Source organism: Perca fluviatilis, chromosome 4 (genome assembly GCF_010015445.1).
Source record: "Perca fluviatilis chromosome 4, GENO_Pfluv_1.0, whole genome shotgun sequence".
Lineage (NCBI taxonomy): Eukaryota > Metazoa > Chordata > Actinopteri > Perciformes > Percidae > Perca > Perca fluviatilis.
The window spans coordinates 38839471-38982346 of NC_053115.1; the positions used below are offsets into that span (position 1 = coordinate 38839471).

Below are 142876 nucleotides of genomic sequence, written 5' to 3' on the forward strand. Positions count from 1 at the left end.
CAGGGCTTGTTGTTTTTAAAACTCTTACAGAGTTTACTATAACAGCTATTCTTTACTATTCTGTATAACAGAGACAACTTAAGACACTTCAGTTTGTAATTCCAGAGTTATTAATAAGTGCAAAGAAAATGGTTTTCTTTTATTTTTCAAAACTGCATAACATTTGCTGCCATATGAATACAGAAGCATCCGTATCGATACACGTATCAGAAAGGAATGTGTCACAATATATTGATGTATTGATATTTTGAGCACAGCCCTATTTAAAAAAGAATACAAAATTTGTACAATCAAATTTTGATTGTGATTTCCATTTCCCGCCCTGGTGGTTCACGGGTTCTGTTCGTGCATACTTTAGGCTGAGTCCTCAACGCAGCCACTCGGGTTTGAGTCCGAGGCAGGGCATCTCATCCCCTCTCTCTCTGTCCTGTCTGTCTCTATCACCACGGCATGAAGTTAACTTTTTTGATTTTGGGGCCCGCATGACTTTTTAACAGCCAGTTTTTTTTTTGCCTCATGAAGGTGAAAAACAGGACTCGCTGTGTCTCTATGATCCTGTCCTGTCCTATTCATGGTAGCCTACGTGTGGACATTGCGCCGTCATCACGTGCTGTAGTCGGGGGGCCCGCCTTGATAATACTGCCTAGGGGCCCGGTGTTGGCTCGTTATGCCACTGCATATAAGAGATGAGAGGACTGACAAAATCAGGAGTAGCCTACACGCACCACAACAACAACAAAAACACTGGTGAATGTGGACCATAACACATGAGTTGTTGCAAAAAAGTTGTAACTTTTTTTGTATAGTTCTTAAAAAAATTAAAATTTAATAAAATTAAAAATAAACTTGTTTTGGGGAGAATAATAATTAGTACTATTAATGAATTACTCTGGGCTGAGATGTTCTAGGAACCTTACCAAAAAGGCTCAGGATGATGATGTTGGTATAATATGAAAACGGCTGGTGGATTTAAGACACAAAATAATAATTTATTGAATGAATCAAATATGAACATATCTGTCAGTGGCTTGTTGATCTTTACATTGTTAGTTCATGTCATATCCTGGGCTGGGACACACATTCATATGGTTTAATAAAGTACTTATTGGACTTTAACTTAGAATTGCACTTACAATAAAGTAGCTGTCCTCAATTTAGATCATCCTGTAAGTCTCATCTGCATTTTTGCCTGCACCCACCGTGTGTGATACATGTTTGTGTGTGTGCACGTCAGTCGCGGGGGAAATGGAGCAACTATAGGGTACTACGAGCAACAGCCCCGGCCGCTGCAGACAGCTGACAAGATTGAAACAGCAGCAACTTTCAGAGACTTTAGAGTGAAAAATCGCGTACGCGCATATTGATGTTACAGGTTGGTAGGACGTCTGAAATGTTTTGCATGGCCTTTCGCTGTACGTTTTGTTGGTAATGTGAGATGTTCGAGTCACACACACGTCTCGTCTTCATAACAGAAACAAGGAAATTAATTTTACTCATTCTCACTCCCGCTTGGTCAGTGGCTGCACGTGGGACTGCTGGGATTGTGTTAGTAATGAAAATGCGATAGGGAGCCCCGGCTGTCAATCAATGTCTTCCAGTGATGCGGGCCCCTGATTGGACCAGGCCCGTAAGCAACCGCGTACCCTGCTTACCGATAGTTACGCATCTGAATCACTCAATTCTCATTGGCTACCTGCCAAAGTGGCAGGTAGATTGACAGTGTTACCCGCCAATTGCAAAATTCACCCGCATTTGGCGGGTGGGCGGGTGTTAATTTCAGGCCCTATCTATCACGATCTGTTAAAAGCAAGAATGACAAAAAACTATCTTAAAAAAAAGAAGTATGAACAGTACACTTTTACTATGTTCTTGCACTGTTTATGTTGTTAACCAATAATGCCGTTATATAGTGCCTTCAACAGACAAACAGCGAAGATGATTCAATCTATTGATTAGTTGTAAACTGTTAAATGAATTGCCTATTTTGATTATCAATTAATTGGTTTTAGTCATTCTTTATGAAAAAAAAGGCATAACTTCAGATTCCACATTCAGATTGACATTTGAGGAGGTCATCTTGGGCTTTGAGCTCACCTGGTGGAGCGGGCGCCCATGTGTGGAGGTATGCTCCTCGTCGCGAGGGACGATTTTTCGACTCCGCCCTGGGCCCCTTTGCTGCGTGTTGTTCCCCCTCTCATGTCTTCAGCTGTCCAACCTCTCTCAATCTGCCTGCCTGTCATGTTTTTCTCCTTTGTCTGCAGGTACTGGGAGTGGGCGTGTCGGTGGAGCTGGGAGGGTCGTCTGTACCTGGCCATCTGGGCGTGGCTTACAGAAGGCATAAAAGACTGCCCTCCTGGGAGTCTCACTCTCTGTCAGCTGGTCCTCCTGCATCCAGCCACCATTTTGTTCTTTGTTTGGTTTGTTACACCTTACAACACACATCACACCATTCATTCACTAATCCACACATGGCAATCACAACTGAGGTCTACTACATTTACACGCCCCACTATTGCATTTATGTTTAGTTAATTTGTGTTATTACTATATTTAGTTAAATAAACTGCCTTTTGGTTAATCTATCTGTGTGTGTGTGAGACCTCCCTTTTGTTGCCGGCCTTGAGCCAAACAGTAACAAAGTTAACTGAATATCTTTGAGTTGTGGACAGAACGAGACCTTTGAGGAGGTCATCTTGGGCTTTGAGCTCACCTGGTGGAGCGGGCGCCCATGTGTGGAGGTATGCTCCTCATCGCGAGGGCCGATTTTTCGACTACGCCCTGGGGTCCTTTGTTGTGTCGTTCTCCTTCTCTCTCCCCTTTCATGTCTTCAACTGTCCTATATAAATGCAGCCCTAAAATGCCCAAAAAATTATCTTAAAATATTGACATTGTTTTTTCAGCTGAATCATAAAAGGAATAACATGATTTATATATACAGTATATACATATACTAACATGACTTAGGAAAATCATGCTTACTAGCAAACTGTTCTGCTTCACTTTCTTTGCATCCTAACCATTTGCATCATAACTGTTTTAGAATTTCTGTTTTAGTATTGCTGTCTTTCATGGGTTCATCATGAAAGCTGAGTGCAAAGAGGACAGGATGTACAGTATCCTGAGGAAATGCCGAGCCTGACCAGAGATAAGAAGAAAGTTACTCATTGTGTGAAATGTATGACTAACTTGACTCCCGGCTCCCTATAAGAGCCACTGTTGAGATCACTAGTCAGTCATTTATAATCTTTCCTTTCATGATGCACTCCTCAGAGAAATGATTGTTTCAGAAGTTGTTCCTTTTGATTTGAGATGATGTCATTGAGGTTTATTACGGTACTTGAGTGCTGTAAATTGACTTTGCTTATGCAAGTAAAACAATACATAGGATGGTAATGCAAATGATAAATAGGCTTGGTTCAGGTAGGGGGACACCGAGCTCAAAGGGTACCAGATTTCAATGCAACATGGAGACCTATACATTCTGAACTAAATTCAAATGCAATTAAAACGTTGTCCTTAATAACCTGTTAAAATGATGCAGAGACAAAGACATGAAAGAACACAAACACAACGAGACACAGGACCAATGATAATTCAATTCAATTTTATTTATAGTATCAAATCATAACAAGAGTTATCTCAAGACACTTTACAGATAGAGTAGGTCTATACCACACTATAATTTACAAAGACCCAACAATTACAGTAATTTCCCCAGGAGCAAACATTTAGTGCGAAAGTGTCAAGGAAAAACTTCCTTTTAGGGAGACACCTCGGACAGACCCAGGCTCTCGGTAGGCGGTGTCTGACGTGGCCGGACTTCTGTAACTCCAGGAACACGACACAGAAACTTAGACTGTAATATATATATATAGTCTATGGGCGGAAACGAGCTGAGCTGAGGAATGATTAAATCTGTAATAAAACTGTGTGCAGTTATTTGTAAAAGCAACTCCATCTTTGTTCCTATAACCTGATTAAACAGCAACTATGGAGCTTCTTCTGGATCTGCTGTGTTTGTGTCTTCTGTGTTTGATCGGGAAAAGACTTTGTGATGAAAACGGTAAGAATTAACTAACTTTGTAGCCTAGATTAGTTTTTATTATCTTGCTTCAGACAGTCAGACAGGCCCGCACCTATAAAGTCACTGTAATTAGCTGAATCATATAGCGTCTAGGGCTGCAGCTATCGATTCTTTTAGTAATCGAAGGTATTCTACCGATATTCCATTGATTAATCAAGTAAATCGGATAAGAAATACTTTTGCTTTATGGTAAACAGCAATAGTAAATATATTTACTATTAACATCATCACATACCCTTCACCATACCTAGAGATTGGCATGGGGTACTTTCCATAAGATCATCTCTCAATGCAAATCAAACCAGCTATTAGGCTAACGGAAATAAAACCATGCCAATCTCTAGTTATGGTGAAGGGTATGTGATGATGTGGGGCTATTTTAATTCATGAGAATGAGTTGTTAGTCTATAACCAATCTGTTGTAACATCTGAGTGTACATTTACGTTGTTTTACTTTTTTTAACTTGTTCAAAATAAACTTACTAAACTAAACTTTTTGTGATGTGTTTCAGACAACAACACGAGCATATGGACCTATATGGACCTATATGGAGCTGGAACTCTTGCTGTACTTGCAGTTGTTTTTCTTTTATATGAAAATAGAAATAACAAAAAGAAGTAACACAAGTAAGTTTCCAATAGTGCTAACCCTAGACTAACCTTCTATTTCTATTGTGGCAATCGGCAGCTTTATTTACATAGCAAATTTCAGCAACAAGGCAATTCAAAGATCTTTACATAAAACATGAAAGAGCAGTTAAAACATTTGTTGAAGAAAATTTAAACAGGTCAAATAAAATAAGACAGGTATAGAATACGAATAAAAGTTAAAGTACAGTTTAATGAATTTGAATGGTTTGATTTTTTTCATTTAAAGGTACCATCAAACAAAAGTCTTCAGCCTTTCCTACAGAGAGGGAATAATAAATATAGGAATAATATTACAACGGAACTAGGTTGTTCACATGAAAAGTTGCGTAACAAATGAGAGAGAAGTTCAAATGATACACCTCTGCACAGCTGGCCAATCACAGCAGAGGTGGGCGTGAATGTCAGATCGTCAGTTTCTTTAAGTTACAAGAATAGTCGGACATAATATAGGCTACTGTTCATAAATATTGGCACAAAAATCTTTCAATTTCATTTGTGCAAATGAAAGTGCACAAATATAAGTAATTGATCAGTTATGAATTTTGTGAAAGATTATTCTTATGCAATATTAAAACCAATAACTTTTAACTACATGCTCGAGGAGATTATCAAAAAATTTATTTTAATGTAAACAAGAAAATTACAAAGTAAATGCTTATTATATTATTTTTGTATATTGTAAGAGCCATTTGACCTTATTCAGTAAATGTTATTTTTTTATACACTGCCACCTGGTGACAGGTACGATACAGTCTAATCAATTTTATGTATTTAGCCCAATATCAGAAATCACAAATTTATCTCAGGAAGACGTAGATAAAGGTTAGAGAAAGAAAGGAAATGTAGAAAGAAGTAACAGGAGACGCCATGGGTCACATAAAGCAACTTAAAAAAAAAGTTTTTATTGTATCTAAATGTAGCACTTTCAGTTGATGTACTGTAGTTGCTTGACTCTTGCACTTTTGGGGGTTGTATTCACGTGGCTGAATGCACTTTGTAAGTCATTTTGGATAAAAGCTAATAAATGAGATAAATGTAATCTAAAGCCTGTCTCTAACATTCATCACCTACTGTTTTTTTTTGTTTTCAGAGCTCCAAGTAAGCTACATGTGAAATGACAAAATGTGGGACATTGTTGAACTTGAAAGCATTCTTTTAACAGATATGTTTTTAGGCCTTTACTGTGTACCTCAGCAGGCTGCTCTCATTAACCATTCATATACTGAAGCTACGGTAATGCACGTAATGCACTGTAATTCACATATATTCCACGTATTTATTACTGTCAGCAACACATTAACTGCTGCTGTAGGAGGGAGGTCTGGGTGGATGTTTGCTTCCCAAAACACAGAGCTTTCAAACAGTGGAGAGGCGTTCCACGCCCGGGGAAAACACATGACTTTCACCCAGGAAAGGGGTGTTATTGTCTCAGGCACAAGGAAATAAGATCCAGTATAACTGCTCTATATAACTTATAGTGGCTGTATTGTAAACTCTGTACTTTTTAGGAATGATGACTACAGATGAAGCCAACTTAAATTCCCGCTCCCTCCCCTCACAGAAGATAATCCTGTTTTAGGGAGTGTGGAGGAAACTGAAGGTCTGCAGTGACAGAAAGACTCAGATTCGTTCCATATGTAACAAAATGGTGTATGTTCATGTAACAACTCCTTTATTATTTTGGGTTGGCAGCAATTGCATAGCGTAAGCTACATTTAAAAACATCACAACATCCCCACACTACATGTCACAAAAATAACAATGTCACCAAGGTGTAGTACACGGACGTTTTACCTAGATATGCGTTTTGGATCAGTGACAATAAGTACTTAAAGGTGCAATATGTAATATTGTGTGTAATACTGGCAGCTAGCAGTTAAAATAGTTACTGCACTACCAATTCAAAATACTGGAGAATCGTCTCCCCCCCTCCTGCCCAGACTTCGAAGTTCATGGGGGTTGCCAGGCTGAGACCGCAGCATTCACAACGACGCTTTTCTCACATAGCCAGACATTACTCCACAGCACAGCGGAGTAGCTAACGGTAGATGCTGGCTATATTGACAGTCATAAAAGCCCGTGCTCATTCGGAGCTCTGTAACCAACTGACAGACACACTTTTTCGGTTTAAAAACACAACAACCTCACTGTCCTCTCAACACGTGAGTCAGGCACACTTTCTCGGCTTAGAATTACAATACGAAACGCTAAAAATAGCACTACCTTGCCGACGGAACACACTTCATTGGCTCAGAATTACGGCAACAATCGCTAAACACACTGCAAACTCACAGTCCTCTCTTTCCGATTTACAGCCCCCCTCTCGTGGCTTAAAATAACTCACCACTTGTCGGCCCGCCGCTGACGGGGCTACACGCTGTAAACAGCCGCGGGGTTGCTTTCCTGGTTCTCCGGTAACGTATAGCAGGGTTAGCAAGGCGGCGTTAGCCAGGACCAGTCGGGACTTTACTGGCTATGTCTCAATTGTTTTTGCGAGTAACCAACTCGGTTACTCTAGCTTTTTAATTCAATGCGAGTACACAAATGTTGAAATGACAAAAAATGCCCATCCCTAGTAGCTGTGATAAATTAGCCTGAAGCTAATGCTTACCTGTTCAGGAGAAAATAAGCCAACTCTGCGTCCTTTTGGGATCTAAGCTGTCTCCATCTTTCAAATACAACTCCAATATTTACCAGGGAGTTGTTTCGTCTCTGGTCAACGAACTGTTAGAAACATGACAGTTTTCTTTTTATGTCATGTAGAATCTATCTCCGTTGATCCTGTTCGCTTTGTTTGTTGCTTTCATGGCTGTACTACAGTTACAGCTGTAGCCGCTTGGGTTTACGTTTTTACAGGTATATCTGGCAACCCGGCCTGCCTGTCAAACTGGGCCGTTGATAACAACACACTGATCAAAACATAAACATAAATTCCGTCACGGAATGTAAATTTCAAAAAGAAAAATACTGAAATTAGCATTGTTGTCAGAAAAGATAGTATTTCAGTTTAACATGTTTCCTTAATATCTGATGAGGCATTGGTGTCATTTTTGGATTTATTACAGTACAAATTCAATTCAATTCAATTCAATTCAATTTTATTTATAGTATCAAATCATAACATAAGTTATCTCGAGACACTTTACAGATAGAGTAGGTCTAGACCACACTCTATAATTTACAAAGCCCCAACAATTCCAACAATTCCAGTAATTCCCTCAAGAGCAAGCAGTGCGACAGTGGCGAGGAAAAACTCCCTCTTTGGGAAGAAACCTCGGACAGACCCAGGCTCTTGGTAGGCGGGTGTGTCTGACGGGTCGGTTGGGGGTGTGATGAACAGGTGGCGATAGTAGTCACATTAATAATGGAACAGTGACTGGATGTAGCGGGAAGCTGCAGGGTTCAGCAGGACGCAGCATGACATTGCAGGGCATCACTGAGCTCAGCAGGGAGTGCAGCAGGACCACGCGACAGCTGCAACCAGGGTCTTGGTGCCAACGTTCTCCAAGGAAATACGCTGGGGGAAAAAGCATAAGGACTCCGGGAGTAAACTCCCCAGAAGCTAGGATTAGTAACAAGCATTTCTGGGACGGGCACACAAATAGTAATAGTAATAGTAACAGTAATAGAAACAGTAATAGAAAGGGAGAGGAGAGAGCAGCTCAGTGTGTCAAAGGAAGGAAGTCCCCGGCAGTCTAGGACTATAACAGCTAACTATAACAGGTAACTAAGAGAGACAGGTCATAAGGAGAGGTAGCTTTTTCGGGCTTAGAACTCTCCCCCTGCCGGATCTGGCTTGGCTGGCCTGCCTCCCTCTATTTTGTTATGTATTATTAATCTAACAATTATGAAGAGAAGCAGTTGGGCCAGTTAGGTGAACACTGCAACTCCTCACCCCTAACTATAAGCTTTATCAAATAGGAGAGTTTTAAGTTCATTCTTGAATGAGGTGACAGTTTCTGCCCCCGAACCCAGATCGGGAGCTGGTTCCATAGGAGAGGAGCCTGGAAACTGAAGGCTCTGGCTCCCATTCTACTTTTAGAGACTCTAGGTACCACCAGTAACTCTGCATTCTGGGGGGGCGCAGTGCTCTAGTAGGACAATAGGGTATTAGGAGCTCTTCTAGATATGATGGTGCTAGACCATTTAGAGCTTTGTAGGTCAAGAGAAGGACTTTAAACTCAATCCTGGATTCAACAGGAAGCCAATGCAGAGAAGCTAATACAGGAGAAATATGATCTCTTTTCTTAGTTCTTGTGAGAACACACTGCAGCATTCTGGATCAGCTGGAGAGTCTTAAGAGACTTATTTGAGCAACCTGACAGTAGGGAATTACAATAGTCCAGCCTGGAAGTAACAAATGCATGGACTAGTTTTTCAGCCGTGTTTTGAGACAGGATATTCCTAATTTTGGCAATGTTACGAAGATGAAAAAAGGCTGTTCTTGAGGTTTGTTTTAGATTGGCATTAAAGGATATATCCTGATCAAAGATAACTCCTAAATTTCTAACAGTGGTGCTGGAGGCCAGGGCAACACCATCCAGAGTAGCTATATCTCTAGATAATGAAGTTCGAGGTGTTTAGGGCCCAGCACAATAACTTCAGTTTTGTTAGGGTTTAACATCAGAAAATTATAGGTCATCCAGGATTTTATATCCTTAATGCACTCTTGAAATTTTGCTAGCTGACTGGTTTCGTCTGGTTTGATTGACAAGCATAATTGGGTGTCATCCGCATAACAGTGAAAGTTAATTGAGTGTTTTCTAATAATATTGCCTAGAGGAAGCATATATAAGGAGAATAGAATTGGTCCAAGCACTGAGCCTTGAGGAACCCCATGGCTAACTTTAGCGTACTTGGAGGGATTTATCATTAACATTCACAAATTGAGATCGATCAGAGAAATAGGACCTAAACCAACTCAGAGCAATTCCTTTAATGCCAACCAAGTGTTCCAATCTCTGTAACAGGATTGAATGGTCAATTGGGTCAAATGCAGCACTAAGATCTAGTAAAACAAGAATGGAGACAAGACCTTTGTCTGCAGCAGTTATAAGGTCGTTTAGTAATTTTTACCCGGGCCGCTTTGTTGTTTGATTCTTTCTAAATCCTGATTGAAAGTCATCAAATAAACTGTTGCTATGTAGAAAATCACATAACTGATTAGCAACCACCTTCTCAAGGATCTTGGATAGAAAAGGAAGGTTAGATATAGGTCTATAGTTTGCTAAGACCTCAGGATCCAGGGTTGGGTTTTTTCAGAAGGAGGTTTTATCACAGCTACTTTAAATGACTGTGGTACATAACCTGTTAATAGAGACATATTGATCATATCTAGTAATGAGGTGTTAACCACAGGTAATGCTTCTTTGAGTAGTCTCGTTGGGATGGGGTCCAAGAGACAGGTAGATGGCTTAGCTGAGGATATCTTTAACAATAATTGTTGAAGATCTATAGGATAAAAGCAGTCTAAGTATATGTCGAGACTAGTCTTTATTTCTAACGACTCTGCGTTTAAAGGTGAACCGTTAGAAGTTGAGTGTAAAAGGTGATGAATTTTATCTCTAATTGTTGTAATTTTATCATTGAAGAAGCTCATGAAGTCATCACTACTCAGAGCTAGAGGAATAGATGGCTCAGTAGAGCTGTGGCTATCTGTCAGCCTGGCGACAGTGCTGAAAAAGAAACCTCAGGTTGTTCTTGTTTTCTTCTATTAGTGATGAGTAATAGTCTGATCTGGCCTTTCTTAGGGCCTTCCTATAGGTTTTGAGACTTTCTTGCCAATCCAAACGAGATTCTTCCACCTTGGTGGAACGCCACTACATTCGAGGTTTCAGATTTGTTTTAATTCTCGAGTTTGGGAGTTATACCAAGGTGCTAGTTTCCTTTGCTTCATCATCTTCTTTTTCAGGGGCAGCCGGGAGTCTAAGGTCGTCCGTAGGGCATGTCGTAACACCGCTCTACAAATGCATCAATTTGAAGGGACTGAGGTTAACATACAGGTCCTCTGTTATGTTAAGGCATGACATAGAGTCGAATACTGTTGGAATATCTTCTTTAAATTTAGCTATAGCACTGTCAGATAAGCATCTGGTGTAGGAGCTTTTATCTAATTTAATATAATCAGGTAGTAAGAATTCGAAAGTGATTAAAGAATGATCTGATAATACCGAATTCTGCGAAAATATTATTAAATCCTCAATTTCAATACCATATGCCAGCACAAGGTTGAGGGTGTGGTTAAAAGAGTGCGTCGCCTTGTGCACACTCTGACTGAAACCGATTGAATCCAGTAATGAGTTGAAAGCAGTACTAAGGCTGTCATTGTCAACGTCCACATGGATATTAAAATCACCTACAAGAAGTACTTGGTCTGATTTAAGGACTAAACATGATAAAAACTCTGAGAATTCAGATAAAAATTCAGAATACGGACCTGGAGCCCTGTAAATAACAACGAATATAATTGGCTGTAATGTTTTCCATTTCGGATGTTGAAGATTAAGAACAAGACTTTCAAATGAGTTATAATGTAATTTAGGTTTAGGAGTAATTAACAGGCTTGCATCAAAGATGGCTGCAAATTCCCCTCCTCGGCCTGAGCCTCTAGGAATTTGAGTATTAATATGGCTGGGAGGAGTGGCTTCATTTAGACTAACATAGTCTTCATGGCCCAGCCAGGTTTCAGTAAGACAAAATAAATCAATTTTATTGTCTGATATCAACTTCGTTTACCAGTACTGCTTTAGAAGACAGAGATCTAATATTTAATAGTCCACATCTAATTTTCCTATTTTGTTCTATTGCAGTAGTTTTAATTCCAATTAGGTTGTTAAGTATAGCGCATCTTTTTCGTTTACCTTTGATTAAACCGATCTGAGCGGGGGGGACAGACACCGTGCTTATTAGACTATGAGTGGGCGACTGCTCCAACGGAAGCACAGAGGGCGTAGCACTGCACCTCTGATTACTAATATCAAACTTGGGTTGTCATGGTTTATGTCTGATAAACTTCGTTCAGATTTTTGATATGAGAGCGGCACCGTCCCAGGTGGGATGAATGCCGTCTCTCTCAATCAGACCAGGCTTTCCCCCAGAACGCCCTCAGTTATTCACATAGCCCACATCATTAGCTGGGCACCACCCGACAACCAGCGGTGGAAGGATGACGTCGGCTGTACATTTCATCATTGGTCAGGTTTGGCAGGGGTCCAGAGAAAACTACTGAGTCCGACATTGTCTTTGCGTATGCACAAAGTGACTCAACATTCATTTTAGTGATCTCCGATTTACGACCATTACCACCTACGTGAAGTATGATCTTACTGTATTTACGGTTCTTTTTGCCAGCAGCTTTAGATGGGTTTCTATATCCGCTCCAGCCCCCGGGCACATATGACCGTAGGTAGGCCTACTGTAGCGCCCGGGGCCGCGGCTTCACATATCGCAGTATAGAGCTCCCAATAACCAGAACTGGCTTCTCAGCGGGTGTATCGCTGAGTAGGGATAACCTGTTAGAGAGGCCAAGACGCTCGGTTTAGAGCGACCTTCATCATGTGCACTCCCTGGTCTAGATCTAAGCGCTACGCTTCCCTCGGACAGTACCACACTCGCCCGGCTGCTCGGGGTCTGCCCGGGGGACAGCTAGCAGAAGCTACAGAAGCTACAGTATGTTGGCCCGCATTAACTACATGGTGCTGGCTAGCTACGGAAGCATAACGATCCTGATTCCATGGTGCGGAGCCGGGACTCAAATTCACTAAGCCTTGCCTCCAAAACAGCGAATATACTACATTTATTACATGTATCGTTATCACTAAAGGAGGCAGGGGAATAGCTAAACATTTGACACACAGAGCAAGAGAGAGCGCAGAGGGAGAGGAATTAGCCATTGCTAATGGCTAAGCTAAAGTAGCTAACAGTGTTTTAACAATTGTAAATTCAGCGAGTCAGTCGCTGTAAGTGAAGCTAAGTATAAGTGCTTGAGTAAAACAATTGTAATTCAAATGCAATCCAGGCAAATAGCTGCTAATTTAAAAGAGTGAAGCAGAGTTCAGTAAGGAAAATACTGAAGTGCGTTGTTGTCAGAAACGACGGTATTTCAGTAACACGTCCATAACATCTATCGCGGCACTCGACGCCCGCCACCCTGCTTCTAAAAGTCCCAAATATTACATATTGGACCTTTAATTTAAATATCTTTATAAAACAGACCCGCCGTGAACTGCATAATGAATAACATCAAATGTAGCCCACAAAAATATGCTGCCAGTTTAGCCGTCTGGCCGTCAAGTGTTTTAACGCATGCGTGATACAAATAGTGTAGGGAAACCATCACGTTTTCTACTGCGTATTTATGCGCATGCGCATATCGGATTGTGCAGGCAGAACAGATCACGTACCGACTGGCCTGCAGCTAAATAAAAGGATACGGACACTCTTATTGAGTAACATGCAAATAACATTCCATCCTAAATGTTGCATAGTAAAGATGACAAAGCATCAAAACATCCTTTTATTTCATCATTTCATTTGACTATAATGTATGTAAAATTGCCAATAGGAACATGTTTACATAGCTAACCTTTGAAATGAGCAACACTTAAACCATGCACAGGTAAAATGAACAAATGTAGGCCTTATGTAGGGTTAAATTACAATAACTAAATAGACTAACTAAAAAAGTAGCTAGACTAGAGAGACTAGAGAACAATTACTACAGTAGGCTATAACTACTGTATAATAGACATCATTGACTTGGAATGAACTTGATTTGCTTCATGTCTCTGGGGGATAGCTTAAGTGTAGTAAAGCTTCATTTCATGTACAATAAATGGTGGATTAGGTCACTTACTACTCCTTGTCCATGGTGAAACCCCTTCAACTGAATGAATGGATGTGGTTACAGTGGGATTTACACACACTCTGTCAGGATACAGGAGGAGGGGGTGACTGGAAGTAGGCTGGAGATTGGAAGGCAACCAGCTGGCAGCTGGCTGGCTTCTGGCTGGGAGGGGGATTTAACATCTATTTATTTATTCATTCATTCATTCATAACATGCATGAATGAAAAAAAGGAACAGGAAGAAGAAGAAAATCTTATGGTACCTGTCACTTAATTTAAGATGGCTTCATCTGTACATTTGTCCAATGATCAGATACATCTTTAAATGGTATGCCAGAGATTTAGTATTTCCATAAAGCTGAAGTGGGACATTAAAGAACTGAACAGTCCGTTTTTTCCTCATGATTTGGGAGCTGATGGAGTTGATTTTTGATCAACTTTAGATTCTGTTTAATTATTACTGTAGGTGAGGGGGTAAATGTGTGGCAACATTTGTTTAGACAATATGCAACATTTTTCCTGAGCTTTAACTAGATAGAAGCTGTTCCCCAGCTGTCTTCATCATTCTGAAACCAGAACACACGTTAAGGACGACTCATTGCTGCAACCCCTTTGTTACCTTTCCAGAGAAAAGCAGGAGACACAAAAACAATCCACATTTGTAATTACATCTGATGGGTTGACAGAAACATGCATAAACAGAGCCCATAAACCTGTTAGCCCAGTGCATACCTGTGTGTTTGGTACCAGGATGTAATGTTACTCACACAAATAACAGAGTTCATTCTTTTGCTTCTCAGCTGATAAAAAGACGCTGGATAAATATGTATGGAAGTTTTAGATCAATGGTATTAAATGGTACTGTTTCTGGTTGTAATTGTCTTTAGTAATTTGAATGTCCTTGATTTTATCTTTATTCTTTTTTTATTTATTTGATTTCACATAAGTGTCCTTGTTTCTATACCAGTCACTGTATTCGTAACTTTTTGCACTCTTGGTGGATTTTGTTCTAAATTTTAATTCATCTTTAAATTATTTTTGCGTAATCTTGGCTACATTGAAAATGAGGGCTTGCCCTCAATTGTAGCTCCGAGAACTAAATAAACTAAAGATTAATGATGATGATGATGATGATGATGATGCTGATGGTGGGAGCTTTACAATGACCCCACCTAACCCTGCACTCCCCTCGATAAGACAGCGACCCCAGATAGGTCATAAAAGAGAGGCAAAGTCCCTTCCCTTCTGGTGGACCACCATGGGACCTTATTTTAGAACAAAATGTTAGAAAGGAACTGAGTCTTAACTGTTGCTTGTGTAACAGGTGTGATCTTGCATTGTGTTCCATTTTTTTCCATTTGTGTGCATCCATGTCCCAGAAATACTTGTTACTAACCTAGCTGGGGAGTTTACTCTCCGGAGTCCTTATGTTTTGTTTTTGCACAGCATATTTCCTTGGATTGGAACCATTCGCAACCAGTGGGGGGGCACAACATGACACAAGCTTTAACAATATTTTCCATAAATTGTTATATTATTCCCTTGAAATTGTTGAAAGATCATACATTACTCGTTTATGAACACTAATTTCACAATAATAATAATAATAATAATAATAATAATAATAAAGCTGCATGCAGCGATGGGTGGGCAGACACCGCTCCTTGCTACCGTGCATTTGCATGGCACTCAGACACCGCAAGTCGTCACCAATGAAAAGGGAACTCCCCGCTGAGTTCAACAATACCTCACACAAGACTCTACATCATACGGTTCATTAGCTGTGAAAGGGGGCGTGACCAACGTTTAGGGGGTGGGCCAAACCTTTACCAATAAAAAAGGAAGTCTCTGCTGAGTTCATTGATACCTCACATAAGACTCTACCTTAAACGGGTCACCATTTATGAAAGGGGGCATGGCTTAAGCATAGGGGGGCGGGCCAAACCGTCACCAATGAAGAAGGAACTCTGCTGAGTTCATTGATACCTCACATAAGACTCTACCTTAAACGGTTCACCGTTTATGAAAGTGGGCGTGGCTAAAGCATAGGGGGCAGTTCAAACCATCAACAATGAAGAAGGAATGTGGTTAAAGTATAGGGGGCGGCTCAGTACCACATGTAGACCAATCAGCTGCCATGGGTTGCATTCGTCAAACTCATCCTGCTGGTCATTTCCTGTAAGTGTTTTAACATAGGTGTCGAAAGTGGGCACTACGGCAGTAAGAGGTTAGTGACCATTAACAGTGTACTGACGAACCGTGCAGCACACACACGCTCCGAACCGAGACTAGTGAACCGAGACTAGTGAACCGAGACTAGTGAACCGAGACTAGTGAACCAAGCGGTTCGGATGTTTTTTCATGAACCGTACCACCCCTAACAGATACTATGTATTATTAGATTGTAGTAGATTCTGAGTGAGCCCTCTCCCTGAGTTTAATTTAGAGTAGTGGTCTCCAACATTTTCCTGTGAAATGAGCTCAACTTCTAACCCCCCATCATGCTCCTAATGTGTTCAGCTGACCTGAGTTATTTAACTTTATTAATCATATAAAAGTGAAAAATTCTTCATGCAAGTCAAGACACAGCGTATTACTGGAATCGGTTTCTTCCTTTGTTTTGTTTTTTTCAGTTTTTGGTAGTTTGCATGTGTGAGCTAGGAGAGACTTCCAGCAGTTATATATTTCATCTTTTCTGTCAGCTTGCCAACTAGTTTTCAGAAACTGTCAGTCCCAGCCGTTGTGTTCAGGTGTTCCAGCTGACTCCTGTAGGTGGAGGCTTTTCCTGTGGATCCGGCTCATTGTAGTTTGTTTATTGAAGGTCTACTTCAGTCCAATTTGTGATCATAATTCTGTTGTTATTTTGCCCCTAAACACAAATACGTGAAGTTAATATTAGTTGAGCTACTGCTACATCTCCCCATGTAACTCCTTGCCAGCTGTCAGTAACCTTACTGGTTTGAGGTCTGTTGTGAATTTTTAAATGTATTTGTTAGACTATACGAGCCCCCATATTCTTCCTGATCCCATCTGATAAATAATAACAGCTGTAATGCCAACGGGTTTTTGAGATGTTTACTATACTCGCTTCTTTTCAGAGTAGTATATATATATTTATAAAATATGTCTAAATTCAAGGTTATTAAAAAGATGTAAACAGGGCCAAGTCTTCAATGTATTGCAGTGAGATTGCGCTTTTATTTTGGAGGAGACCCCTGAACACCCCCTAAGGACATTTTGGTGTCCCTGGACCCCGAGTTTGAGAACTTCAGCTTTCAAGCTACACTGCTGCAGATGCTGGTTGTTGTTTATTAGGGGTAAGTTGTTATTTAAATTAAATTGTTTTCGCTTCCATTTCCAACAATGTGGCATCTCTGCTGTCCTAAAAATCCAACTTTAATCTGCATTGTGTTCCACCTTTTAAACTGGCTCAGCAAACACACGTCTCCATTAAAACTTGGAGCTCATGTTCAGGTCTCAAATAATCAGATTTATTTTGTGTTTAAGCAGTTATATCAGATTCATTTAGCTCTAACTAAAGAGAAGTTAGGCTGATGTTTCAGTGATTCATCGTAAAGCATTTTAATCATTTATTTCATAATGTAGATTATATAATAAGACTAATTAGGAAAACCTTTGTCTGCAGACACAAGTCACTGTGATTTAGAAATATTTGATATTTTGAAGGCATGTAACATTGGTTTTATATTTAACACAGATTATATTCAGAATACATGAAAACTGTTGTGATGCAACAGTTTATTTTAGACAGTTTAAAAAAATGTAGTTAATGTAACTGTATGCAACTTTTCCACTTCCCAAGCCACATGAACAAAGTCCTTTCCTGAGACAGAAACACAGTGAGTGAGATGATACAACAAAGTAGAAGATGGAGAAAAGAAATACCATGTATCACATAAGACAATAATAAAGCTTGGGATATTAAAATTATACTCAATACTATACTACTAATGGCATAATTGTAATAATGACAGGGACAATAATTGTGTGTTTTTGTGGGCTTTTATTGTGAAGGCTTTGGGTGTGACACCTGTAGAGCAGGTGAGATGAATAAGAGAGATGTGATGAATAAATCAAAACCAACTCTGACTTTGATACAGTAACTGATCCAACGATTCAATGGACAACTATGGAGCTTCTTCTGGATCTGCTGTGTTTGTGTCTTCTGTGTTTGACCCGAAAAACACTTTGTGATGAAAACAGTAAGAATTATTCTACTAACTTAGTAGTTTAGGGCTCGACTTTTGAGAGGCAGGTGGAGGGACAAATACGTTATTTTCAAACCCCCTCTACAGTCTTTGTAGGCTACTGTTTTTTTAAATGATGTAGGCTATTGTAGGGATGTAGGCCTTTAAGTGTTTTTGTTAAAGATTTATTTGAATGAGAGAGAGGCTGCTTTCAGTACCTGTAGGCTAAATGTTTCCATGTGCTCAGTAATGCTACTGCAGCTGATATGGTAGGACATTTAAGCAGCAAAACTGTAAACTGTAGTTATGAACTTGACAACAGAAACAGAACTCAACTTTTAGCTTCTGAAATAATCAATGAAGTTAAGCTGCTGACTGCTGTCCTTGTGCGAAAAGGCAGAAGGGACTCTTTTCCTGCAAGACATGGGTGTTGCAACACACTGAGAAATCAGGAGTCAAACATCAGTGCGCCAGGTACCTCAGGGCTACTTTTTGAATAGGACAATGTCTTTCTGGTATAAGGCCAGGAGTGACTTCAGGTGTTAGATCTGCACAGTTGTTTAAGCCATTTTATAACAGAATGCCTAGAAATCTGTACATCATTTGGAGAAAACATAATAGTCACCAGAGAAAAGAATCATCCTGTAGAGCCGACATCCTGTTTTATATCTAACTGTTCCCCAGCTGTCTTCATCTTTCTGAAACCAGAACACATGTTAAGGACGACTCATTCCTGCAACCCCTTTGTTACCTTTCCAGAGAAGAGCAGGAGACATGGAAACAATCCACATTTGTGATTACATCTGATAAGGTGACAGAAACATATATAAACAGAGCCCCATAAACTTGTTAGCCCAGTGCATACCTGTGAGTTCAGTACCAGGATATAATGTTACTCACACAAGCAACAGAGTTCATTCTTTTGCTTCTCAGGACATTTCAGCAGCAAAACTGTAAACTGTAGTTATGAACTTGACAAAGGAAACAGAACTCAACTTTTAGCTTCTGAAATAATCAATGAAGTTAAACTGCTGTCCTGCGTAGCAGCAAAACAGCAGTGGCGCAGCAACAATAGCTCTGTTTACAGTTTAGAGAATATTTTCCACATAAATTATGTATTTCTTTCACCCACCTGCAACCATCTAACCCTAACAGGGGTGGGGAATTCATTTTCCCAAGGGGCCACATGAGAAACAGGGACTGTTGTGGAGGGCCAGACCAATAGGCTCAACTCAATTATGCTCAATATTAATTTTATGTCAGGTGGCACATTCTACATCAGACGTAAAGGAAAGCACGTTCTCAAACGCCTCTTTTTACTCTGGGCATATTAGCACAGCAAAGTCCACCAAACACTCTTTAATAAACTTCCCTTCAGAAAATGGCTTACTGTTTTTGGTGATTTTGAGGGATATCATAAAACTGGTCTTGACGTTTGGTAAAAAAAGCCTTGTTGCGTTTGCAGCTTAATTAGCAAAGCTAGGATCCACCGAAATTAAATCCACTTTCTCCAGAAAATAGAAGTTTAGAACAAGCGCTTGCGCGCCTCCTTTCAGTAACGTAAGTTGCAATGAAAGACAAAGGATTTTTTGGTGATCAGGTTATTTATAGGTTAAGACCTCATGCTGTGTTTATGGTCCCGCTGAACCAATAGGAAGACTCGAAACTCTTGAAAGTGTGAAGACTACAATCTGGGACTTTCGCATAGAGGTGTGAACTCACCAGGCTGGGGCTCTTGCAAGTAGGCCTGTCTTTTGTCTCTGAGCTCTTTGTCTCTGAGCACATGTGCCACATGTGTGTCTTGTATCCAGAGGTCAGTTTAATCTGAGGCCTTTTGGTTAAAATCAGGTTTAACCCCACTGGTGGTCCCAACAGGGCCGACGTGCTTTTTGGGGGCGACCGCCAACACTTTTTACATTTTTTTGCTCCGGCCCATGAACCGGCCCATAAAAGTGGTAGGCCTAGATCAGCGGCCCAAACACTTATACGTTGAATGTTGAGGTAGTAGTTAGGCATGCTACACTGTATGATTGCATTAGTTTGGTGTGTGCGGGTATCTGAGTCTTGATTGATGATGTTCTCATCGTTTTATTATTATAAGCAGTGCCGGCCCGAGCCTTTTGGGGGCCCTAAGCAGAATTTGATTGGGGGGCCCCCCCTCCCACCACGCGGCGTCACCTGTGCTTGACGATTATTGACACAAATGTCACGCTATAATGTTACATTATAAATGAATACAGTGAGGTTATGTATTAATACAGTGAGGTTTATGAACTACTGTCCACGCCGGGGGCAGAGATGCATAAGGACCATCCACCCCTATTCTATTTGTGCAAAAGTGGATGCAAACGGCGAGGGGGGGTCTGGGGGTGGTCCCCCAGAAAAGTTTGAATTTGGTAGATGTGATTTCCTGTATTCTGGTGCATTTTGGGGATGGTCAGCTAGAGAAGGGCAATACCTACATTTGTTCAGATTCATAGCCTTTTGCTTTTTGATTTATTAAGGTAGTGACTTCACACAACTACTTGGGCTTCAGGGCCAAACAATACTGACATACTCTGTGTTAGTAGGAAGTAGGGCTGGGCGATATGGCCTCAAAAAAATCCCTGTTTTTTTCACAAAGAATCTGATTCATGATTTAAATCGACCCCCACACACACACACACACACACTTAAAATTAATCTGCAGATGACAAATGACAAGATCTCACACACACCCACACACACACTCAGGGCATGTATACCATTATGATTATTCATGCCAATTTTATGTAAATATTGGTTTGAGTGTTTTCCCTATCATTGTATTGGGGGGCGCCCTATGTGAAAGAATGAAAAAATTATATTATGCTATATATTGAACAAACCTGTAAAACGAAATTTTCCACAATAGAAACATGATTTAAATGAGAAAACGTACTGTTCTAGCTATAAAAATGGCAGAATCACCCACAGTGCATGATATTTCAAAAACCGCATCATACACGCTTCAAGGTGACTGCAATTAGTGGTTAACAGATATTCACCAAGACGTATAGCCCAGCAACAATCTATCTAAAATAACACCTTTCATGATATATAGTAAAATACTGATGTTGTGGGAAGTTTATATGGCTTAAACTGTTTCATCTGTCCCCCTATGCTGTTTCATGCGTACCGACCAGGAGGGACGCATGAAACATTACTCACGCCCCACTGTTGCTGTAATAATTCCTGAACGGTTTGGTTCCAAGCTGAAAATGCAACTGTATTTGACAGAAGACAGGTGTAGGTTGCTATTGACAAAATATAAGCTTTAGTGCGATACGATCGCTTTGTAAATTACGTTTAATTAAAAAGTGTTTCAACTGTCCCGGCTCTTAATTATCTATTTATGTTTTGTATTCAACAACCACTAAACGGATGCGTGAGATAAAGCTGTTTTCACACATACAGGTAATTCAATTCTCGTTGCTCAGTAAAAGTTCAATTCATTTTAACTTTAGTCGCGCAACCTTGCTCCTGTTTTCACCTGTTGTTGAGTAACGTACATTAACATGACATGGTCTCATGAGTGTAGCATACCTGTAGCAGGCTCCTTCGTAGTAACTAGCGGTGAAAACAAACGTCGAAGAGGAGCTCCGTGCTACAGAGTGGCGATTGCTAGTTGTTGTAAGCCGCTACAGACCTCCGTCACAGCTCGGTCGTATCAGCGGCTTTTAGCTAGTAGATGTGTTGAGCCGCATCAGAGTTCTTCAACACCGGGTCCGGGGCTCCATGGTGCAGGCGGTGTTTCAGTAATCCGAAAATAGGTGACTTTGAGCCGGGTACAGAGCACAATGAGCTGCCGTTCATTTTGGCGGATATTGCGGTTAAGTAAGTAATGAAACGAGTAGTTAAGAAAATAACTAATGTTAGCCGCTGTCGCTGCCATATATGTCAATGGTCGCTGCCATGTTGTTTGTGTATCACTATGGCAAATGCGCGGGGGGAGGGCTGGGCCCATTCGGAACTACGGGCGCCCAGATGGGACCGTCGGCGAATGTTAAGAGGGAAAAACAACATCGGTTGGGGGCCCCCTAGTGGCCAGGGGGCCCCAAGCAGCCGCTTAGTTCGCTTATGCCTCGGGCCGGCTCTGATTATAAGGCTACATTAGTCTACCTTTCATTCAACGGAGTAGCCTACATCTTAATAATAAGCAAAACACCACCTTAGGTTCATCAAACCTTGTGCTTGTGCATTTGTGTCCTTAAAGTAGCCTAGATAAATGTTGCACATCATGCCAACTTTAACAAGAATTGCAGCTTTTCAATCTGCATATATATATATATATATATACAGTGCCTTGCGAAAGTATTCGGCCCCCTTGAACGTTTCGACCTTTTGCCACATTTCAGGCCTCAAACATAAAGATATAAAACTGTAATTTTTTGTGAAGAATCAACAACAAGTGGGTCCCAATTATGAAGTGGAACGAAATTCATTGGCTATTTCAAACTTTTTGAACAAATAAAAAACTGAAAAAGTGGGCGTGCAAAATTATTCAGCCCCTTTACTTTCAGTGCAGCAAACTCTCTCCAGAAGTTCAGTGAGGATCTCTGAATGATCCAATGTTGACCTAAATGACTAATGATGATAAATAGAATCCAGCTGTGTGTAATCAAGTCTCCGTATAAATGCACCTGCTCTGTGATAGTCTCAGAGGTCCGTGTAAACGCGAGAGCATCATGAAGAACAAGGAACACACCAGGCAGGTCCGAGATACTGTTGTGGGAAGTTTAAAGCCGTTTGATACAAAAGATTTCCCAAGCTTTAAACATCCCAAGGAGCACTGTGCAAGCGATAATATTGAAATGGAAGGAGTATCAGACCACTACAAATCTACGAAGACCCGGCCGTCCCTCTAAACTTTCAGCTCATACAATGAGAAGACTGATCAGAGATGCAGCCAAGAGGCCCATGATCACTCTGGATGAACTGCAGAGATCTACAGCTGAGGTGGGAGACTCTGTCCATAGGACAACAATCAGTCGTTACTGCACATATCTGGCCTTTATGGAAGAGTGGGCAAGAAGAAGCCATTTCTTAAAGATATCCATTATAAGTGTTGTTTAAGTTGCAGTTTAAAGCCAAAAGTACCTGGGAGACACACCAAACATGTGGAAGAAGGTGCTGTGGTCAGATGAAACCAAAATCGAACTTTTGGCAACAATGCAAAACGTTATGTTTGGCGTAAAAGCAACACAGCTCATCACCCTGAACACACCATCCCCACTGTCAAACATGGTGGTGGCAGCATCATGGTTTGGGCCTGCTTTTCTTCAGCAGGGACAGGGAAGATGGTTAAAATTGATGGGAAGATGGATGGAGCCAAATACAGGACCATTCTGGAAGATAACCTGATGGAGTCTGCAAAAGACCTGAGACTGGGACGGAGATTTGTCTTCCAACAAGACAATGATCCAAAACATAAAGCAAAATCTACAATGGAATGGTTCACAAATAAACATATCCAGGTGTTAGAATGGCCAAGTCAAAGTCCAGACCTGAATCAATCGAGAATCTGTGGAAAGAACTGAAAACTGCTGTTCACAAACGCTCTCCATCCAACCTCACTGAGCTCGAGCTGTTTTGCAAGGAGGAATGGGCAAAAATGTCAGTCTCGATGTGCAAAACTGATAGAGACATACCCCAAGCGACTTACAGCTGTAATCTCAGCAAAAGGTGGTGCTACAAAGTATTAACTTAAGGGGCGGGAATAATTTTGCACGCCCAATATTTCAGTTTTTTATTTGTTTAAAAGGTTTGAAATATCCAATAAATTTCGTTCCACTTCATGATTGTGTCCCACTTGTTGTTGATTCTTCACAAAAAATTACAGTTTTATATCTTTATGTTTGAGGGCTGAAATGTGGCAAAAGGTCGAAAAGTTCAAGGGGGCCGAATATTTTCGCAAGGCACTGTATCTCCTCAGCGGTGAAACGCGAACGGGGGCTGGAGTATAACCCAGCTAGGTGGAAAGCTAACGCTAGCCGGCCACCTGTTCCATCAATCCTGCTTGCAAGTGTCCGCTCATTAGACAAAAACTGGACTACATCCAACTTCAACGAAACTCCCAACGCGAGTTCAGAGACTGCTGTGTTTTTGTTGTTGTGGAAACAACAGTGTACCGGACTATCCAGCCTGTTTCTCTGTCGCCGGGTAAGAGTGGAGATGGGCTGTGTTAACGCGGAGAAATTAGCTGCTCATTAACCGGTGATCACTGGATGTCAGTGAGTAATCAACATTATTTAGGAGTTACTAAACACTATATTGACTCTAGTAAGGATAGGGATTTTTTGTTTTTTAGTTAGGTACTTGGAGAAATTGTGCAATAATGACAGATTCACACATTTTTCTTTTGTTTACGGTAAATAAATAATTACAAATCTTAAAATTAATTAAGTTCATAAAGTAACTTTCTTTGCATTCATTTGATTCCCAATCAAGATACACTGGTAAAAATTGCTTTTGATTGTTAATATGTACTTAAAAACTGTTCTGAAATGCAAAATAATAGAATTTTAATCATGTGATAAAATATGCGATTAATCACGATTAACTATAGAACTTCGGCGATTAATCACGATTAAAGAAAATTAATCATTGACAGCCCTAATATATATATATATATTAATCAGCATGTAAGCATGTTGATTAATACATGTTTTTTGTCTTCCAGGACCGAAAAACATCACAGTGGAAGGAGGAGCTGATGTAATGTTACCCTGTTCTCTCAGCACCAAGGAGAACACTGAGTTTAAACTCTTTGACTGGAGGAAAGTTGCTCAGAAAGATGATGGTCAGAAGGAGGTGTTCATGTATGATGCAGGCATTCATTACAACAACGGTCGTCCAGGTCAGAGTGAAGAGTTCAAAGGTCGAGTTTTTCATTTTCAAGATGAACTGAAACACGGCAACGCCTCCATAATCATCAGAAATACAAAGATATCTGACAGTGGAAACTACACCTGTGATTTTCCAAAACTTCAGCCACCTCAAAAATTCTACATTGAGATTGTTGTTGGTGAGTGCAAAAATAATTATACTACAAACTAAACTGCTGTATAAACTGTTTCTGCTTTAATAATTATTAATTGATAGCTCTGCATGTAAACATACTGATTAATACATGGTTTTTTTTATCTTGCAGAGCCAAAAGTCATCACAGTGAATGAAGGGAGTGATGTTACTTTACCCTGTTCTCTCAGCACCAAGGAGAACATTACTTCAAAACTGTTTGACTGGACGAAAGTTGCTCAGAAATATGATTGTCAGAAGGATTTGTTCTTTTATAATGGAGGCAGCAATAATAACAAAAACTGTTTTCCAGGTCGAGTCTCATATTTTCCAGATGAACTGAAACACGGCAACGCCTCCATAATCATCAGAAATACACAGGTGACTGACAGTGGAGTCTACACCTGTGATTTTCCAAATCTTCAGCCACCTCAAACATTCTATATTGAGCTTATTGTTGTCGTTGGTGAGTACTTTTGTTAATCAGTTAAAGATTTTATGTCTTTTTCTTAAATTCTAGCAGTCTATATACAATCTAATTTGTTTCAAGCACACTTCGACCTAACCCTAACCCTAAACCAGTCAGGTCTATGTAGGAATCAGTTTTAGTGTGATAATATCACGCAAGCACTCTAACATATGTTTTGATTTGCCTTTTTAGATGGTGTCTTAAAAGACACATCAGATGTGAAAGATGTCAAAATAATTTCTGGAACGTGTTGTTGCTGGTGAAAAAACACTGATGATATATATGTAAATTGAAGTGATATTGTCGATAAAGACCCGCTGATCGCTGTCCCATTCTCTGATACGCACTGCATTGTGGGATACCGGCTTTGAATGCGTCCAGCTTGGCTCATATCGTAGTCTACTGTTCTGTCTTATTTACTGTAATATTTCACCGGTAATAAGACCGTAATAATATTATTAAAATAAAGAAATGAACACCATGATAACATCTAAATAAATGTTGATAGATGTAGCATTATAGTTTAAAAAATATCAATAAACAACAAAGCAATCCAGCTTCCCTGGCCGAAATAGACCGATACACAGTACAGGCCAAAAGTTTGGACACACCTTCTCATTCAATGCGTTTCCTTTTTATTTTCATGACTATTTACATTGTTGATTCTCACTGAAGGCATCAAAACTATGAATGAACACATATGGAATTATGTACTTAACAAAAAAGTGTGAAATAACTGAAAACATGTCTTATATTTTAGATTCTTCAAAGTAGCCACCCTTTGCTTTTTTATTAATAAGGGAAAAAATTCCACTAATGAACCCTGACAAAGCACACCTGTGAAGGTAAAACCATTTCAGGTGACTACCTCATGAAGCTCATTGAGAGAACACCAAGGGTTTGCAGAGTTATCAAAAAAAGCAAAGGGTGGTTACTTTAAGAATCTAAAGTACAAGACATGTTTTCAGTTATTTCACACTTTTTTGTTAAGTACATAATTCCATATGTGTTCATTCATAGTTTTGATGTCTTCAGTGAGGATCTACAATGTAAATAGTCATGAAAATAAAGAAACATACTGAATGAGAAGGTGTGTCCAAACTTTTGGCCTGTACTGTATATAATAATATTAAAAAATACATATAAAACATGATAAGATCTGGTGAATACATGTTGATTAAAACAGTGGTTTATATGCCAACATCTCTTACGTCTGTGTAAATGTTTATGATTTAAAGGGTTTATTTTTAGTACAATTGTGCATTGGCCTCACTTTATTATAACAACTTTTTATATTGTTGTAGAATATAAAAAAACATTGCAGAACCAGAATCTGACTCATACTAGAAAAAGTTAAGTCTGCAACGCTGAAATGTGTAATCAAGGCTTAAATTGTGCTTTTCTGTTTCTCCCTGTGTTTTGCTCACACTGTTAAACACTTAAAAGTAGGGAAGGGATGAAAAACACATCCTAATATTACATTTGAATGCTGTGATTGTCTTATATAATCTGTTTATCTGTTTTATGTTCACAGGTGCCGCTTTAAAACCATTTGTTACAATACTTGATGCAACAGCATACTCTGCGCTGCTGCAGTGTGAAGTTCATGGCAATCCCAAACCTAAAGTAGAGCTGCGGAACAGGGCTGGAAACATCCTTCATGCTAAAGTAACACAAGACTCAGAAAGAGAAGGCAGCTTCTACATCACCCTCCAAACTAAAGTGACCAAGACCGGCACCTATCGCTGTGTAGCCACACAGGAGGAAATCAAACATCAGATTTATGCTGAGACCTCTGTGTATATCAGTGGTGAGTTTCTTCCTTGTGATATTTTAAGCGCCGACAGCGGCGAAGGCCCTATTAAAACTGAAGGAATTCTTATTATTATTTTCTGCAAATGAATTGGCTTTTTGAGGGGCTTAACATATTGAAAAACTCACCACATTTGGCGGTCGCATCAAGTCTGGTGAAAATGTACATATTTTAAGGGTTATTTTAAGGGTTAACGATGAAAAGTTATTAAAAGAAAAACTTTTCGTCAGACGGTGTGGGCGTGGCGTGGCGGCCATTTTGAGTGTTTTTGCGATGAACAAAGAAGTTGTTGTAACTTGAGTGTACGTTGTTGTATCTGCACAAAATTTCTCAGGATTGACAAGGGTCCAGGCCTGAGGACACCTACAGGCCAAAATTGACTTTTGGTCATAGTGCCCCCCGCTGGCAACAGGAAATGCGCATTATATGACAAACATCATCCTAATTTACATGAAACTTATAATGTGTGGTCAACATGTGATACTGAGTCGCCCCCTATATTTTAACCACGCCCACTTTCTCAGGCCATGCCCCATTTCATAACATTTGAACCGTTCAAGGTATACCCTTGTGTGAGGTATCATTGAACTCAGCAGAGACTTCCTTCTTCATTGGTGATGGTTTGGCCCTACCCTATCTTCAAGCCACTCCCCCTTTTTTAATGCTGACCCATCTAACCTCTTAAAAATCGACTGAAATTCCATGCTTTTTGGTCTAAACGTCATACCCAAATTAAAAGTGGTACAGCTCCCACATACTTTGACACAGAGTTACAGAGGCTAGAATGGAGGTTTTTATTTCCGTCCAAGTCATACATCTGTAAAATGATTAAACTAAAATACTGTAAACACATCTGGTAAGATACAGATATACCCAGGCCATAGCCACATGTCTCTGCTTACTATAGAAAGCAGAAGCAAAAAGACTCAAAAATTGATTTAATAAGAATTTTTTTCTACAGAAATGTCTGTCCGTTTTTCTTATTTCAATTTGAAAAGTGCAAAGAAAAAAGTCAATAAATAAATAATAAAACACTTCTCAAACACGCAAACACACCCACATCAATCACACACATACTAGAAATAACTATATACATAAATATATAGAAATAAGTCATAGGCTGAGATATTCTGATGATAGGCCAAGTTCTTGCTTTGACAGAGCTCCTGCCAACACAGGGTTAAAATGTCATGCCCATATTGCATATCAATCGAATTGTCTGCTCATTGGCTAAAAAGTTAGACGGGTCTTGTAGCATTTAAATCTAACTGGTCTGTGCAAATTTCGATCGTCTCCACGTGGTCCCTGACATGGTGTCATCGGCTTGTCCTCTTTCATTGGCCATATCAGAGGCAAACCTGAACGGATTGGCTCAAATGAGATGTATATCGAAAGCTTAGAAGCTAGGGAATACGATGACGCCCACTATGAGCATGTATCAAGCTGGGCAGAGAAGCGAGCAGCGATAACAAGTGCGGAAATGGAGTACTTTTCATGTTTTTCCGTTGTGATTCGGCCAGAAACTTCAACATTGTGAGGCGAAGAGATCTTTTTGGAATATAAAGCTTGGATATTACATTTCCTTGGACTCTTGGGGATTTATGAAAATCAAGTTTTGGTCAAAATACAACTTTGTTGCTGAGAGGACAACGAAAACAGGTATGCATGCACTCTCGCCACTTATCGCCATCTGCGTAGTTTACGGCTGAATTGTTTTATTTTCTGTTACTTTGTAACAGTTGTGTAACTGCTATATATCATCCTATGCTTTGTATGTGGGCTTAAATTAACGATCTGAAACGCAAGTATGAAACGCAAAACGCAAGTAGCTTTGTGGGCGGATCTCGAGCGCTGTTGCTATGATACCGGCGGGATAAATGACTCTTGCGCCCGACGCAAATCTAAAATGGGTTGGTCTGAAGTAGCTAGGTGTGGTTTGGGCGTAACATGCAATAAACCAATCAGAGCGTCATCTCACATTCCCTTTGATTGCTATTATGACGGCGGATTTGCCTGGCGCACGCCAGTGGAGCTGTCCGGGATGCGGCAAAGTAATAAATACCTGTCTTGACCGGGTGGCAATGTTGCCGCGGCCTCTCGGGCGCATCTCCTCAAGTCTGGAGAGGATAGCTGCAGCCATGGAGCGTGGGCCTCCAAATGTACCACCTGCTCCTGTTGTGCCCCTTCCTCTTCCCCCCACTCCATCTCCATCCACCCGCTCCATCAGGAGCACATTGCACATTACTCCCGGACCAGATCCCGCCGTAGTTCAACATCACGTCTCCTTAACTCCTCTAATATTTCCTCATTTATGTCATCAACACATCCATGATTCATGGAAATGTTGTGTAAAACACAACAAGCCACAAAGAATGCTGGGACTTTTTGAGGATTGTACTGTTAAGTGCCTCCTCACCTATCCAAACACCTGAAGCGCATTTTCAGTAATATTTTTCATTGTAATTATGTATGGTTTGCAAAAACGTGAACTGCTGCGTCCGTTTAGATGAGAGAAGTTTATGCGCATTGTGCACACGCTACATTATGGCCAAGCATGCGGCCCTAAAATAGCATCTGAATAATGGGCTACTGACTTTAGACCAGGTTTTTCCTGGTCAGTGGCGGAATTGTTTTCTGAAACTGCAAAATAGCACCAATAACGTTTGCACCGGAACACGCCTCCTCTTTTCGCTGAACCGCCCCCGGGAGCGCAAATACATTCCCTAATTTACCGACGTGCGTCTGTGGAGGGAAAAGTCTGCTGTGGCGTGGGTGCAAAATAGGAATGATACATGCGTCGGTGTACAAAGGTAATTGCGCTGGGTGCAAGATAGGGCCCAAAGCTTTCAATTGGTGTGACGCATGGCTGTTATTTTGAAGATTTAATGCTTTAAAGTTATAAAAACACTAATGAGTGGAAGTTTTATCGAGGTTACAGCGACGCCACAGTCACAAAGTATCCCGTTGACGGGACGGTGATCCTTGAGAGGCTAAGTTAGAGTCTTGTGTGAGGTATCATTGAACTCAGCAGATACTTCCTTTTTAATTGGTGATGGTTTGACCTGCCCCCTATGCTTTTGCCACGCCCCTTCACAGCTAATGAACCGTATAGAGTCTTGTGTGAGGTATCGTTGAATTCGGCGGGGAGTTCCCTTTTCATTGTTGACGATTTGCGGTGTCTGAGTGCGCCGCAAATGCACGGTCGCAAGGAGCAGCGTCCGCCAGTAACCCCGACGTGCGCAGAGGCGCGAGGGCCGGTCCATCGCTGCTCGCAGCTTTAATTAGGTCCCGAGCGCCGACAGCGGCGAAGGCCCTATTGAAACTGTAGGAATTATTAAGGCCCGAGCGCCGACAGCGGCGAAGGCCCTATTGAATCTGAAGGAATTATTTTCTTTTTTGAGGGGCTTAACATATTCAAAAACTCACAAAAATTGGCAGTTCCATCAAGTCTGGTGAAAATTTACGTATTTTAAGGGTTTCGAGAATAGGCGCACAAAAATGGCTCGCTAGCGCCTTCTCCAAAGTTTAAAAAATAGAGCCCTTGCAGTGCGTTTAACGTAGACTCACGAAACTTGGTACACATATGTAACATGTCAAGATGTACAAAAAACGTCATTGGAGCCATACCCTAAACCCAACAGGAAGTCCGTCATTGATTTCAAATTTCGGAATTAGTGCGATTTTTGTTATGGCTGTATATATGGCCCAACGCACAGAGACACCTCACAGGACACAGATAATAGTTCAAGTGTTTATTGGACGACGATATGCAGTGGAGATGAACAACCGAGGCTGTGTTAGTAGTTTGTGAACTGAAACCAGGCAGTGGCGGATCCGAAGAAGGTCCACAGGTGAAACCAGGCGAAGCAGGTGAATATGTCGGAGTTGGCGTGAGGCAGACAGGCAGGCAGACAGGCAGGCAGCACGGCGGAGCACGGCAGGTGGGGAGCAGGTACAGCAGGATCTGCACAGAGGAATAGAAGTTAGGCAAAACAGACGTAGAGTCAAGAGAGAGCTGCTAGCAGGGATACAGAGCCTAGTTACCACGTCGAGGTATGTAACGATCGGGCGTTGAGGAGGTTAACAGCCCGGGTTTAAATACTGCAGGAGTGAAATCAGTGAATGAGCCTCAGCTGTGGCCACGCCTCCTGACCCAGTTCCTCCTGACACGCCCCCTGCCACTTCAGGTAAAAACAGTACAGACAGACACAGAGAGGAAAAGGGAGACACAAACACACAGGAAGGGGGAACAAGGCAACCGACCCACAACAATTTTGGCCATTTCCACATGTCGTACTTTAACGAACTCCTCCTAGAGATTTCATCCGATCAACTTCAAACTCGGTCTGTGCCATCTTAAGATGTTAAAGATGAAATTTGTTAAAAGAAAAACTTTTCGTCATAGGGTGTGGCCGTGGCGGGGCAGCCATTTTGTGCGTTTCGCCGCCAAAACAGGAAGTGGGTGTAACTCGAGTGTATGTTGTCCAACGGGATCGAAACTTTTCAGGATTCATAAGAGTCCAACTCTGAGGACAAATGATGGCCGACATTTGCTTAACATAGCGCCCCCTAGTGGCAACAGGAAGTAGGCCTAAAAGTCAAGGTGCTATACTTTAACGAACTCCTACAAATATCATCCGATGGACTTCAAAATTGGTCTGTATCATCTCAACACCTTAAAGATGAAAAGTTATTAAAAGAAAAACTTTTCGTCAGACAATGTGGGCGTGGCATGGTGGCCATTTTTAGTGTTTAGCAATGAACAAAGAAGTTGTTGTAACTTGAGTGTACGTTGTCGTATCTGCCCAAAATTGAATAGCTAATGAACCGTATAGAGTCTTGTGTGAGGTATCATTGAACTCGGCGGGGAGATCCCTTTTCATTGTTGACAATTTGCGGTGTCTGAGTGCCGCGCAAATGCACGGTTGCAAGGAGCGACGTCCGCCGGTAACCCCGACGTGCGCAGAGGTGCGAGGGCCCGTCCATCGCTGCTCGCAGCTTTAATTAAGCTTTGCATTTTAAATTTGACATTTGACATGGTCACTTTACAATTTCAAATTATAATTTTACATTTCATTTTTGCTTTTTGCTTTTTCAGTTTCCTTTTTCTTTTTAAATTGAATTATGGCATAATTATTCCTTCTCTTTTAATTTTCTCTTTGGAGAAAGCGTGCTCTGGTTTTATGGTAAACCAATCAGAATCGCCATGGGCGGTGTTAAAATCTGCACAGAGCCGCTGCAAAATATCATAGTCATGCGAGAAAATAACTTTTGGATTGGACAGATACTCTAGCTAGCTGTCTCAATTTACCATGCACAGATCTGAGGAGCAGTCAAGAAAAGTCCTCATAAATCCACCAAATTTAAAATTTCAACACAAAGAAAGCAGAAGGAAACGGAAAATACATGCATCCGGCAGAATTTCCTGCAGCACCGGAGCGATCCAGGAAGTGGAATGCGAAGGATATAGAAAATAGAAAAATAGTAATAAAAAATAATAGAAAGCTGAGTAGTTTCAAACCTACCTTGCATTTGTGGCCTCCAGCCCCCCTCAGGCTTGGACTCGTAATAATAACTATACTTTAGCTGAGACTAAAACCAGAACCAACCTCTCAGCTGTGTAGCCTGGCAGGGCTACACAGCTGTCCAGAAGATCAGAGCTAACATCTCTGTTCCTGGTGACATTCATCCTACGGCTGTTTATATCTGCAAATATGTTTAGATTTTAGTTTCAGGAAAATGCACACCTGCAGTTGTTCTCTTTGTGTAGACTGTGATATTATATGATATGCAGTTACATTCTGAGTGTTACATTAACTTTATGTCTTCTATTTTAGGGTTCAGTGGATGGATTGCTGCTGCAGTTATTGGTGTTCTTTTTCTTGTTGCTGGTGTTATTCTAGCTGTGCTTTTATACAGGCGTAAAAAAGGTAATTGTAAAAAATGTATTGTATAAACATATTCATGATGAGCAGGCAACACAACAAATTATTTAGATCCTCATCATTTTATCATCATCATCGTCATATTTAGTCTTTGCAGTTGTTTTATCTTCTGTCATGTCAGGATAATATTTTATCCATAATTAATTATTCTTTAAAGGTATAGTGGAGGATTTTCTTTTTCCGGGTGGATCATCAAGACTATTGGTCCTCCTAGTTGTCAATCATTCTGGTGATATAGGTTTACGTAAGGCCGTCGTATGTGCACATCCCTAGCTTTCAGGTGTATATGTGTGGTGAGCTTAGCTACGGTTTCAGCCATTCATTGAAGCATTGAAGCTTTTGGGAGAATATTTCACACACTGGCGTGCGCTAAAAGCACAGGTTGGGCTTCCCACTGATGCCTGCTTAATAATAATAATTCTGCTTACAATTTTGTTTCTGCCTTAATAATTACTAAGTGATGACTCAGCATGTAAACATATTGATTAATACATGTTTTTATCTCCCAGAGCCAAAACTCATCACAGTGGAAGAAGGCAGTGATGTTATTTTACCCTGTTCCGTCTGGCCCGAGAAGAACCTTCGGTCAACAAAGTTTGTCTGGAAGAAAACTGATGATAATGTGTTCCTGTATGATAATGGCGAGCATCCAGGTCAGAGTGAGCAGTTCAAAGGTCGAGTCTCACATTTTCCAGATGAACTGGAACAAGGCAACGCCTCCATAATCATCAGCAATACAACGAGGGCTGACAGTGGAGAATACAGATGTATTATTCCACTAATTCATAAACAACAAAAATTCCAAATTAATGTTGTTGTTGGTGAGTACTTTGATGAACCAGTTAAATATGCCCTCTCATTTAAGGACTGGAGCCTGGTCTCCACCTTGTTATCTAGCTGCTGCATCTGAACAAACATGATGAAAACTTTGAACTCATCGATGGTGTCAGTTTCACATTTCTTAATGAAATATCAGCAGTCTGTAGTAGATTAAATCTGAGTGTGCACATTGCCTGATGTTACTGAGAGATGCATCTGCATTTAGTTTTTTAAAGAAAGCAACCAAAAAGTTAACTTTACTTTTATTTTTTATGTTTGTTTAAACTAGTTTTAGAGCCGTGTGAAGCCGAGAGTTAAAAGATGGGACTGCTTAAATTCATATGACAGGATTTAATTATATTCTTAAAATTATTGAATATATTTACTGAAGGGTATATACAAAAATGTATCATTACATGTGTTTTATCTTTCAGGGACAGAAGTCATCAAAGTGGAAGAAGGCAGTGATGTTACTTTACCCTGTTCCCTCTGGCCCAAGGAGGACATTCGGTTAACACAGTTTAACTGGAAGAAAATGCCTCAGAATGATGAAAGTCAGATGGAGGTGTTCCTGTATGATAAAGGTGATCTTTACAGTGACGAGCGTCCAGGTCAGAGTGAGAAGTTCAAAGGTCGAGTCTCACATTTTCCAGATGAACTGAAACAAGGCAATGCCTCCATAACCATCAGAAATATGACGAGGGCTGACAGTGGAGACTACAGATGTAGTTTTCCATTAATTCAGAAACATAAAAAATTCCACATTAAGCTTATTGTTGGTGAGAACTTTCATTAAATAGTTAAAGATGTCCTCTTATTTAACAACTTAAATATGTTAATTACTAATTAATTAATAATTACTGATTACTCTGCATGTAAACATATTGATTAATACATGTTTTTTATCTTCCAGAGCCAAAACTCATCACAGTGGAAGAAGGCAGTGATGTTACTTTACCCTGTTCTCTCTGGCCCAAGGAGGACATTCGGTCAACACGGTTTGTCTGGCGTAAAAATTATGATGGTCAGATGGTGTTCCTGTATGATAAAGATGATCTTTACAGTGACGAGCGTCCAAGTTGCAAGTTCCAAGGTCGAGTCTCACATTTTCCAGATAAACTGGAACAAGGCAACGCCTCCATAATCATCAGAAATACGACGAGGGCTGACAGTGGAGACTACAGATGTAGTTTTCCAAAAATTCGGAAACCTAAAAAATTCCACATTAAGCTTATTGTTGGTGAGTACCTTGAATAAATACTTAAAGATGTCCTCTGATTTAAGGACTGGAGCCTGGTCTCCACCTTGTTATCTAGCTGCTGCATCTGAACAAACATGATGGAAACTTTAAACTCATCGATGGTGTCAGTTTCAAATTTTTTAATGAAATATCAGCAGTCTGTAGTAGACTAAATCTGAGTGTGCACACTGCCTGATGTTACTGAGAGATGCATCTGCATTTTGGTTTTGTGATGTAATGTGCCATTGAGCATTGAGTACCCGTTCGACTAGTTGGTGCTGTGCCGCCACTGTTACTGTGATTATCTCTATGTTCTAAGTTGAACAAGTACGTTAGTAGCTCCTACTGTCAAGACGTGTCTGTGTTGTCTATAATAATGAGGTTATCTGTGAACCCACGACACAACATTATTGGGGATGAGGTTCACTTTAGATTACCTGTCCTTCGGACAAGTACATTTACATTTCACTTGTCCATGAACAAAAGTCACTTGTCCGGGTAAAGATTTATCATTTTATAAATTTTTTTGTGTTTTGCTAATGCAGAATTTGAACAAACCGTTGAAAGCATCCAAACTCTATCAACATTTATAAAATTCAGTTTAAACAGTAGAAAAAAACGTGTCCCAAGAATAGATTTCCCCTTCAACAAGAAAAAAGGATCTCCAGACTCATAATACAAAGTTATACTTTGCACGCTAGTGTGCAGAAGTTGATATATTGAGATTCTAAGTGAATATTTTAAAGTTTCTCATTACTTTCAGATTCCTAGTCAATATTCTATGTTACTATGTCAATATATTGAGATATGTTGAGATATTGAGTCTATATATTGAGATTGTAAGTCAATATTTTAAATGTTCTCATTGCTTTGAGATTCTTAGTCAATATTCTGAGTTACTAAGTCAATATATTGAGATACTGAACCAGTATGTTGAGTTACTAAGTCAATATATTACGATACTAAGCCAATATATTGAGATTAAGTCAATATTTTATAGTTTCTCATTACTTTGATATTCTTTGTTTATATTCTAAGATACTGAATCAATATATTGAGATACTAATTCAATATTTTGACCAGAGGTAGTGGTGACTTGAACTTATACTATATCTAAAATAATTTTGTAGACATAACGTGTTTTTTTCTTTCTACAATTTCACTTTCTACCCGGCAGAAAGTTACCAAGGGATCCTTTAAAATGTGTAGCTACTTTACAGTTGATTATTACCTGGTATTAATCCTGCAAGTCGCAGAGCTGAGGTTTTACAATAACGAGACAAACGAGAAGTGGAGTAGCTAGTAACGTTACGAGGCAGAGAGCCAGCTGTCAAGAGTCAAATTAACTTCATGCTTCATCCGCACAAACAACACAGTCTCACTCCCTACTCGTCAAATGTATGACGCATGGTCAAGAACCCTGGCGTCAAGTTTCAACGAAATAGGGGTACCCTTAAAGTCATTTTTCGACGAGGGGGTCCGTCAGATAGACATTCATGTTATTCCCTCACCGTCGGATATCGACGAAAAGAAAAAAACACGCTCCCCGGCCCTTAACTCGAAATCTGGGACAGTTATTATTGGTATTTTTAGCCCAATAACCGCTGTTTTAATCAACATTATTCACAAGATATTATAATGGTTTATATGTATTTCTTTTAATGTTATTATTTCGGTCTATTTCGGCCAGGGAAGCTGGGTTGCTTTTTTGTTGATTTATATTTTTTAAACTATAACGCCAAATCTATCAACATTTATTTAGATGTTATCGTGGTATTCATTTCTTTACTTTAATAATATTATTTTCGGTCTTATTACCGGTGAAATATTACAGTATATGCTGTAATACAGAAGATTACGATATGATCCGAGCTGGACGCATTCAAAGCCGATAGGCCTATCCCCCAATGCAATGCGGCCATTCATTTCAAAGAATCGGGCAGCGATCAGCTGGTCTTTAACGCCAGGATCGCTTCAATATACATACATACAGTCAGTGGTTGTGTCACCAGCAACAACACGTTGCTCAGTTTTGTTCCAGTAAGTTATGAACCATAATAACGTTTAAACGAATCCGCGGAAAAGTCCGGAAGTGACGTAGTACGTCCCGCTCAGCGGATACGAAGATACAAATATATAATATTCGTAATATTGATGTTTTTTTTTATAGAAGATCAGGCGGAGCTCGGTGCAGAGAAAAGAAAAAAAAAAAAAAAAAAAAAAAAAAAAAGCGCGAGGGAAGAGTGCGCTCATAAAAGTTAAAACTTTTAGAGGCCGACAACGCCGTAAACATTCCCTGATGGGTATATTTATATAGATTTGAATGGGAGGGAATTATCGGCTATTTCTCTGCTTCTTGAGCCAATGCGCACAGCGGTTTGAATGATGTTTTTTATATTTTTTATTTGCTCTCACGATCGCTTCACTGGCTGGATTGCACCTGAAATAATAAGCTAATCACGGCAGTTTATGGAAAGGACAAGTGTAATTATGGTCAGATCTTGGTCCTGACTGATGGGGAAGTGATAATAGGCTCGTTCAAGATGAGCCAGATCTGCGCAGAATCGATCACCGGCGATCGCCGCCCGTTGCATGCCGGTTAGATTTGTGTCCGACTTGATCCCGACTTGCTCTGACGTCATGCACACGTGGGCAACGATAATCTCACGAGACCAAGGCGGCCGCAGTTCTGAGACGCAGTAGCGCAGTTGCTTTTCACCAACTGCAAGAGCCAGGCGGACGCAGGTGGACCCAGTGCATGCTGGGAAACGCAGGCCTCTCAGCTGATCGAACAGCTGATTGGTTCAGAATCAACTCAACATGATGACGTTTTATATAAACTTTTTATTGATTTTCAATCGGAGGGATTTTAACTGTGATTTGTCTGATTTAAAAGCTTATTCTGTACAGAACACATGTTGTGTGGCTGATAGTTGTGTTTAAAAGTCAGAGAGACTAAATCTGTTCAGATTACGGATCATCTACAGTCTGTTGTTTATTAAAATCAGCAACAGATCACATGTAGAGCATTTTGACAGCTACTCTGTCATAATAAAAACAACTGGAGACTGTGTAGGAGCTGATATAGGGGTCTGATAACATTTTATTAAATCGGAATCGGACCACCGTGTTTCTGTCACTTCCTGTTCAGCCTGAAGGCTGCTGGAGTCAGCTGGAAAACTGTCCGACTTGAGAGCGGACTTTTGTCACCGCCCCCGCTGCTGCCGCCTGCTCTCGTCTACTTTACAGGCGAGGCGCACTTCATCTTGAACGAGCCTATTGATAAGCGTTGATTTACGCATCAGCGTCGCCTATTTTTTGTTGCCAGCTGACGAGACTGCACAACTACGTTTGATTGGTGAAACAGTCGCGTACGTGGTAGAGCCTTTGGCGGAAGTCTCTCTCTCTCTCTCTCTCTCTTTCAAAATAAAACATTAAAATGAGGCGAACACGGGGGGAAACAATGACGCGTAGAATACCAAAGAGGTAAAAAGACAGTAACAAGCTCATTGTAGCCTAATGTAGCGGAGTAAGAGTACAGTTTCTTCTTCACAAATCTACTCAAGTAAAAGTAAAAAGTATAGTGATTTAAAACTACTCCTAGAAGTATCATTTTTTCAAAAACTTACTCAAGTAAATGTAACGGAGTAAATGTAACTCGTTACTACCCACCTCTGGTGTAACGTTGCCGGGGATTGTGGGTTAAAATATGTATTTGTTTCAATTCTGCAATTCTAGACGAAATGAGTGGCACATAACGTGAAGTAACATGGCATTTTGTTTTGTTTGAGTTTTAACTTGTCCAGTGGGGCAAGTAAATTTCTCTTCCACTTGTCCTACAAAAAATCCACTTGTCCCGGACAAGCGGACAAGCCTTAATGTCGAGCCCTGTAATGGAAAGAAAAGGCTGGGCACGGATACATCGGGCATATCTCTGCTTTCGACGAATCAGTGGAGCAGTGGGCAATTTATGTGGAAAGGTTTGAATATTTTGTAACAGCAAATGAGTTTGAGGGAGACAAAAAGTCAGCCATTCTTCTCAGTGTAATGGGTGCTGCTACCTATGGACTATTGCATAGCCTCGAGTGTTTTGCAGTTGCATTTTTCTCCGAAAACGAGAGACTTTGCTTCCATAAACGAAATTAACAAGAGGGAGAATCAGTGAAGCAATACATTGCAGTAATTAAAAAGTTAGCAGAACACTGCGACTTTGGCACGCATTTGTAGGATGCACTGAGAGACCGGCTCGTATGTGGACTCAACATGGAGGCGAAACAGAAAAGATTGCTAACCGAGCCTGCAGTCACTTTTCAAAAGGCTGGCTGTAGCGAAGTAGCAGCAATGGAGACGGTAGCAAAAGAAATGCAACAGCTAAGTAATGCATTAAAAGTAAATGCACTTTCACTGACTAGTCAGCAACATTACAAGTGTGTGTGCTGTGGAAAACCGAATCATTAAGAGGCCGAATGCTATTAAAAGGAACAAACATGCCACAAACTGTGAAGAAAGGCCACATATCAAGAGTGTGCTGAAACAAAAGCATGTAAATAACGAAAAGACATGTGGTTACATAATATAACATAATATGCTGTATGTAATGAAGGGTATGTAAATGATATAATGCAGTACAAGCTTAAACATAGTTCAAAAAGGTTGGTTATGTTTAAAAAAAATATGCAGATATAATTATGTAGGGAAAAGTAGACTACAAACTAAACTGCTTGTTAAACTGCCTTTGTGGAATAATTCTGATACAATTTTTGTCTGCCTTAATACTTACTAATTGATGACTCTGTATGTAAACATATTCATTAATACATGTTTTTATCTTCCAGGGCCAAAAGTCATCAAAGTGGAAGAAGGCGGTGATGTTATTTTACCCTGTTCCCTCTGGCCCAAGAAGGATCTTCGGTCAACACAGTTTATCTGGAAGAAAGTTTCCGAGAAAACTGATGATGGTCAGAAGGTGTTCCTGTATGATAAAGGTGATCTTTACAGTGACGAGCATCCAGGTCAGAGTGAGCAGTTCAAAGGTCGAGTCTCACTTTTTCCAGATAAACTGAAACAAGGCAACGCCTCCATAATCATCAGAAATGCAATGAGGGCTGACAGTGGAGACTACAGATGTTATTTTCCATCAATTCAAAGACCTCAAATGTTCTACATTAAGCTTGATGTTGGTGAGTATTTTGATTAAACAGTTAAGCGTAACTCTCGCCAAAATGCAACCTAGGGTCTTTTTGCGAATGTACTTGAATCAAACTTTCGTTTTAACCCTTAGATGCATAAGTGGGGTCAAAAATGACCCCAGCGGTTGTTTTTTTGCAATATCTTTGTAATTTTAAATTTTTATCATTTAATCTTCCATGTATTCCTCAAATAGGTTGTCTTTAACATGAGGCCATTTGGATTTGTATCTAACTGTTATATTTTTTAAGTAATTGCATGTTTTGTATCAGTACCACACTTTTCCATACGTGGGGTCAAAAATGACCCCAAGCATTTTCTATGGAATTTCAAAGGTTAACCCTAGGAGACTTTGATTTTTATCAACTGTGACTGTCAGGTATACATTTACTGTTGATCCACACATCTAATGGCAGCAGTCTCACCACCCTGAAGGTTATTTTTACTAAATGTTAACATTATTTTTAATACTCTCTACCAATTACTGATCTGATCACTGCTACTTACAGTGCATTAGTGTATTCTTATTTGAAACAGTGCTTACCAAAATCCCTTCATGTTTACTTTACTTTACCTTAATTCCCTTACCATGAGTTAAGTTACACAAATACTTTGAAGTTTAAGTTGGAAGTATTGTTAAGTAGTAAGTAGTTTTTTCAAGAGGCAGTGATGTGGTTAGTTATTATAATTGGTAACCACCAACATGTCAGAAAGGTCTGTTGTGACTTGGACATTTCCAGTTGAAAATTAATTTCAGCATTTCAACATTGTGTCAGTCAATTACAATGTGTCACGATGACATTCAGCCTTGATGAAACTAAATATTGGCTTGTTTACATTTCCTGTCAGTAGCTGGGATGCAACCATAAACTGTAAATATTATGGCTGCAACTTATGGTTATTTTAATCAATTAAATGTTTAGTCTATGGAATGTAACAAAAGTTACAAGCTATAAAGACAAGCAAATTTTGCAAGATTTCATGCGCTCTCATCAGAGCTAATATGATTTAAAAATGATTTATTATTTTTAGTAGTGGCTCTAAACCTGCTAGCATTTACAAAATTTCTCAGTAGTTCGTGAAATGGTCACATTATTTAATCTATAGATTCATGTACAAGGACACGTTTTTCTAATTTTTTTGTGTTGGTGAGGATGATTTTTAAACTAATGAATTTCAATGGGAAGCATATTTCGTGATAACAGCACAATTACAGCAGCGAGTAGTATTAAATGCCGAAAATCCAAGTAAGGAGGTTGGTTGGGGTGGTGGATGGGTCGAACAACACAGGACTTTCACCCCAGAGACCGGGGTTCACATCCCGGCATAAACCCCAACCGTCCCATTGTTGTGGCGCGTCGGCATCCCAGAGACCGGGGATTGCGTCCCGGCGCGTGGCGTGTCCTTTCACCGTGGTTCTTTTCCTAAACCCAACCGTCCCGTTGTGGCGCATCAGCGTCCTGTTGTTGTGGGGCATTGGCGTGGTGTGTCTTTTCCCCGTGCTTCCTTTCCAAAACCCAGTTATATGCTGACCACACGAATGAATGACATCCTCAGCAACGAGATAATCGTGTCCGTGTACACAAATCAATAGATTAAAAATAAAGTGACCATTTCACGAACTGCTGTGAGACAGTGCCGCCCTTAGACATGCACGCTATGTGAATATACTCTTGAGCACAATCATTAGGTGTGTGTGTGTCTGTCTGTTTGTCTGTTTGTCTGTGTGTGTGTGTGTGTGTGTGTGTGTGTGTGTGTGTGTGTGTGTATGATATTGTATTGTTAAGTAGTAAGTAGTTCTTTGACTTAAGATAGTAATGTATTAAGTTTACTGCATAAAACGCATTCATTCTAATTGGGGTCATTTTTGACCCCACTAATGGAAGAGTGTAGGTATTGGTAGGTCATGCATCTAAGGGTTAAAGCATAATTAGGATGGAAGCGCCACTTTTAAGATTGACCGTATTTTTATTTTCAGTCAAATGGCCTTTTGAATTGGAAGTGCTAGGATCACATCAAAATCACTTTTTTTAAAACACAGACGGCTCGACACAACATGAAACTTTGCTTGAAGTATCACCAGGGACTCTACACATGAACTCGAGCATTGAGGACGTTGTTTGTCTACGCAGAAAGGTTTTGAACAACTCACTTTAGCTGTTGGTTTTTACGCTCTCCGCCATCTCGGCTTTTTAGTAAACTCTGTGTACACAAACAATGTTGTCAATGCTTTAATTCGTGTGTAGAGCCACTGGTGATACTTCAAGCAAAGTTTCATGTTCTGTCGAGCCTTCTTAGTGTTTTAAAAATAGGGATTTTGATGTGATCATAGTAGTGCCGTTAGCACTCCCATTCAAAAGGCCATTTGACCAAAAACGAAAACACGGTAAATCTTAAAAGTGGCGTTTCCATCCTAAGAGACTGTTTGTTTTTTATTTAAGGGACTTTTAAGGGACTAAGAGTTTTGGGGTCTTTGGTCAAAAAAGACTTGACCCTGCCTTCGCCAATAATACATTTTTCTATGACCCTCCAAAATGATTGGGAAACAAGGCATGACCCTCCCCAGCAATTAATTGATGAATTCTGTTATGGTTTGCACTTGGTAAAGATGAACAGATAGCCATTGTTTTTTTATAACCATGACATACATGACTATCCTCTCCCCTTCTTATCTTACACATCACACTCCACTGTTATGGTGGCCATTTCAGTAGATTTACTCACTAACATTGCAGCCCAGTCTCATAGCAGTTTGTGAAATGGTGACGTTATTTAATCTATTGATTTGTGTACAGGGACACATTTCTCTGGTTTTTATCGTGTTGGTGAGCACAAATTTTAAACTAATGTATTTGAATGGGAGGCATATTACGTGATAACAGCACGATTATGGTAGCGAGTAGTATTGAAAAGCCGAAAATCTGCGTAAGGAGGTTGGTTGGGGTGGTGGATGGGTCAAACAACACAGGACTTTCACCCCGGAGATCGGGGATCGCTCCCTGCGTGTGGTAGTTCCTTTCAACATTCTTGTTCTCCTAACCACAACCTTTCCCTGTCTTTCTTTTCCTAACCACAACCGTCCTGTTGTTGTCACCGTTGTTGTCACCGGCGTGCAGTGTTTAATATCCCCCGTTGTTGCGTCCCCTAGAGACCGCGGATCGTGTCCCGGCGGTCGTTGTTGTCACCATATACCGCGTATGGCGTCCCTGTTTTTGCATCCCCTAGAGCATGCCAGTGTCATGGCAGTTGTTGCCGGCATTTAATTTCCCCGTTGTTGTGTCCCCCAGAAACCGCGGATCATGGTGTCACCATCTCCCCCAGACCAGGCTGCAGCCCAGTCGCATGGCGCATGGTGACCACCACGAAATCAAGTAGAAAATTGTTTCCCTATACACGAATCAATAGATCAAAATAAGGTGACCATTTCACGAACTGATGTGAGACCGGGTTGAACATTGTTGTGGAAACACAATAAGTATGGAAACTAAATGCACACTTCCTGCATTACTGCATTACTTCAAATAGTAAGTTACTCCTCTAGTAAACTAGTATTCACATGAAATGAAACAATAAAACATTGAGACCATTCAACAAAGCACACTTGGTAATAACATATTCAACACATGAACTGTTTTAGAACTAAACAGTACGGCAATCATGCTAATAAATACAATTATTTTTTTTAGCAGATGTCTTAGTTACAGCACGATGGAATTAGCAAAGCAGTTTTGTGTTTACATGTGCGACGGGGATTTGTTCAGTTTGGGAAATCGTCTCTACAAAGCTAAACAGCTCAAATTGTCTGGCTGACTAAACGGGAAGGGACCCATCTGCTGGTGATGGGGCTGTACTGAGAGAGCTACATGGAGCTACATGGAAAAATATGCACCAAACAAGCAACTTTGAAATTTTGCTGTTTTCATGAATACAAAAGTTGGGTGACCCTCCCCCTAGACTAGAAAAGTTGGAGGACCCTCCCCTTAATAAAGAACAAAAAGACATGACCCTCCCCTTTATTTTCCTCCGATGGTCCATATGCTTCACATAAATACACATTCACAAAAAGACACTAGGTTGCATTTTGGCGAGAGTTACGCTTTAAAGATGTCCTCTCAAACCAAACAACAAACTAAACTGCTTGTAAAAAGTGCCTTTGTGGAATAATTCTGCGTAGAATGTTTTTTCTGACTTAATAATTACTAACTGATTCATACATGTGTTTGTCTTCCAGAGCCAACAGTCATCACAGCGGAAGAAGGCAGTGATGTTACTTTACCCTGTTCCCTCTGGCCCAAGGAGGACATTCAGTTAACACGGTTTATCTGGAAGAAAGTTTCCCAGAAAACCGATGATGTTCAGAATGTGTTCCTGTATGATAAAGGTGATCTTTACAGTGACGAGCGTCCAGATCAAAGTGAGCAGTTCAAAGGTCGAGTCTCACATTTTCCAGATGAACTGAAACAAGGCAACGCCTCCATAATCATCAGAAATACGACGAGGGCTGACAGTGGAGACTACATCTGTATTGTTCCATCAATTCAGAAACCTAAAACAATCCACATTAAGCTTGTTGTTGGTGAGTACTTTGATGAACCAGTTAAAGATGTCCTCTCATTTAAGGACTGGAGCCTGGTCTCCACCTTGTTATCTAGCTGCTGCATCTGAACAAACATGATGAAAACTTTGAACTCATCGATGGCGTCAGTTTCACATTTCTTAATGAAATATCAGCAGTCTGTAGTAGATTAAATCTGAGTGTGCACACTGCCTGATGTTGCTGAGAGATGCATCTGCATTTAGTTACTGTTTTCAAAACTTTACTTTTATGCATTGTTTAATAAGTGGCTGTGGCTCAGTGGTAGAGCGGTCTCCTGCAAATCGGAGGGTTGGTAGTTCGATCCCTGGTCCTGCAGTTTCCCCAGATGTTGTGCCATCGGAGTGTAAAATGTGTGTGAATGTTTATTTGATGAGCAGGGGTGTACAGGCCTTGTACAGACGCCTCAGCCACTATTTGTTTGAATGGTGAATAGTTCCTGTACTATGTAAAAGCGCTTTAAGTAGTCCGTTTCAACTCTGGCCTCTAGTTTTACAGCCATATGTGTGAAGCCGAGAGTGAAAAGATGGGACTGCTTAAATTCATATGACAGGATGTTATAATGTACTCAAGATCATTTTATTCTATTCTTAAAATGATTGAATAGATTTGATGTAGGACTCTATTCTAACCACACAGCAACACACAAAAAGCAGTAGGCGTCTCTAAGTGCACCTGCTATTCTGGTTCATGTTTGTGCATTAACATGAACTTTATTTCCAAACAAAAAATAATGCATTTTGGGGCAGATCTGTGTAGATCAGACACCAAAAATAAATGATGTATTAGTGGTAAAACTGTGATTGTGCAGCCTGAATATGAACAAGAGAGTTTAATTTAATGTCTTTAATATTTTTGTTTTTTTTTTTCCTGCAGCTTCAACTCCAGAGTCAGATGAACATCATCCATTAATGAATGGAATGGATGGAATCGAACTTCATTCATTAATGATAGAAAGGCTTTGATAATGTCTGTGTTGCTGGAAACATTTCTTTAGTTTTCAGTTATTTTATGCTTGTGTTATATCACAATTAATAGGCTCATTGATTTTGTCGTGCAGTTCTAGTTGATTGTGTAACTGTTTGTAAGACTTGTACAGTATTCCTGTTCCAGAGGTGTGTAGAGCAGAGAGGACCAGGTCAACATGATGATGCTCTTATAAGTCTTGTATTTTTATATTCAGACCAAATTACAAAGTTAACTGTGATGATGTGGAGTGTGAAATATTGTGCAAATAAATGTCATTTTATTTATTTTTTAAATATATTTTACCATTTTATATTGTATTTTGTTACATGTCTTTGCTCTTCAGACAACCATTGGTTGCTTCTGTATTTAAAAGAATGGTTAAAGGGCAACTCTTATATAGCATTTTCAGGTTCATACTTGTATTTTGCGTTTGTACTTGTATCACTATATGAAGCTTGAGCTACTGCAACGGAGTATATAGCAGGACTTTGATTATTTAAATCACCAACAGAGGCTTCTAAACCAAATGTTACACAACCGGTTGGAAATCTGAACCTTTTAGCTCACAGGGATTTTGTTTAAAGTATGTTTCTCATTATTTGATGTTTTGGCCACGTTTAACATGAAAATCCTACATTATAACATCATATATGTGACAAAAAACATGAAAATGAATAATATGTCCTTTTTTAAGGCTTATATGTGGTATTGATCTTCTTATCTAACTCAGTGAGAAAGTGAATAAAGTGCCCTGGGGGGTCACCGGGTAGAGCCGGTACTTTAGGCCGAGTCATCACCACGGTGACTTTGGTTTGGTCCGTCACAGGGCCCTTTGCTGCATGTCATACCCTCTCTCTCCTCTGTATCTTTTAAAACGAGAAATGCCCAAAAATGTATCCTAAAAAAAACCCAAAATGATTAACTGTAATGTATTTTTACTTTTATATGACAAGACAAAGTCTGTACCGTACATCTTACTGTGTTCTTGCACTTGTTTGTTGTTAAGCGATAATATAGTGCCTGTATGTAATTTCAATTTAAATGTATTCAAACTTTACTATTGAAAATCTTGAATTAAAAGTCAATATTGATATTATTCTTTGCAGCGTGACAGTTTTTTTCAGCTGAAACTTGCGTAAAAGGAATAAAAGTGATTTGACTTTCTTGGGTCAGTTTCTAAGACAGCAGTCCCGACCTGAAACATCTCGACACCACTCTACTGCTCTATATTTATTCCTCCAGGTTTTGGAGAACGTGTGTGTGTGTGTTTGCAACATACTGGACATGCAGATAAACAGTGGAGAGTGAGTGGGTTGTGTTGGATAAAGAGTTTAAAAAGTCTAAAGCCCAGTCCAAAGTCCAAAACCTGGATGAATATAGAGCAATGACCAAAGTTGATTTCAAATTGTATCTACTGTACTTTATTTTTAGTGACTTAGTATTAAAAAGATGTAAACAGTGCAGAGTGGTTAATATGTTGCAGTGAGATGAGCTTTTATTTTGTAGGAGACCCTCTGGACACCCCCTAAGGACCCTTTGCAGTCCCTGGACCCCAGTTTGAGAACTTCAGCTTCAAGCTGCTGCAGACGCTGGTTGTTGTCTATCAGGGGTTAGTTGTTAGAAGTTAAAGATTTCAATTAAAAGATGGTTTTCCTCTTTAGCTGACCTCTGATCAATGCATGTTTTGTTGTTTACAGTTTTTGAATTTTATTCCCATTGCAAAAGTAGTAGGCCTTAATTGTTTATGACATTTAAAATATGTGTAATTGGAATGATGTCATGACCCTGGGGCGAAGGTTATTTTGGGACACCGGTGATTTGCGTTTCCCTCTCTCTCTCTCTCTCTCTCTCTCTCTCTCTCTCTCTCTCTCTCTCTCTCTCTCTCTCTCTTTCTACTACCGGTCTGCAGTATCAGGTAGGGCATCGGGGTGTACATGCTGAAGGCCAAACATTTTGCCTCGCGGTAGGTGCTGTGTTCATAAGATCTACAGTAACGTGAGAGTGTGTAGGAAAAGTTGCTCAACTAGGAAGTGCATTTGTTTCCATAGAGCCCAGAATACTGCAGGGACGGGAGAAAGGTTGCTGTAAAACAACTCCAGTCAGCTGTTTAGATGAGTTCAAACTTGGAGTGGAGATGATGATTGTAAGTCATGAACCGTGAAATGTATCAAATATAGTAGAATATCTGACATGTTGAGTGTATTGTCTTTGTTTTTCCTTCTTTAGTATCGGTCATCACGACATTAGAACATGCTGCTGGTCTGAATGAAACCTAAATGACTTAAAGGTAGCCTACGGCGTACTGTCTGACCATTTGATGTTGGGTCCTAAAATATGATGGAAAGTGGACTTATATGTTGATTTGTTTTTATAGGACTGAGTAACAGGCATTTCTTTGTAAAACTAGTTTTCTTTCTTAGTTGAGTTCTTTTGTCTTTTACTTTTTAAATATTATTAACAGGTATAGGATATCACTGACGGGCGCTGTGACATTCAGGACTTGCAGACCCGTAGCCAGCCTTGTGGAAGGACTTCTTTTTTTCAAAAAGTGGACTTTTTTGCAGTTTTCTTCCTCGTTTTGTATTTAATTATGAGGTTCAAATACTTCATTTTGGTGACTTTTTATGCACTTATTTGTGTTGGATTAGCTTGTCTGCTGATATCTTAACTAACACACTTTTTGCTGATATTTATGTCATCACGTACACCACCTTTTTTAGTCCAAACGCACGCTCTCACTCACACATGCACGCCTCAAACATTTTGTTGTAAGTGCATAAAGTTAGCTGCTTAGATTGTTGATACATTAAATTGAGAGGGATTTGAATTATCGGTTATTTTAAAAGACACTTGTTCATTACAACAACACAAAACTAGCCTAGTTTAAAGAAACAAAACAGACTTAAACTATGGACCTTTGGCAGTAAGGGGGAGGGGGGCTTTTGAACCACCCAAACCCCCCCTGTCTACGGGCCTGACTTGGTTATAGGCTCAGATCTAGCTTTAGAGACCCCTTATTGCCTGCTAGAGTGGATTGAGGTGTTAATTCTTCTATTATTCCCTGCATGAACAGTGAACAGTTAATGTGTGGGTTTTAAAGTGTGCAGTGGCATTTTCTTCTTTTGGAGCATTGCTCTTTTGTTGTGTGTTTTGGGTCCTAAAGCATATTAATTGCCTTTAAAGGATTACTGTGCATTCTTGGTATTAATATCAAGTGATTGTGTCAGTGCCCAGCTTACTGCACTCCTTCCCTAAAGTCTCTACCGTGTATCTCAACGCTGGCGCTGGCGGCCTTTTCCTTTTTATCTCATGCAGATTTTGTGAACAAACTAAATTTATATTATTTTATATTATTTATATATTGTAATTGGCCTCTAGTTGTTCTGGACACTTGCCTGTTTCCATCACTACATATGTAATATACAGTAGAGTTCAGGTCATTGGTCATGTTGGAGAATGTGCTTTGCTGTGTGTTCTGCTCTCACGCTCCACTAGTCTGTCCTGCTTTTGGATTTGAATTATGAGTTGGTTTCTTTAAGTGGAGTTAGTTCAACGGAGCAGGATGATGTGGAGCAACAGTTTGTTTCTGACCACAGATGTAGACTGTATTTTCGTTACAGGAAAGTGAATTTCAGCACAAGGTCAGTTTTTTTTGATAATCCAGCTTTGTATATGGTTACATTATTTACCTCTCTTTTTATCATATCCTTTAAATAAACCATGTTTCACTCTACGAGCCCACTCTCTTTGGATAGCTTTGCATGTGGAAGTTGGACATGGTGGTCTACCTGAGTCAGAACCCTTTACATCCTGCAATCACTTCAATTCAACTGTATTTCAGACACACAGGTCCATTTCAGTATTAAATATGTAAAAAAAAAAAAAATCCTATATTTTATTTTGAAGTTGAACACATACAGATATCTGTTCCAATTTTTCCAAAAATAAGAAGTGTAACTTACGTTGTGTCACTTTATGTTGGGTCAGTTAAAGCCATTATACATTTTGTTTTAATCAGTTAAGCAACTCCAATGTGTACATAAAATCCCTCAACACAGCATGAAAGGTGGGAACATTACTAGTCAAACATAAGACTTGCTCTTGTCCATCTTGGCAGTTTAAGAAAGATTGTGAATGCATCATTAAATGTCTGCAAGAAGAATATGGCTTATGGAAGGTTCCATAAACTGCTACTACAACAAAGTTGGGTTACACTTTACTTTAAGTTTTCTACATAAGAGTGACATGACACTGTCATGAACGTGTTATAAAACATTATAAACAAGTCATAAACGTTTATGACATAACGCTTTTTTAGTATGTGTCATTCAGTTTTGTCATGACAAGTTATGGTTATGGTAATGGTTATGGTTAGGGTTAGGGTTAGGGTTAGGGTTCATGTGTCATGACTTTGTCATGACACTGTCATGTGAGTGTCATGTATTCATGACAGTGTCATGTTAGCCTAGAAATCTAGACTCCCCCTAGTGGCAGCAAATTTATTTGGCAGCCAGGGGGTCTAGGCGGATCTAGGCACTCTCTGTTGACTTTCAAGCTGCAAAAACCAAATTTTGGTCAGGCCAATCACATTGTGTATAGAGTCGGTGGGCGGGGCTTATGGCTGCTGCTGCTGGAAACAGCGGACTTCTGGAAGACTTGGAGTTAAGCTTTTCTTTGATAAAAGAACGACAAAAATCATAAATCATTAATTAAAAGGAAGATGTTGGGCTTTCGAGCCGCATCGGCCAAATCTGCAAAAGTTTAAACTAGCTTCAAAGCCTTCGCTACCTTCTTCGTTGCTCTGGTTGGTTGGAGCGCTATCCTATTACGTGCAGAGGGAATTTGAAAGACAACCGTTTATCCCGCCCCTCGGATCGAGCTCCGTCAATGGTGAGTTCCCAGACCCTACATCTGGATGTGGGTCTGGCTTGTCAGGCTAGTGTCATGTCACTCTTATGTAGTGTAAAACTTAAAGTAAAGTGTTACCCAAAGTTGTCTTCAGTAGTGAGTAGTTTATTTTAGTTTCGATTTTCAACAATGTGGCGCTCTCTGCTGTCCTAAAACCAACTTTAATCTGCATTGTGTTCCACCTTTTAAACTGGCTCAGCAAACACACATGTTCCTGTTAAACTTTGTTTTCCTGACAGACAACTGTTTGGCACATTTGTAGATGTTTTATTTTCACTTCAACAGTTCAAGATTTTTTTGGGGGTCAGATTGTAAAGTGCCTCAGATGTGACATGATGGAGCTCATGTTCAGGTCTCAAATGATCACATTTATTTAGCTCTCTCTAGACACAAGTTAGGCCACTGTTCAGTGATTCATCTTAAAGCGTTTCAAGTCATTTATTTTGTCATATATAAGATAATATAAATAAGACTAATAAGGAAAACCTTTGTCTCTAGACACATGTCACTAGAATTTGGATATTTTGGTATTTTGAAGGCATTTAACAGACTGTCTTTGGAAACGGCTGAACTCTATTTTTAAAGATATGAAATTTAATATCCTTATCTTGATGTGGAGGGGACGATGGGCGGATAATAGCACTTGTGCTACAACCTGGTACAATGCATCTCTCCTTGTTCTTATACAAGGTTACTGTTAAATGGTGCATTGTCCCAGTTGATTCAAAATATAACTTCATTAAATACACCCCCCCCACACACCATCCAGAACAACACAGTAGTCACGGTGGATTCCTTTAGGTTCCTGCGATCAACCATCTCACAGGACCTAAAATGGTCTCTCCACATTGACTGTGTCCAGAAAAAGGCCCAGCAGAGGTTATTCTTCCTGCGACAGCTAAGGAAGTTTAATCTGCCTAAGGAGCTGCTGACCACTTTCTACTCAGCCATCATCCAGTCTGTCATCTGCACCTCCATCACTGTCTGGTTTGGGTCAGCCACCAAACGGGACAGGGCCAGACTGCAACGGAAAATTAGGGCTGCAGAGAGGATCACTGGAGCTGACCTTCCCTCCATCCAGGACCTGTACCGCTCCAGGGTCAGGAAAAGGGCAGCAAAAAATCTCTGCAGACCCCTCACACCCTGGTCACAAACTGTTCACCCTCCTTCCCTCTGGTAGGAGATACAGGGCACTGATCGGCAAAACCAGCCGACACAGAGACAGTTTCTTTCCCCAAGCAGTCACTCTGTTGAACACTCAGAAATACCCCCCCCCCCCTTACACTGAACAAAGTCAATCAACACTGTTCTGCTCATCTCCCTCATGTCTATTTCAACCCTACAATTACAATATTGTTATTAATATGTTACCATTGCACTGATCTGCCTTGCACTGTACTCATATTTAAATCCTTAAATCTCAGACTATTGACTGATATTGCACTATTCTTTCCCTCTTATTGTATATTTTTTGTAAAATTGTAAATTCTATTGTATTGTTATATTGTACACTAAGGAATATTTTTCATATTCTTACCGTCATCTCTGTTTTTATTTTTTATTCTTGAATATGTTAAGTGTTGTACTTTGAGAGCAAAGATTACCGGAGACAAATTCCTTGTTTGTCTACGCAAACTTGGCCAATAAAGCTGATTCTGATGTTTACAGTTTTTATAATTTGAATTTGAATATTTCTATCTCATATATTGACACTTTTTAAATGAAATTTAAATAAATTCTATGTATTTATTTTGTAACCCGATATCCCTTTTAAAAAAATACAAAAAATGAAATAAATATAAATGTATGAAGTGGGGTCAGTGTATGAGATCAAAACATTTAAATTAATATAATAAAAACTGTAAACATGTTGTAATGTGTGTATTTGTTTTCTGGCGCTCTGCTTGTAGTTCCTGTTGGTGTCCACCAGAGGGCGCCATGACATCACTCACCAGCAGAGAGATGCTTTTTGGTGTTAAGTGTAAATTGTTTTATATTATTACAACTTTTTTCATATAATCACAGGTAAAACGTTGGGTGGGTTTTAATCAGTCAGATATAAACCTCATGAAGAAATCAAGTTGTCAGGTGGTACGTGGAAAGATTTAGAAGTAGCTCAACTAATTTGAGAAAATCCAAAATATTTTGTCTTAAAACAAATATATCTGCAGATTAAATTATTGAATAAAAACTTTAAATCATTTGCTAACAGTTCATTTTATAATAATTGATTGAAACATTCAGCTTCACCAAATGTAGAAGTAGCCTATATACTATATATGATTGCTGACCAAACCTACCTTAATAGTGACAGTTATATATACACTCACCTAAAGGATTATTAGGAACACCATACTAATACTGTGTTTGACCCTATCCTCTCAATATGGGCAAACATTTCTAAAGAATGCTTCCAGCAACTTGTTGAATCAATGACACAAATAATTAAGGCAGTCCTGAAGGTGAAAGGGATCCCCCACACCATTACACCCCCACCACCAGCAGCCTGCCCAGTGGTAACAAGGCATGATGGATCCATGTTCTCCTTCTGTTTACGCCAAATTCTGACCCTACCATCTGAATGTCTCAACAGAAATTGAGACTCATCAGACCAGGCAACATTTTTCCAGTCTTCAACTGTCCAATTTTGGGGAGCTCGTGCAAATTGTCACCTCATGTTCCTATTTTTAGTGGAGATGAGTGGTACCTGGTGGGGTCTTCTGCTGGTGTAGCCCATCCACCTCAAGGTTGTTCGTGTCGTGGCTTCACAAATGCTTTACTGCAGACCTCGGTTGTAACGAGTGGTTATTTGAGTCAAAGTTGATCTTCTATTAGTCGGCCCATTCTCCTCTGACCTCTAGCATCAACAAGGCATTTTGGCCCCCCAGGACTGCAGCATCCTGGATGTTTTTCTTTTTTTAGACCATTCTTTGTAAACCCTAGAAATGGTTGTGCGTTAAAATCCCATCTGGCACCAACAACCATGCCACGCTCCAAGTTGCTTAGATCACCTTTCTTTCCCATTCTGACATTCAGTTTGGAGTTCAGGAGATTGTCTAGACCTGGACCACACCCCTAAATGCATTGAAGCAGCTGCCATGTGATTGGTTGATTAGATCATTTCATTAACGTGAAATTTAACAGGTGTTCCTAATAATCCTTTAGGTGAGTGTATATACACACTACCGGTCAAAAGTTTGGGGTCACTTAGAAATTTCCATTCCACTCCATTCCAGACTGAATACCAGCTGAGATCAGTTGCATTGTTTTTTTAATCAGCAGTTTTCAGATTACATTATGCGCTTACATAATTGCAAAAGGGTTCTCGACTGTTGTAGAAAGAAGTGGCTGATATTTAATGCAATATCTCCATTGGCCATGATCAGCAACCATTCATCCAATGTTCCAAAGGCACATTCTGTTTACTAATCTGATATCATTTTAAAAGACTAACTGAGAAAACATTGGAGAACCCTTTTGCAATTATGTAAGCACATAATGTCATCTGAAACCTGCTGCCCTGGTTAAAAAAATCAATGCAACTGATCTCAGCTGGTATTCTGTCTATAATGGAGTGGCGACCTCAAGTGACCCCAAACTTTTGACCGGTAGTCTATGTTTTTTTATAAGCTTATCAAATGTTATAATGTGAAATCCTCATCTGCAAAGAAAGCAGGAGCTAGGGCTGCGTGCAGCGCGTACTTTAGGCTGAGTCCTTACTGCAGCCACTCAGGTTTGAGTTCGGGGCAGGGCCATTTGCTGCATCTCATCCCCTCGCTCACCTGTCTGTCTCTATCACGAGCTGTTAAAAGCAGGAATGCCAAAAAACTATCTTAAAAAAAAGAAATGAATAGCTTATGTTTTTTTTCTTTAATAAGACAAGTATGTACAGTACACTTTTACTATTTTCTTGCACTGTTTATGTCGTTAATCAATAATGCAGTTCTATAGTGCCTTCTGTCATTTTAATTTAGAGCTAGAAAGATTAATCAATCTATCGATTAGTTGTAAACTGTTAAATTAATCGTCTTCTATTTTGATAATCAGTGAATCGGTTTTAGTCATTTTTCATGAAAACAAATTGTTCTAGTTTCTTCTCTCCTCTGTGACAGTAAACTGAATATCTTTGAGTTGTGGACAAAACGAGACATTTGAGGACGCCATTTTTTTTCTGGGGCTTTGGGAAACCACTGACACTTTTTATCCACGTTTTAACCTTTCTGATAATCTACAGATGAATTGACAATGACAATAATCGTTAGTTGCAGCCCTTTGAACTTTACTATTGAAAATCTTAAATAAAATATCAGGCGCCTGGGTCGCTCACCTGGTGGAGCGGGTGCCCATGTGTGGAGGTTTGCTCCTCGACGCAGCGGCCACAGGTTCAACTCCGCCCTGGGGCCCTTTGCTGCGTGTCGTTCCCCCTCTCTCTTCCCTTTCATGTCTTCAGCTGTCCTATATAAATAAAGGCTGAAAATGCCCAAAAATAATCTTAAAAAAAAAAGTTAAAGGGGCTCTAAGCGATGTGGGGTGACGTTACTTCTTGTTGACGTTCAAAGTATTTTCAAACAAACGGAGACTAGCTCGCTCCTCCCTCCTCCTCATCCCGTCCCCCCCCCTCCCTTCGGTGCTTCAGCGCAATAACCCCCACCCCCCAATCAACCCCCCCCCCCAAATCCTTCTTGTCGGTTATTAGCTAAACGCTGGAACACTGTTTGTGTATGTTTTTTTGGGCCAGTGGGCTGTTTCACAAAACCAAGATAAGGGATTAAGCCGGGATTTCCCAGTTATCCTGGATGAATTTAGCCTTGACTCGGTTTCACAAAAGCGGAGGCATATAAATCACCATGGAGATTTATTCTGTGCAGCTAGCCTGCTCCTTACCAGGCTAACAGCCAGGCTAACAGCTAGACTGCTCCTGACCAGGCTAACAGCCAGGACTTATTTAATCCTGGAGCCTTTTCTGATCACCCGGCAGTGGTTTTACCCTGTTGTTATCAGACTGGATTAAAATACAACAGGTGCATATTAATGTTCATTTAAGAATTAAGTTATTATTTAAAGTTGTGACCATTCTTTTTTTTATAATTATTTATTATTTATTCATTTATATTTTAGCCCATGAGAGAGAGAGAGAGAGAGAGAGAGAGAGAGAGAGGGGGAGAAACAGAGTGAAAGAGATATTTACGCATTATATTCTATCGTTGTAGAAAATTGATCTTCATGGTAAATTTCCTCTCCTACATTATCTTCTGCTTACTTTTAAGGCAAAGAGTACAACTGTTAATTTGTGCAAATGATTAGTAGCCTAATCCTTGAATGGTATGATTATGACGGTTTCAATTCAGAGCCGTGGTCAGTTAATGTATATGTTTAGGCTACTTACGCATTCAGTCAATCCGTAATTGTGACGCCCCGCTTTCTCTCGCTGTTTCATTACAGCAGCCGTGTTTCTTTTCTTTTTATACAAATACTGTGTTTCACGTCATCATACTTCCACAACCAGCTGCTGCTCACTCTGTATCAAGTTTGGCATCAGTAAATCTGTGATTGACCTCGAGGTCTTTTGAGGAAAGCCGTGGACGCGTATCTATCTGAATGACTTCATCCTGGCCCAACCTAGTCGCTCCTCCTCAGCCTGGCTCGACCTAGTCGCTCATCCTCAGCCTGGCTCGGCCTTCGTGAAACGCACCAAGCCAGGATGCACAGATTAGACTAGGTCAAGCCTCACTTTATCGGTTATCCTGGATTTATAAATTCTGCTTTTTTGAAACTTTGTTTTTGTTGGCGTTTGTGGAGCCTGGGCTGTCTACAGAGACCACATTTTTTTTACAGTGTGTTCATAGTGAGGAGATGTTTGCTGTATGTGACAAAAAATGTTGTAGTCTAAAAAACAAGTGACATTGCTTAGAGTACCTTTAATATTGACATCATTCTTCGCAATGTGACTGTCTTTTCAGCTGAAACTTGCATAAAAGGAATACCATGATTTAACTTCATGTTAGGAAAATTATGCTTACTAGAAAACTGTTCTGTTTCATAACTGCTGTTTTAGTATTACTGTCTTTCATTAGTCTGGCTAGCACCAGACCAAGCTCAATCTTTTAAGATTGAACATTAGTCTGGGGAGTCTGCTCTGTATTTTCTACTGCACAAGAGGCGTGATCAACGGGCATAGTTCAAATGACTCTGCACGCAATTGGATAGTCCTTCAACCAATCAGACCAACGATCTGGGTGACGTACGGGTTGCTGCGCTTCGGTGGCCACCATGTGGAATGTAAACAAAAAGCAGCCTGCCGTTGCTTCTCTGTCGTCATTGTGTTAAACCCGCCAATAGCGCGCTAGTTTGTGATTGGTCCCCGCAGATTTGGAACAGAAGCAGGATGGAAAAATGTACAGTTTTCCAGCCTGAGCTGCAGGGTGACATCAAATTGCAACCAGATGGGGCTGGGTTTACCCAGTCTACTCTCTGTGTTAATCATGAAAGCTGAGTGACCTTGCAAGGAGCACATAATGCACCCCTGAGGGCGGAGCGCATAATATAATGTGGAGGAAATGTCGAGCTTGACCAGAGATGAAGAAGAAAGTTACTGATTATGTGAAATGTATGACTAACTTGACTCCCTGCTCCTTAAAAGAGCCTCTGTTGAGATCACTAGTCAGTCATGTTTCTGTGCTTACACTGAGTGCTGTAAACTGACTCTGCTTGCGCAAGTAAGATTTTTTTGAAGTAGATTCCAGAGATTATTTGGTAAATTTTCCTAACATTTTACAACCCCCCCAAAACTGAAACACTTAGACAACACTTTGGAACATGCTGTTTACGTCTTTTTAATCTTCCATTTAGATGAAAAATTATATATAGGCTTGGTTCAGGGTGGGGGACACAGACCTCAAAGGGATACGGAGACCTATACATACTGAACTTAATTCATATTCTGGAATTAAATCTTTGTCCTTCATAACCTATTAAAATGATGCAGAGACAAGGACATGAAAGAACACATAAACACAACAAGACACAGGACCAATGATAAGACTTCTGTAACTCTAGGAACACTCACAGAGCGCCGCCTCTTCTAGATGCTGCTGGAGCGGACACATAGACTGTTATATAATAGTCTATGGGCAGAAAGGAGCTGAGCTGAGCTGAGGAGTGATTACATCTGTACTAAAACTGTGTGCTGTTATTTGTTAGAGCAACTCCATCTTTGTTCCTATAACCTGATTAAACAACAACTATGGAGCTTCTTCTGGATCTGCTGTGTTTGTGTCTTCTGTGTTTGACCGGGAAAAGACTTTGTGATGAAAACGGTAAGAATGACTAACTTTGTAGCCTACATTAGTTTTCATTATCTTGCTTCAGACAGTCAGACAGGGCCAGTCACTAGTAATTAGCTGAATCATCAGCAGTAGTGTATGGAGCTAGAACAGTGACAGTAACCTGTGGTATTGAAAATAGAAATTGGCATTGAAAAAACAAGTATTGGCACTGAAAAATTTTCAACTGAAAAAAAAAAAATCTTAAAATCCTATTATTTTATTTTATTTTTATATTTTGATGCATCATGATGGGTTTTTCAATTACAATCTTTACACATTTTGTTTTCAGATTTTTTTTTCAATGATAGTTTTTTTACGCTGTCAGGTTTTTTACAATGTCACTGGTTTTCAGTTTCAACTTTCTGTCACTGTTTTGGCTTGAGGGGAGGGACGAGGAGGGCGCGATTTAGGGATAATTTGCATACTCGTGAGAGTGACTGTGCGCGCCTACGGCGCGCCCCTCCACCTGAGTCCGTGACTGTCCGTCATCCTCACCATGCGTGGCATGACCTTAGACCGCATATCACTGCGATGACTTCGACAAGTTCACCTGCAGCTACCAAATCTCAAGTAAGTCTGTTTACAGTTTTTTTTCAAATAGAAGCGGGTAGGTTTAATGTTAACTTTTAATGGACGTTGTGCTGTTTTGGCGGATGTTTGGCGAACACAAGCTAACGTTAATGATAGCTAGCTAATACCGCACGTCAGCTAATGTTGGCTAAATTGTGGCTAATGGTAATGTTGGCTATTTTCTCCGCCGCGGGGATCAATCAATCTCAATCTGTCCTCTATAATCTAGTATTTTTTATATTCTGTCTTCTAGGAGTTTGAGGCCAGTGTTATTGCGCCATGCTGCAAGGCCTCATAAACGTGCATAACGCAAAATATTCAGCAGCATCAGCGCCTACACAGCAGAATTCAGTGCAGTTACAAAAGCAGCAAAGTCCGCAAGCACAAACGCCTAAACAAACACTTCAGGAGGAGATGACTAGGTTTTTAACTATGTTGACAATATATTGATATTGGACTTATTCAATGGGAAGTTCTATTTCATAATCTTAATAATCTCCCACATGCAGGTCCTTTCCTGGCTTCTTCTCCAAAAGAAAAGGCAAAAACCGCTTTTCTCCGTTACAAACCACTCCAGGGAAGCCTAAAGTCTGTAACGTTAACGTTAAGCCGTTCAGCATATATGTATATTTGGTTAATAAAGGCTGTACCAGCACCCCTTCTGCTGCGGAAGAGTTGGAGTTTAGCCAAGCAGGGTTAGGGAAGAGGTCCCTCACCTTGACAGACGATATGAGCCACGCAGCGGTAGTGTAACCTACCTACTTTACAGTACAAGTATACTGTTACCAATATGTTATTTTGAAAACATTTTACTATATTACTGTACTTTTAGATGTTGTATAATACTGTTTTTTAAGCCCCCTTTATGTGATTTTCTTAGATAAACAAACTTCTCATTGAAGAATATCCCAAGATGGAGGGGGTGGAAGGATGGCTGTTCTACAAGGCTTCAGGTGCATTACATATCATTTACTTATTTCCTTTTTGAAAATGCAGGGACATCAACATTGAAACTCTTTCTCTCACTGGCTGTATTCAGGTGGCCACGGTAGAAGGAAACTGGCTGCAGTTCCCCCTGATGTAGACGGTTATACAGGAAGACTAATTCGCACTGTTTCAGGTGCTGGGAAGACCATTTTGTATGTTGTGCCACTGCAGCAGGACCTTGATCTTACTCCATTGCCGTATGATGCACCTGAATTCCAAAAAATGCCGAAGACTGCATGTCAAGTGTGCCAAGAAAGCATGCCTCTGCATATTCTAGCATTGCACATCGAGGGTTGTATAGGGTCTCAATCTGCAACAGATGATGATGAGGAGGTGAATGAATATGTGTGAGATTGTTTTACATGGATACAATATTCATACAATGCTATTATAATATTTTGTCCTTGGCAACCATATTACAACACATGTCCTAATATCTGCAGTACTGAAGACTAAAAACTACTACTATTACCATTCCTAATTTGGCCAAATTTGTTTTTGCAAAGTCAGAATTAAACCTGCACTGTATTAGTTCATTACATCTTCAATTGATTTTGATTTTCTTTTTTTAGACAGTTTAAACACCTCATTTCAATCTCAAAAAAACTTTATTCAACATTTCAGAGTTCAAAGTTACGCTGGGGAAGAAACTATTTGGCCTCAGTGATTATAGAATGTCCCAATATTGGTCCCTTTATATCTATCATATCACTATATACTTTGATATTGATTATTTGTCCCCACATTTATTTATGGATACAACTGTTGTGTGCTACTTATAGGACTGGGGTAGTGAGGTCCAGGTTCTTTCTGTCACAAATTCACCACTTGAGCACCCTAAGAAAGAGTCCAGAGATGAACAGGTGATAATTATGAACTGTAATCTGTCTAGAATTCTAAACTTTTTTCATATTTGTGCTTTTGATTTGAACTTTTACAACTGTTCACAGGATAGAAAGGAATGCCCTATATGTTGTGGTTGCTTTCCATCAGATGACATTGCTCTGCATGCAAGCTTGTGTGGTGAAAGGTTTGCTATTCTTTCATGTTAAATATGCATCTTAACATGTTTAATTTTATTTCACAAATGTTTGATTTTTCTAACTTTTTTTGTTGTAATTTTCCCGATAGAAATTCTAAATAATGCTAAAGAGTACATATGATTGAAAATGTGTTTGGTTTAAATGGATAATTATTGATACATTTTGCTGAAAAATGTATTGTTTTAATATTGATCATTCTCAGTCCACAGGATACTCCTGTCTGCAATTCTGACTTCAGTCCCACTTCAGGCCCTACCAGTAGTGTCCTATCTGCGAGGGAAGTGTGCTTGCGTATGTAACATCGATTTTTGTGTTCTGGTTCTGCTTAATCCGTATTAATCCTCTTTCTAAAATTTAAATCAAAGTTATTGTTTTATTTTTGCTTTTCTTGATAGTGAAAATGATATCCTCCAGTTGCTTGCAAATCAAGTAGATGCAAGCAAAGATTTTAAGATCTGCATCACCCGAGATGACCTTGTCCAAAGAGGCTTCATTCAGTGGCAAAGACAAAAGAAGGGCTCCCCTGTCAACAAACTCAATGTGACTTTCTTTGGAGAAGCAGGAATTGACACTGGTGCATTAAGGAAAGAATTTTTGACAGGTAACTTCAAAAGTACACGTTCGGTTACAGTTTGAGTTATTTCCTTAATTGTGTTGTCTTCATTTATTATTTTTAGAAATGATGAATGGCATTGAGAGGCGACTGTTCGAAGGCAATGACATAAAGGGAAAGAGTCCTGTCTACTCCATAAGTGACCTAGAAAATGGTTTCTACAGGTTTGCATTGTTTCATACTAGTCCTAATTCTACAGTTTATGTATGGAAGTATGGAAAGGGAATGTACAGGTCATGTAAAATGTTTGCATTTTTTGATGATGACATGCAGAACTGCAGGAGAAGTGTTCTCAGTCAGCCTCGCTCAGGGTGGCCCAGCACCATGCTTCTTTAGAAATTGGTGTTTCCAGTTCCTTGCAACAGGAGACTTTGACACTTTGCAGTTGACCAAAGACGATGTGGACGATCAGGAATATTCTTCACTCATAGAAAGGGTGAGTACACCTGTTGTAAGTAGCATTAGAAAACAATGAAAGAAACAAAGCAAAATGCTTTCCTTGATGTACAATAGTCCATTGCTATCCTGTAAAGAATTAGGGTTGTAATTTTAGGTGGAGGCGGCAACTGATCTGACAGAGTTGACAGAAGAAATTGTGAGCTGTGGTTACACAGGGCTTGTGAAGGTTGGCAGGAAGGACAGTATTATAAGGTGTGTAAATTGTATGTACACATACATTTAGCCGAGACAATTTATTTATATTATGCATAAAATAAAACATAAATGTTAGGTCAATTCTACTGCCTAAGCCCTTGACCAAGAAAAAAACTCCTCTACACTGTTTGTGGAAGTGCCACATTTATACTCTAAATAGTAAGTAGAGCCTAGAAATCCTCCAGAAATGTTTGTTTTGCTCCTCCACTAATCAAGACAAATATTGTTTCCTGTTCATAATAGAGCCATTGTTCTACATGCTACAATGCGTCTGACTCCTATCCTTCAGCAAATCAGAAAAGGCATGAAGGTCTACAACCTTGTGGAGTTGATTGGGAGGCACCCAGATCTCTGCTCAAACCTGTTTGTCCCCAAAGAGGATGATGACAGAGTAAATATGCTGGTCATTTTAACATCCACATTTGCTTTACTGTTTTTATTTGACAGGATAATAGATGTTCACATGTTGTATAGCTGCATCTATTTTATGATAATTGCACCATCATCTTTTCATGGCTTGCTGGTATTCTCCGTTGCACATCGTCAGGCATACAGTATATGATGCAAACTTTTCTTCTTTTTTTTTTATCTGTAGGCAGATGCTGATTACATAATGAGCATCCTAGTGCCTGAGCTGAGTGAGAGGGGAAGTCCAAGGCATCTAAGAGAAAATGCCATCATAAACTTCTTCCAGGACTTTCTGCAAGACCTCGAAATCACAGGTTTGACTTTTTCTTTTTGTCTTACAGCAAACAAAACTTAAGAGTTTTCAGCACAATTTGCCATGAAGACAGTTGTTACTTGAAAAACAACGGTTATAGTTGTATTATACTTTCATTAAGTGTATATGAAAATAAAAAAAACAATGCAGTAGGTGCAGGCTGAATTAGGCCGTTTTTTCCATATGGTGTTTTTACATAATAAAAAAAAAAAAAATGTTGGTTCTTTTGTTTATCAATCATGCAGGTCAGGATGAAGACCAGGGTGTGTGTGAGCCTTTGACCCGAGAAGCACCACAAAGTCTGAATGAAGAATGTCTGGAACAGCAAATAAACTTGAGCTTGTCGGTCCCAACAGTGATGCAGTGGTTAACTGGACAAAGGCACAAGCCCCTTCTTCCCTCAGAAAGGGCAGATTTTAAAATAAATGTAAGATTTGAACACCACTGCAAAGAACAAATGCCTGGTCACCACATTTGTTACCCACTTGTGAGTGCCTGCACAAATACAATAACTCTTCCTGTTGCACATATGAATACATACAGTGAGTTCAGAGATATAATGACAGTAGCGATCAGAATGAGTAGAGGTTTCGGCAGAGTTTAGAAGCCATGTTTTACTAGTCAAAGTCAGCCAGTATTGTGCGTTTAGGCATTTTCAAGAGATGCCTTAACGGCAACATGTTTGAAAAATATGTTCAGTGAATGATTCACTATTTTGTATAAATATTCAATGGAAAATAAGTGCCTGGTTCCTCTTTAGCATGTTTTTTTTAATACTGAAATTACAAAATGTGTATTTTAGGACCAGTAACAGAATAGATGTAGTACTTCCATGTTATTCAAGTTAAATACATTTTCTGTGGAATTGAGTTTTTTACAAGTATATTCCAATAAAATGGTCCTCAAGATTGACTAACAAATCTTGTTGTCAAATAAACCTTAATTTTATTTGGGTCTTTCTTTATGAATGTTAACTACATAAGGTAATGTGCATAGGCCAGTATAAATTAACACCATGGTCAAAAGTGAAGTTACTTGGCTGTATTTATTTATTGAAAGTGTACAGCTTAGTCCATGTTAGTTTTTCTTTAAATTGCTAAACAGCAGGCACAACTAGAGTAACGTGCAAAACTAACTCCAGTCTGCACAGCAGCAGTTCATGTGGACCAAAGTAGTTTGTTTTTCATTGCTTGAACACAGTTTTCACAACTCTACACACCTATCCCGTCACTTTAACCACAATGTGCACAACACTGGATTCACAACACTTTGTTCAAATGCTAACACACTGCTGTCAAAACTGTTAACCACACATTCAAAACAGAATAGATTTCAGTCTGGTGCCTATCAAACACTGCTGATTGGAATTTTAGCTGAAAGCCTAAGCAGGTGTCCGTTTTAGACTAGTTAGTGAACACGTATGGTATTTATACAGAGAAAGCTCAGAAAGCCTTTTTTGTATTCAGACACCAAATACGAATGAAACAATTAGACACTGTACCGTTTGAGAGAAACAGGTAAAAGAGATGCCAACATGTCCAGGTAAGATGTCTGAGGTTATGTACAGTTATAAAAAAAAAAATTGTGAAAAACACTATCTTTACAATAGCTAAACTGTGGACTTCCTGTTTTTTCAGAAAATAATGGAGGTCAAAGCAATGGAAACACCACATTCATTTGTATTTAGAGATGATGCAGACATCCAATGTGATGAAGAAAACTTGCTGCATGATGCTGGAGAGAGGCAGGAAAGTCACTATTCTTTGTTAGGGTTATGTACCTTTAGTTTTTGTGTTATCCTGCCATGTTTATGCGTGAATAATCACATAGTCAAGTGCAGCCTTGTAAAGGTCTCTGCCATTGTCCTGGGAGGTAACCATAGGGTTAATGGCGGTTCTTAGTTCTGCCATAGCCTGAGACTCCAGAGGGCACTGGATGGGTGGCAGAATTATGCCACTGGCAGACTCGTCTGTCATGCTGTCATGGTTGCAGTCCAAGAAAAGATCTTGTATATCCTGTAATTGACAAGTTATTTTATAAGACTGTAGATGATTTTAGGATACTTCACAAAACGATTAAACTCAAATGATTAGGTTTACATTTAATTTACATAAAAATTATCCAAAACTAAATTTTAAAAAGGTTGAAGTGAACATTTTTCAGCTGTACCTCTAAGTTCTCTGGAGCAGGCACAGGGTTCTGGAGAAGTCCTATTGTCCAAAGTTGATTGGGAGTCAGGTTTTGTTCAGTTCGCATGGCATGGTTATCCCATCCTTCTGTGAAAGTCTCAAGGTCCCTCTGGAGGCGTGGCACAAATACATAGTGTGCACAAAATAAATGCAGACTGTTGGAGGGATCTAGCAGGCCTTTCTTTTTCAAACTTTTTTTTTTTTTTTTATTTATACTTTTTCTACAGGTTACCGCCATCACATCAACACATCACAACACAAACACACCAACAAAAAACCAGCTCTCCACCCTACAAGATAAATACAAAAACTATCAGTGCACCATTTTATAGAATCAGTACATATTTTAAATTACAGTCATAAATACACAAATCACATTAGACATTTTGATGGTTTTGCAATTGCAACCTCAAACTTTTGTCGCCAACACAGTTTACAATAAGTGCTCATTATCCCATTGTATCTGAATGGTTTCTAGACGAGATGATGATGTTGGCATCTTTGAAAGCAATTCTGGAAAGCTGATCATCGCATTAACAGACATTTCATTTGGGTAGTCACAGAAGTATATGTGGTAAGATGTCTAAATAAACGCATAGGATACATGGGAAAATACTGTACTGTCTTGTGATTTGGGGTACCAAACCTTATACCAACAAACAAAAGTAACCCTTATTTAGATATTTACCTTTGATTATGCACACTTTTTCCAGATATGTAGCTTGCTCTGCCACAGCCACGAACAGTGAACATGCAATGAGCAATGCCAACGTTTTCTACCCCTTGGTCTCCTCTAACTCTAAATTATAACATAAGAAACACAGACATAGCGCAATGTTTTCAACCAATGCATCTTGATGAAAAAGGACAGTACTGGAGACTCTTGACATCCTATTACCTTAATCGAAAGCCAAACTTTTCAACAGAGCTCATGAAGAAGCCAAGTGCTGTTGATGCCTTGTTGTTGTTAGAAGCACCCAGGTACATGATCTACAGCATTGAAACAAAATACTTTAGTAAATATACATTATAGAATACGGTAGGTCCGGTTACAATGATTTTGTTTGGAACAAAATAAAAACATCCAATTTAAATGTTTACCTTTCGTGAATAACCATCGATCCCGGCAAAGATGACAATGCCATATCTGGAGAGAAAAAAATATCAGAAAATATCACCTCTGATATTTAAATAGTTCTACGCTGTGAACACAAGATTATTTTTGTCATTTTTTAATTTTCATACCAGGTATGTCCCAGGGATTCTGGAGATTATTCAAGGAGAAATGTTAACATTATGCAAGATAACCATGTGAATATCACAGAAAAGAGTGGTGAAGTGACACCTACTGCTGGACATGAACAGCAGCTTTAAAATACATAAAACCCATAATAATTCAGTGACAGGAGAAGTGTTACTCAAACAATGGCTTCTGAATGCAGAAGCATCATGGTCAGGTGATGTAACCAGCATCTTCTATACAAATGTGACAATATACAGGAAAATGTATGTGAAATAAAAGTAATTACAAGTAAAAATTGTATTTTACACAATTTTTTTGCAATATAAATGGATGCTTTACTATGGGGTATATAATATAAATAAACAATTTCTTCATTAGTTCATATTTCACACTGTTCAACTAGGATTGTGCAATCACTAGACACAAAACTTCACTGTCTTAGTATTTGAGACAATGTCCTTCAGATGGTCAGAGTTACATCTAATTATTTGTAAGGTCAGATAAAACAAACAAGACCGAAAAAGACTATTGTTACAACAGACAACAATTATGTATATGGCTCACCCATATTCTACAGAGAGCTGTACTGTACCTGATAAGTTTGTGGTTTGTGTCCACGTGGACCAGTGACTGGGGACCCTTGACGGAATATATTCTTCTAGCCACAGCGCCCAAGCCTGTAAATCTCTCAAAGATCCCTGCAGAATCCACCCTGTGCATGGACGCTGAAACCTGCTCCCATCTTACACGGTGTCCCATAGCTTGCAGTTCGCCCTTCATCATTCTGTAGCCAATATGTGGCATCCTCAATTTAACTGAACGCACAAGGCTGTCCAGTTCCTCATTTGTCAGGTTGCTGTATGATCCCTTAACTGATAGTCCCTCCTCTGCATCCGTCGAAACACAGTCCTTTTGCAGACACCCAGTAGCTTAGCTATGCAGGGGATGGACAGCTGCATATCAATGAGGTGTTGCAGATGTTCTTTTGATACAACAAATTTTGGTTGTCCCCTACCACCCCCACAACCTCTACATATGAAGAGCGGCTAAAGGTCTTTGCTGCTCCTCTTGCAAAACAGAATTCTTAAAATATCAGACAAGGCCACGAACAACATCTTGTGGCAGTTGTATTACATTAGCAAAAGAATGCACAAGTTCCATTTCATGGCTTAAAACAAAATTTAAATAATCAAAATCCACTGGCTGACGTTGGAGAACTTCCTGAAGCCTTCTTAACATTCTTTCCATGAACTGCCTAGCGATGGAAGGAGCCTGTAATTATAAAGAATATACACACAACTCACAATCAGATGAAACATTTAATAGTTATGCCTTCATCCAGAAATAATATAAAAATACTTTTTTGTTTACAAAAAATACATTGATGTATTGAAATATGGGATGTCCAAGTAAACTGATTAACACTATGAGTTACAAATTTACTCGACTGATATACATGTTTATAATGTTAACTGTTATGTTCTAAGACAGTTTGTTTAAGAGATGTCAGTAACTTTGTTATGTTGGCATTGTGTATGGCCTAAAGCCTGTGTTGGCGTTCTCTAATAAGTGCCAGCAAACGCAGTCACTTTCTCCCAGCTCGTTAATATTTTCCTTCACGGAGATCAGGGGTCCGTTCCAGAAAGCAGGTTTAGTGAAAACTCTGAGTTTGTTAACCCTGAGATGAGTTAAACTCTGGGTTTTCTGTTTCAGAAAGAGAGGTAACTTCACCTCAGAGTCAGTTACTATGGTAACTTCACCTCAGAGTCAGTTACTATGGTAACTGAGCTTCAGAGTCAGTTTCTATGGTAACAGAGCCTGTGAACCTAACCTGGTCGGAAGCAGGTTTTCTTCGCTCAGTCTCCTGACACAGCCCTCTTTCATTTCATCATTCATGCATTTGGTCTGTATCAGGCGCATTTTAGCACAGTTTCTTATCGGCATGAATAAAAACAAATTATGTTGGTTTATTAACCATGTTAGGCAGACTAATACGTTTTTTTTTCTAAAAACATGGCATTTCCTTTTGTCGACGATCCCATTGATGAAGAAGCTGCTTTACTTCACAGACTGTTATATATCGGGAGATGATATTGAAAACCTGACATTTTAAATTTCCAGATAACTTCCAATTTGAGCGGTATCGTTTTTCTTTCAAGTCTGTTATGTAGCCTATGCTACCCATCTATGCTCTACATCCCAGCAGAATATTTGTGTCACATATATTGTTTTTGAAAATGCCAGTTTTCTTTAAAGTAAAAGCGCCCTCAAAAGAATGTGACTCGCTTTGAAATATGTTTTAAACGTTTTTGTAGTGTTCCCTGGACACAAACCAGTAAGAGCCATTTAAAAAGGAGTTCCACAGTATTGCAGGTGAATGATGTAAACTCTTTGAAATAAAAGATTATGGATTATAATTCTGTTAATGATGGCGCTGCAGCCTCAGGATGGGATTAGTAGGACTAGGACTTTTTCGCCCGCAGTGTTGTACCTAAATGAAATAGATTATAGGTTCAATACCATTTAACCAGTAATGTTAAGCTATACTTATGATTAAATATGATACACTAGCCTATATTGGAATATGTGCATTTACTCTAGCAGCAATTTTCTCCCATGCAAATTCTCTGTCTTTTGCAGCAGCCGCTGTGTTGTTTTTTTTAACTCGCTGTACATGCGCATGAGTATGGACCTTTTTCACAGCAGACATGTTGACTTGTCATAGTAGGAAAAGCACAGCTGAGATTGATAACCTTAACGATGGCTCAGTTCCATCAAGTGTCCCAGTAAGATATTTCAGTGAGTCAGCATGCACAATACCAGGGCCTCTCCTAAGTGGAATGCAGCCATCATTCATGGTTTTGAATACACCTGTGCTTTTCCTACTATGACAATAACATGTCTGCCCTCGAAAAAGTTCTGTCCTCCGCCAACCATTTTTGTGGTTGTTACCATGGTGAACTGTAGAATCATGGCTCCATTCACGCGCCCTTTTTATTGTGGTGGTGCACTTCGCGTGAATCTACTCTGAGTTGATTGAACCAACTCATACCAGCTGTTCTGGAACCGAAAACTCAGAGTTTCCCATCTCCGGGTAAATCAACTCAGACCTCAGGGTTAGATTCGGAGTTTGTTAAACCTCCTTCCTGAAAAAACGGACCCCAGAGGCCTGTACTCTGAAGCAGGATTTGGCGTTAACGAGCTAACTTAAGGCTCAACCCAGGATTTTCTGTTCTGACGAAGGTGGAGTTAGTTGTTATCGGGTTCAATCGCCCTGGTAACTCATGCTGAACACCTAACCTGGTCGGGGAGCAGGTTAAGTTGGAGATCAGAGATCAACCGGTGTTAAAGCACCGCCTACTGACCAATCAATAGGTCGATTGATAACGTGCCGTTTATAGAAGATCAGGCGGAGCGTGCGAGAGAGAGAGATCCGCTCATAAAAGTTAAAACATTTAGAGACCAACACCCCCGTTAACATTGGGTATTTTTATGAAATATAGCCTATATATTTTAATGGGAGGGAATTACATATCGGTTTCTTGAGCCGTTGTTCGCCGTCAATGCGCACATCGGTTTGAATTATGTTTTTATATTTTTTATTTGCTCTCACGGTCACTTACCCGGCCAGGGTTGCAATTGAAATAATGGACTAAAGCAACAACAGTTTATGGAAAGCACAAGTGTAATTATGGTCAGATCTTGGTCCTGACTGATGAGGAAGTGATATCATTAAGCGTTGTGATTTAAACATCTACAGCGTCTGCTATTTATTTATTTTTTTGCCAGCTTTCCTTCCTGTTTTAGGAAGCAGCGACTGTATTGCGTTTTCCCTGGAAAACCGTGTCTGTGTCCTTCATATTTCTTCTTTCACTTATTCAAGAAACCTCGAGTTTCTGAGAGGGAGGAGACGAGAGAAACTCAAGTTTTTTTCCCCGTTTCTCTCAGTCTCCTCCCTCTCAGCGGGAGGAGACGAGAGAAACTCGAGGTTTCTTGAAGAAAACCTGCTCCCGACCAGGTTAGGTTCACAGACTCAGTTACCACAGTAACTGACTCCGAGGTTAAGTTACCTCTCTTTCTGGAACGGAAAACCCAGAGTTTCCCTCATCTCAGGGTTAACCCTTGTGTTGTTCTTCGGGTCCCAGTGACCCGAAGAACAACACAAGGGTTATGTACTTCCGTTTACTTTGTTGAGAATTGCTCTCTAAACAAGGGTTAATACAGCACCTTAGTTCTTGTTTGTACAGCATTTTGGTCAGCTTAAACTGTGTTTAAATGTGTTCTAGAAATAAACTTTACAAGAAACAGGTTTTAGAGAGCAATTCTCAAAGTAAACGGAAGTACATAATCCTTGTGTTGTCACTGGGACCCGAAGGACAACACGAGGGTTAACCAACTCAGAGTTTTCACTAAACCTGCTTTCTGGAACGGGCCTCAGGCCTCTGGTCTATTATGTGCTTATACTGTAGCCTATATCTATGACACCAGCAGCGTGTCTGAGGCTCCCAGGACGAGGGAGCTCCGAGGCTCCGTCCACAGAATTTCAGCGGGAGCGGGATGAAAAAAACAGGCCCGCGCAGGGCTCTAATACACAGCACAAGCAGTTCTGAGAATTCAGTGTCTGTGCATCTCCATTGACAGCGCGACATGTGCAGCGTACACTCATTCGTTCTAGTTTAATATTAACATTTACATCGGTTAATAATAGTTAACAAGCGTTGGTTTAGAATAGATAGAATAGTTTAGAATAGATTTTTTTTTAAATGGACACCCCTAACTGCAATGTATGAACCGTGCTAACGTTATACAAATAATATCTGATGGGTTGAATAGCCCGAAGCAGCCAATGAAGCCTCTATCTTTATTTACAGATCACCATAAAAGTTCCACAATATTAGAAAGGCAAATTTGATTACCGTTATATGTTGGAGCCGCGAGTCTGCCATCTCGATCCACTACAGCTACAGCTACACCTCTTCAGGCCTGATGTAATGCTCGGTGTTTGAGCTGTACTGAGGGGGGTTTTGGGTTGCTGTTATGCGCGTTTTATAGGAGCCTTATGCTGCAGCAGCAATAACACTGGCCTCAAACTCCTAGAAGACAGAATATGAAAAAATGCTAGATTATAGAGGACAGATTGAGATTGATTGATCCCGGGCGGGAAAATAGCCAACATTACCATTAGCCACAATTTAGCCAACATTAGCTGACGTCGCGGTATTAGCTAGCTATCATTAACGTTAGCTTGTGTTCCGCAAACATCCGCCAAAACAGCACAACGTCCATTAAAAGTTAACATTAAACCTACCCGCTTCTATTTGAAAAAAACTGTAAACAGACTTACTTGAGATTTGGTAGCTGCAGGTGAACTTGTCGAAGTCATCGCAGTGATATGCGGTCTAAGGTCATGCCACGCATGGTGAGGATGACGGACAGTCACGGACTCAGGTGGAGGGGCGCGCCGTAGGCGCGCACAGTCACTCTCACGAGTATGCAAATTATCCCTAAATCGCGCCCTCCTCGTCCCTCCCCTCAAGCCAAAACAGTGACAGAAAGTTGAAACTGAAAACCAGTGACATTGTAAAAATCCTGACAGCGTAAAAAAACTATCATTGAAAAAAAAAAATCTGAAAACAAAATGTGTAAAGATTGTAATTGAAAAACCCATCATGATGCATCAAAATATAAAAATAAAATAAAATAATAGGATTTTAAGATTTTTTTTTTTTCAGTTGAAAATTTTTCAGTGCCAATACTTGTTTTTTCAATGCCAATTTCTATTTTCAATACCACAGGTTACTGTCACTGTTCTAGCTCCATAGTAGTGACTAATCTACTAATTGTTAGCGTCAACAACACATGTAACCCTTCTCTGCACAGGTTATTGATCGGATTGTTCTTCTCGATCATGATTGTTGTTGTTTTGTCTTATTGCTGCTCTGCATGTTTGCATATATAAAAAAGAGGCTATAACCAGTGTTTCTTGGCTGTGTTTCGTTGCTTGCATGGCTATGTGCACTAATTTTGGATACTACTGTATTACTGGTTTTATGACTAATTGTGTAAATTACATAATAAACTACAATTTTAAAATACAGTTAATAAATCTTATAAGTTACACTACAAATTACTTTTTTTAACTGGTCTGGTAGAATGATTCTGGTGACGTGTTCAAATGTTTTATTTCTGCCCTAATAATGAATTAATCTGCAGATAAACATACGGATTAATACATATGTTTTTATCTTCCAGAGCCAAAATATATCACAATGAAAGAAGGGACAGATGTTATGTTACCCTGTTCTCTCAGCACCAAGGAGAACGTTGAGTCAAAAGTGTTTGACTGGAGGAAAGTTGCTCAGAAAGATGATGGTCTGAAGGAGGTGTTCATGTATGAAAAAGGCTTTCATTACAATAACGGTCGTCCAGGTCAGAGTGAAGAGTTCAAAGGTCGAGTCTCACATTTTGAAGATGAACTGAAACATGGCAACGCCTCCATAATCATCAGAAATATGAAGGAGGCTGACAGTGGAGACTACACCTGTCATTTCCCACGTCTTCATCAAATGTTCCACCTTAAGCTTGTTGTTGGTGAGTGCTTTCATTCAACAGTTATAAAGAAAATTAGCCTAAATGTAATGATTCTGTAGTCATTGTTTATCCTGTGTTCACAGTTGCTCCAGAGCCAGATATCAACATTATTGATGCCACAGATGATGGAGTGTTGCTGCAGTGTGAGGTTCGAGGTGCTGTTCCCAAACCTAGAGTAGAGTGGCAGGACAGAGATGGAAACAAACTTCCTGCTGAAGACCCACAGGTCTCTGAAAGAGGAGACAGATACCACATCACCCTCCAGACTACTGTGACCAAGACCGGCAGCTGTCGCTGTGTCGTCACACAGGAGGAAACCAACCGGAGGACTCATGCTGAGATTTATGTGGCTATTATTGGTAAGATTCCTCCTTGAGTTGTTCATGTGTTTTAGCAACACATTGAACTGTTCTTTATGTTAAGTCTCAGGCTGTTCTTATGAACCATTTGTAGACATATTGCTGCAAAAAGTAAAGCTCTGTAATCTGTATGTATTCTACGTATTTATTACTGTCAGCACCACAGTGACTGCTGCTGTAAAACACAGGACTTTCAAGCAGGGAGCGGAGTTCTCTTCCCGGGGGAAAGCAAAAGATTTACACCCAGGAAACGCGTGTTCTGGGAGTGTTTGATTCCAAACCATGATCTTTTTTTAAACTCAACTAGTCGTTTTGGTGTTTAAACCTAATTGTCGTTGCTGCATGACGCTCACTTTCTGTCAGCTAAACTCAGCTGGCCACCAACGGCCGCTGAAACAACCAACTCACGGAGCTCTGTAGCCAGCATCACATGACCGGCTGGCGGTCGCATGATTTCGTAGGATATTATACGGAGTTGTTGTGCATACTTTATTGTACAATATCATACAAACCCATTCATGAGAATGAGTTGTTAGTCTATAACCAATCTACTGAACATATGTAGTTACATTCTGAGTGTACATTTACATTGTTTTACTTTTTTTGAACTTGTTTAAAATAAACTTATTAAACTTTTTGTGATGTGTTTCAGACAACAACATGAGCATATGGACCTATATGGACCTATATGGAGCTGGAACTCTTGCTGTACTTGCAGTTGTTTTTCTTTTACATGAAAATAGAAATAATAAAAAGAAGTAATTCAAGTAAGTTTCTAATAGTGCTAACCCTAGACTAACCTTCTATTTCTATTGTGGCAAGGCAGCTTTATTTATATAAACATTTCATTAACAAGACAATTCAAAGGGCTTTACATAAAACATAAAAGAGCAGTTAAAACATTTGTTGAAGAAAATTTAAACAGGTAAAATAAAATAAGACGGTAAGAAGGTATAGAATATGAGAATAAAAGTTACAGTGCAGTTTAATGAATTTTAATGGTTTGATTTTTTTTATTTAAAGGCACCATCAAACAGAAAAGTCTTCAGCCTTTATGTCATAGAGAGGGGAATAATAAATATAGGAATAATGTTACACCGAACTAGGTTGTTCACATGAAAAGTGTCATAAAAAGTTGCGTAACAAATGAGAGAGAAGTTCAAATGATACACCTGCAAATGAAATTGCACAAATATAAGTAATTGATCAGTAATGAATTTTGTGAAAGATTATTCTGATGCAATATTAAAACCAATAACTTTTAACTAGAACATGCTCGAGGAGATTATCAACAAATTTATTTTAATTTAAACAAGAAAATTACAAAGTAAATGCATATTATATTATTTTTGTATATTGTAGGAGCCATGTGACCTTTTTCAGTAAATGTTATTTTTTTATACACTGCCATCTGGTGCCATGTCAGGTGTAGTTTAGTAAATTTTATTTATATAGCCCAATATCACAAATCACTAATTTATCTCAGGAAGCCGTAGATAAAGGTTAAAGAAAGAAAAGTGAAATGTAGAAAGAAGTAACAGGAGACACCATGGGTCACATGAAAGCAACTTTAAAAAAAAAGGTTTTATTGTATCTAAATGTAGCACTTTCAGTTGAGGTAGTTGCATGACTCTTGCACTTTTTGGGGTTGTATTCACGTGGCTGAATGCACTTTTTGTAAGTTGTTTTGGATAAAAGCTAATAAATGAGATAAATGTAATCTAAAGCCTGTCTCTAACATTCATCACCTACTTATTTTTTTGTTTTCAGAGCTCCAAGTAAGCTACATGTGAAATGACAAAATGTGGGACATTGTTGAACTTGAAAGCATTCTTTTAACAGATATGTTTTTAGGCCTTTACTGTGTACCTCAGCAGGCTGCTCTCATTAACCATTCATATAGCTACGAAAAGTAATGCACTGTAATTCACATGTATTCTACTTATTTATTACTGTCAGCAGCACAATGACTGTTGCTGTAGGGAGGAGGTCTGGGTGGATGTTTGGCTCCTAAAACACAGGGCTTTCAAACAGTGGAGAGGCGTTCACGTCCCGGGGAAAACACAAGACTTTCACCCAGGAAAGGGGTGTTTTTGTCTCAGGCACAAGGAAATAAGATCCAGTATAACTGCTCTATACAACTTAGAGTGGCTGTATTGTAAACTCTGTACTTTTAGGAATGATGACTACAGATGAAGCCATTTTAAATTTCCGCTCCCTCCCTCGCAGATGATAATCCTGTTTTATGACGATTTACGACACTGCACGATCTGTTCCACGCTAAATACCACATAGCAATGAATCATAAAGGGGAGTGTGGAGGAAACTGAAGGTCTGCAGTGATAGAAAGACTCAGACTTTGTTCCACATGTAACCAAAATGGTGTATGTTCATGTAACAACTCCTTTATTATTTTGGATTGGCAACCACATAATGTAGCTTACGCTATGTAATGCATAGCGTAAGCTACATTTAAAAACATCACAACATCCCCACACTACATGTCACAAAAATAACAATGTCACCAAGGGATAGTACACGGACGATGATATGTGGTTTTGGATCAGTGACAATAAGTACTTAATTTAAATATCTTTATAAAACAGACCTACCGTGAACTGCATAAAGAATAATGTAAAATGTAGCCCACAAAAATATGCCGCCAGTTTAGCTGTCTGGCCGTCAAGTGTTTTAACGCATGCGTGATACAAATAGTGTAGGGAAACCGTCACGTGTTCTACTGCGTATTTATGCGCATGCGCATATCGGATTGTGCAGGCAGAACAGATCACGTACCGACTGGCCCAGCAGCTAAATAAAAGGATACGGACACTCTTATTGAGTAACACGCAAGAAACATTCCACCCTAAATGTTGCATAGTAAAGATGATAAAGCATCAAAACATCCTTTTATTTCATCATTTAATTTGACTATAATGTATGTAAAATTGCCAATAGGAACATGTTTAAATAGCTAACCTTTGAAATGAGCAACATTTAAACCGTGCACAGGTAAAATGAACAAATGTAGGACTTATGTAGTGTTAAATTACAATAACTAAATAGACTAACTAAAAAAATTGCTAGACTAGAGAACAATTACTACAGTAGGCTATAACTACTGTATAATAGACATCATTGACTTGGAATGAACTTGATTTGCTTCATGTCTCTGGGGGATAGCTTCAGTGTAGTAAAGCTTCATTTCATGTACAATAAATGGTGGATTATGTCACTCACTACTTCTTGTGAAGGAAGCACATCTCATGGAGAAACCCTGCAAGTGAATGAATGGGTGTGGTTACAGTGGAATTTACACACACTCATGCCCAAAATGCCTGATTTCACGGGAGCTTTTGTAAAAATCTGCGATAAAAGTTGAAATGTCTTTTGTATGTTTGTTGCAATGAAGTTGCAGAACACAGTGAAAGCTGCAAAAAAAGTTGCAATTTTTTTTGTATAGTTCTTTAACAATAGAAAGGAAACTTGTTTTGGGGAGAATAATAATTATTACTATTAATTAATTACTCTGGGCTGAGATTTCCTAGGAACCTTCTCAAAAAGGCTCAGGATGCTGCAAATGTTGGTATAATATGAAAATGGCTGGTGGATTTAAGACAAAAAATATATATATATATATATATATATATATATATATATATATAAACATATATGTCACTGTCAGTGGCTTGATGATCTTTAGTTAGTTAATTTCCCATCCTGGCGACACACACATTCATACGGTTTGATAAAGTACTTATTGGACTTTAACTTTTCATTGCAATTAACAACAATAACGAGTGTAGCTGTCCTCAATTTAGGTCATCATGTCGTCTCATCTGCGTTTTTTCCTGCATCCACCGTGTGTGATTGTGTGTGTGTGTGTGTGTGTGTATGTGTGTGTGTGTGTGTGTGTGTGTGTGTGTGTGCACGCGTCAGTCGGGGGGGAAATGGAGCAGCAGCCCCGCCTGCTGCAGAGAGCCGACAGTGTTGAAACAGCAGCCGCTTCAGACTTTAGAGTGAAAAAACGTTACAGCGTACATTGATGTTAAAATGTTGGCAGGATGGTCTGAAATGTTTTTCACGGTTTTTCGCTGTACGTTTTGTTGGTAAATGTGAGATGTTCGAGTCACACACGTCTCGTCTTCATAACAGAAACAAGTAAATTAATTAAATTAGTGGCTGCATGTGGGACTGCCGGATTGTCGCAAGTAACGAAAATGCGATAGGGGGCCCCGGCTGTCAATCAATATCTTCCAGTGATGCGGGCCCCTGATTGGTCTGGGCCCGTAAGCACCGCTTACCGTGCTTACCGATAGTTACGCGTCTGATCTGAGTGTTGGCATCAGATAAATCTTTAAATGGTATGTCAGAGATTTAGTATTTCCATAAAGCTGAAGAGGGACATTAAAGAACTGAACAGTCTGTTCTTTCCTCATGATTTGGGAGCTGTTGGAGGTTATTTTTGATCAACTTTATATTCTGTTTAATTATTACTGTAGGTGACGGGGTGAATGTGTGGCGACATTCTGTTAGACAAGATGCAACATTTTTCCTGAGCTTTAACCCTTAGATGCATAAGTGGGGTCAAAAATGACCCTAGTGGTTGTTTTTTTGCAATATCTTTGTCATTTTAAATTTGTATCATTTAATCTTCCATGTATTCCTCAAATAGGTTCTCTTTGACATGAGGCCATTTGGATTTGTATCTAATTGTTATATTTTTTAAGTAATTGCATGTTTTGTATCAGTACCACACTTTTCCATAGGTGGGGTCAAAAATGACCCCAAGCATTTTCTCTGGAATTTCAAAGGTTAACCCTAGGAGACTTTGATTTTTATCAACTGTGACTGTCAGGTATACATTTACTGTTGATCCACACATCTAATGCCAGCAGTCTCACCACCCTGAAGGTTATTTTTACTAAATGTTAATATTATTTTTAATACTCTCTACCGATCACTGATCTGATCACTGCTACTAGCATTAGTGTATTCTTATTTGAAACAGTGCTTACCAAAATCCCTTCATGTTTACTTTACTTTACCTTAATTCCCTTACCATGAGTTAAGTTATACAAATACTTTGAAGTTTAAGTTGGAAGTTTTGTTTATTAGTAAGTAGTTTTTTCAAGAGGCAGTGATGTGGTTAGTTATATAATGTCTAACTGGTAACCACCAACATGTCAGAAAGGTCTGTTGGCATTTTGACATTTCCAGTTGAAAATTAATTTCAGTGCTCAACATTGTGTCAGTCAATTACAATGTGTCACAATGACAGTCAGCCTTGATGAAACTAAATATTGGTGTGTTTATATTTCCTGTCAGTAGCTGGGGTGCAACCATAGACTGTAAATATTGTGATGGCAAATTTAATTTTAACCATTTTGTTTAATGATGTGTGTAATGATTGTTTTAAACCTCCACAAAATCCTGCTCCTTCCTGTAGACTTTTAAAGCACCAGAGAGGGGAACAGCTACAGCCGTCAACTATAGCCTAGTAGAGTTAGTTAGTTTTACTAGCCTTCAGATCAAATCACATTGTTGTCTTTTGCTTAGATAGAAGTGGAGAAGGCCGATGACTGTTTACGACAGTGAGAACTACGTAGGTTTCTGTCTCCTGAGATAAAACTGTTGTTTAGGCTAATGTTAGGAACAGAGAGCAGAGGGGAAGGTGATCAACTATGGCCATGCTAAAAGATACATTTAGAGGGGTGGCTTAACAGAGGTTTTACTATATGATGAGTATAGACTTTAGGTTAGAAGACCCTTTCAGATGTGCCATGGTACTTGTGAAACTGTTTTTTCTGCATTTGCAAATAAATACTCAAAGACCAAACTTTGGTTTAATTCTCGAACAGTCTTTTATTCGTTTTCATTTTTATCATTGATATTTACTAAACTCTGCTGCTTCAAGGAAAACTTCCACCACAATATTATGGCTGCAACTTATGGTTATTTTTAATCATTTAAATGTTTAGTCTATGGAATGTAACAATAGGGTTACAAGCTATAAAGACAAGCACGTTTCAGTAGAGCAAAATATGATTTCAAAATTATTATTTTTTTGTAATGGCTCTAAACCTGCTATCATTTACAGCACTTCTCAGTAGTTCATGAAATGGTCACTTTATTTAATATATGGATTTGTGTACAAGGACACGTTTTTCTAATTTTTTTCATGTTGGTGAGGATGATTTTTAAGCTAATGAATTTCAATGGGAAACATATTTTGTGATCACAGCATGATTACAGTAGCAAGAAGTATTAAATGCCAAAAATCCACGTAACAAGGTTGGTTGGGGTGGTGGATGGGTCAAACAACACAGGACTTTCACCCTGGAGACCGGAGTTCACGTCCCGGCGTAAACCCCAACAATCCCATTGTTGTGGTGCGTCGGCATCCCAGAGACCTTGGATCGGGTCCCGGCATGTGGTGTGTCCTTTCCCCGTGCTTCTTTTCCTAACCCCAACCTCTGTATAGATGCTTCCCATTATGTGCTGACCACACGAATAAATGACATTCTCAACAACACGAAATAAACAAGATAATTGTGTCCATGTACACGAATCAAATAGATTAAAAATAACGTGACCATTTCCCGAACTGCTGTGAGACCGTGCTGCCCTTAGACATGCACACTATGTAAATAATATACTCTTGAGGGCAACCATGAGGTGTGTGTGTGTATGTGTGTATGATATTGTATTTTGTGTAATCTCAGCTACATTAAAAATGAGGGCTTGCCCTCAATTGTACCTCAGATAACTAAATAAAATAAAGATTAATGATGATGATGATGATGCTGACACTGGCTGCTTTACACCAACCCCACCTAACCCTGCACTCCCCTCAATAAGACAGGCGCGCCAGAGAGAGGCAAAGTCCCTTCCCTTCTGGTGGACCACCATGGGACCCTTTATTAGAAACAAATGTTAGAAAGGAACCGAGTCTTAATTGCTGCTTGTGTAACAGGTGTGATCTTGTGTTGTGTTATGAAGAGACACCACCGACCAGTATTACCAGTTTTGATTTTGGCTGGCAATGGCATCACACCTGAGTTGAATGCATTCCATTTACAAGTCGTGTTTTCATTGTTTTTATTAGCTCTAACCAGGTTAGCCATTGTCAGCAATGCCAGTTGATAACAACCAATACTGTGTTTTTTTGTGCATACAAACAGCCAGAGGTGTATAGTCCAGGTGCCAGAAAGTAAAAATCCTGCCATGTTTTTGGATCTGCCTCTACATCTAGAACAGGTGTTTTCACTAACGAGCTCATCTACCTGGTAGAGGAGCTGGTTTAGTGATGGTTGGGACAGCTGCTGGACAGGATTTCTACTTTCTGGCACCTGGACTATACACCTCTGCAAACAGCGTAACAACATGTCCACAGATAGAAGATGGACAGGACTGTGTGTGCCACTGATTTATTGAGGCAAAAATTAAGAACAGAAGTGCTAATAAACTCTATGTTACTACAGCTTTCACTTGATGCACGGTGCAGCCATATTGGATCAGACTTCTGAGCTCCAAAATAATAGGTCAAAAGTCAGAAACGCCCCTTCGACAATGGATTTCCGAGTTGAGAACTCGGATATCCTTACAGTACCCCAACATGGCTTCTCCAGACGTCAGCCCATCATTTTCATAAGGCGGAGTTTGGGGTGTACCATAGAGAAGACCTAGTTAATGAGACTGCACGTGTTTCAGGGGAGCTAAGGGATTTAGTGAATGGGATAAACAGTCATTGTAGTGATCCACCAGGTTAGCAGTACAGAGGTGTGTGTGTGTGTGTGTGGGGGGGGGTAGCATTAACAGAGATACTGATTAGTCTGTTGAGCTCATCTGGATTAATCTTGTAATATTACAGGAAGATATGGAGCACTTCATATTTAAATTTGGGAGTGGCAGAGTAATATCATAGAGGACCATTTTAGATAAGAAGCTCTGTCGAATTAAAAAAATGTCAATGTTATTATGTGGAAGATGTACTTCCTCTTAGAATAGTTTTGGAGGCAAAATGTATTGGTAATTAAGTACTAACTTCTTAACAACTCACAGCTATAATACACTTTTTACCATGATTATTTCTGTTTGCAGTTTATCCTTCCAAAGTAAAGAGTAGGGCCACTTTTTGTAACATTAAGAGAGGTACTGATTAGTCTGTTGAGCTCATCTGGATTAATATTTTAATATTACGAGAATATATGGAGTGCTTCATATTTAAATTTGGCGGAGTGGCAGAGTAATATCATAAAGGACCATTTTAGATAGGAAGCTCTGTGGAATTAAAACATGTCAATGTTATTATGTAATAATAATAATATAGAATGATAGAGTTGGAGTTTGAGAACTTCAGCTTCAAGCTACTGCAGACGCTGGTTGTTGTTTATTAGGGGCAAGTTGTTATTTAAATTAAATTGTTTTAGCTTCCATTGCTACAATGTGGCATCTCTGCTGTCCTAAAACCAACTTTAATCTGCATTATGTTCCACCTTTTAAACTGGCTCAGCAAACACACATCTCCATTAAAACTTGGGTTTGTGACAGTGAACTGTTTGGCACATTTGTAGGTTTTTCATTTGGGTTTAAACAGAAAGTAAAGTGCCTCAGATTTGACATGGAGCTCATGTTCAAGTCTCAAATAATCAGATTTATTTTGTGTAGTTATATCAGATTCATTTAGCTCTAACTAAAGAGAAGTCAGGCCAATGTTTCAGTCATTCATCATAAATGCATTTTAAGTCATTTATTTCATGATGTAGATATTATAATAAGACTAATTAGAAAAACCTTTGTCTGCAGACACAAGTCACTGAAATATTCGGTATTTTGAAACCATGTAACATCAGTTTCTATTTAAACTGCTCACAGCTTATATTCAGAAGACATGAAAACTGTTGTGATCCAACAGTTTGTTTTAGACAGTTACAAAAAGAAGTATTCAAGTTTTCCACTTTCCAAGAAACATGAACAAAGTCCTTTCCAGAGACAGAAACACAGTGAGTGAGATGATACAACAAAGTAGAAGATGGAGAAAAGAAATACCATGTATCACATAAGACCATAATAAAGCTTGGGATATTAAAATCAAACTCCCACTACTAATAGCATATTGTAATAATGACAGAGACAACTATGGAGCTTCTTCTGGATCTGCTGTGTTTGTGTCTTCTGTGTTTGACCCGAAAAACACTTTGTGATGAAAACGGTAAGAATTATTCTACTAACTTAGAAGTTTAGGGCTAGACTTTTGAGAGGCAGGTGGAGGGACAAATAAGTTATTTTCACTCCCCCTCTACAGTCTTTGTAGGCTATTGATTTTTTAAATGATGTATGTCGTTAAGATTTATTTGAATGAGAGAGAGGCTGCTTTCAGTACCTGGAGGCTAAATGTTTCCATGTGCACAATAATGCCACTGCAGCCGATATCGTAGGACATTTAAGCAGCAAAACTGTAAACTGTAGTTATGAACTTGACAAAGGAAACAGAACTCAACGTTTAGCTTCTGAATAATCAATGAATTTAAACTGCTGACTGCTGTCCTCGTGTGTAAAGGCAGAAGGGTCTCTTTTCCTGCAAGACATGGGTGTTGCAACACACTGAGAAATCAGGAATCAAACATCAGTGTGCCAGGTACCTCAGGGCTACTTTCTTGAATAGGACAATGTTACCACAGTCAGGAATTCTTTCTGGTATAAGGCCAGGAGTGACTTCAGGTGTTAGATCTGCACAATTGTTTTAGCCATTTTATTACAGAAAGAAGACAGAGATGTTGTGTTACCCTGCTCTCTCAGCACCAAGGAGAACATTACTTCAAAACTGTTTGACTGGAAGAAAGATGCTCAGAAAGATGATTGTCAGAAGGATTTGTTCTTTTATAATGGAGGCAGCAATGATAACAAAAACTGCTTTCCAGGTCGAGTCTCACATTTTCCATATGAACTAAAACACGGCAACGCCTCTATAAAGATCAGAAATACAAAGGTGACTGACAGTGGAGTCTACACCTGTGATTTTCCAAACGTTCAGCCACGTGAAATATACACCATTAAGCTTGTTGTTGGTGAGTTATTTCATTAAACAGTGGAAGATGCTCGCTCATTTTCTGAAATTACAGCACTGTATATACAACCTTATTTGTCTCAAGTACACTCTGATATCCAGGTCTGACACAAACCAGTCAGATCTGTGTGAATCACACAAGCACTCTAACACACGTTTTGATTTGCCTTTTAGATTACGTCTTAAAAGACAGATCAGAGGAAAACATCCCAGGTAAGTCCTGATTTTGATAGTCTCACATTGCCAGACCTACAGCGCAGATACAGATACCAAAAGAATGCTCTGGGTTGTTTGCATTTCTTTAAACTAATCACAACTGTCTTGTATAATCTCTTTATCTGTTTTATGTTCACAGGTACAGCTTCAAAACCATCTGTCACAACACTCCAACAGGCCCGGGTGCTGCAGTGTGAAGTTCATGGCAATCCAGAACCTAAAGTAGAGTGGCAGGACAGTGATGGAAACAACCTTAAAGCTAAAGAACCACAGGTCTCAGAAAGAGAAGGCAGCTTCTACATCACCCTCCAAACTAAAGTGACCAAGACCGGCACCTATCGCTGTGTAGCCACACAGGAGGAAATCAAACATCAGATTTATGCTGAGACCTATGTGCATATCAGTGGTAGGATTCATCCCTGTGATATTTTAATATTTAAATTGTTGTAAGGTTGTGGAGGGCTTTGAAGGTTAGCAGTAATATTTTTCTACGGTGGGTCACCGGAGGGGTGTGATGTGGTCCGTTAATCTTGTATGGGTACCACTTTTAGTGTTTGAAAAATAGTAGACTCGCTTTGCCAGACCCTCCTCCCAGGCACGCTGAAGGAGAGCGTGGCTACTCTACATTCGTGGATGGGAGGAAAACGTGTTCTAGTTTATTGGCATTTCTTGAAACCAATCAGAATCGTCATGGGCGGTGCTAAACTCCGCACAGAGCCGCTGCAAAATAGTTGAGCATGAAAAAAACTTTTGGATTGGACAGATAGTCTAGCTAGCTGTCTCAATTTACCAGGAAGAGATCTAAGGAGCAGTCAACAATAGTCGTCATGAATCCACCAAATTTAAAATTTCAACACAAAGAAAGCAGAAGGAAGCAGGAATTTCCTGCAGCACCTGAGCAATCGCGGAAGTGGAACGCGAAGGATATAGACTAGAAAAATAGTAATAAAAAATAATAGAAACCGGAACAATTTCAAAGCTACCTTGCATTTGTGGCATCAGGCATGGACTCCTAATAATAACTATACATTAGCTACTGAGACTAAAACCAGAACCAACTCTCAGCTGTGTATCCGAGCAGGAGGAAACTGTCCAGAAGATCAGAGCTAACATCTCTGTTCCTGGTCACATTCATCCTACGGCTGGTTTTATCTGCAAAGAGTTTTAGATTTTAGTTTCAGGAGAATGCACACCTGCAGTTGTTCTCTTTGTGTAGACTGTGATATTAGATGATATGCAGTTACATTCTGAGTGTAACATTAACTTTTTGTCTTCTGTTTCAGGGTCCACTGGATGGATTGCTGCTGCAGTTATTGGTGTTCTTTTTCTTGCTGCTGGTGTTATTCTAGCTGTGTATATATTATACAGGCGTAAAAGAGGTAAGTGTAAAACATGTATTGTATAAACATATTCATGATGAGCAGGCAACACAACAGATTATTTAGATCATCATCATTTTATATCATCATCGTCATATTTAGTCTTTACAGTTGTTCTTCTGTCATTAATCATTCTGTTGGTATTTACTCCAGAGTAGGATCAAGTCAGTTGGATTTTCTTAATATAACTGTTATAGGATGTTATAATGTACTTAAAATAAGATTATTTTATTCTTAATTAATTATTCTTAAAATGAGTTAGTATAATTAATGTAGGGTATGATAATTATATAATAAACTGCAAGCTTAAACACTTAAAGTACTTTGGAGGAGACATTAGACTACAAACTAAACTGCTTGTAAAACTGCCTTTGTGGAATAATTCTGCTTACAATTTTGTTCTGCCTTAATAATTACTAACTGATGACTCTGCATGTCAACATATTGATTAATACATGTTTTTATCTTCCAGGGCCAACAGTCATCATAGTGGAAGAAGGCAGTGATGTTACTTTACCCTGTTCCTTCTGGCCCAAGAAGGACCTTCGGTTAACACGGTTCGTCTGGAAGAAAACTGATGATGATCAGGAGGTGTTCCTGTATCATGGAGGTGATCTTTACAGTGACGAGCGTCCAGATCAGAGTGAGCAGTTCAGAGGTCGAGTCTCACATTTTCCAGATGAACTGGAACAAGGCAACGCCTCCATAACCATCAGAAATACAAGGAGGGCTGACAGTGGAGTCTACAGATGTAGTTTTCCATCAATTCAGAAACATCAAATGTTCCACATTAAACTTGTTGTTGGTGAGTACTTTTATTAAACAGTTAACGATTTCCTCTCATTTAACAACTTAAATATGTTGGTCATCCATAAAAAAATGCAGAAATAATTATGTTAGAGGAGAAATTAGACTACAAACTAAACTGCTTGTAAAACTGCCTTTGTGGAATAATTCTGCTTACAATTGTTTTCTGCCTTAATAATTACTAACTGATGATTCTGCATGTACACATATTGATTAATACATGCTTTTATCTTCCAGGGCCAAAACTCATCACAGTGGAAGAAGGCAGTGATGTTACTTTACCCTGTTCCTTCAGGACCAAGGAGGACATTCGGTTAACACGGTTTGTCTGGAAGAAACCTGATGATGATCAGAAGGTGTTCCTGTATGATGAAGGTGATCTTTACAGTGACGAGCGTCCAGGTCAGAGTGAGAAGTTCAAAGGTCGAGTCTCACATTTTCCAGATGAACTGGAACATGGCAACGCCTCCATAACCATCAGAAATACGAGGAGGGCTGACAGTGGAGAATACAGATGTAGTTTTCCATTAATTAAGAAACCTCAACTATTTCACATTAAGCTTGTTGTTGATGGTGAGTACTTTGATGAACCAGTTAAAGATGTCCTCTCATTTAAGGACTGGAGCCTGGTCTCCACCTTGTTATCTAGCTGCTGCATCTGAACAAACATGATGAAAACTTTGAACTCATCTTTGGCGTCAGTTTCACATTTCTTAATGAAATATCAGCAGTCTGTAGTAGATTAAATCTGAGTGTGCACACTGCCTGATGTTACTGAGAGATGCATCTACATTTTGTTTTTTTTATTTTTGAAAGTAATTCTGAACCAACAAAAAGTTAACTTTACTTTTATGCATAGTTTTTAATGTTTGTCTGAACTCTGGCCTCTAGTTTTACAGCCATATGTGTGAAGCTGAGAGTGAAAAGATGGGACTGCTTAAATTCTTACGACAGGATGTTATAATGTACTCAAGATCATTTTATTCTAGTCTTAAAATGATTGAATATAAACTATGCACAAAAGGTCTGGGACCAAACTCTATCCTCCAAGATGACAACGCTCGCCCCCACAGGGCGGGGTTTATCAGAGACTACCTCCAGAATGTGGGAGTGGAGAGGATGGAATGGCCTGCCAGCAGTCCTGACCTCAACCCCATTGAACACTTGTGGGATCACTTTGGGCGTGCTGTTTGTGCCAGAGTGACCAACAAAACAACATTGTCTGATTTGCGACAAATGCTGGGTGAAGAATGGGATGCCATCCCACAGCAGTGTGTGACCAGGCTGGTGACCAGCATGAGGTTGAGGTGCCAGGCTGTTGTGGCTGTGTATGGTTCTTCCACACTACTGACACGCCTCTTTGTTAAATGAATAAAATGTGAAATTGCCGATATGTCTTGTTACTTCAAACTTCAATCATCCAATCCACCAAACACTAAATGAGTAAATGGCAGAATAAGCTGTTTGGCATTGGCAGAGAAGATTTGGCAAATTTTTCATGGGCGCAACCCACATACTCAGCTCTGCTGCTCATTCCACAAATGCATGTTCCTTACAAATGTGGCACCATTTAAAGGGGAAATAATCAGGCTTTCCAATGGTTTAGATTTATTGCCAAGACGTATTGTTGCAACAAAGAAATAATCTACCAAACACAAATTTCCTTACTTTTGTGCGTAGTTTATATAATGAAGGGTATGTAAATGATATAATGCGGTACAAGCTTTAACATAGTTAAAATATTTTGGTTATGTTTAAAAATATATGCAGATATAATTATGTAGGAGAAATTAGACTACAAACTAAACTGCTGGTAAAACTGTCTTTGTGGAACAATTCTGCTTAAAAAGAATGTTCTGCCTTAATGATTACTCATTGATGACTCTGCATATAAACATATTGATTAATACATGTTTTTATCTTCCAGAGCCAAAAGTCATCAAAGTGAGAGAAGGCGATGATGCTACTTTACCCTATTCCCTCATCACCAAGGAGGACATTCGGTTGACATGGTTTTTATGGAAGAAAGTTTCTCAGAAAACTGATGATGATCAGAAGGTGTTCCTGTATGATAATGGTGATCTTTACAGTGACGAGCGTCCAGGTCAGAGTGAGCAGTTCAAAGGTCGAGTCTCACATTTTCCAGATAAACTGGAACAAGGCAACGCCTCCATAATCATCAGAAATACGACAAGGGCTGACAGTGGAGTCTACAGATGTTATTTTCCATTCATTCAGAAACATCAAATATTCAACATTAAGCTTGATGTTGTTGGTGAGTACTTTGATCAGTTAAATATGTCCTCTCATTTAAAGGAATATTTCACCGCTGGAAAGCTTAATATATCTTTAAATTGGGTCACTTATGTAGTAGAAATGTGAAAAGAAAATTGAAATTGGTGCCTTCTAGGCCGAGAAAAGCCAGAAAATGTGTTTTTGGCTTATATGGATGAAAAACACCAAATCCCAGAATGAGTCCACTCCCAAGCCACGCCTGCCGCTTGACAGACAGACAGAGGCATTCAACTCAACTCAAGCGTGTTTTATTATCATTTCAACCATACACACGAAACAAAGTTTCACCGTGACTCAAGTGGTGTTACACATTTAAAATATGTAAAAACGACATATAAAAACGACATACGATTCAGGCTACATTTAGTGCACACACACTTTATAGGCTCCGTAAAGTTCAGCTAAAACATTCTAGCATTAGCGCTTGGTGGGCTGTAAACACCGAGCATAAACACAGCCGTGAATTAGCGTGCAATGTAGAATGGTCGGCATTTAACAGTCACAAACTCCACCAGCAGTTAGCAGTTAAATGGATACAAATCACCACATTTCTGCACCACTCCATGTTAACACAGCCCACTTTTTTTACCCAGCCACAGATCATCTCTATCTGCTTGGAGGGCTAGCAGACCTGGTAGCTGGACAGTCCGGTACACTATTCAGCCATGTTTCCACAACAACAAAAACACAGCAGTCTCTGAACTCACGTTTGGAGTGTCGTTGAAGTTGGATGTAGTCCAGTTTGTGGTCTAAATGAGCGGACACTTGCAAGCAGGATCCGTAAAGTTCAGCTAACGCATACTAGCATTGGTGTAGCTAAACACAGAGTATAAATACAGCCATGAATTAGCGTGGAATGTCGAATGGTCGGCATTTAACAGTCACAAACTCCACCAGCAGTTAGCAGTAGCTAGTTGGATTTCATTTCTGCACCAGTCCGTGTCAACACAGCCCACCTCCACGGGCCAGCGAGAGCAGCCTGGTAGCTGGATAGCCGGTACACTGTTGTTCAGGCATGTTTCCACAAAAACAAAAACACAGAAGTCTCTGAACTCGCGTTGGGACTTTCGTTGAAGGAGGATGTAGTCCAGTTTGTTGTTTAATGAGCGGACACTTGCAAGCAGGATTGATAGGAAAGGTGGCCGGCTAGCGTTAGCTTTCCACCTAGCCGGTGAGGATGTCTCCTAGCCGGCTGGCACCGAGCGACACCGCTGGTCTCCGTGCAGGCGAAGCTCACGTAGTGTGCCGAGTATTGCGTCTTTAATAACGTTTCCTCCATATTCTCCGGTCTGTACCGATGTATCCCGTCGGTACACACGTCCGGTAGTTTGAATGCAGATAATTGTTGTAAATGTTTGCTGCTGAAAACAGAGAGCCTGTTTAGCGAAGCTTCAAGATGGCTGACAGTTGTTTTCATTCGGAATACCTCGGGCCAGACTCGGCAGTCCAACCCCCTGTGGGCGGGTTGAAAACATGGGGAAGTAGCTCTGTAGTCCTATCCTCTGGCCAAAAAATCTTCCGATGATGCAAAAATCGTCATTTTACGTCATCGGAAGATTTTTTCCAGACCCCCAATGCAGAGATCTCTCGTCTCAAGGGAACATGAGGGAGGGAAGCACGTCATTCAAAAATACTACCGGGTTTCTACTGATACAAAGCTGAATGCTAAATCGGTGAAGTATCCCTTTAAGGACTGGAGCCTGGTCTCCACCTTGTTATCTAGCTGCTGCATCTGAACAAACATGATGAAAACTTTGAACTCATCGAGGGTGTCAGTTTCACATTTCTTAATGAAATATCAGCAGTCTGTAGTAGATTAAATCTGAGTGTACACACTGCCTGATGTTGCTGAGAAATGCATCTACATTTGTTTTTTGTTTTCGAAAGTAACCAACCAAAAAGTTAACTTTACTTTTATGCATAGTTTTAAGTGTTTGTTTGAACTCTGGACTCTAGTTTTACAGCCAAATGTGTGAAGCCGAGAATGAAAAGTTCACCTGCTATTCTGGTTCATGTTTGTGTATTAACATTAACTTTATTTCCAAACAGAAAAGAATGCATTTTGGGACAGATCTGTGTAGATCAGACAACAAAAATAAATGATGTGTTAGCGGTCAAACTGTGATTGTGTTGAGTTTCATTTAATTTCTTTAATATTGTTTTGTCTTTTTTCCTGCAGGTTCAACTCCAGAGTCAGATGAACTTCATCCATTAATTACGGAATGAGGCTTTGATAATGTCTGTGTTGCTGGAAACATTTATTCTGTCTTCTGTAATTTTATGCTTATCACAATTTATAGGCTCATTGATTTAGTCTTGCAGTTCTAGTTGATTGTGTAACTGTGTGTAAGACTTGTACAGTATTCATGTTACAGAGGTGTGTAGAGCAGAGAGGACCAGATCAACATGATGATGCTCTTATAAGTCTTATATTTTTGTATTCAGACCAAATTACAAAGTTTGCTGCGATGATGTGGAGTGTGAAATATTGTGCAAAAAAAGGTCATTTTATTTATTGTTTAAATATTGTTTACCATTTTATATTGTGTTTTTTTACATTTGTTTTCTCTTTAGACAACCATTGGTTGCTTCTGTATTTAAAAGAATGGTTAAAGAGCATCTCCTATATTCTGTGTGTGTGTGTGTGTATATATATATATATATATATATATATATATATATATATATATATATATATATATATATATATATATATATATATATATGAGAGGAAGCATCTCTCTGCTGGTGAGTGGTGTCATCGCACCCTCTTGTGGACACCAGCATGAACTACAAGCAGAGTGCCAGAAAACAAATATTACATTACATGTCATTTAGCTGATGCTTTTATCCACAGTGACTTACAATTGCTATATATATCAGAGGTTGCACGCCTCCGGCGCAACTAGCGGTTAAGTGTGTTGCTCAGGGACACATTGGTTGACGTTTCAAATACACACATTAAAACATGTTATCAGCACTGGCGCCCCACAGGGGGGTGTCCTCTCCCCAATGCTCTTCTCCCTCTACACCAATGACTGCACCTCAAAGTACCCGTCTGTAAAACTCCTGAAGTTTGCAGACGACACCACTGTCATTGGTTTGATCCAGGATGGTGATGAGTCTGCTTACAGACAGGAGGTGGAACAGCTGGTCCAATGGTGCAGTCAGAACCACCTGGAGTTAAACCCCAAGAAGACTGTGGAGATGACAGTGGACTTTAGGAGAAGTTCCCCCACCTCACCATCCAGAATGACACTGTAGCCACGGTGGATTCCTTTAAGTTCCTGGGATCAACCATCTCACAGGACCTAAAATGGTCTCCCCACATTGACTGTGTCCAGAAAAAGGTCCAGCAGAGGTTACTCTTCCTGCGACAGCTAACGAAGGTTAATCTGCCTAAGGAGCTGCTGACCACTTTCTACTCAGCCATCATCCAGTCTGTCATCTGCACCTCCATCACTGTCTGGTTTGGGTCAGCCGTCAAACGGGACAGGGCCAGACTGCAACGGACTATTAGGGCTGCAGAGAGGATCACTGGAGCTGACCTTCCCTCCATCCAGGACCTGTACCGCTCCAGGGTCAAGAAAAGGGCAGCAAAAATGTTCACCCTCCTTCCCTCTGGTAGGAGATACAGGGCACTGATCGCCAAAACCAGACAGCACAGAGACAGTTTCTTTCCCCAAGCAGTCGCTCTGTTGAACACTCAGAAATACCCCCCCCCACACACCTTTACACTGAACAAAGTCAATCAACACTGTTCTGCTCATCTCCCTCATGTCTATTTCAACCCTACAATTACAATATTGTTATTAATATATTACCATTGCACTGATCTGCCATGCACTGTACTCCTATTTAAATCCTTAAATCTCAGACTATTGACTGATAATGCACTATTCTTTCCCTCTTATTGTATATTTTTTGTAAAATTGTGAATTCTATTGTATTGTTATACTGTACACTAACCATATTTTTTATATTCTTACTGTCATCTCTGTTTTTATTTTTATTCTTGAATATGTTAAGTGTTATACTTTTAAAGCAAAGATTACCGGAATCAAATTCCTTGTTTGTCTACGCAAATCTGGCAATAAAGCTGATTCTGATGTTTACATTTTTTATTATTTTAATTTGAATGTTTTTATCTCATATACTGACAATACTTTTTAAATTAAAATAAATTCTATGTATTTATTTTGTAACCCGATATCCTTTTTGTTTTGATCATTTTCATTAAAAATAAATCCATTATTTAAATGAATTATTCTAAATACTTAATCAATAATAACAATTAATACAAACGGATATAGTAATACAAAAGAAATACTAAAAATGAAATAAATATAAATGTATGAAGTGGGGTCAGTGTATGAGATCAAAACATTTAAATTAATATAATAAAAACTGTAAACATGTTGTAATGTGTGTATTTGTTTTCTGGCGCTCTGCTTGTAGTTCCTGCTGGTGTCCACCAGAGGGCGTCATCACATCACTCACCAGCAGAGAGATGCTTTTTGGTGTTAAGTGTAAATTGTTTTATATTATTACAACTTTTTTCATATAATCACAGGTAAAACGTTGGGTGGGTTTTAATCAGTCCGATATAAACCTCATGAAGAAATCAAGTTGTCAGGTGGTACATGGAAAGATTTAGGAGTAGCTCAACTAATTTGAGAAAATACAAAATATTATGTCTTAAAACAAATATATCTGCAGATTAACTTATTGGATGAAAAGTTTCGCTAACAGTTCATTTTATAATAATTGATTAAAACATTCACCAAATGTAGAAGTAGCCTAGCATACTATATATGATTGCTGACCAAACCAACCTTAATAGTGACAGTTATATATATACACACACACTACTGGTCAAAAGTTTGGGGTAACTTAGAAATTTCCATTCCACTCCATTCCAGACAGAATACCATCTGAGATCAGTTGCATTGTTTTTTATCAGGGGAGCAGTTTTCAGATTACATTATGTTCTTACATAATTGCAAAAGGGTTCTCGACTGTTGTAGAAAGAAGAGGCTGATCTTTAATGCAATATCTCCATTGGCCATTATCAGCAACCATTCATCCAATGGTCCAAAGGCACATTCTGTTTACTAATCTGATATCATTTAAAAGGCTAACTGAGAAAACATTGGAGAACCCTTTTGCAATTATGTAAGGACATAATGTCATCTGAAAACTGCTGCCCTGGTTAAAAAATCAATGCAACTGATCTCAGCTGGTATTCTGTCTATAATGGAGTGGTGACCCCAAACTTTTGACCGGTAGTGTATGTATTTTATAAGATTATCAAATGTTATAATGTCAAATCCTCATCTGCAAAGAAAGCAGGAGCTAGGGCTGCGTGCAGCGTGTACTTTAGGCTGAGTCCTCAATGCAGCCACTAGGGTTTGAGTAAAAAAAAAACGTTAAAGGTGCCCCAGGCGATGTTGGGTGACATGGACTTTTCAGTTGGTTTTCATGGACTTTCAGTTTGTGTTTCCCATTCACATTCCCCAGCACTCACTCCTCTCAGCCGTTCACTACTGATTACACGCACCTGCACTGCATTACGCCTCATCATCAGTTCACCACCTGCATCTCATCAGTGACCACCTTCTTAAACAGCACAGGCACACTCACTCTTTGTCGAGTCTTACGTTTGTTCACGACACTCTGACTTGCTCTTGCATTCCTAGTTTATTCCAAGTACTTATTTACCTGTTGTTTAGCATCCTGTTGTCTGCCGCTGCTCTGAGCATTACCTCGTCTCCTGCCGGTATCCTGCCTGTTCATACTAGACCTGTTCGAGTCGTGATTCACTCGGATCTTTAACCCGAGTCTTTAAATTGAGTCACGAATCACGAGTCTCTAGCATCATTAACCCGGTTCAGTTGAGTCCTACTACAATTCAATCTAAAATGATAACAGCGGCACACACAAACCTCTTGCAACATTAGCTTCTACTATTCCTAGCCATCTTAGCTGCAAAAAGCTTTATAACTTACAATTTCGTAGTAAACAGCAACTCCACAAGTCAAGTCAAGCGCCTGAGTGAGCAGAGAGACAGTCCTGACCCGCAGACTCAGAGCCGGAAGCTCGCAGACCGTGGGATTCACTCGAGATCTCACGAGCCCTCGATGACTCGTGAGTTGTTGGTGATTCATGAGTTGTTGATGACTCGTGAGTTCTCGCGGGAGTCAATAAATCCCGCGAATCAACTGAATCAGCCGGCTACGTTGTCATGAGTGGATCTGATTCAGACTAGGCCTGGCAAACTCGATTCCTTTTTAGGATTCAGGTTATTCTGAGTCATTCACCAAACTGATCCGGGTTGTGCGATTCACTTGAGTCAGTATTGTATGCTACATCAAAGGCAAGCTTTTGATTTGGATAAAATGCCATGTTTTCATTTAGAATCTTTTAATTTTATTTGGAAAACGTTATATCCATAAATGTAAATGGTCTGAAAGAAAACCGAATTTTCTTTTAAAAAATATATGGAATTATATTTTGTAACTTTAATAGGACTGACAAATAAGAAAGCCATCTGGACTCTGAACATTTACAATGACTTACAACCTCTTTAATGTAAATTCCATGCGCCCCTTTTTCATGTATGCACTGTATGCATTTAATGTTTTCAATGTGTATGTACATCTGTACTTGAATAATAAAGTTTTGTGAAGTAAAAAAAACAAAACATGAGTTGTCGGCGAGGCGAGCTTACAATGTTTCGGACTGTCTGCTCGACCTAATTGCATAATAATATACTACATTTATACACCAAACCTACAGTAGGCCTAGCTAGGCTACGTGCAGAACATTGTATGTTATTTCAGAAGTGAAAGAATGGTTTTTGTTGTTGATTTGCTTTACCCTGAGCTCGAGGAGAAGCTGCACTCGCTCGCTGATTTCTGATCACCCAGCAGTGGTTTCACCCTGTTGTTATCAGCCTGAATTAAAATACAACAGGTGCATATTGCTGTTCATTTAAGTACTGTTGTTATTTAAAGTTGTGACCATTATTTTTATAATTATTCATGTGACATTATTACTGTTATATTGCTGTATGAAAACTGCTGTTCATATTGTGGTTAGAAGTTTAATTAATATATAATGGCAGTTGTTGAGATAATTAGAAAAGGCTGATAACATTTCAAATGTGTTTTAAATGAAGTCTGTTACTAAGGGCAATACATACAATTCTGTAAATTTCTATAGTTCACCAATGCACCTTGAATTATTTTAATTGATTAATTTTCTTTAATTCTTTAACAATAAGGATCACGTTTGTTCCGCTTCCATGTGCATTGTATTTGGCATTCTTAGTACATAATTTGTGTTGTCCAGTAAACTGAGACTATCATTTTGGAGGATTGTACAATCCTCCCAATTTATAGTCTTAGTTCACTGGACCAATAACTATATAGTGATATAGTCTACTGTACATTCATGACAACAGGGAGAGATCACTTCAATGGTTTTTGACCTTATATTTTGCTGGGGGGAATAACAGATGAATATACTCTGTTCCATTCATGTTTGCAGTGTGCATGGAATTTATCACTTAATTATCTTTATAGTTTCTAGATTTTAGAGTCCAATTTCTTTAGTGTCTTTATTTCTATGTCCATACATAGCAAGGAGCAAGGCATATAATATGTAGAGAAGGAAACTCGTCCTCTATAAAAAAAAAAAAAAAAGCGTGGCAGATAATAGCGGACAGACTGAATGATAGTCTAAAAATATACATTTATGAACTACTGCTCTCAACTGAAACCATTCAATGAGTCACTTGTCATTTGCAAAAACTAACAGTTGTAGGCTACACTTTGCATTAAAAGCGAGCAGTGAAAGTTAATATGTAAGGGATAATGTAGAGCGAGGCGGTTGTTATAGCGAATACAACCCCGACAGGGTGATCAGGACTTCTTCTTGAATTAGCCTGAAGGGGTTGTATTCACTATAACAACCACCTCGCTCTACATTATCCCGCTTATTACATGGCTACTTACCAAATAAATCAATAATTTGACTAATAACTTGACAAAATATTGATTTAAATGGGAGTTTGATTTAAATACGATTGAATTGCTTCCACTAGAGAAAATAGTCTGTTCCGTCTCTACGGTTGGAATCCTGCGTCCATAGCAACGTAAAAACTCTGTAATGCAATCCTTCGTCTATTAGCTACTCAACACCACCTTACGGGCTGTGGTAGTAGCCGTATATTTTATGAGGTGCTGCCGTGGTGGACAAATGACCCAGCTGCTGTTTTAATCACTGCAGGAATTGACACAACATTAGCTGAAGCGTTGTAGTGAGCTAGCGGGCTATCGGCTGCTCTAATTTACAGTAAACTGAACATTTATGTTGACGGTGAAGTGAGACACGGTGAATGGCTTCTTTGGGAATATTTATGTGGACGTTTACGTCATTCATCTCGTTTCCTTTTTGCAGAGCCGCTGCATGTTGAAACACCTGTAAGTTAACGTTAAACAAGTTGCAATGTAAGCTAACTAATTAGCGTTGTTGTCCCTACGGCTGTTGCTGCGTAGCTAGCGGTCATAGACGGTTTAGAAAGATACTAGCGATAGACGCTCATCAGATCTGTTGTCATTGCTTGGATTGGAGGACAGAAGTTGCTCCACGTTTGTAAAAAAGGCCATGCCCTGAGCACGCATTCCCATTATGTACCCACTATGTCTGATCACACGCTCTGCATGTGCACTCTGTGTGCCCACACTGACGACGGCCCCTGAACGCAGCAGCGAGAGAGAAGCACGGAGGAGCAGATGTCAGCTGGACTTGAGTTTAGACTGCGGCGATCTTTGACGGACAGTTTCTTTTCCGTGTGTGCGTCCATGGAAATGTAAGTTTAATTGTTGTGTTAGGTAACACACCGTCAGTGTTTATTAGCCGTGAATGTATTTAGGTTTCTGTTAGCTTACAACGGGATTCAGAGCTAGCTGCTAGCTTGTAAAAGTCTGTTTAACTGTTCTACATTCTAATAGCTATTGTTTTCTATGCTGTGCACTGAATATTTCGGTTGTTTATTTAGTTTAAATGCTTGTTATAATTCCTATGACTGTTATTTATATAGGTTACATGAATGCCTTGTGTTTGCTAATCTTTAATTGATAGCTCATTGCAGTCCAGTTATTATTGATAGCCGTTAACATTGCTATGTGCATGCTATTTGTAGCTGGCTATGTTTTAGCTTAGGTTTGCCTTTGCTATTTGGTCTGTAACTATTCATCTAAACAGTCTGTATTGCTGTGCTTTGTTGTTACAGAACCACACACGCACAGAAACACAAGCCTATTTGTTTATATAAACCAGCTAAACTGCAACCCTGGACTCTGCATCTCCTTTCTCCCCACACTCTCACCTGAACATTGGAATAGTGTCCTGACCCGACACCCTGAGGCGATTGCTGCCACACCTATTACCCATATTTACACCTTCTATCATACAATTTCGGTCCTTCGAGCCGGATACAGCAACTGCGTTAGTCCAAGATGTTCAGGCCAGACGGAAGAGACTCAGAAAGAGATGGGGACCGCCCACGCAGACACAGCTACTTGCCATCATACCTTCAGGACTATGAGGTCAGTTACCCTATCAGGCATCGCGGTCCAGTGGATGAGCAGGCCAGACAGGCTATCACTGCTGATGTTCTAGGATGTATTCGTAGCATGAAAGAGGACAATGACAAACTGCGTAAAGATGTGCAACGCCTTACAGACATGATCTCCAGCTCTCCTGCACTAGCTCCTTCAGATGTCATGTCACGGCCCAGACAACTTGAGGATCATGAGACATCATACACACCTGCACCCATTAGTAAACTGACGGCACATAGTGGTCATCAGGACCCACGTCAGAGTGAAAATGCTCTACAGGTGCAATTCAGTGATGAGTCTTCTTCCCCACAATACCGCCAACATGACCCGATTACAGAGCTTAGTGACAGTCTAAAGGGAGCAGGTCTGTCCAGTCATCAGCATGCAGTATCTTCTCCATTAGCTTCTGGTGAGTCAACCCCTTGCTACAAAGATGCCTTTCAGCGAACACCAGAAGCCAGATTGTCCCCCATGCCTCGAGGTTCGATGACAGTAGACTCACTGCCGCCGCCACTACACCAAGAAGACACACACTGCTCTCCAACTGGTGCTGTTCAGCGTCAGTCCGCTAACAGCTATCATCCTCATAGCGGCGCTACATCCAGTACACCTGATGTTAGGACTCGTTCCTTGCCTAATGATGCCTATCGTTGCCCTGATGACAGCTACAGCCCTCCCTATGATGCTACGTACCATCGGCGTGATGACAAGTTCCGCCCACTTCCTGATGATACTTATCGTCGCTATAACATTAGCCACATTTACCCTGCTGAGTCATATCGACAACCTAGTCTGCAAGCCCGTCGTAATGACCGCTACTATTGGGAAGGTGGCAGGAATCATCGTTCAGATCAGAGAGGCTATCCTGAAGATCGCTATCGTTCTGCTAATGGCTATGACACCTATTATGGCCTTGATGATCAGTACAAACATTGGAATGAGCGTTTCCCAGATGATCGATATTATGACTACCTGCACCCAGCGGAGCGGCCTCAGGCTCGACCCCTCTTTGGCAGACACCCACATGTGGAGACATATAGCGGACCTAAGCCAACAATCCCTGACCTCAAACATGACCCACGTGAGTTTGCAAGATTGAAGCTCGCGTTGGACAACATCCTCCCACCTGATGCTTCAGAACGCTTTAAGTTCCAGATACTGACTGACCACCTGAAGTGTGAAGAAGCACAGCTAATTGCTGATTCATACCGTAATGGCCTGTTCCCATTCAGCGATACCATGAGGGCACTCACCGAAATGTATGGTCAACCTCAACAGCTGGCCTTGAAGCGAATCTCTAATTTGATGGATGGACCCAACATCAAGAGTGGTGACATTAAAGCCTTCAAGTCATTTGCCCTCCAAGTCCGTGCATTAGTGGGCATGTTGCACCAGTTGGGAGGCCAGGGCTGGACGGAGTTAAGATGTGGCTCACACGTATCTCGCCTCTTAGCTAAGTTGCCACACGACCTAAGAGCTAACTTCCAGAGATTTGTGAACCCCATCCGCATTCCAATCCCAACACTGCTTGACCTAGCTGATTGGCTTGAATATGAGGTTTGTGTACAGGTGGATGGAGGTCAGTACTGTAGCAATTCAGGTCAAGAGAAGCAAGTTCCACGCCGAGACAGACGCACAGAGTACAAGTCCCAGAAGACCACTACTATTCTCCATGGTAGTCAGCAGAAGGATAGACAAGAGAAAGCTACAACTGTGTCTGTATTGGAGATGACACAGGATAAGCCAAAGAAGTACTGCCCCTTCTGTGACTCGGTGCAGCACTATCTTAACCAGTGCAGCAACTTTAAACTCTTGTCAAATGAGCAGAAGACAGAGTGGATAAAGGGGAACCAGAGGTGCTGGAGATGCGGCCGTGATCACCAAGCAGCAAAGTGTACACTCAAGGCCAAGTGCAAACAGTGCGAAAGAAAGCACCTTGAGGTTCTTCATGAGGTCAATAACAGCCAAAATGCTGCAGCGTCAGATAAACCCAAGGTTATTGGAGAAAGCACTTGCTTAGTGAGTTCTATCTCAGAGACCCTGTACCTAGATCGGCCGACATGCTGCAGCCAGGTATTACTCAAGTTGAGTCGTGTTATCCTCCAGAGCGGCGACAAGGTACTTGAGACCTATGCCATATTGGATGATGGTTCAGAACGCACCATACTTTTGCATGAAGCTGCTGATCACTTAGGCTTGCACAGGGAACCTGAAGACCTGGCGCTCCGCACTGTCCGACAGGAGGTTCGTACCATCCATGGAGCCACAGTTTCATTCTCTGTGTCTTCCGCATCACAGCCTGGCTCTTCATTCCAGATCCACAGAGCTTTCACTGCAAAGGAACTTGGCCTTGCCCGCCATACGTACCCAGTCAAAGCTCTGCAGGAAAGGTACCGCCACCTTAAGGACCTGCCACTGCCAAGCATCAAGGAGGCACAGCCGTTGCTGCTCATTGGGTCAGATTACCCTCATCTCATCACTCCTGTGGAACCGGTACGCCTCGGCCCTCCTGGTGGACCTGCAGCTGTGCACACCAGACTTGGGTGGGTTCTACAAGGCCCATCAAAAGTCCTGCGCCACCAGCTCACTCAGCAGTGTCTTTTTACATCCTGTGCTCATCCAGAAGCTGAGCTCTTCAGCCATGTGGAGAAACTGTGGCAGCTGGATACCTTGCCATATCGGAGTGAGCGGCTCATCACTAGGTCGAAGCAAGACACAGAGGCAGTCCGACAGCTTGAGGAGAAGACAAACAGGATTGAGGTGAACGGAGTCAGAAGGTATGCCACCCCGTTACTGTGGAAGAAAAATCTCCCCCTACTCCATGCACCAAAGGAGGCAGTGTTGACTCAGCTGTGTGGGACAGAAAGACGACTGGCCAGAGAACCGGAAAAGGCGGCGACCTACTCCAAGGAGATCCACAAGTTGCTTGAGGCTGGCTATGTCACACCCATGTCACCGACAGAGACTAAAGGGAGCAGCCACTCGTGGTTCATCCCGCACCACATGGTGCAACACAACGGGAAGGACAGGATAGTCTTCAATTGCTCCTTCACATACAAGGGCCAGAACCTGAATGACCACCTCCTGCCGGGCCCCACAGTGGGAGCTAGCCTTTTGGGAGTCCTCCTTCGATTCAGGGAACACCCAATCGCCATCAGCAGTGATGTTAAAGGGATGTTCCACCAGGTTCGTCTGCTGGAAGAAGACAGACCATTCCTACGTTTCCTGTGGCGCGACATGAAGGTAGATGAAGAACCGACGGTCTACGAGTGGCAGGTGCTTCTATTCGGGACCACTTGCAGCCCATGTTGTGCTATCTTTGCACTCCAAGCACATGTCCAGAGACACACTGAGCCAGGAGAAGATGCCCGTCTGTCAATAGAACGCTGTTTTTATGTTGACAACTGTTTGCAGAGTCTTCCCTCCGAAGAGCAAACTAAAAAGTTGGTCAACAGACTGCATTCCCTCCTCATGGCGGGTGGATTTGAACTGCGGCAATGGGCTAGCAATGTGCCCACAGTCATTGACAACATACCTGAAGAGTCTAGGTCAGAGAGCAGCATCCTCTGGTTCACCCAGGAGATGGCTGACCCCCAAGAGCGTACTCTCGGACTCGTATGGCATTGCAAGTCTGATACACTGCATTACAAGCATCACCAGAGTGAAAGTCCAGAGCCCACCATGCGCAACATCTATCGACTGCTCGCTCAACAGTACGACCCTCTCGGATTTATCATTCCATACACCACGAGAGCCAAGGTCATCGTGCAACGTCTATGGGACAAGAAAAGAGGATGGGACGATCCTCACCTACCAGAAGACCTTCTCCAAGCCTGGCAGTTGTGGGAAAGTGAGCTTCCCCAGCTGGCACAGATCACTCTGCCAAGATGTTACACTGACCACAGTTGGAATTGCAGCAACAGCAGTCACAGCATTCACATGTTCTGTGATGCCTCTGAGCGTGCGTATGGGTCTGTGGCGTACCTGCGTACCGAAGGGGACAGAGGAGAAGTCCATGTTGTCTTCTTGGCTGCAAGATCAAGAGTTGCGCCTAAGAAGCAGCTTTCAATCCCCAGGCTGGAACTGTATGGAGCCCTCACAGGAGCGCAGTTAGCTTCAGTTCTTAAGAGAGAGCTCACCCTCGACATCCAGGAGGTGGTGTACTGGACAGACTCAACCACAGTACTTAACTGGCTTCAGTCAGATTCATGCCGGTACAAAGTGTTTGTGGGAACCAGAGTTGCAGAAATACAAGAGCTGTCTGACCCTGCAGCCTGGCGCTATATCGATTCAGCAACCAATCCTGCTGACGATATTACAAGAGGGAAAACACTGACTCAGCTTGCTGGAGAGAATCGCTGGAGTAAAGGGCCACCTTTCCTTCAGTTGTCGGCCAAGCATTGGCCGAAGGCACCAGAGGGAGACACTACAGAAGAGGTAGAAGAGCTGAGGAAGACAACGTTCAGTGGTCTGCTCACAGGAACAACAAGTCCTACAATACCTGATGTTCAGCAGTTCAGCACATATTAGGAACTCCTGGAAGCTACCGCACAGTTGTTCCACGGGGCGGCCGATAGCACCACTCAGCCTGCCGCCGATGACTACTCTAAAGCGGAGTTGGCCCTCCTGAGACATGCTCAGATGGAGAGCTTTCCTGAAGAGTTTACACTAATCAAGTCAGGAAAGACCATCCCGACAAGCAGCAGATTGCTTACCCTTGCTCCCGAATACGATGAGTCTTCTGACCTGATCCGAGTTGGAGGTATACTCCGTAGGTGTAACAGCCTGAGCCAGGATGTTCTGCACCCCGTCCTTCTAGCCCCCACTCACCCAGTCACAAAGCTCCTAATCCAGCACTGTGATAAGCAGTTGCATCACCCTGGAGCTGAACGTGTCTTTGCTGAGCTGCGCAGGAGGTACTGGATATTGAGAGGCAGAGAAGCAGTGAGGAGGCATCAACATAACTGTCCTGAGTGCAGGAAGTGGAGAGGCCAACCAGTGGTCCCGAGAATGGCAGATTCGACCTGCCTTCTTTTCAACAGGGGTGGATTGCTTCGGCCCTATGCTCATCAAAATAGGCAGACGAACTGAAAAAAGATGTGGCATCCTGTACAAGTGTCTTACCACAAGGGCAGTCCACCTCGACTTGCTGGCGAATATGGACTCTAATTCCTTTCTAATGTCCCTCAGACGCTTCATAGCTCGTAGGGGAAAGCCCTTCAAGCTTTTATCCGATCAAGGCACCAACTTCAAAGGAGGAAGTAGGGAGCTGCATGAAGCATTCAATACCCTGGAGCCTGCCCTCAGAGATCTGCTAGCAGCAGAACAGATCCGCTTCCGCTTCAATCCACCCGGAGCTCCCCACTTTGGTGGGTCGTGGGAAAGAGAGGTGCGATCTGTGAAGACAGCCCTCCGAACCACACTAGGAGCTCAGACTGTGCCCGAGGAAGTGTTGATGACTGTCTTGATTGAGGTGGAGAGCATCCTCAACTCTAGGCCCCTGGGCTATGTCTCCACGGACATTGCAGACCCGGATCCTGTTACACCCAACTTCTTGTTGATGGGGCGGCCGGACTCCTCCCTGCCACAAGTCGTCTACCCAGAGACAGAACTGCTTAGTCGCAAAAGGTGGAGACATACTCAAGTCCTGGCTGATCATTTCTGGAGGCACTTCATACAGCATTTCTTGCCTACCTTGCAAGCACGACAGAAATGGAATATTGATGAAGAGGACATCACCATTGGGACGGTAGTTCTCATTGTAGATCAGCAGGCTCCAAGGGCTCTGTGGCAGGTAGGAACCGTGAAGACTGTCATACCTGGAGTAGACGGCCGTTGGACTGCGTTCAATAATTTAATTATACTAAACTCCTGCTTTCCCCCGTGATGCTGCCGAGCCATAATGGACCTTGAAAACAAATTTGCATACCAAATTTGGGGGCGGCTGTAAAAAAGGCCATGCCCTGAGCACGCATTCCCATTATGTACCCACTATGTCTGATCACACGCTCTGCATGTGCACTCTGTGTGCCCACACTGACGACGGCCCCTGAACGCAGCAGCGAGTGAGAAGCACGGAGGAGCAGACGTCAGCTGGACTTGAGTTTAGACTGCGGCGATCTTTGACGGACAGTTTCTTTTCCGTGTGTGCGTCCATGGAAATGTAAGTTTAATTGTTGTGTTAGGTAACACACCGTCAGTGTTTATTAGCCGTGAATGTATTTAGGTTTCTGTTAGCTTACAACGGGATTCAGAGCTAGCTGCTAGCTTGTAAAAGTCTGTTTAACTGTTCTACATTCTAATAGCTATTGTTTTCTATGCTGTGCACTGAATATTTTGGTTGTTTATTTAGTTTAAATGCTTGTTATAATTCCTATGACTGTTATTTATATAGGTTACATGAATGCCTTGTGTTTGCTAATCTTTAATTGATAGCTCATTGCAGTCCAGTTATTATTGTTAGCCGTTAACATTGCTATGTGCATGCTATTTGTAGCTGGCTATGTTTAAGCTTAGGTTTGCCTTTGCTATTTGGTCTGTAACTATTCATCTAAACAGTCTGTATTGCTGTGCTTTGTTGTTACAGAACCACACACGCACAGAAACACAAGCCTATTTGTTTATATAAACCAGCTAAACTGCAACCCTGGACTCTGCATCTCCTTTCTCCCCACACTCTCACCTGAACATTGGAATAGTTCCTGACCCGACACCCTGAGGCAATTGCTGCCACACCTATTAACCCATATTTACACCTTATATCATACAACGTTTCCCCACTTTTTGCCACAGCTGATAGGCTAAATTATCCGGACTTCTTTCAGCGGATTGATTGATAGCTGTCCTCCAGAGTGAACAGAACGGCATCCATGGCAATGCTCTGCTTTTGCATGGCAACGGTGTGTTATCCTTAGCAGCGGTCTGTTATCAAGAAAATAACAGACCGCATTCTACATTAGAATTCAAGCAAGCCATGTAATAAGACTTAGGTAATTTATATTTTAGCCCATAAGAGAGAGGGAGGAACAGGGTGAAATAGATAGTTACGCATCATATTCTAGCGTTACAGAAAATTGATCTTCATGGTAAATTTCCAGACGAACATTATCTTCTGCTCACTTTTAAGGCAAAGAGTACAACTGTTAATTTGTGCAAATGATTAGTAGCCTAATCCCTGAATGGTATGATTATGATGTTTTCAATTAAGAGCTGTGGTCAGTTAATGTATACAGTATATTTAGGCTGCTTACACATTCAGTCGGTCCGTGATCGTCTGCTAGGCTTTCTCGCTGTTTCATTACTGCGGCCGTTTTTCTTTTCTTTTTATACAAATACTGTGTTTCACGTCATCATACTTCCACAAGAAGCTGCTTCTCACTCTGTATAAAGTATGTACAATGCATATTCTCCATTTTGGCATCAGTAAATCTGTGATTGACCTCGCGGTCTTTTGAGGAAAGCCGTGGACGCGCATCTATCTGAATGACTTCAGCCTGACTCGACCTAGTCTCTCCTCCTCAGCCTGGCTGGCCTTCGTGAAACGCACCAAGCCAGGCTGCACAGATTAGACTAGGTCAAGCGTCGCTTTATCAGTTATCCTGGATTTATTAATTCTGCTTTTGTGAAACAGGCCCCTGGCCCACAAAAACATTGGCCCACAGCGTTTAGCCAATAACCGACAAGAAGGATTTGGGGTGGGGGTTTGGTGCGCTGAAGCACGGAAGGGAGGGGGAGGGGATGGGATGAGGAGGAGAGAGGAGCGAGCTAGTCTCAGTTTGTCAAACCGAGTCAAGGCTTAATTCATCCAGGATAACTGGGAAGTCCCGGCTTAATCCCTTATCTTGGTTTTGTGAAACAGGCCCCAGGTTGGCTACTTTGTTTTTGTTGCCGTTTGTGGACCCTGGGTTGTCTACAGAGAGCGCATTTTTTTACAGTGTGTTCATAGTGAGGAGGTGTTTGCTGTATGTGACAAAAAATGTTGTAACCTAAAAAACGTGTGACATTGCTTAGAGTACCTTTAATATTGACATCATTCTTCGCAATGTGACTGTTTTTTCAGCTGAAACTTAAGCATAAAAGGAATACCATGATTTAACTTCATGTTAGGAAAATTATGCTTACTAGAAAACTGTTCTGCTTCATTTTCTTTTTTAAACCATTTGCATCATAACTGCTGGTTTAGTATTACTGTCTTTCATTAGTCTGGCTATCACCAGACCAAGCTCAATCTTTTAAGATTGAACATTAGTCTGGTCGAGTCTGCTCTGTATTTTCTCAGCACAAGAGGCGTGATCAACGGGCATAGTTCAAATGACTCTGTACGCAATTGGATATTCCTTCAACCAATCTGACCAATGGGTTGCTGCGCTTCGGTGGCCGCCATGTGGAATGTAAACAAAAAGCTCCCCGTGGAGTGATTAAATCTGTAATAAAACTGTGTGCCGGTATTTGTTAGAGCAACTCCATCTTTGTTCCTATAACCTGATTAAACAACAACTATGGAGCTACTTCTGGATCTGCTGTGTTTGTGTCTTCTGTGTTTGACCGGGAAAAGACTTTGTGATGAAAACGGTAAGAATGACTAACTTTGTAGCCTAGATTAGTTTTCATTATCTTGCTTCAGACAGTCAGACAGGGCCAGTCACTAGTAATTAGCTGAATCATCAGCAGTAGCGACTAATCTACTAATTGTTAGCGTCAATAACACAAGTAACACTTCAGTGCACAGGTTATTGATCTGATTGTTCTTCTCCATCATGATTGTTGTTTTGTCTTATTGCTGCTCTGCATGTTTGCATATATAAAAAAGAGGCTATAATCAGTGTTTCTTGGCTGTGTTTCGTTGCTTGCATGGCTACATGTACTAACTTTGGATACTGTTGAGGTATTACTGTATTAGTGGTCTTATGACTAATTGTTGACTAAATTACATAATGAACTACAATTTTAAAATACAGTTAATAAATCCTATAACTTAGACAGGATTCGAAATGACTTAGGACTCTTGGGGGGTCCCCTAAAATGTAATTATAAAAAATACTGAAGACTACCTTGCTACACTATATACTGCAGGCAAAATTATATTAACATATTTTGAAGGTGGGATAATGGTCTTGGGATGTTTTTCATGGTTTGGGCTAGTCCCAGTATTGTAGTGGTGTCTGGAGAAGTGGATTGGCTATAATCTAACAGGTAACCCTCTAATTCTGGAGCAACAAAGTTACAGAACCTTATATAAATCCCTGACATGACAAAGTGGAAAAAAGTCAGTGATCTTTCTTTTTCCTCTCTTTCTCTCTCCATGATGCAGGATTCTAAATTAAGAAAAATAATATTAGCTTCCTAGATAGCTTACCAAGCGCTCATGTACACTCGTTCATGCTCAAATTACATTCACTTTAATCAACTCACAGACTTGAATTAAGTCCTCGCTACCTTTCGTAATCACTGACTGGACAAGTAGGTTGTTATGCTAGCTTTGAATAACTAGTCTAACTGCTATATGTCTGCTGTTAGCTGGCAGATTATTTGGCTGTGATACCGCTTCATACACATACAGCTAGCAAGAAACGTTGACAAACGCACTCTTCTAATCATTACGTTACACTGGGTATCTAAGTTAGTTAATGCAACTTTTAATATAGGAACACCAACTCCAAATATTTTACTATAATAAGCAATTATTATGGAGATATAAACCTAATCGAAGCACTTACAGGATTTTCATTAGGGATTTCACTCTTTGTGAGGCTTCGTTTTTGCCGCGTTCAACAATAACATACGTGTCTGCGCCATAGACTGTACTGTATGCGCCGGAGGACCACAACAACAATCTGTGATGCTATTAGCTGCCCTGATTGCTGCCCAATCGCGCTAGGAAATAAATAAATTATTGTTATAAATATAAAACGTCACTAAAGACCTATAATTTTCACAATCATTTTTAATGTTAAAAATATTTGTCGGGGACCCCCCAAAATCTAAAAATAAATTCTTATAGGGGGTCCCTAATGACTTATGGGGGGTCCGGGACCCCCCCAGATCCCCCTCATTTCGAACCCTGAACTTAGACTACAAATTACTTTTTTTAACTGGTGTTGTAGAATGATTCTAGTGACGTGTTCAAATGCTCTTTTTTTCTGCCCTAATAATGAATTAATCTGCAGATAAACATATTGATTAATACATATGTTTTTATCTTCCAGAACCAAAATATATCATAGTGAAAGAAGGGACAGATGTTATGTTACCATGTTCTCTCAGCACCAAGGAGAACGTTGAGTCAAAAGTGTTTGACTGGAGGAAAGTTGCTCAGAAAGATGATGGTCTGAAGGAGGTGTTCATGTATGAAAAAGGCTTTCATTACAATAACGGTCGTCCAGGTCAGAGTGAAGAGTTCAAAGGTCGAGTCTCACATTTTGAAGATGAACTGAAACACGGCAACGCCTCCATAATCATCAGAAATAAGAAGGAGGCTGACAGTGGAGTCTACACCTGTCATTTCCCACGTCTTCATCAAATGTTCCTCCTTAAGCTTGTTGTTGGTGAGTGCTTTCATTCAACAGTTATAAAGAAAATTAGCCTAAATGTAATGATTCTGTAGTTATTGTTTATCCTGTGTTCACAGTTGCTCCAGAGCCAGACATCAACATTATTGATGCCACAGATGATGGAGTGTTGCTGCAGTGTGAGGTTCGAGGTGCTGTTCCCAAACCTAGAGTAGAGTGGCAGGACAGAGATGGAAACAAACTTCCTGCTGAAGACCCGCAGGTCTCTGAAAGAGGAGACAGATACCACATCACCCTCCAGACTACTGTGACCAAGACCGGCTGCTGTCGCTGTGTCGTCACACAGGAGGAAACCAACCGGAGGACTCATGCTGAGATTTATGTGGCTATTATTGGTAAGATTCCTCCTTGAGTTGTTCATGTGTTTTAGCAACACATTGAACTGTTCTTTATGTTTAGTCTCAGGCTGTTCTCAGCTAGCCACCAACAGCTGCTGAAACAACCGACTCACGGAGCTCTGTACCTGGCATCACATGACCGGCCGGCAGTCACATGATTTTGTAGGTTATTATACGAATTGTTGTGCATAATTATTTGTACAATATCATACAAACCCATTCATGAGAATGAGTTGTTAGTCTATGACCAATCTACTGAACATATGTAGTTACATTCCGAGTGTACATTTAACATAACATTTGTACAGTGCAGTGTAATACATTTGAAATGGTTTAATTTTTTTTTTATTTAAAGGCAGCATCAAACAAAAGTCTTCAGCCTTTCCATCATAGAGAGGGGAATAATAAATATATTAATAATGTTGAACCGAACTAGGTTGTTCACATGAAAAGGGTCATAAAAAGTTGTGTAACAAATGAGAGAGAAGTTTAAATGATACACCTCTGCACAGCTGGCCAATCACAGCAGAGGTGGGCATGAATGTCAGATCGTCAGTTTCTTTAAGTTACAAGAATAGTCGGACATAATATACTGTTCATAAATATTTGCACAAAAATCTTTCAATTTCATTTGTGCAAATGAAATTGCACAAATGCGTAAGTAAGTAATTGATCAGTAATGAATTTTGTGAAAGATTATTCTTATGCAATATTAAAACCAATAACTTTTAACTAGAACATGCTCGAGGAGATTATCAACAAATTTATTTTAATGTAAACAAGAAAATTACAAAGTAAATGCATATTATATTATTTTTGTATATTGTAGGAGCCATTTGACCTGTTTCAGTAAATATGATATTTTTTTGTACACTGCCATCTGGTGCCAGGTCACGTGTAGTTTAGTAAATTTTATTTATATAGCCCAATATCACAAATCACAAATTTATCTCAGGAAGCCATAGATAAAGGTTAAAGAAACAAAAGTGAAATGTAGAAAGAAATAACAGGAAACGCCATGGGTCACATAAAAGCAACTTTTGAAAAAAAGGTTTTATTGTATCTAAATGTAGCACTTTCAGTTGAGGTAGTAGCATGACTCTTGCACTTTTTGCGGTTGTATTCACGTGGCTGAATGCACTTTTTGTAAGTTGTTTTGGATAAAAGCTAATATATGAGATACATGTAATCTAAAGCCTGTCTCTAACATTCATAACCTACTTCCTTTTTTGTTTTCAGAGCTCTAAGTAAGCTACATGTGAAATGACAAAATGTGGGACATTGTTGAACTTGAAAGCATTCTTTTAACATTCTGTTGAAAATATCACAGATTCATGCCCCCCAGGTATTGATCCTAATGACACTTTACAAGTCGATGAATCTGAAAATGTTTTCTGCAGGGTAACATGTACGACTAGTACTATTCCAGTTATAATCAACAATAGACCATACAAAGTGGTGAATCCCCTAAGTAATAAGACATTGACTGCAAACATAGTCAATTTAGCATCCAGTTCACGTCAGCCACAGCCTGTCTCAAAAAATGAGACGGTGTCTGTTCCTCGACTCAGATCAGTTAAATCAAAGGTAACCAAAAGAGAGGCTATACTTAACAACCTAATTGGAATTAAAACTACCACTGCAATGATAGAACAGGATAGGAAAAGTAGATGTAGACTACTAAATATCAGATTTCTGTCTTCTAAAGCAGTACTAGTAAACAAATTGATATCCGATAATCAAATTGATCTATTCTGTCTTACTGAAACCTGGCTGGGCCATGAAGAATATGTTAGTCTAAATGAAGATAAATTATAACTCTTTTGAAAACCTTGTTCTTAATCTTCAACATCCAACATGGAAAAAAGTACAGCCAGTTATATTTGTTCTTGTCTACCGAGCACCAGGCCCATATTCTGAATTATTATCGGAATTCCCAGAGTTTTTATCATGTGTAGTCCTTAAATCAGACAAAGTACTTATTGTAGGTGATTTTAATATCCATGTGGACGTTGACAGCATAGCCTTAGTACTGCTTTCAACTCACTACTAGATTCAATTGGTTTCAGTCAGAGTGTGCATGAGGCCACGCACTGTTTTAACCACACCCTCAACCTTGTGCTGGCATATGGCATCAAAATTGAAGATGTAATAGTATTCCCGCAGAATCCTTTATTATCAGACCACTTCTTAATAACTTATGAATTCCTAATACCCGACTATACGAAATTAGATAAAAGCTTCTACACTAGATGCCTATCTGACAGTGCTATAGCTAAATTTAAGGAAGATATTCCAACAGCACTAAACTCATTACCGTGCTTTAATAAAACAGAGGACCTTTATGTAAACTTTAGTCCCTCCCAAATTGATAATTGTGTAGATGGTGCTACGGCCTGCCTACGGACGACTTTAGACTCTGTTGCTCCCCTCAAAAAGAAGTTGATGAAGCAAAGGAAACTAGCACCTTGGTATAACTCCCAAACTCGTAAATTAAAGCAAATCTCGCGTAAACTTGAAAGTAAATGGCGTTCCACCAAACTGGAAGAATCTCGTTTGGATTGGCAAGAAAGTCTCAAAACCTATAGGAAGGCCCTAAGAAAGGCCAGAGCAGACTATTATTCATCACTGATAGAAGAAAATAAGAACAACCCAAGGTTTCTTTTCAGCACTGTAGCCAGGCTGATAGATAGCCAGAGCTGTACTGAGCCATCTATTCCTCTAGCTCTGAGTAGTGATGACTTCATGAGTTTCTTTAAGGATAAAATTAAAACAATTAGAGATAAATCTATCACCTTGTGCCCTCAACTTCTAACGGTTCACCTTTAAATGCAGGACCACTAGAAAGAACGACTAGACCTGACATATACTTAAACTGCTTTTATCCTATAGACGTTCAACAACTAATGTTAAAGGTCTCTTCAGCTAAGCCATCTACCTGACTCTTAGACCCCATCCCAATGAGGCTACTTAAAGAAGCGTTACCCACTTCATTACTCAATATGATCAATATTTCTCTATTAACAGGTTATGTACCGCAGTCATTTAAAGTAGCTGTGATAAAACCTCTTCTGAAAAAACCCACCCTCGATCCTGAGGTTTTAGCTAACTATAGACCTATATCTAACCTTCCCTTTCTCTCGAAGATCCTTGAGAAGGTAGTCGCCAATCAGTTATGTGATTTTCCACATAGCAATAGCTTATTTGAGGACTTTGAATCAGAATTTAGAAAGCATCATAGCACAGAGACGGCACTGGTGAAAATTACTAACAACCTTCTAACTTCTTCAGACAAAGGACTTGTCTCCGTACTTGTTTTACTAGATCTTAGTGCTGCATTCGACACTATTGACCATACCATCCTGTTACAGAGACTGGAACATTTAGTTGGCATTAAAGGAATTGCACTAAGCTGGTTTAAGTCCTATTTCTCTGACCGATCTCAATTTGTTAATGTTAACAATAAATCCTCCAGGTACGCTAAAGTTAGCCATGGCGTTCCACAAGGCTCAGTGCTGGACCAATTCTATTCTCCTTATATATGCTTCCTCTAGGCAATATCATTAGGAAACACTCAATTAACTTTCACTGTTATGCGGATGACACCCAATTATATTTCGTCTGGCTTCAATCAAGCCAGACGAAACCAGTCAGTTAGCTAAACTTCAAGTATGCATTAAAGATATAAAATCATGGATGACCTACAATTTTCTGATGTTAAACTCAAACAAAACTGAAGTTATTGTGCTGGGCCCTAAACACCTTCGAACCTCATTAACCGAAGATATAATTACTCTGGATGGCATTGCCCTGGCCTCCAGCACTACTGTCAGAAATCTAGGAGTTATTTTTGATCAGGATATATCCTTTAACACCCACTTAAAACAAACCTCTAGAACAGCCTTTTTTCATCTTCGTAACATTGCCAAAATTAGGAACATCCTGTCTCAAAATGATGCTGAAAAACTAGTCCATGCATTCGTTACTTCCAGGCTGGACTATTGTAATTCCCTATTATCAGGATGCTCGAATAAAACCCTTAAGACTCTCCAGCTGATCCAGAATGCTGCAGTGCGTGTTCTGACAAAAACTAAGAAAATAGATCATATTTCTCCTGTATTAGCTTCTCTGCAATGGCTTCCTGTAAAATCCAGGATTGAATTTAAAATCCTTCTTCTACAAAGCTCTAAATGGTCAAACACCTTCATATCTTGAGTACCTTATTGTCCCACTAGAGCACTGCGCTCCCAGAATGCAGAGTTACTTGTGGTTCCTAGAGTCTCTAAAAGTAGAATGGGAGCCAGAGCCTTCAGCTATCGGGCTCCACTCCTGTGGAACCAGCTCCCAATCTGGGTTCGGGGGGCAGACACCATCACCACTTTTAAGAATTAACTTAAAACTCTCCTATTCGATAAAGCCTATAGTTAGGGAGTGAGGAGTTGCAGCGTTCGACTAGACCGGCGGGGGTGGGTGTCCTTGTGTTCTTTTTTTCGCCCAGCATATTTCCTTGGATCATGATGGCACCTACATCATGGTGCCAGCTATCGCCGTGGTCCTGCTCAGCGCCCTACTGTGCTGTATTACACCCTGCTACACTCTGCAATGCCCGGCTTCGACTTGCTATGACCTGTCCACGCTCTGCCATGCCGTGTTACGCCCTGCTGTGCTCTACGACACCATGAACTATTACAACTACTACTTCTAGTCATTATCTTTATTGTGACTATTATTGCCATTGTTCATGACAGCCCCAACCGGCACCGGCAGACACCACATACCAAGAGCCTGGGTCTGTCCCAGGTTTCTTCCTAAAAGGGAGTTTTTCCTCGTCACTGTCGCACTTACGCATTCATGCATGCTCTTGGGGAAATCACTGGAATTGTTGGGTCCTTGTAAATTATACAGTGTGGTCTAGACCTACTCTATCCTCCAAGTGTCCTGAGATAATTCCCGTTATGATTTGACACTATAAATGAAATTGAATTGAAATAAATTGAATAATCCTGCAAAACAAACCACGATAATCCCAATTCATAACCCACAATTACATTTTCACACTAACATCATTTCCTTGACCTCATTTACACTCTACATAGCTCATCTATTGTTCTTTTCATTGTTCCCTTCTATTTATTAAGCTAATTTAATACTTTTTAACCTTCCTTTTACTTTTTTTAGTAGGCTATTTTCATGTTCACGACTGCCAGACAACTCCCCAACCAGTGCATGAACAAATTGGGCTCCACCTTCAGCTCCTCCCCTCACATGCTGTCTTTATAGATGGAAAAGGGCACAAGCCCTGAACTATCCCCCATGCACAAGACAAACTAACTAAAGTGATGTTTGATCTTTAGGAGACATCGACAGCGATGGAGCTTCTTCCTCTTCTGTGTCTCTGCCTCCTGACTCGCTCTGGAATCACGTCTGCTCAACAAAATGGTAAGAAAACTGATCATTACACTGAGTTATGTATTTGCAAATGTCATTTTTTTATTTGATTTAAATGTCTGAAGCACCTGTAAACATGCAGAGGTCTGGAAACAGAATTGTAATGATGCTGCTCAGCTGCTGTCACATAAAAATATTTTCTAATATTTAGCACAGATCAAAAATATTGATAGTTTAGTAACTTTAGCTGTGGCGTCATTTCTGCTGCATGCGCGTGTGTGTGTGGTCCCCATTTTGTCATGAGAAGGTGGGGCTCTGTGCATTTCCCAGAAACTGTCCATCCGCTGCCAACCACGGATGTATGCTGCCAACTGCCTGAAGCTTCTTTTTTTGATAAGCTAAAGTAGAAACCAAAATATGATAAGCAGTGATGGAAGAAGTATTAAGATCCTTTACTTAAATGAAGGTAATATTACAACACTGGAAAATGTAGGCTTTAAAGTAGTAAAAGTACTCAATGCAGAAAAATCCTCACATTTTAGAAACTGGAAACAATCCAAACAGTTGTGTGTTTATTATGGGATACTGCCCAATCTCCCCATGTTACTTCCTGCCAGCTCTCCACTTCCTGGTTTGAGGTTTGGTGTGAATTTTAAAATGTATTTATTAGGCTAAGAGCCCCACATTTAAATATTTAAACCAGAGAAAGTTACATGTTTTACTCCCCTCCTATCTCTCTCTCTCTCTCTCTCTCTCTCTCTCTCTCTCCTCTCTCTCTCTCTCTCACTCTCTGTTTTTCTTCTATTCTCCTTTTTTTGAAGTAGAATAAACTGTGTAGTGTTTCTACTTGCTGTATCTGATGAGGAGACAGTATGTGATCAATAATAAGAGCTGTAATGCCAACAGGTTCATAGGATGTTTACTAGATCTGTTTCTTTGCAGAGCAGTGGTGTTAACCTACATTTATTTATTTGTCTGACCATTCAGGAGCAGAAGACAACATTGACATATTGTCACCTTATAAAAATAATAATGTTCTTAGTTTCTGTCCAGGAAGTGAAAATCATGGTAGGAATCTTACTAGAAGAGAAAAGCACATCTGTAACATTTCTAACTCAGCTCAACTCTGAAGTTCATACAATCACATTATTGAAAGGCCACAATCTGCAGAGAGAGAGAAAGACCTATGCCGAGTATTTGGGAAAAAGAGAAAGTTCAATGTTATTAAATTTTCATTGCATGCTTAAAACCAGTGTGAAACATAATAATTAGAAAAAAAATAAATATAAAGGTTATGTAGCAAGATTGGCTGTCACCGTGGGTTACCCTCAGCACAGACCACAGCAGACAGACAGTTTACAGGCCAACAGTATTTATTTTCTCTGACTGCTCACACTTAACACAACTTTACAACAAACCGTGCGCCTCCGATGGCTGATTACTCTGCATGTAAACATACTGATAAATACATAATTTTATCTTTCAGGGCCAGCAGTCATCAAAGTAGAAGGAGGGGCTGATGTTGTGTTACCCTGCTCTCTCAGCACCAAGGAGAACATTGAGTTTAAACTCTTTGACTGGAAGAAAGTTGCTCAGAAAGATGATGGTCTGAAGGAGGTGTTCCTGTATAACGGAGGCATTCATTACAACAACGGCCGAGGTGGTCAGAGTGAAGAGTTCAAAGGTCGAGTCTCTCATTTTCAAGATGAACTGAAACATGGCAACGCCTCCATAATCATCAGAAATACAAAGATATCTGACAGTGGAAACTACACCTGTGATTTTCCAAATCTTCAGCCACGTAAAACATTCTACATTGAGCTTGTTGTTGGTGAGTACTTTCATTATGTGTGCTCATTTTTTTAAACATTTAAATATATCTGTAAGATAATACAATTTCTTTGTAACTGTTTTTCAAGTTGATAATACTTCACAATTACTAACTAATGTTTGGTTTTGCCTGTTCTTTAAGGGCTCATTTTGATCATGTATATGTCTCTTAATACTGAAACATTTTAATCTGTATAATACCAGGACCAAGAAGAATATTTATTTATTTGTCTGACCATTCAGGGACAGAAGACAACATTGATATTTTTGTCACCTTACATATTGTGGCAAAGTTGTTTTCAAATTGTTCTTAGTTTGTGTCCAGGAAGTGAAAGTCATGGTAGGAATCTTACTAGAAGAGAAAAGCACGTCTGGAACATTTCTAACTCAGCTCAACTCTGAAGTTCATACAATCACATTATTGAAAGGCCACAATCTGCAGAGAGAGAGAAAGGCCTATATAGTTGATGTTCAACATTATTTGGGAAAAAGAGAGTTCAATGTTATTAATGTTTCATTGCATGCTTAAGACCAGTGTGAAACGTAAGAATTAGAAAAATATACAGTATATATAAAGGTTATGAAAAATAAAAATTAGAATACAGTATATCCTAAAAAAACTAACCAAAACGTAAGAATCAGAAAAAAGACACCTCCATAATTATCAGAAATACAAAGCTATCTGACAGTGGAGAATACACCTGTGATTTTCCACGTCTTCATCCACGTCAAACATTCTACATTAAGCTTGTTTTTGGTGAGTACTTTTATTAAACAGTTAAAGGAGTTTGCTTAATGAGCAGGATATTAAGATGCCTTTTTAACTGTTTGTCAAGTTAATATTATATATATAGTTAATAATATAAATATTTCACAAGCACTAATGTTTTGTTTTACCTTTTTAGATCCTGTCTTAAAAGACAGAACAGGGGAAAACATCCGAGGTGAGTCCTGATTTTAATAACGTTACTCTCTACTTCTCACATGTATGTGATCACAGGACTGATATTATTAAAAAAAAACGTTAAATCTTTGGACCATACTGTGACATTTATAATCAAAGTATTTTACGTTTGTGTAAATATTAATTATTTACCTAAATGTTTATTAAAATCAACTTATTTTTTCAGTCAGTGGGTAAAAATAGGATTAATTGTGCATTGGTCACGTTTTGTTGTTCATCCATCCCAATGAAAAAACAGTGCAACCTACATCCACTTAATTTCAATGTATTAGGTGCACATAGCTAAGACCAAGCACTCAGGAATAAATCCTATGAAGGTTCTAATAATTGGTTGTTAGAGAAACCGTTTCAGAGAGGTGTTAATTCTTTATGGTCATTTTGGAAAACTGTAGTTTGTGGGTGCTGTTGAATCATAATGTGTTATTAATCTTAGGGCTGGGCAATGGGGAGAAAATCAGATATCACGATACTCTTGACCAAATACCTCATTATCAATATTGCGGCATATTCTGACAATTGGTGCTTTAACAAAATATCTTCACTCTTAGATTTTAGATAAATAATCATCAGTAATGTGGACGTAATGTCTAAGTGGGGAAAAGGCAAATAATAGAAGAGCTAGAACAGTCTGGTAAGTTCAGAAAAGTACATCACTTTACTGTAATTCAGCCTTTAAAACCAGGAAAAGACACCACTTATGTCATATAACGATATTACGATATCCAAAATCTAAGACTAACACAATTCAGACCTATTGACACAATGGGTTTGCATAACTTTAAATATGCTATGTTTCATATTTGATACATAATGTTTTCTGAAGCAAAACAAATCTCACAGAAGTAAAGAAAGTTTTTTCATAGGGCTGTGTATTGGCAAGAATCTGGCGATACGATGCATATCATGATACATGGGTCACAATTCAATAAATTGCAATATATTTCGATACTGTTCGATAAGACGATATATTGGGATTTTTTTAAAGTATAATTTTAGAAAAATTAATTTAAAAAAAAGACATGATGTTCATAAAAGTCAAAGAAGTTTAAGTTTAATAATTCAGTACACAGAAAATCCAACTGCCAGTTTGGGATTGTGGTTCCCAGGTTCTTAGTGAGCTAATTTTTATATGCTAAAGTCGGCCAAAGTTCAGCCATAGCTACATTGTTAGCTTCTAAGAAAAAGTCAGGCACTGTTAGGCAAGGACACTAGGGGTGCATCTCAGCATAGCCATCTAGCAGTACAGGGTTTAAACACAACATAAATGGGAACCACTGTCTTACATGAATATTTTTGAGCGTAAAAAAATAAATAAATCTATATTGCCTTTTTGAAAATTGATACAGTATTGCAAAATAAAATATTGCGATACTTAAGTGTATGGATTTTTTCTTACACCCCTAGTTTTTCACTGTATCTGTGCTTTGCCATGATAGAAGTCTGAATCTAGCTCATATTGGAAGAAGTTAAAGGTGTTTAAGACATTGCTGCCTGGAATGTGTAATTGAGGCTCCCGATAGTACATGTTTAATACTATAACTGTCCATTTTAATCTATTGTTTCTATTATGTTCACCGGTGCAGCTCCAAAACCATTTTTCAGAATACGTAAAACTGAAGATGGAGTGCTGCTGCAGTGTAAAGTTCATGGCTCTCCAAAACCTAAAGTAGAGTGGCAGGACAGTGCTGGAAAGATCCTTCCTGCTGAGGAGCCCCAAGTCTCAGAGAGAGGAGGCCGTTTCTACATCACTCTCACCACTACTGTGACCAGGGCTGACTTCTATCTCTGTGTAGCCACTCAGAAGACAATCCGCCATCAGATTTCTACAAGGATTTATGTCAATGGTGAGATTTTTACTAGTTGTATTTTCATATTCATTTAATTGTACCTATATGTTATTCTTTTTTTTTCTTTAAATGAATGTGTGTTCAGACTGAACATAAAGGAAATGGAGATGAAGAAATCTGCTGAAGTTGGAAATGTTTCAAACTGAGTGAAAACTTCCCACTGAAACTCGACTTCATTAGTCTACAGATATAAAAGCTAGAATGAGTTTATAGTTCAGTACTGTTACATATTAACACACACAGTTGGTTTTAGGGCTGCAACTAACGATTATTTTCATTGTCGATTAATCTGTTGATTATTTTGCTGATTAGTTGTTTGGTCTCTAAAATGTCAAATGGTGAAAAATGTGGATCAGTGTTTCCCAAAATGCCCAAGATGACGTCCTCAAATGTCTTGTTTTGTCCACAAATCAAAGATATTCAGTTTACTGTCACAGAGGAGAGAAGAAACTACAACATTTTCATATTTAACAAGCTGGAATCAAAAAATTACTCAAACCAACTAATCGACTATCAAAATAGTTGGCAATTAATTTAAATTTTAATTAATCTAGTTTGTTTGTACATTCCTAGTTAGCTCGAGCTTGTTTCTTTATTTTCAGTATTTTGTGCTGAATAAAACAAAAACTTTAGAAACATTCAACAGTCACATTCACAAATTAAATAGAGACAAACTTGACTTTGTGGTCAGTCTGAATTCTCCTTTTAGGAGCCCGTACATCATCAGTTGTTCTCTTTGTGACTTTCTAATACTATGATTATACACTGATACTAAATGTGAGTACATGATACACCGTCACATTAACAGAGTTACATTTACTGTTAGTAAACATGTTTCAGAGAAGGATTTCAGGGACAGAAATGATGAACATTGAGAAGTGTTGTACAGCCCCAAAAAGAATTTTTGCAACAAAAAAAAAAAAATAAAAAAAAAAAAAAAAAAAAAAAAAAAAAAAAAAATATTTTTTTCCCCTTCCCCCCCCCCCCCCCCCGAAGATCAGCTCTGATTCTGAGACTCTTTTCTCTACAGTTAGTTTCTTCTTTCCAGTGTTTTCTGCTCTAATTCTCAAAATCCTTTGGGAATGAAAAGGTTTCTGATTCTTACATACAGCTGAGATCGTTGTTAGAAATATTAACACAAACTAACTACTACATGTAACTGTGGAGTAGCTGATTCTTCTCTTCAGAAAACACAACATAAGACCTGTTTAGTACAGTTAAGTTATATAATGTTACACTTGATGGCCCAGATATGTCTGTTAGGCTGCGTATTTCCATCTCACTCAACTGCTGATCTGTATGAGCTGCAATCAGATTAATAAGAGAGTGATTTATTAATTATTGTCACACATGAATCACAAACAATCAAAATCATCAATAATTAAAACCATATCTACATCTTTAATATTTTATTTCTAACTAGAAACTGAACTCCAACTAAAAACTGGGACCAAACTGTAACTCTGAATAAATACAGTGATGGTATATCACTCTTGGTAATAATTTGATAACATGGAGGCAAATAAAGTTTTTCCTGGACAATGTAATCTTGTTATTAGGACTTGTTGCTCTGCAGTGAGGGTCCCAGATGACAAACATGTTCTTTACACTTCATTCACTGCAGCAGAGTGTTGGTTCATTAAAAGAAGAACTAACTGAAAACACAGCATTAGGTTTTAGACTCAAAGTGAACATGAAGATGGAAACAACAATTAAACTTTCCACATTCTGGTTTCTAACTCTGGTCAGGAATCATCCTCTTCTGTCTGAGTCTGAAACCAGGAATTAGTTATGTTCACTCACATTCACTAACATCTGGCTTGTTGTCTGTATTAAATGTGACACTGTGCACCTCACTAAAGCGTGTAAGCGCTTTGAAAATGTTTCAAACTGATTGGAAACTTCACACTACTGAAGAATGAGAGTCAGGAGGGAAATAAAAGTAAGGATCAGTATGAACATGTCTATCATGACGCTCATTTTGTAAATCCTGTCATGCAGAATATTTAAACCAATTGTCATAACCTTTCATTTCAAACAGAAAGGTTTCAAAAGTCAGAAAATATATATATATATATATATATATATATGAAATATGTCTAACAAAAATAACTAACCGATGCATTCAATTACAGAAGTAACATCTTTATCCCCATATTTTGATTTGATTTTAACATTTACCTTTATTTTTTTAATCAGTTTACGTTTTTACAGTTACATGAAATAAATGCAGAAAGCTATGCAAAAATATGTACATCATGTATGTGTCAAAAAAAATGTAATTCATGTTTTTATCTTTCATCAGCGTACAGCTCTGGACCGCAGACACATCCTTCAGGTATGTTTTTTCTACAGTCATGCCACTCATAGAAAGATGTTAACATCTGCTATTCATGTAAATAATACTTTTAATTTTTTATGAACATATTCAACTGACATAATCGACAAACCTAAGCAGGATTCAGGAGCTGGGTCCAGGGGTGTCATGTATAAACGTTGCGTACGCTCGAAAAGCTTGCATACGCTGGTTTTCCCACACATGGTGTGATTTATAAAAATTTACTTGACGTGAGATTGTGCGGGCCGTCACGCAATCTTTTGAGCAGACGTGAGAATGTGCGGGCCTTCCGCAAAGTCTTGTCTGGCTCTGTAACGTGGCGAATTCTAACTGAAAAGTGCCGAAACTCACCAACGTTACAAAAGAAAAGGTTCCACTTCACTTACTGGCATACGTCTGTGATGTTGTCTATGAAGTTGTCCAGGAAAAAATGCTGTGTCGGGGATGATTTGTAGGCTATGTAAGTGAACAAGGTGTACCCGGTCCACCAAACACTGGGCCGTCTTGACTGTCTTAATTCTGCACATATTTCTGTTACTGTAGTCCTATTTACTATTTCATTATTTCATCCATGCGTGGCGCAGCGGATCACCTGCCGTGGAGACGCTGGCCTCACTAAGGGACCGTTCGGTATTTATGGAATGGAACACCGGAGGAAAATAGGGGAGGGTCATGTATTTTTATTCTTTGTTGATGGGAGGGTCATCCAATTTTTTTTAGTCTACAGGGGAGGGTCTCCCAACTTTTGTATTCACTAGTGCAGTGCCCGTAGAAAATGTGCCTGTTTGGAACGGGCCAATTGCTTGGCCTATCATTGCTGCTTGTGGAATTCTTCAACACCAAATTGTACCCAAAATTACTTACAGAAGGACTCCAAACCACTTCATATGCAACTCCCCTCTATACCCTACTACTGACTTACAGTGTAGGCTACTTCTACATCAGAGGAAGACATTGTACTACTATATTTACCTGACAGAATCAGAATGTAATCACAAAATATCACCATGACAATGTGGAGTAATCAGACATTAGCCTCATGGACTCATGGCAATGCGTTACCCACCTTGCCCGTTATGAGAGCTAATCAGCACATATCTGTGTTCATCAACCACCAAAACCAGACCGTTTGTGTGTGTGTGTGTGTGTGTGTGCAGAGAGAGAGAGAGAGAGACAGAGAGAGAGAGAGAGAGAGAGAGATAGAGAGACAGAGAGAGAGACAGAGAGAGAGAGAGAGAGAGAGAGAGAGAGAGAGAGAGAGAGACGTTGTCTTGTGTCGTTTGATCGTTAACGTAGTGCTACTTGGCACATGTTTGAGGGTATGAGGTGTATGTCACATTTCAATGTGTGCTTCTTTTACCGAAGATATCTTTTGCGTTTCTAATCCAAACAACGTCAAACTTGGCACTGCATTTACCCGTGCCCATAGAAAGACACCCGTCAAGTTTGAAATCCATCGGACTAACGGTTCGAGAGATATGCGCTTAACACCCACACACACACACACACACACACACACACACACACACACACACAGACAGACGTTCCTGCAATTTATAGATAGATGAGAAGAGCAACATTTCAAAGTGGCTTGTTTGGTGCATATTTATCCATGTAGCTCTCTCAGTCTCGGCCCCTATCGCTAGCAGATGGGTCCCTCCCTATTGTATCAGCCAGACCTGTAGCTTAGAAACCGTGGGATTTCCCAAACTGAATAAATTCTGCTTGCACATATAAACACAAAACTACTTTGCTAGATCAATCGTGTTGTAACTGTTGTCTGCTGAAAAAAGAATTTTATTCATTAGCATGATTGCCGTACTGTTTAGTTCAAAAACATCCAAAACACCGTACCAAAAACATAGCTGACCAGATGCAAGCTTTTATTTTGAAAAGCCGAAACTCAAGCCGCAGATAGCACCCATTGACATATATATAATGGACCAATAGACCCCGTTGTTCTGGACGGAGACCAGTGAAGGCTATTAGAAGCACTTTTCCGGTGATCTCTTGCTTTACTGCGCAGCCTCCATCTGACAGAGACAACGTAAATGTGACGTGAGCAACCTGTCTGAAAGTTGGAAGTCTTCTGGTAGCTGTGCCAAGAGAAATCTCAATCATTCCCAATCTTACAGAGACGGAGAGTGTAGGTATATGTAAGGAGATAACATAAGCACAGGCTAATTATTGCTAACTAATATGCTAGTTAGGGGTCCAAGCCCGAGGGGGCATGGGAACCGCGTAATGCAAGGCATCGCGGTTCACAGCTCCAATGGAGCGTGGAACCCTATTGTTTTTCTAAAGATTTTTATTTTTTTCCATTATCCATTATTTTCCATTATTCTTCTCCGCCTAAAACTCCGACTGCAGCCTAAACCGTACATGGTGGGGGGTTGCAATTTTCAGGACTGGTCCAAAACCCTGCAAGGACCTCAGGCGCAAAGATTTACCCATTTCAACCACTAGGTGGCGCTATAGCAGACAAAAACGCGTTTGGCCCTATAACTCCCACACCGTACACCCGACATTCAAAAACCATACATCTGCGCGTTCACTGGATCCAACTGAATCACGTGATATAGGCCACGCCGATTTCCGCCTAGACTTTTATGCGTGAAAAATCGCGATTTATCAAAAAACGACTTTTTCGAACTCCTCCTAGACCGTGCGACCGATCTGCACGAAACTTGGCAACTAGCATCCCCAGACAGACCTGACAAAAAGTTATAAAAGGAATTTTTGTACGATAAAAATTGCGCTTATAACGCACAAATTAATTTGTGTAGCTAACTATGAAAACACCAACTTTGCCATATCTCAGCCAAAATAAATGCTATCAACCCCAAACTTTAGATTCTTTTTTGCCATGAACCTCTGGAGGTACCCCATGCGTTTTACGAAAATTGGTCACTAGGGGGCGCTACAACTACAAAAAGTTTATATCTCATGAACGGCTCATCCGATTTATACAAAATTTGAAGGGTACCATCAGGGGCCAATCCTGAGGCCAACCCTAAAGTGGGGTACTGAGGCGTCGAAGTGGGCGTGGCCTATGGGACCCAATGAGACCCAATTCTAGATATACCACTTACACTAATGTGAACAACTTTAAATTTACAGCGTAGATGGATAATGGGCCATGGACCACACCTACCAAAAATTACACATGTGGACCACTAGGTGGCGCTGTAATGGTTTTTGGTCTTTAACTCCCACATTACACATCGCACATTAGAATTTTTTACATCCACGTGTTCCTTGAATCAAGCTGAATTACGTGATATAGGCCAACCCCATTTTAGCGCAAAGGTTTTTTCGCAATATCGCGCAAAGTGCAAAACCAACTTTTTCGAACTCGTCCTAGGCCGTGCGACCGATCTGCACGAAACCTGGTAGTTAGCATCTCCAGATGGACCTGACAAAAAGTTATTGAAGGAATTTTGCTACGTTAAAGTATGCACATTTGACGACAAAACAAATTGTCCTAGCTAGCTACCACACACAAATCATATCATATCTCGGTTAAATTTAAGGTTATCACCAAATGACTTGAGATCCTTATTCCAAATTCCACTATGATACTCTGTACCAAATTTGGCGAAGATCGGCCTTTAGGGGGCGCTATAAGCAATGTTTATTTGTTTTCCCGCCAATTTTCTCAATGCATTTCAATGGGAAATTTGCAATTGCAATATCTCTGCCACAGTAAAAGCAATCAACACAAACTTTGTGTTACTCGTTCGGGATGGCGTTCTGAGGCGCTCTACCAAATTTGGCAAAGATCGGCCATTAGTGGGCGCTATAATCAACATAAAGGTGTTTTGCCCTGTTAATCAATGTTAATGGAATATTTGCAATGGGAATGTATCAAAGACCTTGCAGGTCACACTTCTCAATATTTACTGATGTTTACCTCCTACCGTTATGTTTTGGTTTTCGCTTTCGCGTGCTCCCCTGGTGTTAAATACAATAAACAAACTTCTTAACCCACCTGACAAAGTTTCTACAACCTTCACAGTGGACAAATAATACTCTTTTCTCCCACTTTTTTAATCCAAAATCAACACCATTCATATGCGCTGATACCGTGCAAATAAACATTGCAGTTGGTGCTAAGTGGAGAGTCTGTCATAGTGTGATTGGGCATGTTGGTGGCATTGATTCTTAATTTCCCACGAAGGTGATCGCGGTTAAGTGTCAGTTAAACTTCTCATCTCCAATCCTATCTGTATTTCTGAGAAGTGGCGCTGTCCTGAGTTGAAAGCCTACTTTACGGCTTTATTATCGAGTTAATAGGCGCGTGTGTTCGTGTCGGTCGCTGTCCATTTCCTAAGGTTTTGAAATGCAAACAACTTTTGACTACTTAATTTTTTTTAAACGACGTGCGCCTGCGAGCACCCTCCGGAGGAAAACATCAATCGCGCCTATGACACCATTTACAACAACCTGACCACCTCCCCTGCTCTTTCAAACACCACACCTGCCGGTACCTCCACCCTCTAAGTCACACTCTCATTTCTCTCTGCTGTCCCTTGTGGTCAGGGGTTGAGAAGTTTGTTTATAGTAGAGAATTGTTAAAAGTAGTCTGTATATGCGTGGATGAACTGTTAACACTGTTAACATTTACACGTGTACCGCCAGAGCTCCGTCCATCAAACCCTCGACATTGACCAACGTTTGCCCCCCCTGCGTAATGCTTCCGGTCCCGCATTGGCGCAGCTTCGCGGGTCATCGGGGGCGACTGGCGCGGCTCCCCGGGGCATGCCGGACGACTGGCATCGGAGGCGAATGCCATCGGAGGCGAATGCCATCGGAGGCGAATGGCATAGGAGGCGAATGGCATCGGAGGCTTGGGCCCCGTCATAACTGCTTGCAGTTCTAGTTAACATTAGTAATTAAACCTAAACAGCTAACGTAAGTCAAAACTGCCTGCAAGCTTCTCCTGTACTATATGGTAATTCCTCTACTGTGCGACAGTAAGTCACTTGGTTATGACACAGTCGTTAGCCTATTTTTACAAAAACGTCTGCTACGGAGCCATAACGTGAGGTACAAGGTAATGGAGCCTTTTATACATTGTCGTGTTTCTTTAAAAATAAACAATGGACAAATAGAGTCTTTAAACGCTTCAGATGTAAAGTTATTCGCAGTCAAGTGACGTAAAAAAAAATGGCGGTCAGTGGGATGCTAACAGGAGGTGATCTCTTTGTAGCAACAAAATGGCGCCATCGGAGGTTCGAGTTGATAGCACCAGCCGGCAGCCGGGAAGGCATGAGACGGGAGGTATATCCTTTCGGTCCCGGTGATTATTTGTGAAATTGTGCAAATGACAGCCTTTTCAAGGGATTTGAGAAGGAAGGAGTGGTAGCATGCAAGCTCCCAAATTGACGCTCAACTGAGAAATGGAGTTTTGGATAATGTTCAGCTTCGGCACTTTTACCTATGCTAAAATATACAATGACTGAGGAAGCCTAGTGATGAGTCCATAGCAACCAGTGTTGAATTACCCAGTGTGCTTTGCTGAATGGTCACAATGTTTTATTGTTTTATTTCATGTGAATACTACTTTACTAGAGGAGTAACTTAGTATTTGAAGTAACGCAGGAAGTGTGCATTTAGTTTCCATGCTTATTGTGTTTCCACAACAATGTTAGTGAGTAAATCTAGTGAAATGGCCACCACACCATAACAGAGGAGTGGGATGCGTCAGATGAGAATGCAGCTGTTTAGACACCTATGTCATGGCTGTAAAATAAAAAACAATGGAAATCTGTATGGCTGTGCCAAGCACAAGACGGTACTTTTTTTTCCCAATCGTGTTGGAGGTTTAACCAAAAGTTATTGCTGATGAAGGGAGGGTCAGGTCTATTTAGACAAAAGGTTCCAAAACTGCTCCAGTGGCCCCTTGATCAGTTCGGATCAGTGATGGTTCGGAGTAATTCACCCTAGGGTCCTTTGCACCATGACCTCGAGCCAAACACCCCCCCAGAAGCTTTTTTCACCTGGGTCTAACATTGGGAGAGTTAGCGTAGAGTAGCGTTATCAGCTGAATAGCTTAGCGCAGGGGCTAACGGACCCACGTTTGTATCTCGTAAGTTACCCCACTAATAATACCCGAAATGATACCAAACGTCTACAAGTAGTACAAATAGGTTATGCTCTCATAAAACGATGGATTGGAAAGTTTGTAAGTACACCAGAAGTTTATGTAAATAACACTTCGCCTGCTGGCTTGCTCTCTGATGTTGGTGTTGCTGCTGGCGTAAGGCGAGTGCTTAGGGCCGTCTACAAAATTACAACAACCGAAAGAGAGATGCAAAAAAATATTTTTTATAATTAAATTTTTTTTTTTAAGTAAGTGCTGTAGTATAACTAGCAGGAGACAAGTAATAATTGAGGTAAGTTTGGAGACATTACGTTATTTAATCATTGAATTAATAAATATTTTTTTGTAGTTGTTGTTTTCGGTGTAGTAATTTGTAGACGGCCCTAAGTTCTCGTCTAGCTTCCGCAGGTAGCAGCAACAGCAACAGAGAGCTGAAGAGAGAGCAGACAAGTGTTCGCGAATTCTGGTGTACTCAAACTTTCCAATCCATCGTTTTATGAGAGCATAACCTATTTGTACTACTTGTAGACGTTTGGTATCATTTCGGGCATTATTAGTGGGGTAATTTACAAGATACAAATGTGGGTCCGTTAGCCCCTGCGCTAAGCTATTCAGCTGATAACGCTACTCTAGCTAAATCTCCCAATGTTAGACCCAGGTGAAAGAAGCTTCTGGGGGGGTGTTTGGCTCGAGGTCATGGTGCAAAGGACCCTAGGGTGAATTACTCCGAACCATCACTTTAAATAAATAACGAACAGTCCCTAACCTCTCCTCCTCTGGGTTGGATCTCCCTCGCGCTGGACTCCGTTTCACTGAGCGTACTAAAACTTAGAAAATAAATCAGTGAGATCAAACTGCTTATTGTGCGTAATTTGGACTGACACTGAGATGCATGTTGTTCTGTAGCTGGTGTGGCGCTGCCACTATTCTCTTGATTTCAACTTCGACATTAGACATATTATTTTTTTTTATTTATTTCTGCCATGGTTCGGTGCATTCACTGCTTGGTCACCATTTGCCACTCTGGGCATTTTCTTTTATTGCTTACTCAAAATGACAAACCTCCAAACAAAGAAAATAAATTCTCTCCTCCACCTCCGCGATCAGCACCTCAACCTCACAGTCGGTGAAGTTTTTTTTCTGTCTGCAGAGGTATTACCCGTTGTGATTGGACAAAGAATGACGTCGGGGGCGCATTTATAGTAATTTCCATATTAATTTATGGAAGGAGGCAAGACGGGGACGGTTGCTCGTTCATGTGTGCTCAATTTCACGTTGATTGTGTATGTAAGGAAAGATGCGGTTTCATAATATTTCTATTATGTTACTTTTCAAGTTTTAGCAGTACGCCATCTTCTGGTATGAAAGCTGCGCAGTCTTTTATACATGAGGCCCCAGGCGCGCGGGAACCTATTTTTGACCAGGGGTGTTGAATAACAAAATAATGGATGTCTGACGATTTCTCCCCCCAGTTAATATTTCGGATTTTGACAGCTAAATACGTAATTTTAGCGCAGTATATATGCAATGGTACTTACAGGCATTGCCCTCACAGTAGAGCTTAGATCGGAATTATCTTTAAAGGAACACACGACTTATTGGGAATTTAGCTTATTCACCGTAACCCCCAGAGTTAGACAAGTCGATACATACCCTTCTCATCTCCGTGCGTGCTGTAACGCTGTCTGATGGTTCCAGCATTAGCTTAGCCCAGCACAGATCCTGCAGGTAACTGGTTCCAACTAGCCTACTGCTCCAAATTGTGACAAAAGTGACAAAATAACGCCAACATGTTCCTATTTACATGTTGTGATTTATAGAGTCATGTTGCCGTTATTTTGTCACTTATTCGGAGCAGTAGGATTGCTGGAACCATTCACCTGCATGTTCTGTGCTGGCCTGATGCCACTGGAGCCGTCAGACAGCATTACAGCACACACGGAGATGAGAAGGGTATGTATCGACTTGTCTAACTCTGGGGGTTAGGGTGAATAAGCTAAATTCCCAATAAGTCGGTGTGTTCCTTTAAAGCAACTAATTATTTTTGCAGAATAACCAAAGTTTTAGGAGACAGTGCGTGTAAACCGTAGTTCTTTTCCACACATATTCCCATATTTCAGGATAATTACCAATTGTGCCCAGTAGATGGCACTCTAACACAACAAAAGACACAAGAAGCGGCTTCTCATTCATGCTCATCAGCTTATGCTGATCATTCATGTGTACTAAGACCATGACAAATACAACTGTCTTGATCTTCATCATTTTGATAAAACGGTCACTTAATGTTCTGTCTTTATTTACTTACATTAATCACATTCTTCATTGTTTTGTTAAGGTTATATAGTCTGTCTCAATATTGTGTTGTAAATAAAATAATAGCCCATTAGGCCTAGCTGCTCATGGATGCTGCATTTCTATTACATTACATGTTATATTACATGTAAAGAACATTAGATGACTCGCTATAAATCATTAAGAGGCTATAAGTAAGAAAGAAATGTAGGGAAAATGATGATTCAATTTAAAAAAAGAGATGTTTGAATTGCTTCAGTACTTTTATTAAGAGTTAATACCTTTAGCAAGAAGCTCCTGAATGTTACATAGCCAGGGTAACCGTATCTGTAACAACACATGTCAGCTGATCTGAGAAAGCCAAGTGATGAGAGCCAACTGAGTAAAACATTAACAAGCGGTAGCTATTTATCATTACAGCATTTGGTATAGGCACCAGTAAAATCCATTAAACACTAAAATTATAGACAATTGGACATTTCAACTAAGTGGCAGCACAAAGGTATGCATCAAAATCATATGCTGTATAGAGGTCAACCATTTACAGGCATCAAAAAAAATCTATCAACATGATTCCCACAGCTATAGCCAGGCTGAAGTGTATTTCCATTTCAAGTGTTCATAGTTCAAATAACAAAGACATTTATAAATTACAAAAGTAAAGGTATGCATCAAAATCAATGTCAGTTATAACCATTTACAGGGATCAATACAAACATGTAAACAGAACTGAGAGTTAAGCTAATGTATCTCTTCATTTCCGTAGTATTCATAGTGCAAATACAATACATTGAACACTGGAATTAGAGATTAGAGTTTAGAGTTTTTCACTTTTTAACTGTCAAAGATGCCAATATACAGTATATGCCAATAAATATGTCAATCGCAAGCCCTAAAGTCTACACCTACTACCTTCATGGAAACACTGAGGTGGGAGACAGACAGCTTACTTTTAATTGATGATGCCAAAGGTGGCCTTGCGTTCTACTGTGTTTTGAGCAATGGTTTTCATCAAAGGTTGAATGCCCAACATATCTAAAATATCCTGATGAACGTGACAACAAAGCCAGGTGGCTGAGCCTTCTTTGAGTCATCCTACTCCTCAACCATGTTTTTAGCCGCCTGAGTGTAGAGAAGGAATTTTCTGAAGAGGCAACAGACACAGGCAGTGAGAGACAAAGTTCCATGAACTTCTCCACTTCTTTCAGCAATTCTCTTGTTTGAGGATGCAGTCCACTCAAAAACTGTGCAATGTCAGTAGATGTTCGGAGGCCCTTGTCTTTAGTAAGGTTACCCAACAGTGTGAGCTGCATATGTAAGCAAGACTTGTCTATCTGGATAGGGAGATGGGGAGCAATGTCATCCAGACCTGAATAAAGTCCATTGGCAGCATCGGTGATGGTTTTCTTTCTCTTGGCAGCCATTTTCATTCCAGGCTGGTCAAATCAATGGTCTAGCTCTGACGTTACAATATCCACAGCCTCAAAGAACTCCCGCTGCCACTGTTGATGCTCTGTGCATGGTGCGATGTCCTCCACTACCTGTGTGGTCAGAATCTTCAAAATTTTATTCTGGATTGTGCCTGATATCCATTTGTCTCTTCGCTGTATCCACTCACGTGCCTTGGACTTGTCGTATGTTCGGTCCAACATCATTTGCCAGAGAACGCCATCCCAATGGTTATGCCCCCGCAATGGAATTCCCTCACGAGCAAGGAGCCTAATAGATCTGAACAGCAGCTCCAGTGCAGTCCTTGCGACTTTCTGTTATTTTCCTAAATTTTCAGATATCATTGCTGATACAGGTTTTTGGTTGAGAGATGCCAGCATTCTCACCGCCTCCAGGTGCAGGTCAGAGCAATCACATTGGGAAAATTTGCTTCTAGCTTTGCGCCGGTTTGTGAACCCTCCACTGGTAAAACACCTCTTTCCCTCGGCATGACAGAACCCCTTCTCTTTAGCTTTGCAGCACACAAAGCACAGCACATAGTCCTTATCAGAAACATAATGTTGCCATTGCCACTTTAAGTACCACCCTGGCTGAAAATACCATTGAAAAGTTTCTGTCCCGAACCTCCTTCCAGGATAACTGAAGTTGTTTGGCTGACAGGGCTTTTCGAATCCTTCTGTAACGTTAGATGCTATGATGGTGCTGCTAACGTTAGCCAAGTTGCTTGCATACATTATTTCAGACTCTGGATCTTCAGCAGCTTTCCCAATAAAGTTAACGTTAGATGCTATGATGGTGCTGCTAACGTTAGCCGAGTTGCTTGCTAACGTCTCTGGCTCTTCAGCTGCCCCAACAGAGTTTGCCTCGGTGGTGGACAAGGAAACATCCATTCCAATCCAATCCACTCCACTTTATTTATATAGCACGATTTTAACAGACACAAGGTTTCCAAAGTGCTGCACAAAAGATAAAACAAAATAAATAGATAACACAATAAAAGCAGAGGTACCCAATATAAAAATAAATGCAATAAAAAACAATTTAAATAAAATTAAATAAGTAAACATCAATTAAAATAAGCAAATATGCACATAACATCAACACTCTACCTGGTGTTAAAAGCCAAAGAAAAGAGGTGGGTTTTAAGAAGAGTTTTAAAATTAGACAGAGAGGATGCCTGTCTAATGTGCAGAGGCAGTCCGTTCCAAAGTTTTGGAGCTGCAACGGTAAACGCTCGATCCCCTCTGAGCTTGAGCCTAGCTTTAGGCACCATCAGGAGCAGCTGGTCAGCTGACCTGAGAGATCGGCTAGGAGTGTAGGGGTGCAGCAGCTCAGAGAGGTAAGGTGGGGTAAGGCCATTCAAGGCTTTAAAAACAAATAAAAGAATTTTAAAATGAATCCTGAAATGGACAGGCAACCAGTGGAGTGAAGCTAAAATAGGTGAAATGTGCTCTTACTTTCTTGTGCCAGTTAAAAGACGTGCAGCAGCATTTTGAACCAGTTGAAGACGAGCAATGGAGGACCCACTAGCCCCTATGTAAAGTGCATTACAGTAATCCAGCCGAGTGGTCACAAAGGCATGGATTACTGTCTCAAAATGTTGTCTCTGAAGGATTGGTTTTATTTTTGCCAGCTGCCTTAACTGAAACATCAACTGTAACATCTACAGATGAAATCTTGCTAATTTCAGCCGCATTACTATGCCGGAAGAAAAAATCTTGTATCCTTTTTGCCCCTTTTTTTTTTTTATAAAAAATTCTTTTTAAACAACCCCCCCCCCCCTTCCTCCTCTCTCCCGTGAGTCACATCACTTGACTCACTTTCACTTTGACCTCTATACAGTCCTTCCAGAAAAATGCAGAGTATTTTTATGATTATTGCGGGCAAAAATCCTTGATTATGCAGCATGTGTTCTTAAAAAATGCAATTGTATGTGATGAAATTGCGGGAACTTGATAAAATTGCGGGAACTTCTTGATGAAAAAGAGATAAAAATGTGATTCCCCCAACACCCTGCTTTTCGATGACGTCGTAATTACGTCACTTCATAACGTTCCCATGGCAACAGGGGAAAATGGCTGTTCTTGTGTGAAGTAAACGCAACATTTTTCAACTTTCTGCTAAGATATATGTGACTTTTTTGCAACGAAAATGCGGGGATTATGAAATCATGTAAGCCCCGCATATTTTGCGCGGAAATTGGCAATTTATGCGGCGAAAGTGCAGCGTATTTGAAAAAATGCGGAAAAAATATGCGGACTTTAGCTGATTATGCATTGAATTATGCGATCACATAATCACGTTTTTCTGGAGGGACTGTCTATAGCAGCTATAACAGTTAATTTTTAGTAGGCTATATTCAAACCTATCCATAACCCTTTTTTGCTATTTGCCTCATTATTTGATATACAAAAATATAAATAATGTCAGACAGCATATTAGTAATTATGCAGCACCCTCAGCACCCCCCTTCCCACGCCCTTGGCAGAGTCGAACACTTCCACTGTGTAGCCAAGCAAAATAACATCAGCCATACGTTGATGTCACTGTGCCTGGTGGGATTCCTCTCTGTGGCGTTTTAATCTGTAAACTACCTTGTATATTATTAGTTCTCGGAATTATTGTCCTATTGTGTAAATTATGACTAATATTCTCTACATGATTGCAGTTACATTGTGAGAGTAACATCACCTTCTTGTTCTGTGTTTCAGATCAAAACTTGAGGAAAGTGATGATTGGAGTTGCTGTTGGCGTTCTCGCACCACAGAGCCAGGTCAAATTCTATACTGTATCTTGATGACATTTTGCATGTCTGCTGACAAACCACTTTGTTTCCTGCAACTCTGATCTGCTGACCCAATAGAGATTCAATACTTTATTGCCATACAACTCGGTGCAAGTTGCTAGGGATTTGCTTCAGTGTGCTCATGACAGGACATCAACAAAGACACAAAAAAATAGAGCATATATATATACACACATACGGTATCCCACACGGGATCACACTTGACACAGGCAGATAAAAGAACAGGGCAAAACCCTCACCACATACCTGGATGACAGTCCAGGAGGCTAGCGTGACAGATGTCAGGTTAAAGTGACATGGTGCATAGGGATGCAGAGCGCAAATCCACAACCTTTACAATAAATAGATACAATAAAGCTAGTATGGGTGGCATAAAAACATTTAGAAAAGTATTATAAAAAACAGTGAACAGAGAAGTGCAATTTATCCAGGCTCGTTAGGAGAACCTTTTTCCATGAGGTAGTGGTTCAGTGATGGAGAGCTGTTTAGAGATTTAATGGCTCTGCAGTATGTGCTGTTGAGAAAGTTGGAGGTTTTTGTCTTAATAGCTCTCAACCTTCTCCCTGATGGGAGGAGGGTGAAAAGGGAGTTGGCAGGGTGAGTCTCATCTTGTAGGATCTTTAGGCCTGTCCGGTGGATACGGGCCTTGTAGATCTCACAAATGGGGAAGAGTTTGCAGCCAATGATTTTTGAGGCCATATTGACTATCCTGTCCAGCTGCAACCTCTGCTGGACAGTGGAGTTGCCATACCAGACAGTAACAGAAAAAGTGAGGACCCTCTCGATGGCGGCTCAGTAGAACTGCAACATTCCCCCACAGGCTATCCCAAATTTACTCAACTGGCAAAGAAAAAAAAGCCTCCGGTGGGCTTTTTTGGTAATATTGGTTATGTTATGCTCCCATTTTAAAGAGGATGATATTGTTGTGCCTAAAAACCTAAAACTATCCACCCGCTCCACCACCTCTCCATTAATGTACAAGGGCTGGGACGCCTTCCCACGTCTGCGGAAGTCGACCACTAGCTCCTTAGTTTTTGAGACATTTAACTCTTAAGTTGTGGATGGAACACCATTCAATCAGTGAGAGGACCTCCTCATTTCTATAATAGGCAACATCATCATCCCCAGAAATCAGCCCCACCACTATTGTATCATCTGCAAATTTAAACAATTTAACAGAATCTGTGTGTGATGTGCAGTCATTAGTGTACAGCGAATATAGAAGGTGATAAAACACACCCCTGGGGGGCACCAGTGTTAATGTGCTTGACATTAGAGATCTTGTTACTGATTTTGACCACTTGTGTTTTCTGCTATAGAAAATCCAGTGACATAAGGAATTATGGACCCCCATTTGTTGAAGTTTCTGAAAAGGTTTGCTGGGGAAAATTGTATTAAAAGTAGAGCTATAATCTATAAAGAGGACCTTGCATAGTTGCCTGGGCCCTCCAGGTTCTGTATAATGGAGTGGAGACATAGGGATAGAGTATCCTCAACGGACCTGTTTGCCCTTAATGCAAATTGGAAGGTGTCTAGCCTGACCACACTGGACTGATGTTTACATACTATTCTCTCGAAGATTTTTATTTTAACAGATAACAGTGCTACAGGTCTGTAATAATTCAGGCAACGAATGCTGTTTTTTTTTTTGGGCACAGAAATTAAAGTGCCCATATTATGAAAAAATCACTTTTTCTGGGATTTGGGGTGTTCTTTTGTGTCTCTGGTGCTTCCACACACATACAAACTTTGAAAAAAATCCATCCATGCTGTTTTGAGTGAGATGCGGTTTCTGAATGTGTCCTGCCTTCAGTCTCCTGGTGAGCTGTTCAAAATCGGCTGTGACGTCACAGTCCGAAATGAGCTGGCTAACCACAACCGTTAGCTCGTTAGCATGCTAACCGTTAGCATTAGCATGCTAACGCTAATGCTAACGCTAGCATGCTACGTCGTTCTCAATAGCAAAGCACTGCTACAACACACACAAGTTCACCATAATCTACAAAAGAACTACTTACATGTGCGCCCTCATTTAGAAGTCTCCCAGCTAATCCTGCCTTGTAACTGACCAAAGTTGGAGAAACAGGCTTTCTTTTACTGTCTCTAGAGTTACAGTGCCTTGCGAAAGTATTCGGCCCCCTTGAACGTTTCGACCTTTTGCCACATTTCAGGCCTCAAACATAAAGATATAAAACTGTAATTTTTTGTGAAGAATCAACAACAAGTGGGTCCCAATTATGAAGTGGAACGAAATTTATTGGCTATTTCAAACTTTTTTAACAAATAAAAAACTGAAAAAGTGGGCGTGCAAAATTATTCAGCCCCTTTACTTTCAGTGCAGCAAACTCTCTCCAGAAGTTCAGTGAGGATCTCTGAATGATCCAATGTTGACCTAAATGACTAATGATGATAAATAGAATCCAGCTGTGTGTAATCAAGTCTCCGTATAAATGCACCTGCTCTGTGATAGTCTCAGAGGTCCGTGTAAAGCGCAGAGAGCATCATGAAGAACAAGGAACACACCAGGCAGGTCCGAGATACTGTTGTGGAGAAGTTTAAAGCCGGATTTGGATACAAAAAGATTTCCCAAGCTTTAAACATCCCAAGGAGCACTGTGCAAGCGATAATATTGAAATGGAAGGAGTATCAGACCACTACAAATCTACGAAGACCCGGCCGTCCCTCTAAACTTTCAGCTCATACAATGAGAAGACTGATCAGAGATGCAGCCAAGAGGCCCATGATCACTCTGGATGAACTGCAGAGATCTACAGCTGAGGTGGGAGACTCTGTCCATAGGACAACAATCAGTCGTATACTGCACAAATCTGGCCTTTATGGAAGAGTGGCAAGAAGAAAGCCATTTCTTAAAGATATCCATAAAAAGTGTCGTTTAAAGTTTGCCAAAAGCCACCTGGGAGACACACCAAACATGTGGAAGAAGGTGCTGTGGTCAGATGAAACCAAAATTGAACTTTTGGCAACAATGCAAAACGTTATGTTTGGCAAAAAGCAACACAGCTCATCAACCTGAACACACCATCCCCACTGTCAAACATGGTGGTGGCAGCATCATGGTTTGGGCCTGCTTTTATTCAGCAGGGACAGGGAAGATGGTTAAAATTGATGGGAAGATGGATGGAGCCAAATACAGGACCATTCTGGAAGAAAACCTGATGGAGTCTGCAAAAGACCTGAGACTGGGACGGAGATTTGTCTTCCAACAAGACAATGATCCAAAACATAAAGCAAAATCTACAATGGAATGGTTCACAAATAAACATATCCAGGTGTTAGAATGGCCAAGTCAAAGTCCAGACCTGAATCCAATCTAGAATCTGTGGAAAGAACTGAAAACTGCTGTTCACAAACGCTCTCCATCCAACCTCACTGAGCTCGAGCTGTTTTGCAAGGAGGAATGGGCAAAAATGTCAGCTCTCGATGTGCAAAACTGATAGAGACATACCCCGGCTTAACTCTACAGCTGTAATCGCAGCAAAAGGTGGCGCTACAAAGTATTAACTTAAGGGGGCTGAATAATTTTGCACGCCCAATATTTCAGTTTTTTATTTGTTTAAAAGGTTTGAAATATCCAATAAATTTCGTTCCACTTCATGATTGTGTCCCACTTGTTGTTGATTCTTCACAAAAAATTACAGTTTTATATCTTTATGTTTGAGGCCTGAAATGTGACAAAAGGTCGAAAAGTTCAAGGGGGCCGAATACTTTCGCAAGGCACTGTAGCTAGCTGACATGCTCTACATCTGAACTACTGAGCATGTGCGAGTGCAATCAAAGATAGTACAGAAGAAGAAGAAGAAAAGAGGTCTCACTCTGTAGCTAAAACAGAAACCAGGTGAAAAGAGGATCTGCAGCAGTTAGAGAGAGCTGTGCAGTACAACAACAATATGGTGTTTTTTGAAAATTAAACCATGTAAACCTATTTTGGTACAACCTTAAAATACAGGTATGAACCTGAAAATGAGCATAATATGGGCGCTTTAATATAGCAGAATATGTCTGTATATCTGTTAGATTTAGGGGTGGCACGGTTCACAAAACCCACGGTTCAGTTCGTATCACGGTTTTAGGGTCACGGTTTTCGGTTCTGTACGGTTCTTGTTATTTTTTCATTTTAATCTTTAACACTCCAGAAAAATACTTCAGCATATGATATTTAGCTTAATTATCCATAATGTAGGATACAGTATTAAAAAATTGTTATATCATGTAGTCAAACTACAAACTGAATTTGACTTGACTTTAAGCACATTATTGGAACCATGTCTGAGTAAAGCGAGGTGAGATTTTGATACAGCAAGAGGGAAGACATGGACTACGTTTACATGCAGCCAATAACCCGTTCAAAACCGGAATATTAGCAATAACCCGGTCGCGCACGGCCATGTAAACACCGGCAAAAACCCGAATATGCTACCTGGGTTACCCCTTTTCTAACCCGAAATTTTGGTCATGTAAACGCGTATCGGCATATCCCCATCAAAAGGAACATTGATTTGTGTTCTGCGCATGTTCTATTCGCAAGGAATCTTGGTCTTTTGAGTAGAGGAACTTCTTGTATGCGCCAGAAAACATAGTTATAATAATAATTATATACTATAATAACATAGTTATATATATGTCAATGCAGAAAACCTGCACGCAGTATACCGGAAGTAAACAAGAAGTAGAGGTAAACATGGCGAGACGCAGCACAGCACCACACTTTTGGTGCGAGGAGGAAACCAATTTCTTTATTAGTGTGGTGAAAACCACGAATATAATGTCTTTTGTTGACGGCAGAAAGTACCGAGATAGTGAGATTTATAAGAAGGTGACCGAAAAGTTATTGCGTCTTAAGGTTGTCCGTAGGCTACGTCCAGACGCTAACCGTGCGTCGCCGTTTACGTCGGGATATTGCCAATTGATTACAAATGCCATGTATACAGGAGTAACTCTCTCTGCTCACGCATGTAAACGGGTTATTCCGAATGTTTCAGAAACCCGAATAGTGACCTTAACCCGACTATAACCCGAAAATTGACAGCTTGTAAACGTAGTCATTGATGATTTCAACAAGCTTTTCATTTATTTGGCAAAAAAAAGAGAATGTGTATTGCCATCTACAGGAACGTATGTGCCTTTTTAGCACATGACAATTGAAATATTACAGAATATCAATTGAAATAACTTGCATTTATCAAACTGTCAACTTCAGTGTAGCTCTTCCAAAAATTGTATCCTTTAAAAGAAAAAGAGAGGAACTCTTAAAGCTCCATCTTTTGAATAAGTCAGAATACGTTAAACGTAAAAAAAGTTTAGATTTTCTTTTGTATAGTTCTTTAAAAATAAAAAGGAAACTTGTTTTGGGGAGAATAAAATTACTCTAGGCTGTGTTTTCCTAGTAACCTATCAAAAAGGCTCAGGATGCTGCAAATGTTATAATATGAAAATGGGCGGTGGATTTAAGACAAAAAATAATAATTTATGAATGAATCAAATTTGAACATATGTGTCAGTGGCTTGTTGATCTTTACATTGTTAGTTAATTTCCTATCCTGGCCTGGGACACACATTTTGATAAAGTACTTATTGGACTTAAACTTATCATTGCACTTACAATAACGAGCACAGCTGTCCTCAATTTAGGTCATCTTGTACGTCTCATCTCCGTTTTTTCCTGCATCCACCGTGTGTGTTTGTGTGTGTGCGCGCGTCAGTCGCGGGGGGAACTGAGCAGCCCCGCCCGCTGCAAAGAGCAGACAAGATTGAAACAGCAGCCGCTTCAGTGGCTTTAGAGTGAAAAAACGCAGCGTGCATTGATGTTAAAATGTATACAGGTTGGCAGGACAGTCTGAAATGTTTCGCTGTACGTTTTGTTGGTAACTTGTCCACACCTCTTCTTTCGCGCGAAAGGGAAACACACTGTCTGAGGTCACATACGGGAACCTGACGGCCAAGAGGCTACATTGCGCATGTCGAACCGTGCAACACACACGCTCCGAACCGAGACAAGCGGACGAAACGGTTCGGATGTTTTTTTTCATGAACCGTGCCACCCCTATAGATTAGACCTGTTTTTAATGTTAGCATCCTGTCAGTTTGCATGTAGAAATCTTTTAATGAATGAAGCAGCAACAGCAGTAACTTCACACTTCTCTAATACAGCTGAACTACAAAAGTACTGAGAGCTGAACACAGAGCCTTTTAGAAACGGAGCTTTCTCTTAACTTGTCAAGGAAAGTAGCTCAAAATTCTGGGCCCTGTAGAAAGGCATTTTCTATGGGCTCCTCCCCGCATCCACAGCTATTCATTCTAGCATCTTTTTGGGCCCTCCTCACATGAGGGCACTGGGTACTGAAGGAATTTAGTCTAAAATGAAAATGAAAAAAATGAAAGACAGAAAGGATTTTCATTCATGTTGTTTTGTTTTCTGTCCTGCAGGTTCATTGTGAGACAAAAGTGACCCGGCAGAAAAGGAGCCAGAGCCCCAATCAACACCAACTTTAAAGTTCTCTGCAGATGTGTGTGGTATTGTACGTCTTTTGTAGCGAGGACTGCTTTGAATTTTAGAACAAAAGAGTGAGGACATTTTTGGAGATTGAGGACATTTTCTCTTCAACTTCTTAAAAGGTCAGTTTGAGAGTTAAAACCTAGAATTGGCCTTTGTATTGTATAACTTTTCAAAATTCTGAGTTTTGTGACTAGTGATAATGTTAAAAAAGCAATTACTCCCACATACTCCACACATATTGCCTACTAAGACTGGGCGGTATATTGACTTTTCACAAGATGTGGAATGAGAATTTATTGATATGTTGAGTATATATTGATATAGTGTTACATATCACATGTCACATATCGTTTAATCCAAAAGAGTCTCAGCTTTCCAGCCAGAAGTCAGTGTGCAGAAATATACAAATACACCATTTTAGGTGAAAATATAAAAAATGTATACTGCATGAGAAAAACTGCATGGCATTATCATCAAATAGGAGTGTCTGTAAAGGGGAGACCTGTCGGTACCCATAGAACCCATTTTCATTCAGACATCTTGAGGTCAGAGGTCAAGGGATCCCTTTGAAAATGGCCATGGCAGTTTTTCCCCTCGCCAAAATGTAACCTAACTTTGGAGCGTTATTTAGCCACCTTCTCTACGAGCAGAGATGGTAAAAGTACTCACTTCCCGTACTCAAGTAGAAGTACAGATACTTGTGTTAAAAAATACTCTGGTAAAAGTAGAAATACTGATTAAACCTCTTTACTCAAGTAAAAGTAACAAAGTACAGGCTTGAAAATTTACTTAAAGTATAAAAGTAAAAGTAGCCTTGCGAATGACAACCATTTTTTAAATAAAGCTACCTGGACCACACAAATGTCACTAGAGTGCAAGCTGAGAAACGTCAGTGGACATGGAAAAAAGGCTCTTTATATGCCTTTGTCTGCATCATAAATGGATGTCTGCCAATAGGTCTAAAACATGACAAAACAACCAGCACTACTTTATTTAAAAAACTATGTTTTTTGTATTTAAGAAGAGCAAGACAATATGATAAAAGATTCAAGTTACAAACATAAGAAGATAGTGACTCTGACTGAGTTTTCTTTTTTAACTATATCCTCCCACCCACTAACAAAAAACATGTTAACTACTTGAACATACATTTTGCTCTCCTTTCCTTTAGACATACCTGACAGTATTGAGGGCAAAGTCACCAGAGTCTTGTATTCTCTCAAAACAGCAAATGAGATCCTCTGTGTCCTCAAAAACAGTATTGATGGCACGGACATGAAAGTTCCATCTGACGTTGCTGGATCTTGGCAGTCTATGGGCAACCACTTTATCCAGAAAACATGGCCCCATCGTATGCCTGGCAGATGAGCTTACTTTTCTGATCCTCAGGAAGGATAGTAGCAAGACGCTGTTTTAGGACAGTATCAATGGACTCAGCTGTAACTGACTGCAGAGGGATGAACTCAAAAAATCTTTCCTGCACGTTGTTTTTGTCGGATCCACAAAATGTCACACAGCCTATTACCCTGGACAGTATGTGTCAATTTTTTGTCACCTCTTCGTTGTGCCTTCTAATGCCCATCCTGTAGCCTTCATCTAGCTAGCTAGTTGTTCATCAATGCTAACTCTGCCAACAAACGTTAGCTTCATGCTATTACCAAGATGTCTGTGACTACTTTCATGACATTTGCATTTTTCAGAGAGATGTTTTTTCTGACTCTTACCCCTGTTGTCCACAAAACCTCAGTGCATTGCTAACATCACATCCAGCCAGCCAACTCCGTTTGTAGCTCCGTTGTAGCTTCGCCCTCCGTCACTGGCCTCAGCCTGCTGCTGGATTTGTAAATCGGGTTGGTCCGGTCCAAAATCATTTATCCTCTTCTTTTCTTTCAGTGAACGTCTTGTGAACATTTTTTTTTGTAAATCAATAACAGAATTTGGTTTAACTGCTGCCATTTTCTCTACGAAAGTGATCTGTCATTGTGTGATTTCTCAGCTTGCAAGGTTTTGGCGGAGTGACGGTATCGCCTGCGCGAGTAGCATAAAATTGAATGACAGGTGTCAAGAACTAATCAGATTGGATAAAATAACATGTATCCATTTCTGATTCGCCAGGGAAGCAGTGACCTGCGCCCGGATGAAAATTTTTATGAAACCAATTAGAGACCAGCTTCAGGTCACATGCTGGCTGAAAGTTTAAGGACTTAAGGCCCAGACACAGAGCCGACGGCCAAACTTCGGCAGAAACGGCAGTTGGGCTGATCAGTCTCCCCAAATTGGCCGTGCAGTTGCTGAATCTGTCTTCATTTCAGCTCAACAAAGGTCAGTTTAAAAGATTTTCGTCAGATTTTGAGAGACTCTAATCACGCTCATTCCGCTCCCCGTTTCCGGGTTAGCACTCTACCAATCAGATGGGTCATTTGAGTCCGACTGCCGGCAATGCCCGCCCCGCCGATTGTACATGTCAAATCGGCCAAAATGAAGGACGACGGCCCCTTGGACAGACGACGGCACGGAACACACCTAACAGACTTGAGTCACTGACCTCACCAGACAACGGCCGATTATCGGCTCTGTGTGTCCACACCTTTACATAGACAACCATTTGGCCGGCGTCCCTGCCATGGATGTATTAAGAGAACTGTTCCTATCCATGAAACTGCAGGAAACATATTAAAACATAGAACATATTTAACCGATTAGAGCCAGTTTTATTAAACCGTATGAGTAAACTATTTTATTTTATTCATTTTTTTAATTAAATTTTTATATAATTTTTGTATACATTTATATTTCTGGAATTTTGGTGGGGGCGGCGCCCCAGCGCCGTCTATTGACAAGCCGCCACTGGTGACAAGCATCTTCTGCTTCTTTTCATTTCTGAATGTGCTAAGCCGGAGTTTGTCAGTTACAGTTACACACTGAACTATATACATGTACATTTTTATGTTTTATCTGATGCACTCCCTCATT

The 142876-nt window shown here is 40.1% G+C and overlaps 6 protein-coding genes and 1 long non-coding RNA gene across 11 annotated transcripts; 6 read left to right on the plus strand and 1 right to left on the minus strand.

Annotated features, from left to right (window-relative positions):
• The first annotated feature begins 17696 nt into the window (after positions 1-17696).
• LOC120557663 lies at positions 17697-46958 on the plus strand. The gene is made up of 11 exons (XM_039798209.1): positions 17697-17803; positions 24489-24833; positions 24960-25292; positions 26830-27105; positions 32946-33038; positions 33563-33874; positions 34307-34456; positions 34786-35112; positions 39948-40292; positions 44531-44875; positions 45770-46958. The coding sequence occupies exons 1-11, from the start codon at positions 17731-17733 to the stop codon at positions 45856-45858; spliced, it is 2688 nt and encodes an 895-aa protein (XP_039654143.1). The 5' UTR covers positions 17697-17730; the 3' UTR covers positions 45859-46958.
• Positions 46959-57889: 10931 nt separating this feature from the next.
• Positions 57890-74060, plus strand: LOC120557676 (butyrophilin subfamily 2 member A1-like). Of its 2 annotated transcripts, none has more exons than XM_039798228.1 (4): positions 57890-58086; positions 72368-72706; positions 72829-73065; positions 73718-74060. In XM_039798228.1, exons 1-4 carry the CDS (start codon positions 58014-58016, stop codon positions 73825-73827), a joined length of 759 nt encoding a protein of 252 aa, XP_039654162.1. In that variant the 5' UTR covers positions 57890-58013; the 3' UTR covers positions 73828-74060. The 2 variants fall into 2 exon arrangements, with proteins under 2 accessions (XP_039654162.1, XP_039654160.1); XM_039798226.1 differs by having other exon boundaries at positions 57891-58086; positions 72790-73065.
• LOC120557667 lies at positions 61102-63586 on the plus strand. 2 transcript variants are annotated; one of them, XM_039798213.1, is made up of 6 exons: positions 61102-61472; positions 61582-61744; positions 61862-61959; positions 62206-62365; positions 62558-62684; positions 62929-63586. In XM_039798213.1, the coding sequence occupies exons 1-6, from the start codon at positions 61375-61377 to the stop codon at positions 63285-63287; spliced, it is 1005 nt and encodes a 334-aa protein (XP_039654147.1). In that variant the 5' UTR covers positions 61102-61374; the 3' UTR covers positions 63288-63586. The 2 variants fall into 2 exon arrangements, 1 of the variants encoding a protein (XP_039654147.1); XR_005638991.1 differs by having other exon boundaries at positions 61862-62353.
• LOC120557701 lies at positions 67230-71135 on the minus strand. The gene is made up of 2 exons (XR_005639008.1): positions 71032-71135; positions 67230-67387 (listed from the first exon to the last, which is right to left on the minus strand). It is a non-coding gene; the product is annotated as an uncharacterized LOC120557701 (long non-coding RNA).
• Positions 74061-102101: 28041 nt separating the features above from the next.
• Positions 102102-103347, plus strand: LOC120557116. The gene is made up of 2 exons (XM_039797149.1): positions 102102-102222; positions 102440-103347. The coding sequence occupies exons 1-2, from the start codon at positions 102102-102104 to the stop codon at positions 103345-103347; spliced, it is 1029 nt and encodes a 342-aa protein (XP_039653083.1).
• A 2589-nt stretch (positions 103348-105936) lies between these two features.
• LOC120557678 (butyrophilin subfamily 2 member A2-like) lies at positions 105937-108380 on the plus strand. Its single transcript, XM_039798231.1, has 3 exons — positions 105937-106031; positions 107666-108004; positions 108088-108380. Exons 1-3 carry the CDS (start codon positions 105959-105961, stop codon positions 108378-108380), a joined length of 705 nt encoding a protein of 234 aa, XP_039654165.1. The 5' UTR covers positions 105937-105958.
• Positions 108381-113647: 5267 nt separating this feature from the next.
• Positions 113648-142263, plus strand: LOC120557670 (butyrophilin subfamily 2 member A2-like). Of its 3 annotated transcripts, XR_005638992.1 has the most exons (8): positions 113648-113805; positions 115241-115585; positions 116490-116528; positions 118132-118392; positions 120701-120733; positions 133295-133356; positions 139834-140022; positions 141075-142263. XR_005638992.1 is itself a non-coding variant. In XM_039798216.1 (7 exons), the coding sequence occupies exons 1-7, from the start codon at positions 113736-113738 to the stop codon at positions 139897-139899; spliced, it is 876 nt and encodes a 291-aa protein (XP_039654150.1). In that variant the 5' UTR covers positions 113648-113735; the 3' UTR covers positions 139900-140642. The 3 variants fall into 3 exon arrangements, 2 of the variants coding, with proteins under 2 accessions (XP_039654150.1, XP_039654151.1); XM_039798216.1 differs by lacking the exon at positions 141075-142263 and having other exon boundaries at positions 139834-140642; XM_039798217.1 differs by lacking the exons at positions 133295-133356; positions 141075-142263 and having other exon boundaries at positions 139834-140643.
• The last annotated feature ends 613 nt before the right edge of the window (positions 142264-142876 follow it).

Bases quoted from the DNA above. Each gene is read 5' to 3' on its own strand.
- LOC120557663 (XM_039798209.1), top strand. From the start codon at position 17,731: ATGGAGCTTCTTCTGGATCTGCTGTGTTTGTGTCTTCTGTGTTTGACC. The intron at 33,039-33,562 runs GTAATTGTAAAA...TTTATCTCCCAG, and splicing joins TTTATACAGGCGTAAAAAAG to AGCCAAAACTCATCACAGTG. The intron at 44,876-45,769 runs GTGAGTACTTTG...TTTTTCCTGCAG, and splicing joins CCACATTAAGCTTGTTGTTG to CTTCAACTCCAGAGTCAGAT.
- LOC120557676 (XM_039798226.1), top strand. From the start codon at position 58,014: ATGGAGCTTCTTCTGGATCTGCTGTGTTTGTGTCTTCTGTGTTTGACC. The intron at 58,087-72,367 runs GTAAGAATGACT...TTTATCTTCCAG, and splicing joins AAGACTTTGTGATGAAAACG to AGCCAAAATATATCACAATG. The intron at 72,707-72,789 runs GTGAGTGCTTTC...CTGTGTTCACAG, and splicing joins CCACCTTAAGCTTGTTGTTG to TTGCTCCAGAGCCAGATATC.
- LOC120557667 (XM_039798213.1), top strand. From the start codon at position 61,375: ATGATGAATGGCATTGAGAGGCGACTGTTCGAAGGCAATGACATAAAG. The intron at 61,473-61,581 runs GTTTGCATTGTT...GATGACATGCAG, and splicing joins CTAGAAAATGGTTTCTACAG to AACTGCAGGAGAAGTGTTCT. The intron at 61,745-61,861 runs GTGAGTACACCT...TTGTAATTTTAG, and splicing joins ATTCTTCACTCATAGAAAGG to GTGGAGGCGGCAACTGATCT.
- LOC120557116 (XM_039797149.1), top strand. From the start codon at position 102,102: ATGGAGAGCTTTCCTGAAGAGTTTACACTAATCAAGTCAGGAAAGACC. The intron at 102,223-102,439 runs GTATACTCCGTA...TCCTGAGTGCAG, and splicing joins TGACCTGATCCGAGTTGGAG to GAAGTGGAGAGGCCAACCAG.
- LOC120557678 (XM_039798231.1), top strand. From the start codon at position 105,959: ATGGAGCTACTTCTGGATCTGCTGTGTTTGTGTCTTCTGTGTTTGACC. The intron at 106,032-107,665 runs GTAAGAATGACT...TTTATCTTCCAG, and splicing joins AAGACTTTGTGATGAAAACG to AACCAAAATATATCATAGTG. The intron at 108,005-108,087 runs GTGAGTGCTTTC...CTGTGTTCACAG, and splicing joins CCTCCTTAAGCTTGTTGTTG to TTGCTCCAGAGCCAGACATC.
- LOC120557670 (XM_039798216.1), top strand. From the start codon at position 113,736: ATGGAGCTTCTTCCTCTTCTGTGTCTCTGCCTCCTGACTCGCTCTGGA. The intron at 113,806-115,240 runs GTAAGAAAACTG...TTTATCTTTCAG, and splicing joins CACGTCTGCTCAACAAAATG to GGCCAGCAGTCATCAAAGTA. The intron at 133,357-139,833 runs GTCAAATTCTAT...TCTGTCCTGCAG, and splicing joins TTCTCGCACCACAGAGCCAG to GTTCATTGTGAGACAAAAGT.